This window comes from Budorcas taxicolor, chromosome 5 (genome assembly GCF_023091745.1).
Source record: "Budorcas taxicolor isolate Tak-1 chromosome 5, Takin1.1, whole genome shotgun sequence".
Classification (NCBI taxonomy): domain Eukaryota; kingdom Metazoa; phylum Chordata; class Mammalia; order Artiodactyla; family Bovidae; genus Budorcas; species Budorcas taxicolor.
In genome coordinates, this window is record NC_068914.1 from 146,989,689 (window position 1) to 147,116,875 (window position 127,187).

The 127,187-nt window shown below is 50.9% G+C and overlaps 8 protein-coding genes, 1 long non-coding RNA gene and 2 other non-coding genes across 14 annotated transcripts; 4 read left to right on the plus strand and 7 right to left on the minus strand.

The window, feature by feature from the left end:
• The first annotated feature begins 6,944 nt into the window (after positions 1 to 6,944).
• LPCAT3 (lysophosphatidylcholine acyltransferase 3) lies at positions 6,945 to 41,515 on the plus strand. Its single transcript, XM_052640015.1, has 13 exons — positions 6,945 to 7,206; positions 34,594 to 34,701; positions 35,463 to 35,569; positions 36,231 to 36,324; positions 36,443 to 36,480; positions 36,856 to 37,034; positions 37,843 to 37,951; positions 38,498 to 38,584; positions 38,748 to 38,914; positions 39,334 to 39,481; positions 39,559 to 39,717; positions 39,833 to 39,955; positions 40,196 to 41,515. Exons 1-12 carry the CDS (start codon positions 7,062 to 7,064, stop codon positions 39,947 to 39,949), a joined length of 1,458 nt encoding a protein of 485 aa, XP_052495975.1. The 5' UTR covers positions 6,945 to 7,061; the 3' UTR covers positions 39,950 to 39,955; positions 40,196 to 41,515.
• On the minus strand, positions 40,819 to 46,523 carry EMG1 (EMG1 N1-specific pseudouridine methyltransferase). 2 transcript variants are annotated; one of them, XM_052640016.1, is made up of 6 exons: positions 46,218 to 46,523; positions 42,252 to 42,353; positions 41,998 to 42,139; positions 41,603 to 41,661; positions 41,370 to 41,519; positions 40,820 to 41,058 (listed from the first exon to the last, which is right to left on the minus strand). In XM_052640016.1, the coding sequence occupies exons 1-6, from the start codon at positions 46,383 to 46,385 to the stop codon at positions 40,945 to 40,947; spliced, it is 735 nt and encodes a 244-aa protein (XP_052495976.1). In that variant the 5' UTR covers positions 46,386 to 46,523; the 3' UTR covers positions 40,820 to 40,944. The 2 variants fall into 2 exon arrangements, with proteins under 2 accessions (XP_052495978.1, XP_052495976.1); XM_052640018.1 differs by lacking the exon at positions 41,370 to 41,519 and having other exon boundaries at positions 40,819 to 41,058.
• Positions 46,524 to 46,632: 109 nt separating this feature from the next.
• PHB2 (prohibitin 2) lies at positions 46,633 to 51,288 on the plus strand. Its single transcript, XM_052640076.1, has 10 exons — positions 46,633 to 46,897; positions 47,085 to 47,169; positions 47,478 to 47,557; positions 48,448 to 48,632; positions 49,054 to 49,183; positions 49,277 to 49,380; positions 49,760 to 49,837; positions 50,160 to 50,236; positions 50,755 to 50,760; positions 50,946 to 51,288. Exons 1-10 carry the CDS (start codon positions 46,771 to 46,773, stop codon positions 50,971 to 50,973), a joined length of 900 nt encoding a protein of 299 aa, XP_052496036.1. The 5' UTR covers positions 46,633 to 46,770; the 3' UTR covers positions 50,974 to 51,288.
• On the plus strand, positions 49,427 to 49,669 carry LOC128049180 (small nucleolar RNA U89). The gene has a single exon (XR_008199539.1). It is a non-coding gene; the product is annotated as a small nucleolar RNA U89 (small nucleolar RNA).
• Positions 51,289 to 56,168: 4,880 nt separating the features above from the next.
• PTPN6 (protein tyrosine phosphatase non-receptor type 6) lies at positions 56,169 to 65,507 on the minus strand. The gene is made up of 16 exons (XM_052640099.1): positions 65,444 to 65,507; positions 65,237 to 65,359; positions 64,864 to 65,058; positions 62,174 to 62,363; positions 61,908 to 62,024; positions 61,709 to 61,822; positions 61,463 to 61,559; positions 61,022 to 61,101; positions 60,708 to 60,857; positions 59,587 to 59,718; positions 59,313 to 59,467; positions 57,370 to 57,437; positions 57,120 to 57,271; positions 56,930 to 57,021; positions 56,471 to 56,610; positions 56,169 to 56,301 (listed from the first exon to the last, which is right to left on the minus strand). The coding sequence occupies exons 1-15, from the start codon at positions 65,449 to 65,451 to the stop codon at positions 56,496 to 56,498; spliced, it is 1,788 nt and encodes a 595-aa protein (XP_052496059.1). The 5' UTR covers positions 65,452 to 65,507; the 3' UTR covers positions 56,169 to 56,301; positions 56,471 to 56,495.
• A 6,555-nt stretch (positions 65,508 to 72,062) lies between these two features.
• On the minus strand, positions 72,063 to 73,911 carry C5H12orf57 (chromosome 5 C12orf57 homolog). Its single transcript, XM_052640736.1, has 3 exons — positions 73,553 to 73,911; positions 73,110 to 73,286; positions 72,063 to 72,293 (listed from the first exon to the last, which is right to left on the minus strand). Exons 1-3 carry the CDS (start codon positions 73,602 to 73,604, stop codon positions 72,142 to 72,144), a joined length of 381 nt encoding a protein of 126 aa, XP_052496696.1. The 5' UTR covers positions 73,605 to 73,911; the 3' UTR covers positions 72,063 to 72,141.
• On the minus strand, positions 73,867 to 73,928 carry LOC128049132 (U7 small nuclear RNA). Its single transcript, XR_008199496.1, has one exon. It is a non-coding gene; the product is annotated as a U7 small nuclear RNA (small nuclear RNA).
• Positions 73,929 to 74,762: 834 nt separating this feature from the next.
• Positions 74,763 to 86,961, minus strand: ATN1 (atrophin 1). 3 transcript variants are annotated; one of them, XM_052639624.1, is made up of 11 exons: positions 86,827 to 86,953; positions 83,226 to 83,417; positions 81,799 to 81,986; positions 81,408 to 81,545; positions 81,157 to 81,270; positions 78,466 to 80,447; positions 78,092 to 78,314; positions 77,030 to 77,726; positions 75,997 to 76,140; positions 75,492 to 75,672; positions 74,763 to 75,314 (listed from the first exon to the last, which is right to left on the minus strand). In XM_052639624.1, the coding sequence occupies exons 3-11, from the start codon at positions 81,823 to 81,825 to the stop codon at positions 75,281 to 75,283; spliced, it is 3,540 nt and encodes a 1,179-aa protein (XP_052495584.1). In that variant the 5' UTR covers positions 81,826 to 81,986; positions 83,226 to 83,417; positions 86,827 to 86,953; the 3' UTR covers positions 74,763 to 75,280. The 3 variants fall into 3 exon arrangements, with proteins under 3 accessions (XP_052495584.1, XP_052495585.1, XP_052495583.1); XM_052639625.1 differs by lacking the exon at positions 83,226 to 83,417 and having other exon boundaries at positions 78,466 to 80,444; positions 86,827 to 86,961; XM_052639623.1 differs by lacking the exon at positions 83,226 to 83,417 and having other exon boundaries at positions 86,827 to 86,961.
• Positions 78,102 to 82,404, plus strand: LOC128047424 (uncharacterized). Its single transcript, XR_008199340.1, has 3 exons — positions 78,102 to 78,329; positions 80,889 to 81,041; positions 81,833 to 82,404. It is a non-coding gene; the product is annotated as an uncharacterized LOC128047424 (long non-coding RNA).
• A 4,761-nt stretch (positions 86,962 to 91,722) lies between the features above and the next one.
• On the minus strand, positions 91,723 to 98,579 carry ENO2 (enolase 2). Its single transcript, XM_052640269.1, has 11 exons — positions 98,491 to 98,579; positions 97,861 to 97,956; positions 97,674 to 97,732; positions 97,313 to 97,382; positions 96,709 to 96,842; positions 96,262 to 96,484; positions 95,216 to 95,413; positions 93,435 to 93,636; positions 93,062 to 93,170; positions 92,844 to 92,902; positions 91,723 to 92,536 (listed from the first exon to the last, which is right to left on the minus strand). Exons 1-11 carry the CDS (start codon positions 98,573 to 98,575, stop codon positions 92,467 to 92,469), a joined length of 1,305 nt encoding a protein of 434 aa, XP_052496229.1. The 5' UTR covers positions 98,576 to 98,579; the 3' UTR covers positions 91,723 to 92,466.
• Positions 98,580 to 101,052: 2,473 nt separating this feature from the next.
• LRRC23 (leucine rich repeat containing 23) lies at positions 101,053 to 106,841 on the minus strand. The gene is made up of 6 exons (XM_052641310.1): positions 106,719 to 106,841; positions 106,525 to 106,634; positions 105,866 to 106,119; positions 104,915 to 105,045; positions 103,285 to 103,421; positions 101,053 to 101,326 (listed from the first exon to the last, which is right to left on the minus strand). Exons 1-6 carry the CDS (start codon positions 106,839 to 106,841, stop codon positions 101,053 to 101,055), a joined length of 1,029 nt encoding a protein of 342 aa, XP_052497270.1.
• Between the last annotated feature and the right edge of the window lie 20,346 nt (positions 106,842 to 127,187).

Here is a 127,187-nt window from a genome sequence, read left to right on the forward strand (position 1 = left end):
AGGAAAGATATAAGCATCTGAATGCAGAGTTCCAAAGTATAGCAAGAAGAGATAAGAAAGCCTTCAGTGATCAATGCAAAGAAATAGAGGAAAACAATAGAATGGGAAAGACTAGAGATCTCTTTAAGAAAATTAGAGCTACCAAGGGAACATTTCATGCAAAGATGGGCTCAATAAAGTACAGAAATGGTATGGGCCTAACAGAAGCAGAAGATATTAAGAAGAGGTGGCAAGAGTACACGGAAGAACTGTACAAAAAACATCTTCACTACCCAGATAATCATGATGATGTGATCACTAATCTAGAACCAGACATCTTGGAATGTGAAGTCAAGTGGGCCTTAGAAAGCATCACTACGAGCAAAGCTAGTGGAGGTGATGGAATTCCAGTTGAGCTGTTTCAAATCCTGAAAGATGATGCTGTGAAAGTGCTGCACTCAATATGCCAGCAAATTTGGAAAACTCAGCAGTGGCCACAGGACTGGAAAAGGTCAGTTTTCATTCCAATCCCAAAGAAAGGCAATGCCAAAGAGTGCTCAAACTACCGCATAATTGCACTCATCCCACATGCTAGTAAAGTAATGCTCAAAATTCTATAAGCCAGGCTTCAGCAATACATGAACCATGAACTCCCTGATGTTCAAGCTGGTTTTAGAAAAGGCAGAGGAACCAGAGATCAAATTGCCAACATCCGCTGGATCATGGAAAAAGCAAGAGAGTTCCAGAAAAACATCTATTTCTGCTTTTGACTATGCCAAAGCCTTTGACTGTGTGGATCACAATAAACTGTGGAAAATTCTGAAAGAGATGGAAATACCAGACTACCTAACCTGCCTCTTGAGAAATCTGTATGCACGTCAGGAAGCAACAGTTAGAACTGGACATAGAACAACAGACTGGTTCCAAATAGGAAAAGGAGTACATCAAGGCTGTATATTGTCACCCTGGTTATTTAACTTATATGCAGAGTACATCATGAGAAACACTGAACTGGAAGAAACACAAGCTGGAATCAAGATTGCCGGAAGAAATATCAATAACCTCAGATATGCAGATGACACCACCCTTATGGCAGAAAGTGAAGAGGAGCTAAAATGCCTCTCGATGAAAGTAAAAGAGGAGAGTGAAAAAGTTGGCTTAAAGCTCAACATTCAAAAAACCAAGATCATGGCATCTGGTCCCATCACTTCATGGGAAATAGATGGAGAAACAGTGGAAACAGTGTCAGACTTTATTTTTTGGGCTCCAAAATCACTGCAGATGGTGACTGCAGCCATGAAATTAAAAGACGCTTACTCCTTGCAAGAAAAGTTATGACCAACCTAGATAGTATATTCAAAAGCAGAGACATTACTTTGCTGACTAAGGTCCGTCTAGTCAAGGCTATGGTTTTCCAGTGGTCATGTATGGATGTGAGAGTTGGACTGTGAAGAAGGCTGAGAGCCGAAGAATTGATGTTTTTGAACTGTGGTGTTGGAGAAGGCTCTTGAGAGTCCCTTGGACTGCAAGGAGATCCAACCAGTCCATTCTGAAGGCGATCAGCCCTGGGATTTCTTTGGAAGAAATGATGCTAAAGCTGAAACTCCAGTACTTTGGACACCTCATGCGAAGAGTTGACTCATTGGAAAAGACTCTGATGCTGGGAGGGATTGGGGGCAGAAGAAGGGGACGACCAAGGATGAGATGGCTGGATGGCATCACTGACTCGATGGATGTGAGTCTGAGTGAACTCCAGGAGATGGTGATGGACAGGGAGGCTTGGCGTGCTGCGATTCATGGGGTCACGAAGAGTCGGACACGACTGAGCGACTGAACTGAACTGAACTGATACAGTCCTTGGAATTCTCCAGGCCAGAATGCTGGAGTGGGTAGCTTTTCCCTTCTCCGGGGCATCTTCCCAAGCCAGGGATCAAATCCAGGTCTTCCGCATTGCAGGCAGATTCTTTACCAGCTGAGCCACAAGGGAAGCCCTAAAAGAGATAAACAGCAAAAAACCAGAGGGAAAAGGAAAAATACTGAGAATAAAAGAAGAAATATAAACAACAATTTTAAAAATCCCCCCTAATCCCTAATTCATGTTCTCAGAAGGTTAATATAGCAGAGTTCATCCATGAAATCAAGAATGCTGTTGGGGGGTAAAAAGAATATGAGACAGGGAATTCCCAAGCAGTAAAATGGTTAGGACTAAGCTTTCACTGCCAAGGCCATGGGTTCAGTCCCTGGTCAGGATTCTGAGATTACACATAATGTATTGCAAGGTCAAAAAATGGAAAAGTTATTTAAAAAATATGAGACAGAGAAGCTCAGCCTGTCTGTACATTGGCGCCAAATCAATCTTGGAGGCAGAGGTTTGGGTGAAATAGAAAAGGATAGCTTTATTGTTTGTCAGGCAAAGGGAGATATACTGGGGTTCTGCCTTGAAAAACCATGTGTCTCAACTCCAGAGAACCTGAGGAGGCTTTTTATGAAAGTGAGTCAAAGGTGGGGTGTCTGATAAGATTAGAATGTGAGCAGGGCTTTCACTCCCTTAATCTCACCTCAGGTGGTTGGTCTCCTAATCTTGATGTGTTTCTCTGATCCCTTTGATCTGGCCTCAGGTGGTTGCCTTAGTTGCTTCTCCCTCAATCAAGAAACTGTTTGAATCCACCTTCTGGAACTCAGGGAAGGTCGTGGAGGCTAGAGTCTTGCCACCAAGAGACGGGGGACAGAGCTTCTCTGGTGGCTCAGTGGGAAAGAATCTGCCTGCCACTGCGGAAGACCTTGGATTCGATCCCTGATCCGGCAGGAGCAACTAAGCCCACATGCCACAATTCTTGGGCCTGTGCTCTAGAGCCCGGGAGCCACCAACTATTGAGCCCACGTGCCCTATAGCCTGTGCTCCACAGCAAAAGAAGCCACCGCTATGAGAAGCACGCACACTGCAAATGGACAGTAGCCCCTGCTTGCCGCAACTAGAGAAAAGTCCTGAAAGCAACAAAGACCCTGCACAACTGAAAATAAGTAAATAAAGTTATGTTTAAAAAAAGACATGGGGGACAGAAAGGCCGCCACACCATGCTCGGGAGCCCCACAAGGTCCAGCTCGGTTTCAGGAGGAATGTACACGTAACTACTAAGGAATAGTTGGTCTTTGAGTGAATAGTTTCGTAAACAAACACTAAGTTCTAATGAGGATAAAGACTGGTGTATTAGTTCCATGTATTAGTCCAGGCAAGTTAAAGCAATAACTTTAAATCTTCGGGCTTCACAGATATTTATTTTTCATTCAAGCTAAACGTTGAGCAAGAAGCAGGTTGAGTGGCTTCTTCGATCTCGGAACACTTGTCCTCCATATGTGTTACTATCAAAAGAGAGAAATTTTGGAGTCATCCTGATCCTTCACTTCCCTGACCAGGAAATGACACTTCATTTCTGCATACAGTCCGTCAGCCATAACTAGTCACAGGGTCCCAAGCTTACTGCCAAGGGTTGAGAGGTTGTAAATCCATACCTGGATATTGAGTGAACTCCAAAAAGACAGGTTCTCCACAAGTAGATGGGGAGGGAAAGGAAAAGAGAGCAGGCACCTCAGGGAAAAGGAGAGTGTTTTAAGGTGGGAGGGCTTCCCTGGTAGCTCAGAGGGTAAAGAATCTGCCTGCAATGTGGGAGACCCCGGTTTGATCTCTGGGTTGAGACGATCCCCTGGAGGAGGAAATGGCAACCCATTCCAGTGTTCTTGCCTGGAGAATCCCATGGACAGAGGAGCCTGATGGGCTACAGTCCACTGGGTCGTAAGAGTAGGACACGACTTAGCGAGTAAACCACCACCAGTATTCTTGCCTGGAAAATCCCATGGACGGAGAAGCCTAGCAGGCTGTATGTAGTCCATAGGGTCGCAAAGAGTCAGACACGACCGAGCCTGAGCGGCTAACTAACTTTAAGATGGGAAGCCTTGCAGATAGTAATAGATAATAGAGGTCAAGGAGCCAGAGGAAAGGGAAGAGAAGGAAATATTGAAATTGATAAAGAAAAAAAGGAAGGGGGGGCGCAGGGAAAAGCAGTCATAAGAAATGAGGGATTTCACTAATACATTGCTTATTTCTACACAAACACTTCCACTCTGGTTTCTAATTCATCTTTCCATGTCTCGACACAGAACTTCCTGTGGGCAGGGGCTGTCTCAGCCATCTTTGCATCGAGGGATCACCACAGAACCTGACTTAGGAAGCCTCCCACGAATGTGCTTAATTATAAAGTAAGAGGTCATAAAATCCCAATCTTCTCCCAATCAGCAGCTCATCAGCCAATGTAACTGGAGGAACAGGTGCTTCCTTGGAACAGTAGGAAGAATGAAGGGAATGCGGCCAATCAAGTACCTGAGGGGGAAGGTAAACAGGCACCTGTTGTGTCTAAGGAGACACCGCCTCCTGCCACCCCGACCCTTGCCTTGGAACACCAGAGGTGTGAGAAGGAGCAGACACATTACTGAGTTGGATATAAGGAAGAAATTGACTCCTGTTTTTACACAGGGTCTAGCTGACTGGATGCTTTAACAAATATCTTTTACTTATTCAGAAAATCAAAGGTTTTAAGGGTCTTAACATTTAGCCAAACACTTCAAATAGGCAAAATCTAGTAAAATTGAAGGTGAGCAAACCTTACCACTCATGGTTCCTCTCCTGGTTATAAACCCTAGAGGGGTGTTTCTAACACTGAGAATCATGAACTACTAGCAAGTAGTGATATCGTTAGTGGATCTTGATTATTTTATTAATGAATTAGAACAGAAAGTATCAGAGAACATATGCATAGCATGGCAGTCTGTGATGTGTGCATATAGTGTGAGTACTATACCTGTATGTTATGTAGTATATGAACAGTGTGTATACTGGATAGCAACATGTTTCCTACAGTAGTTGTTGTTTAGTTGCTAAGTTGTGTCCAACTCTTATGTCATCCCATGGACTGTAGCATCCCACTGTTCCTCTGTCCATGGGATGTCCCAGGCAAGAATTATACTCCTTCTCCAGGAGATCGTCCCAGCCCAGGATCAAACCCGCATCTCCTGCATTAGCAGGTGGATTCTTTACCACTGAGCAATAGATCCCAGTTAATTAAAAAAAAAAAACTTTGGAGTTACACTCCGAGAGAAATTTTCACTCTTGCTTAAAGGAGAATGTCCACAGCAGCAATGTTTGTAATAAAAGAAATACGTCAACAGGAAACAATCCAAGCATTCCTCAACTTGATGATGAAAAAGTGGCACAATCATACAGGGCAATGTTACATCACAATTAAAATGACTGTATTACAGCTACCTATAAATACATGAATCTGCCTCAATAAAGATGTTAATCATAAAAACAAGTTGCAAAATGATACATTCTGCTGTAATTATAAAGTTTAAAAGCATGCAAAACTATATTACAATTGTTTCTGGATATATACATTGTATAAAGTATAAAAATAGGCATGGGATTGATAAGTACCAAAGGAGACAACCTCTGAAGGACAGGAAGGAATACACCAGGCTCAGCTGTGCACACGTTTCAGATTTTTTTGACTGCACTAGGTCTTTTTTGCTCGCAGAATCTTTCATTCTCGTTGGGACACACGGGACCTTTTAGTTGTGGCAGCCAGGATCTACCTCCCTGACTGGGGATAGAACCTGGGTCCTCTGCATTGGGAGGGCAGCATCTTAGCCACTGGACCACCAGGGAAGTCCCTCTAAGGGGGAAATAATATTATTCTTGACTTCTCCGATTTTTTTTTCCTTCATTTTGTCTCCCCCTGAAGAGGAGAGAGGTGAACTTTAACACACCTACGTTTCCATTCTGTCTTTGCCACTTACTGGGGAAGGAACTTAGCAGGTTGCTTTATTTCTCCAAGCCTCTGTGTCTGTAAATAACCTGTTTCATAATCAATTAGGTGAAACAATATGACTATTTGTGCTGCACAAAGTGCTAAGTGCTATAGAAGTATAAGCTGCACTTGTGCAAGAATGCTCCACGAATTCCAGTGATCACTGAAAACTTGGTGTTCCTTTGTTACATATTCTCACGGAACATTCTTTTCCGTCAGAGCACTTGCCTTCCCTTGCAATTAATTACACGGTCATTAACACCTTATATGTCCGTGCACCATCTCCACTCCATAGCTTTGGGCTCACAGCCCAGCACAGGACCTAGCCCATTTTTGTTAGTCTGATCCGAACACTGGAAGTAAGAATGCGAAGCAAGGTAGGACGAAAGGACTTTTGTCTCCAATTTCTATCCTCTTTGCACTTTGATCCTAAACCTGTATTACTTAGTGACAAACTAGTTTAATTTTTAATGAAAAGCCTAACAGTTAAGTCAGCGTAGCTTAATTTCATCGCCTCTCGGAGGAAGGCAACGTTTTAATACAGGAAGTTACAGGAAATCAAAGGAGCAGGTAGAGAGTGCTGGGGACGCCGGTGTGGTCCTCTAGGTCTGGGAGGAAAGGCGGCGTGTCTAACGGTTCAAGAACAGCCGCGGCGCCGTTAGGGGGCGCTCGCGAGGCCGCCGCAGGAATTCGCGCCCTCCGGTTACATGCCCCAGTAACCCCGGCGCGCCTGCGACCGAGAGTAACCTCGCGGTCGAGTGACAGCCCCCCCCCCCCGCCCCGACTCTCGCCTGCTCCGTCTCAGCCAATAGGGAGGCAGCGCACGAGCCGGCAGGACTCTCGCCCGCCCCGACTCCTCCCCCGAGCTGTTAGAACTGAGTTGTACAGTCCTCCGCCGCCGGCTTCTTACTTTTCCAATCGCGGATCTGGTTCCCGGTTCCAAGCCCCGCCCCCGGCCTGCCCCGCGTTCTTTCTCGGGCCGAGTCACCTTTGCCTTACAAATATGAGGCCCCGCCCCCGGCCTACCTTGCCGCGTGAGGCCCCGCCCCTGGACCTGGCTGACCAATGACCGACTGAGCCCGGAGCCTTTGGGGCGGGTCCGCAGCCAATGCGCACGCCGTGGGCGGGCTCCGGGCCGGAATTGGGGGTGAAGCTCCAGCGCTGTGCCCACATTCGGGGCGCGCGGAGCAGAGGGGTCCCTGGGGGACGCCCGGAGCTAAGATGGCGTCCGCAGCCGAGGGGGATATGGAAGCCGAGCTGACGAGGGGGCTGCAGTGGGGTTTCCAAGACCTGAGCCTTAACAAGTTGGCGACGTCCCTGGGCGCGTCAGAACAGGCGCTGCGGCTCATCATCTCCATCTTCTTAGGTAAGGACCCCTCTCGGAGTCCCCGGAAGACGGGGACGTGACCTCGCCCTCTTCCCGGAGCCACCGGGAGGGCTTTTTGGGGTGCGGGTGTCAATCCTTAAACATACCAACCGGCTGTGGAGAGGAAGATGACACTATTCTGGAGTCTGGGGGCACTGTACCTCCTGAACCTCTTCACCTTTCCCTTCGACCCCTCTTGTACCCTTCTGGCCCCTCATTGGGCGCCACCACCCTCATCCTGCCATGCTCTGCCCTGTGTCCCTACGACCTGTCCTTATTTGTCTCTCTCTTGAGTTCTACTCTCTGTCCATGTGTACTGCTGTTATTAATATCAACCCTCAGACACGCGCGCTTCTCATTGGCAGGTATAGGCTCCCTGACTTAGATATTTTAGTCCTATGGACCCACTCAGCCCCATACTCCATACTTGCATATTCTGTGTCTCTTGTGTGCGTTGCCAGCTTGTATTACACTCTCATCTTTTTGTCCCGTTTCTAATTTCTTCTTTTAACTATACTGGTTTTTCTTGTCCTTAGCCACCCACCTGTCATTTACCGTGGAATATTATTTTAGTACTGGGCTTGGAAAACAGGGCTGGCAACCCCTTAAAAACTATTCACGCTACCCCAAGCGTGTTTTACACATGTAGTTCAAAGGATGTGGTGTATTTGCATTTATGTCACAACAAACCGCATTGTAACTGGTTTATGGGCTTTTTTAATGCATCCTTCCTCTATGGCTTTTTTTTAATAGATGAAGCAGCATGGCACAGTAAGGGAAAAAAAAAGTGTGTGGACTTGGAGGGCAAACCAGTCCTGCTGCTCGCAAACTAGGATTATGGGCGAACCACTTAACTTCTCTGGGCCTTTAGTTTCCTTACTTATGAAATGAGCATAATAATGCCTATCTGATAGAACTGCTATAAAGTCTGGTAGGAATTCAAAGGTCATAAGCTGATATTAAATATTTGAGTAGTTGGAAGGCTTTATGAAGGTTATGGGACTTCAGCTAGGAAAGTAGGGGTGGTGAAGAATTAAACAAGACTTGTTGGGGAGGGTGGGTGCAGGAGCAGGTCTGAACCACAAGAAATTTGAGATAAAGTTGGGCAGATGTGGAAAGCCTTAAATACTGGTAAGAAATTTGGAATTTATGGAGTAGTCGATAGAGACACTGACATGTAATATCACCTAAAGGGTGCTAATCTGATCTAGATAATGGGAAAGGCATTAATTCATGTTTAAACAACCTTGGGTAATATTGTTATTTGCCCATCACACATCAAGCCAAGATACTCTTTGTTTCTTCCAGATAAAGATCACCATTACCCTCCCATGTAGAATTACAAAGTTTTAGAGGTGGCAGGAACCTTAGGTTGTGGAACTTACTTGCTGCCACCCAGATCTAACCCAAATTTATCAGTACTTCAATCTAGGGTTCTTTGCACCACACCAGCTTTGAACTTCCTACTTCTTCGTCCTTTTTTCCAGGCCCAGTTATTTGTTGGGATTATAATTGACAATTAAGAGTGTTTACATTTCATTCATTAGGAAGCCAGCTGTTGATGTCTCAACTATAAATGGAGACTGTAACACAGGGAGCAACAGATTATAAGGGACAACCTGTTAAATGGAGCTGCGGCTAGAATTAGGCTTGGAATCTGTCTTTTTAGTGATGACATAATCAAATACAGCCTATGCACTTGTAGTGGACTACTGTGTACTATCATGGGGCATACACCTGTCTAGACAGTTGTTTTCTCCATGGCTTACTTCTCCAACCTCATCCTCTCATTACCACCAAGCATCAAGGTAATAAAAACTTGGTATAATACATCCATCACACTCCTGAGCCCCCTTGTCCATCCTACCGTGGCCCACATCCCCTCTTCCTAGCCGACATGTGTCGTTGCCTTCAGTAATTCATAGTATATCTCATTTTTAGGTCAATTTGAGTTCACATTGACCCCTAAATTGATCAGGCCTAAGTTTCACATGTGGATATATAGGATTGTATTTTCTAGGTTTAGGTTATATACATACACAGAAACATACATTGATAAGCTTGTTGACAAGTACATGGAAGAAAGGATGCATTTTTCTGGTTGTAAATATGCTTCTCCTACAAAAGTATCATCACTTCTGTGTATTGTAACCTAGAAACCAGTAGCCTTTCAGCAATGGAGCTCCTGAACCACCTCTCCTGGGGAACTGGGATACGGGAGGAAATCTTTGCCTGAGGTACCAAAAGGCCTGTAGTTGGAAACAATTTCTGACTCGCTTTCTACTAACAAGATTAATTTTGGTTGAAAGCACTGAAATGCAGGTCCCCTGAAGAGTTGGGTATATCAGACATTCACATTTTAAGAGGATAAAATATGAATGAATGTCTCACTGTTTTAGTTAGATAGTTTCATTACTGGTTCCCTAACATCTTTCCCTGTTTGAGTTGTGTGCTGGTCTTGGTCTACCCAGCATTAGCCTTCAAACCTTTTGAACTGGGGCCCGAAGTGAGAAATAACATTTTACATCATGACCCAGTAAACACACAGATGTATACTTGCATTGGAAACAGAAGTTTCAGGAAACATTACTCATCCTGAATATAGGTAGTGTGCTTAGCTATTTTCTATTTTATTTTTTAGGATCATTTACAACCTACTAAATTGATTTCAAGACCCACTAATGGGTTACAGCAAGCAGTTTTAAAACTCCTGAGTTAGAGGCTGTAATTTTTTGATATTAGGTGCTGCAAGGAAAGGGTAAGTTTATGAGCACTTACTGCACTGGAGAATTTCAAACAGGCAGAGGACATTGTCAAGAGGGGCATGTGTGTGTCTGTCTTGCGTCTGATTGCCAGGAGTTTGGTGGAAGATAAAGTTTGCTGTGAGCTCTGGTGCTGGCAGATGCCACTGGAAAACATCTCCGATTCAACAGCTCAGGTCTCCTCGTTCCTTAGCATAATTAGCAACACGAATTGTTCCAAATAAATTCAGCAAAGTGTACCTGTTGTGGGTGAAGCACTGTGCTTGCCCCTGCAAAGGAAAGGGCAGTGGTACAGGATGAGTAATGGGGCTGGGCACCCGAAGGTATGACCTATGGTCTGTTGGGGGCAGGGAACAGGCAGGCGATAAGTACTCTCGTAACCACAATAACAGGTGGCACTCTAAGTGCCGGCAGAGATTCGCAGAGCTTTATGAGGTTTAATGACTGGACCTTTAATGAACTTTGAAAGTTGAATAGGGTTTCAGCAGACTGAGATGGTGAGGAATAGGGACCGAGGCAAGGACATGTGGTGACACATTCCAGGAACAGGAAGTGGTCCAGTTGGACTGAAGCAGGACCTAAGTAGAGAAGCAGTAGAAAATAGGACCGGAAGGGACTTCCCTATTGGTCTAGTGGTTAAGACCCTGCACTTCCAGTGCAAGAGGTGTGGGCTCAATACCTGGTCAGCAAACTGAGATCCCACATGACCCATGGCACGGCCAAGAAAATTTTTAAAAAAAGACTGGAAATGTAGGTGGTGGATCCTTGAAAGCCAAGGGAAGTGTGCGCTTACTGAAGCAGGTGATCAGGAGCCATCGCAGATACTTGAAAGGAGAGCAGTGGGCCAGCACTGTCCTGGGAGCGGATCCAGGAGTACAGAGTAGTTTGGAAGATAGATTCCGTGACTACTTTTCATCTACACAGCTGCACGCACCAGAAACCCAGGAGCCAGCCTTATCACCTCCCCCTCTCACTCTGCCCTCACCCCAGTCACCGAGTTCTATCAGCACCACCTCCAAATTGTGCCTCAGATACACTCCTTCCCTCCATCATCACAGCCACTGACCATCTGTCACCAGAACTGCCCGAATAGCCCCTGGACAGGTCTCTATAGTTTCTTCCTGTCCACCCAGTTCGTTCTCCCTGGCGCAGCCAGGGTGACCCAACCCCATCCCTCTCTTGGCTCAGCCCCCACCAGGGGTTCCATACACCCCTGGGAATCTCCCACTCCAGCCTCGACCTGAGCAAGTTCACAGCCTTGTGGCCACGTGGCCTTGCCCGAGCTCCTCAGAAAAGGCATCAGGCCCTTCCCACCTGAGCCATGGTACCTGCTAATCCAGCTGCCAAGAGCACTCTGTGTTCATTACCCACCTCACCGAGCCTTTCCCTCTTTCAGGCCTTGGTTCAGATTGTTACTTCCTTGCAGAGTTCTTTCCTGCCTCTCATTTTAAGTTATGTGCCCTGTTGTACTTTCTCTTCTGGACTGAAATCCCCTTCCGAGTGAGTACGCATGCTAACGTGTGATTATATATGTGCAGATGAGGGCAACAATCATTTAAGTTCTGTTCAGCAGTACCTGGCTTGTGGAAAGGGCTCAATAAATATTTGCTGAATAAGTGAAAGTGTGGGTGAATGACTTGGCAACTGATTGCCTGAGAGAGAAAGAAGTATAATAGTTGGGGGGGAAAAAAAAACAAGCTCAGGCCTTCTGCCAGGGGAGCTGAAGAGGTGACGGTGACTTCACAAATGTGGAGAGGTCAAGTGAGGGTTAGATGTTGTTCAGTGCCAGGGAATGACCTAGTTTTGGGACTGGCTTTAGGTTCCAAGGGCACCTCCAGCTTGTCTTGTGAAGCCTAGTCTTGAGCTTGAAAACAGTTGATAACGATTGATAACAGTTGATAACAGTTGATAAAGATAATGGTTTTAGAAGTCACTACTGGAGAAGGGAATGGATACCCACTCCAGCATCCTTGCCTGGAGAATCCCATGGACAGAGGAGCCTAGGGGGCTACAGTCCATGGGGTCACAAAGAGTCAGACACAACCCTGCTAATATTTTCACTTTTCAGTGGTATCATAATTGAATCAGGGAGGGACTGAAATGCCACGGAGAGACAACGGAGAGACGGAAGAGAATCTAGAGTGTGTTGATAATGGCATTGGTAGCTGACAATTATAAAGCACTCAACAATACCCCGCCTGGCCTGCCAATTACCCCTAAGTTATATACAGTCCTTTTATTAGCTTCCTTGTGCAGATAGGAAGCTGAGACCTCCAGTTCATACCCATTTCTGCCCACCTCTGAAACCCCTGCTCTTTACCACCTTGGGACTGAGAGGAGCGTGTGGGATGGGAAAGACAAAGACCCTTGGTATTCTCTACTCTTTTCTTTCTACATGACTGAACCAAGATGTAATCAGCATGTTAGGTACCTCTCAGCAGCCAAAAATGGCATCAGCCAAATGGAGCAGATGGTCACCCCACCTAGCACAAGCTCCTCCTTCAGGCTTGGCTATGACTGTGGCTTGGCTGGTAGACTCATCTAAAGTGGCACTTGGGGGTAAGGACTTATTCCTTGGAGCTTCAGAATCAGCACCACTATGGTTAGCAACCTTTAAAATCAAAGGAGGTCCCACAGTTCAGCTCCCTTTGGACCAGAGTCAGGCCTGGCCCTTCACAACTAAATCCATCATTCAGGGCAAAAAGTTTTTTTCTTTTTCAAGTAGCAAAATGAAGAGCCCTCAGCTGGGCACGGTGGCAACTGAGCAGCATTAATGAGACAAATGAGACTTCTGACCATAATACAAAGCATGGTCCAAAAATGCTATGGCTGTGAAGTGAGGAGATTGTCCTAAGACTTTCAAGGCCTCATCTCATCCCAAAAGGCTAGGTCCATTCTTCATTTTAGGCTTTTATCTTTATTCTAATTCATAGCCACAAATTTCATCATAACCTAAAGCTTCCTGTTGGGGATTTCTTTTAAATATATTTTTCCAACTTGTTAATCTACACTCCAATATCTTACGTTGCACAGAACTTCATGTTTGAATGCCAGTCTAACTTTAACATCAAACAGAACCATTTCTTTGCAATGTGCCTGGGTGCTCAGTCACTCAGTCGTGTCCAACTCTTTGTGACCCCACAGACTGTGGCCCCCAGGCTCCTCCGTCCATAGAATTTTCCAGGCAAGAATATTGAAATCAGTTGCCATTTCCAACTCCGGGGAATCTTTCTGACCCAGGGATTGAACCTGCGTCTCTTGTGTCTCCTGCACTGGCAGGTAGATTCTTTACTCCTACGCCACCTGGGAAGCCCATTTCTTTGCAGAGACGTGTAAAACAGGGCCCATGAGATTCTATGCACAGGGTAATTTAACAAAGCAATTACATGCCCACTGACATGAAATCTGTCTGGGCAGCCATGGGAATTCACTGAAGGAGTTCCATCCAGCAGCCTTTTAAAAATGGGGTTCAGTCTTGAAAAAGGAAATGGCATTTCAGCTAGACTTTAAAAGGCATGGAAGATTCTAGTCAGGTGGAGATGGAAAGGGGAACTTTTCAACAACAAAGGATAATGAGCATGTATGTGGAGAGCAGGAAAAGTGAGGAAGACCTGAGGAACAGCAGGCAGTCCAGCTTGGCTGGGACACCAGAGGTTCCATAAAGGAGCTGCAGAGGAAAGCATGATTGAGTCTTCAGGGGGCGGGGAATGGGGGGGTGTGACAGAGTGAGCTGTCAGGACAAGCATCTTTACAGACCTGCAGGCCTAGGTGCAGGTTTCTAAAATTAAGATTAAATTGGGGGATTCCCTGGCCATCCAGTAATTAAACACACGTGCACAAAAGTAATTGCAGCCACAAAATAATTATAATAAGATTAAATATGTGCCAACTCTTTCACCATCAACCAGTTACTAAGCTCCAGCCATCCTTTTCCTCATGTTCCCAAAGGCCAATTTGACTAAAGAATTGAGGTTAAAAGTTAAGTGCTGTATCTGATACATATTTTTAAATTATATTTAATTAATAACAAGCAGCAATATTTTGAAACAATGCAAAATTGACCTGCATTTTTAAAAATGATATTGTCATCGAAGAGCTTGCCTATTTCTAGAAAGCTGCCTAGGCAGGCCCTTTGCTCTCCTTCTGCTCTGGCCAAGTGTGAGAAAGAAGCATTGTTCTGGGGAAGCTCTGAGGACCAGGTGAGATAGACTGTATCGATCTTGGCCAAGCCTGACCCAGGATAGTTTTAAATAATTGTTTTCTCCCTTCCCTCAATAGATATTCATCTCCTTCCTTTCTAAGGAGTCTCCAAGTGTGGTCTTGGGACCAGCACCATCAGACCTGCTAGGAACTTGTTAGGCAATCAGGTTCTTAGTGGGGACTAAACGAGAGACTCTCAGGATGAGGCCCAGTGATCCGTGTTTTAACAGCTCTCCATGTTATACACTTCCCCGCATGTCTGAGGACTGCGGGCTTAATGTGTGGCTTCACATTAAGCCCCTTTTTTGTAACAGTTGATGTCAAACTTGTATCCTATGATCTTCGGGATAAACAAAATGCTCTCAGATTCTTTATAGCTTTCAGTTTAGTTCAGTTCAGTCACTCGTCGTGTCTGACTCTTTGCAACCCCATGAACCCACACCAGGCCTCCCTGTCCACCCAAACCCATGTCCATTGTGTCAGTGATGCCATCCAACCATCTCATCCTCTGTCGTCCCCTTCTCCTCTGGCCCTCAATCTTTCCCAGCACCAGGGTCTTTTCAAATGAGTCAGCTCTCCACATCAGGTGGCCAAAGTATTGGAGTTTCAGCTTCAACATCAATCCTTCCAATGAACACCCGGGACTCATCTGCTTTAGGATAGACTGGTTGGATCTCCTTGCAGTCCAAGGGACTCTCAAGAGTCCTCTCCAGCACCACAGTTCAAAAGCATCAATTCTTCGGCACTCAGCTTTCTTTATAGTCCAACTCTCACATCCATACATGACTACTGGAAAAACCATAGCCTTGACTAGATGGACCTTTGTTGGCTTAGGTTTCCCCATTTGCTAGATCTCCAAATATTATATTATTACTGAATCATAGGGTTAATGTACTAATGACATTATTATATCATTATCATCTCTTGTCAGATAGATAAGCTCTGATTTCTTATCAAATAAGAAAGCTCTTTGATGACTATATTATTTTTTAAAATGCAAGTAAATTTTGTATTGTTTCAAACTATTGCCACTTGTTATGAGTTAAATATAATTTTAAAATTTATGAGATACAATGCTTAACTCGTTACCTCATCTTTAGTAAAATTGGTCTTTGGGAACATGAGCTATATGATAATCTGTCTATTACCAGATAGATAGTAGAGATGATCTTCTCTCCAGGCCTTCTGTTGTGACCTGTAGCTCTAACAAAAAGTAGATGCCCTCATGGAATTCTAGGTGAATTTTCCTCCTCAAGCAGAGAGTTATTCAGGTGGGGGCTGAAGGGTGTTGACATTTTCCCTGCAGTTACTGAGGACAAGGGCAGGGAGATTTAGGGCCCACCTGAAGTTCTCTTGGTGAAGCAATAATAGCTTCCTAGAGACCTCAAAGCTTAAGATTTGTATATCCCAAAAGATGCTGTATATATCTTTACTTCTCCCTGTTTTCAAAGCTAGAATGGGGAAGGTGGCAAGTAAGACACTAAAATTAAGGATGAGTGATTTCTGGATAAGGATTTCCTTTTGGCTTAAAATGGATGGCTTTTTATTTTATTTATTTTTTAGCTGTATTGTGTGGCATGTGGGGCATGTGGGATCTTAGTTACCCAACCAGGGATTGAATCCACACCCCCTACATTGGGAGCATGGAGTCTTATCCACTGGACCACCAGGGAAGTCCCTGGATTGCTTTTTAAATCTGAGTTCCTCCCTGTTCAAGCAGTGGCTTTGAACGTAAGTGAGATTTGTGAAACTCTGGACACCCTAAACAAAGGATTCCATTTGAGAGCCTCATATACCACAATTGTTAGCGATAGAGACTTCTGATGGAAATGTCATTGCATTCTAACTGTAGGGACCGTTTGTCAGAAAGCAGAGAGAAGTTCAGCCAAAAGTGGTAAGACTCAGGTTTTGTTCTTGATTCGCATGAAGTCGAGTGGACAGTTTAAATACCCCACACTAACCACAGGCTAAGTTTAAATTAAAAATAAAAAGCTTTTGTCAATTAAAGATGCTTTTCAGTATCAAGTATCTATCATATTGCTATGGCATTTAGATAAGAAAAGCATACACAGTCATACCTGCTACACAGAATTAAGTGGTGAGATAGTAATTTTGTAAGCAACTAAAAGCTCACTATAAAAAAAAAGAAAGAACTCATGTGAGTATGTTGTGTGCTAATCTGAGGAGGATATGAGACCCAGAAGGCTGAGCCTGGTCGCTGTGTATTTGTATGTGCTGTGATGAGAAGTGGCTTCCGTGTGGACGTGCTCAATGGCTTACAGCCCTTGAGGTTTCCAGTTTCTGCTGTGATAGCGATTCTAAACTCAGATGGGCTTGGACACCATTCTGGATTACTGTCCACGAATATAATACTTCTCTTTGCCAGCCAGCAAGCAGAGGCCAGCTGGAACAGCGCCCTTTAAGGCTCCCGTGGTGTATACCTCAGACTCTGGTGGGAAAGACTGATTATAGTTGGAATACAATATACATGGCCCCAATTAAAAATATTGAACCAGAAGGGCTACTAGAAACCCTCATTCTTCAGCTAAAGAATAATTTGACCCCATGTTTTAGTTCTTTAGTTATTCTGAAAGAAAGAAACAAAAGCAAAACCTAGGAATTCCTATATAGCATGTGTGCTAAGTCGCTTCAGTGTCCGACTCTGTGCGACCTTATGGACTGTAGCCCCTCAGGCTCCTCTGTCAATGGAGAGTCTCCAAGCAAGAATACTAGAGTGGGTATACTGTGCCCTCCTCTGGGACACCTTTCTGACCCAAGGATCGAAGCCGCATCTCCTGTGTCAACTTCTTCAAGTCTTAATCTCGTTTTATATTTTTAAGGTATATGTGCTTTTATTATATTCTAAAATACCTAACTTGGGGACTTTCCCTTGACAGTCCAGGGTTAAGACTCCATATGTCCCATGCAGGGAGTGTGGGTTTGATCCCTGGTTGGGGAACTAAGATCCTGGCATGCCGCAGGGTGCAGCCAGAATAAATAAATAAAATACAAAATTTTAAATAGTTTTTAAAGTTCTTCCCAAATCTTCAAGTAATATTGAGATGCTGATAAAGAAATTGGATTTTTTTCAGCATGGATGGTCAGGGATAATGTGAACTTCATCAGAATCTTAAACTTTTTTGCATCAAAGGATACTCTAAAGCAAGTGAAAAGAAATGAGAAACAGAAAAGAGAGAGAGAGAAAATACTCATAAATCATTTATCTGGTAAGGGTCTAGTATCCAGAATATATCAAGAATTCTTATAACTAAACAATAAAAAGACAACTCAGTTTAAAAATGGGCAAAGAATATGAATAGACATTTGTCTAAAGAAGATATGCAAATAGCCAATAAGCACATGGAAAGATGTTCAGCATCTTTAGTCTTTGGAAATGCAGATCAAAGTCATAATGACATACCACTTCACACGCACCAGGATGGCTGTAACCAAAAAAAGGAGTAAACAAATGTTAGTGAAGATGTGGGGAAATTGAAATCCTCATGCGTGGTTAGTGGGAACGTCAAACAGCGCAGCCCCTGAAGAAAGCAGTTTGGCAGTTTCTCATAGTTAAGCAGTTATTATAGTAGGACCCAGCAGTTCCACCCCTAATTATGTACTGAAAAGAGCTGATGTATATGTTCACACGAAAACCTGTACACACATATTCATCACATTATTATCATTGACAAACAGTGGATGACCCAACTGACAAATGGATAAATAAAATATTAATATTCATGAAATGAAATATTCAGCCATAAAAAGAAATGAAGTACTGATACTTGCTATACAGCATGGATGAACTTTGAAAATGTGGTGCTGAGCGAAAGAAGCCAGACACAAATGGCCACATAATGTCTGCTTCCATTTATGTGAGATGCCCAGAAGAGGCAAATCCATAAAGACAGAAAGTAGATTGGTGGTTGGTGGGGATGAGAGGAGGGTTGAATTGGGGGTGACGGCTGAGAGGTGTGGGGTTTCTGGTTAGCGTGATGGAGGTATTGGGGCATTAGTAGTGGGCGTGGTTGCACAACATTGCGAGTGTACTAAAATTTACCAAATCTGCAGACTTGAATAAAGAGTGAGTAGGTATGCTCACAAAGTTAGAGAAACAGAACCCAATAAATATCCACATGCGCTCGGATTCATAGGTTCAGTTAGAGGGTGTGATGCCATTGTCTTTTCTCCTGTTAGAATCCCAGCTGGTTCAGAAAGAGTTTATTGTTTCACTTGCTGGAATACTTGTTGTGAAAAAGAAGTCTCACCTACTTTGTTTGTACTTACAAGCCTAGATTTGGCAACTCTTCACAAGAGGGAGGAAAATTACCAAGACAAGTTATTTGAGAGGGTTGTGTAAAGTTAATTAGCCACTTGGCAGCCTTGGGGCAACCCCTGGCCAGATAAAGGCACAACAGGAGTGAAGAACTCCAATTTCTCCACTGAAAACCAGTGCCAGGAATCAAAAGGGGGAAAAAAACTCAGGCTGCCACACACTAGTTCAAGATTTTTGAGAGAGAACCATGAAGTGTAAAAGCTGAGAAGCAGGAAATAGAAGACTTTAGGCTGTTATAACAGGGAAAGAAGAGGAGGAAGCAGTAACACAAGACACAAAAGAAAGATAAGAAGCAAAAGGAGGGGAAGACTGGAGAGAGCAGAGATGAGGCTGGGGGCTCTGCAGGCCTGGCCAGCCCTCCGCCTCTCTCCCTGACCTGTGCTGAGCCTGTGCTCCCAGCTGATAGACCTCTCTGGTAGGTGACTTCCGTACTCCTTCCCTTCCTGGACTTAAACAGGCATCCCGGGTCTGAAATACTGAGTTGGCCCAAATGTTCATTCAGGATCTTTTGTAAGATCTTATGGCAGAGGATGAGATAGTCGGACGGCATCACAGACTCAATGGGCATGAATTTGAACAAACTCCAGGAGATGGTGAAGGACAGGGAACCCTGGCGTGCTGCAGCCCATGGGGTTGCAAAGACTCAGACACCACTTAGCAACTGAATGACAATGACAACAAATGCCTAGTTTTGTTGTAGTGCTTGATTTTTTTTTAAATAATCCAGAATTTGTGGGACCTGAAAATTCTTAATCTTGGTGACCTTCTTTAAGAAAAAGAATTCAAAAATATCTTACACGTTTTATAACAACGTATGATCACGTGAGCACGTTGCTAAATGTATGACCATGTGAGCAAGTTGCTAGTTCCCACCTCCACCCCTACACACACACACACACACACACACCACACACACACACACGCACGCGCGCGCACACACACACACACACCCAGGCCTCAAACAGACCCTTGCAGAGGAAGAGCCTCAGACTAAATGAAGCTGGGTGAACTTCTTGGCAAATCACCTTCTTCCTGGGAGTACTGGGGGCAACTCAGAGCTTTATTTTTGAAACTTGCTGTAGACTTAATTTAGTTAAAATCCGATCAAGATGGGCAAAGGCCAAAATTTCCCACCCCTAGCTCAAGGCTAGAGGCTTGAGCCTGAGAGTGTATGTCTTAAAACTGGTTAAAAGATCTTACTCAGATTTTAAGAAGTTAGGTATAGATAGGCTTGTATAAAATATTTGCTCGTATGTAAATATTTCTTAAGTGGCCTCAAGGAAGTACATGTTTGATGCTTTTTTACGGATGTTTTCTCTTATAATCTGCGCAACAGCCTGTAAGATGGCTAGTATTTTGCCTCTTGACTGAAAGAAAAACGCACAACCTAAAAATGGCAAATGCAGTTTTAATTCAGGGCCTTTACTGAGGAACGTAGCCTGGAAGACTGCCTCTTGGGTGGCTCTGAGGAAGGCTCCAAAGAGATCAGGGACATATTAATATGTGAATGTTTCTTGCTTGGAAAAAAGCATGTAGTTGAGCTTCAGAGAGGCTTCTCCGGGTGGCTCAGACAGTAAAGAATCTGCCTGCAGTGCAGGAGACCAGATTCAACCCCTAGGTCAGGAAGCTTCCTCTGGAGAATGCCACGGGCAGAGCACCCTGTAGGCTACAGTCCGTAGGGTCGCAAAGAGGTGAACACAACTGAGTAGGTAACACACACTTTGAGCATCAAAAGATTACTGCCAGTCACAAAGAGCAGACATCTCAAGTGAATGATTTTAGTGCCTTTCTGTGTATGTGAAGACGCAAGAATCTGGACTCGTTGTAACTGTCCCTTAGATATACATCTGAACTATCTAGGCCAGTATCCAAAGCACAGAACCCTTCAGTTTTTCTCCATCCTGAATTCCCCGCTAGGTGCGCTGTTGGTGGGCAGCTGCGGTGGCTGCTGGCATGGTCCTTGAAGAACTAGAATGTGAAGGGGCCACATTCTTTTCTTTACATCCCTACCTTAGACGTGAAGAAATCAAGGTACAAAGAATCTAAGTGATTTGCCCAAGCGGCAAAGCTAAATTTCTCAACCAGATTACTCTTCATTCCTGAGTCTAGCTCGAATCAGATAATCTGGCTACAAGTTGCCACCGTGTGGTTCGCTAATTTACAAAGATTTACAATGTGATAAAAATAAAAATAAAAAAACCACTCTCTGAATGTAAGCCTCAGGCTGCTATCTTTGCTAGGAAAGGCATTTCTGTGTGTTCAAGTGCCTGAGGGTCCGTCAACATCTGTTGTCCTGTTCCACTAGTCAACAGTGACTAGTGACTAGGCTGCAAGTCAACAGCCTTAACATTCTTTCAGTCTATAAATTCTGTTATAACAAAAAAACTGTGACCATTTGCACAATCTGTAATAGTACAGAAAAGACTGTAATTGTGCAGACAAACATTCACAAATCGTTCGGAGCATCTGATCAGGCTTGAGGTAGGTAGTCCTGAGGGCTGGCCCCTGACCCAGGGTGGCGGGGGTAGGGTGGTGGGGTGCTGACTTTTCCTAGGCTCAGACGCCAGTGAGTACCTCTTCCCGGTGGGGTCATACAAGGGAATGTGGCTTCAGGGTCAGTCTATTGTCTCATCATAACATCATAACTTCCTCATCATAACAGCCTCAGCACCAGTTTGCACGCATGATTGCCAGCTTGTATCATTGGCATTAATCTTAACATGGCCTTGCCTGTTAACTGCTAAGAGCCCCTGGCTTGAGTGGAACAATAAAAAACTGACTTTTGATGGGACTTTGGGTGCAGTTCAGGTTTAGGTTGTTTGGGTTAAGTGACTAAAAAAACTAATATTTCCTTTTCTTAATTTTTTTTGGTCACACCGTTCCACTCGGCTTATGAGATTTTAGTTCCCCAGCCAAGGTTTGAACTTGGGTCTCAACATTGAGAGCACCAAGTCCTAACCACTGGACCTCCAGGGAATTCCCATTAAAAAAAAAAAAAAACTTTGTAACCTTCATAAGAGCCTTTTTCCTTTCTCACAGATAACCTCCATTTACTAGTTTACCCTTAAAACGCCCCCTCTGTTCTTATTCTGAGGACATTTTCATCATTTATCCCTGAATTCTGTTATACAGTCATCAAAACGTTTAAGATACTGAGCTGGAGGTCCCTTTCAGAAATGAATTGCACCCTAAGAAGATAGGCAGGGGGTGTCCCCAAGAACTGGTGAAGAAAGAAAGAACAAGGAGTACCTAAATTTAGCAGAGATGAAGTTTTCAAATGGTTTTAGATAGGATGATAAGCGGATGTGGGCGTGCGTGTGTCTGTGAACAGATAATCAGAGAATAACATAGCCGTAGCTTTAAAAGTGCACAGCTAGTGACTAGTGAGGCTTCCCTGGTGGCTCAGTGGTAACAAATCCACCCGCAATGCAAGAGATGCAGGTTCAGTCCCTGGGTCGGGCAGATCCCCTGGAAAAGGAAATGGCAAACCACTCCAGTGTTCTTGCCTGGAGAATTCCGTGGACAGAAGGGCCTGGCGGGCTACAGTCCATGGGGTCGAAACAAGTCGAACATGACTGAGTGACTGAACGACAGCAGTGCCTAGTGATGTATTTGCTGGCCTCCGCCAGGTGCCAAGGCCTGTGACAGGAGTGTCAGCATAGAAATCGAGTGATATGGGTTCTAACTGGGGCTCTGCTCTTTTAACCTGAGGCAAGCCAGTTAGCCCCTTTGGGCTTTGCTTTCTTCTCTCTCTAATGAAGGGTTTGGAGTCAGTGATTTATAAGGTTTCATGGGTTCAAAGAATGTGAATCCTAGGAATAACCATTCAGCATGTGACTCAGCCTGAGCCACAGAGGACTGTTGGAGTGGGGCAGCTGTGTTGTCTCCTTGGCCATACCATCAACAAGGCTTAATCTGCTGAATAGAGACAGGACCATTGTGAACAAATTCCAGAGGTGAGGGTCACCCCACCTCCAGGTCCAAAATGTCCCAGTGTTCCCCCAGGTGACAGTGTGGTCAGTAACCAATCAGTCACCTATCACCACGAAGAGCCAGAGTCGCACAGGGCTTCACTCTCCTTCCTATCTCCATTCGTCTTCCTTTCCTCTGTGTAGCTCTTCAGTATGAGGAATTTCCACTTTGGTGAAAGAAATGTGAATGGCAGTTCTTCACAGCAGAAATAATCATGAGAAAGCTAGCATGTGGAAATATGTGATAAAAAATAAACTGTCAATGCCCATAAGCCATTAGATGGCCACTTCCCTGGCCATCTAGTGGTTAAGACTCTGCACTTCCAATTAAGGGAGCATCCCTGATTGGGGAGGTAAGATCCCACATGCCACGTGGCCAAAGATAAATAAATAATACAAATAAGCCATGTTCAAAAGCAGTCCTGTTTTATATTCTAGTCTGTGATTCTTAGGAAATTTAACTAAAACCTGATCCTAAAAGTGGCCTTCCATTGTCCAAAGCAAAATACCCATTATCTGTGGGAATGGTTTTTTCATAGTTTAGAAAAATTTCAGCATCCAGATGATATAAGGCTGAAACAGGTTTTTCCATCCATCCTTTTTAGCTAGAAATTTCAGAGTTGCCATAATTTTGTCAGTGAACTAGCCCTAAGAGCAGTGATGGACGGACATAGCCTTTTGAGGGGAATCCGCTGTCTCCCATCCCTTTACCTCTGACGATAAGTATGAATTTTGAGTTTGAGGTCGGTTTCAGTCATTTTACTCTAAGGAGCCCATTGACCCTGTGAACCAGATCTTTTCACAAGAGGTGAGGGTGAGTTGGCCTGGGCTGGGGGTATGTTAGCCCATCGCTGAGGGCCGAGGCAGAAGTGGGTAGACCGGAAACAGGTGATGAGCTCAGGTTATTTTTGGCTGCACTGGGTCTTCACTGCTGCACGGGCGTTTCTCTCGATGCAGTGAGCGGGGGCTACTCTCTAGTTGCATTTCTCGGCTTCTCCTTGCAGTGGCTTCTTCTGTGCAGAGCATGGGTTCTGGGGCTTTCAGGCTTCAGTGGTTGTGACACATAGGCTCTAGAGCACAGGCTCAGTAGTTGTGGCACCTGGGCTTAGTTGCTCCATAGCATGTGGGATCTTCCTAGCCCAGAAATCAAACCCATATTTCCTGCATTGGCACAGGCAGATTCTTTACCTCTGAGCCACCAGGGAAGTCCAATCCTCTTGATTTTTCCCCCTATTATATCAAATTCTGACTCTGTCTGGTTTTCCAAACCTTCCTGCCCCGTCTTGTAGTCAGCCCGGTCTAGCGACATGACTGCTCCATGCCCTCTCCTGCCTCTGGGTCTTTAGTACAGAATTCTACCTTGGAACTCCCTTCCCTTGTTTCTTCTCTGCTCATCCTGACTGCTCTGTTCATTGTTGACCTCTTGTCTTCTCCAGCCTCTACAACATTGGCATTTCCATCACTTAGCATTTACACAACATCATTGCTTGGTATTCTTTTCTCTCTAAAATGCTCCTTCAGAGTCTGAAAGCATCTCTTCCAACTCTGCCGTAGTCTCCTTTCGCCTAATGCATTGCTGACCACATAATGGATGCTCAGTACATATTTTATTCACTCCCTAGGATGCCGAGTATTTGCGCTTTCATTCTTTTATTCTCCCATCCATTCAACAAATATTTTTGAGAACTTTTTTGTACCAGGAGCTCTACAAGCCACTTGCGGTACAGTGTGGGGAAAAAGAGACAAAAATCTTGCCTTCAAAGACCAATAAGTAGGACATACAGCACGTTGAAGAGTAGTAAGTGGCAAGGGAAAATAGGAAAGATGAAGTAGGAAAGAAAAACAGGAAGTGTGTGTTGGTGGCATACAGGGTGGGGCAGCGTGTGCGATCTCAAGATACCACGGTCAGGGAAGGCCCCACCGATAAGGTGACACTTCAGTGAAAACCTGAAGCCCTGGAGGTACTTGAGCTCATCGGTGAAAGAGCATCCCAGGCCAAGAACGTATTAATGTGAAGGCTCTAAGGTTTGCACAAGCCTGCCATTCCAGGAAGGGCGGCCCAGAGTCAGAGATGAGTCAGAGAGCGGTGGGGGAGGGGCGAGCAGCTCAGTCTGGCATTCTGGTTGGACTTCAGCTCCTGCAGAGCAGAGCGTGACTGAAGGCCCTGGGGGAGATGAGTCAGGAGACGACAGTAATAACACAGGCCAGGGATGGTGCCAACATGGACCAGGGGCAGAAGTGGTCAGATTCTGGGTTCACTTCGCAGGTAGAACAGACAGAGTTTGCTGACAGATGAGGTTGCCTGGGGGAGGGGAGGGGCTCAGGAGCAGGGGAAGGTGGCAGGGCCTCAGCCTTGTGTGAGCAGAAGGGCTGAGCAGAAAGCTTTGCTGAAATGAGGAAGCCAGGGGAGGAGCAGGCTTGCTGAGAGAAGGACATCAGCAATTGAGTTTGGGGCCTGTTACGTCTGAGGTGTCCCGTTAGGCGGGTACCCACTCCACATTGCACACGAGTGTGAAGTTGGACCTGCAGGAGCCATCGGCACTCACTGTGTTTGAGGCCAGTCGGTTGAGGTTGCTGGGCAGCCCTCTGTTAAAGGAGAGGTTGATGCCATCTCATGCTTACTGAGCATCTGATATGGACCAGGTTGAAATATGAGCCAGGACCTAGATGCTCTACTAGTGAAACTGAGGACCAAAAGCAGTAACTCATCAACCAGCCTAAGGGGGACAGCTAGTAAGTAGCAGAACTGGGATTCAGGCTGTCAAATCTCATCTTAACCTCAGAGCTGGTGTTCTTCTAACCATCCAGTGCCTTAATTTAACCGTATGTTGCATTTTAGAGAAAGTGCTCTTGGCAAGCCAGAGTCAGTATCTTTCTAAAATAAATACACAATGACTCTTCTTTTAAAGTGAAGATGGGAAGAAAATCCCTCAGTCATTTGATTGTCACATGGAAAGAAGATTAGATTTGGAACCCCTGATACCACTTTCATCAGAATTTCTCAGATAAGACCTAGTTTACAGACTCCCTCTATGTGAATCTGCATGTGTGTGTGAGACTTTGTGACTGCTTACAATGTTTTAGGCTGTGCTGACTACTTTGTATGCAATATCCCCTTTAGCCCTTACATAATCACTGGAGCAGGTCCTGTCCCCATTTTACAGATAAGGAAACTGACACTCGATCTGCTGTTAAGTGCCAGTTACTGTAGATCAACCCGTCAGAAAATGAAATAAGCAGGATAGCATGCTATGGGAGATCCAAAGACACAGAAGGACTTTGGGAAAAGAGATTGTGAACTTGTGACAGTTTTCATAAGGAACACTAGTGTAAGGAATGGCAACTTGTGTTACATAATGATTTTGCCAAATGAGACTTTGTCCTAAGTGCCATGTATTTAAGGCATGAGTCCATAATGCGCAGGGTCATGAATTAATTGTGGTCTACAGTAACCCTAAAGAAGGAGACACTTGAACTGAGTGTTTTTCAAGAATGGGTAGGGCTTCACTTGGTTAGAGGGGTGGTTGAAGAAGGTGTCCCACCCAAAGGGACTGGCATGAGTGAAGGTCTAGAGATTAAAGACATAAGACATGTTTTGTTTGGATTTTTTTTGGGGGGGGTCAGTGTTGTGGTTTGTGTGTTTGGTTGGGTTTTTCTTTTTTTGGCCACACCACATTCCATGTGGGATCTTAGTTCCCTGACCAGGGATTGAACCCTGAAGGGCCCTCGGCAGTGAGAGCGCAGTCCTAACCTGTGGACCACCATGGAATTCCCGACACAAGGCATGTTTGAGCAGAAACTAGCATATCAGTTAGCTGGAGGAGGAGGGTGGAGGCTTTGCCCAGAAATGTAGTTTAGAAGGTAGACCTTGAATCTTGGACTTGGGAGCTGATGCTATGTGGAGTGGTGAGGTAGAATCACTGATGGCTTCTGAGCAGGAGTGGCAGGGAGAGCCCCCTGGTGGAGGATGTCAGAGGAAGCAACTACAGGCAGAGATGAGGTCGTGGCAAGACTTGAAGGGGGAGCACTTGAGGGCCTTCCCTGCAGATGTAGCATGGGAAAGAAGAGGATGAGACGGTGGCGAGAGACATTGGAAAGGAGGAATCGGCAGGACTTGGGGGAAATCCATGGTGGTCCTTATGGCTGAGAACTCTGGACTTCCACTTCAGGGAGCATGGGTTCAATCCCTAGTTGCAGGAACTAAGATCCTGCAAGCCTTGTGGTACACAAACCAGGATTTGGTGACTAGATATGAGCACTGAGGAGAAAGGGAAGAGGCAGAGATAACTTCAAGCCTTTGAGTGTCACTGTGTGGCCCGGAGAGCAGTAACATCATTAATCAACAAAAGAAGCTGAGAGAAGCCTGATTCAGGGGAAAGCCCATGTCTTATTTACACAGAGTTAGAGATGGTGCAAGATATCAAACTGAAAATGCCCCGCCAGGAAGTGGAAACGTGGAACTGAAACCTGAGAGGTCAGGATTAAAGATGTGAGGTTGTCTTTGGCATAAAGATCACGTTAAATTACATGAGAGTAGATGGGGTTTCCAATGAGACGGTGTAGAGAGCATAGCAGAGGATCGGGACTGACTCTGGAGGTCAGCCATGTTTAGGAGTCAGAAGAAAAAGCCTTCAGTGAAAGAGGCAAAGGAGAGGTTGGTGCAATTTGTAGCCACCCTTTGCGAAGTCAAAGCTCAAAGCAAGCGGAGAGTAAGAGTGAACATTTAGGGATTTTCGCAGGAGTTCAATAGTGCCACATCATCCAAGCCCATGACTTTGTACTTTACTGAAGTATTGGTCCATAGCAGATGGGAAATTTTAAAAACTGATCTGCACCACCAACTGAGAAGTGCTGCTCAGCAGGTGAATGAGCCAAACAGTCTGCTCCTAGGTACATACCCAAGAGAACAGAAAACATACGCCACAGGAATGTTCACAGCAGCCTTCTTCTTAATACCCCCAAAGTAGAAACAACCAAGATGTCCATCAGCTGATGGTTGGATAAATGAAGTATGATCTGTCCAAACAAAGGAATATTATTCAGCCATAAAAAAATAATGGAGTGCTGCTACATGGTACAGCAGAAATGAACCTCAAAAACAGGACACTGAGTGAAAGAAGCTGGATACAGAAGTCCACATATGGTATGACTCTGTTTTTATGAAATACCCAGAACAGGCAAATCTGTAGAGTCAGAAAGTGACTTTGTCACCAGGGCCTGGAGAGTGACCACTAACACGAATGGGGTTTCTTGGGGGCTGGGGAGGGGGCAGGGGATGAAAACATGCTGGAATTTAGACATTCCAGTGGGGACATTATACAACCTTAAGAATGCACTAAAAACCACCGCATCCTACACTCTGATGAATTTGATGGTATGTGAAATACATCTGAATAGAATAAGAAAAAAAAGAGGGAAACTGATATCTCAAAACCAAGGACAGAGAAACTACCCCCCCCCCCAAAAAAAAAAAAAAGAAAATACAGAAGGAGGGACTTCCCTAGTGGTCCAGTGGCTAAGACTCTGCCCTCCTGGTCAGGGGGCCTGGGTTCAATCCCTTGTCAGGGAACTAGATCCCACATGTTGAAACTGAGACTCAGTGCTGCCAAATAAATAAATTAAAAAAAAAAAAAATACAGAAGGAGCAGTTGAGGAAAGGAGGGAGGAAGAAAAGCCTGTTGATTTAGGGTGCTTTAACCAAGAAGATTAAGCCAGAACACCATTCCGTGTCAGCATTTCTCCAAGTGTAGTTCATGAACTCCTTTGGGTCCCTGAGAACTTTAAAGTTATTTTCAGAATAAAATTAAAATGTTATTTGCTTTTGTCATTGGCACTTGACAGTGCAGAAGTGATGGTGGGTAAAACTCTGCTGGTCCCTAAGCACGAGTGAAGGTGCGGATACCAAACTGAACCAGCATACCCTACATTCTTCACCACCATGCAGTCAGTCAAAAAAGGGCAGATCCAGGACTTCCCTGGCAATGCAGTGGTTAAGAATCCACCTTCCAGTGCAGGGCACACGGGCTTGATCTCTGGTCCAGAAACTGAGATCCCACATGCCTGGGGGCAGTTAAGCCCATGTGCCGCAAGTAGAGAAGGACTCGAGCCCCAACTACTAAGTCCGAGTGCCACAGCAAAGATCCAATGCTGCCAGAAAATAAATGCTAAAAAAAAACAAGGCGGGGGGTGCGTAAATCCATCCACTGTCCACTCATTGGAAAAGACCCTGATGCTGGGAACGATTGAAGCCAGGAGGAGAAGGGGGGGCAACAGAGGATGAGATGGTTGGATGGCATCACGGACTCAATGGACATGAATTTGAACAAACTCCAGGAGATAGTGAAGGACAGGGAAGCCTGGTGTGCTGCAGTCCATGGGGTCACAAAGAGTCAGATACGACTGAGCAGCTGAACAGCCACCAAAGAGTGTCCTGCATGAAGCACAATATCCCAACCCTGAGTACGTGTCTTCTTAACATTCTGTTTGAAGAAATGAGACACGTGCATGGAACACCCTCTGTCCCAAAGCAGAAGTGTCTCAAGGCAAAGCACCTGTGCACTGGCTCACACTGCGCGTTGAACTGACAGCTTCTCTTTCACAGAACACCATTTTCAGGTGAAGGAATGACTGATAGACATACTGGTCGTTTAGACTGGGCATTTGGCAGATAGTTTCTTGGAAATGTGCAAAGTGAGCCTGTCACTTCGAGGAACATAACTGACAGTGTTTGTAATCAATGATAAATTTCAAGTGAAAATTTGAATTTTGCAAAACTTGTATTTGCTACCATGAGCTAGACAATTTCCCATTTTATAAAGACTTTTCTGCTGAAAATCAATGGTAATACTAAGAAATGTGATTTTTTTTTTCAATATTGTATTATAAGGATGTCTTAAGATTGAAAGATCTCCCTAACTCAGTGAACCAATATTTTACCAATGACCAATGCACACTGTTAAAAAACCAGACCTGGCTAAAAGATCTATATATAGCTCCTGAGAGACCTGTGGATTTTAATGTAACAGTGTGAAAAGCTCATTGATATGATTTCAAATTCCATGTTACGACTAACCTTTAAGAAACTACTTATTTGCTGAGTTTTGATTTTCTGTATGTTATCAAAGACAGAATACCCAAAATTATCTGAAAAGGTTATTAAGATTCTCTTTCCAGCTGTATATCTTTGTGAAGCCAGATTTTTCTTTTCATATATTTTGGCCTAAATGACATATTACAACAAACTGAATTCAGAAGCAGTTTTGAGCATCCAGCCGCGTTCTATTTAGCAAAGGCCAGATAGCTGTTAAAAAAAAAAAAAATCCCATTCTTTTCATTAAATGGTTTTGTTTTTATTTAAATGGTTAACTTAGAAAATATAGCTGTTTTCATTGAGTACATTATTTGTATTAATGTGTAATAGGTTTATTATTTTTTTCATGAATTAATAATTTTAAAACTTTTAATTTTCTTTTCTTTTGCCTGTGCCGCATGGCATATGGGATCTTAGTTCCCCAAACAGGAATCAAACCTACGGCCCCTGCAGTGGAAGGCTTTTAAGAGTGTAAGGTGATGCTAATTAACAAGGACTCCTGTATAGCACAGGAAGATATATTTAATATCTTACATTAATAATAACCTATAATGGGAAAGAATCTAAAAAAGAATATATATATACACACACATATATATATATAACTGAATCAGTTTGTGTATACCTGAAGCTAACACAACATTGTAAATTAACTCTATTTCTTTTTTTTTTTTCCATGATTCTTAAAACAGCAGTGCTGAGACCAAAACGTTTGACAGTGGCTACTGTATATATGCTGAGGGTGTTCTCTGAACTCTTGGTGTGGTGTTGGAGGTGGTTGTCTTCTTTTTGGTAAAACCAGTGTCAATACCTGGCTAAGACAACACATAGCAGTTCTAGTTCTGTCTTCTTCCTCACACCTGCCAAAACATGCTCTGTTTTCACTTCATCAAGGTCACATGAACCATTGCCTGATCAAACAGGGTCGTATCATATTCCCAGAGAGCCCAGAAATAGCAATACAGGATGAGAGGCAAAGAAATTCATCAGACTTGAATGAAAGCAGTCCATTTCTGTTTCTTCACATGGAACTTCAGGGCCTTTTAGGATTAATGAGTAATTTCACAACCTTTAGATCCCAGAGAGGGATGAACTCCACTAGCAATCTCAGTTAATAGATCCGAGTTTCTGACTCAGACGGCAGTGGGGCCTGAGGAGACGTCCGGCGACAAGCTGGGGAGACCAGCTGGGTACATACATTCCATGTACTGGGATCCTTGAAGCCAACGGTCCCCAACTTTTTTGACACCAGGGAGCAGTTTTGTGGAAGACAGTTTTCTCCAAAGACCAAGGCAGTGAGGGGTAGAGGGTGGTTTCAGACTGACTCAAGCACATTACATTTATTGTGTGTTTTATTTCTATTAATATTATTATTACATCAGCTACACCTCAGATCATTGGATCCCGGAAGCTGAGGACCCCTGCCTGAAGGGGCCAAGTTCAGTGCCTCCCAGCAGTCTGCTGTAGGGTCACAGCATAGTGAGTGCCTCCCAGTCTGCTCTTGGCGTACCCATTCTAGTTTGGGAATCCCGAGTTTAGGGTGCAGATTTGATCTTCAGCCTTCGTCCGCTAATAAGTTTCTGCAGGGTCCTCCTTTATTATTTTTTTTATATTTATTTCTTTATTTGGCTGTGCCGGGTTTTAGTTGTGGCATGCAATCTCTTAGTTGCTGCTTGTGGAATCTAGTTCCCTAACCAGGGATCAAACCCGGGCCCCCTGAATTGGGAGCACAGAGTCTTAGCCACTGGACCACCAGGGAAGTCCCCAGGGTCCCCCTTCAAACAAACAATCAAATAGAAGAAACTGTTCTAGTGTGGCGGCCACATAAGCTCTAAAAAGCCTCCATACCAGGTTGAGAGAGCAAACCTCTGCCTGTTGGGTGCCACTCAGGGAAAACAGCAGCCCCCAGTCATCGAGCTCAGGGTTTTCTCCCCAGGACCTGCCCTGCACGAGGGTTTAAGAAGGCAGAGCTTCTCAGCCTTGGCTGCCCGTTAGGGCCACCCAGACCTACTGCATCAGACTGGCGGGTGGGTGGGTGAGAACTGCTTCTGTTGGTTTCTTTTAGCGATTCTTCAGGTGACTGTAGCCACTGTATCAATCGTCGGCTCCCACACAGCAGCACTGAGACTCAGAAGCAGCTTGTAGGATGACACCCTCCCCGCAAACAGCACATCCCCGATGGGATGAATGGCAGCCAGGCTCCGAAGCTTGCCGAGCTGAGCAGCAGCGGGGAGCAGGGTACCGTGTTGACAACCAGCTCCAGGTTGTCACAGCAACTCGCCCAGCACAGCTCCTTCCTCCCCTTGGCAGCTTCCAGAGCCTGGAGGCCCCACTGTTCTCTCTGATGATCTTCCTGTCCTTGGTAACCTGGCCTGCTGCACTCTTTTTCTTTTTCTCCCAATTAATCCATCTCCTTATCAGTGCATTTCCTGGTACGCAGTCAGACTTCACCTGCATGGAACTCCTCACCCAACTCAACGCCCCCCAAGTACACCCAAAAATAGGAGACAGAGAAAGGGCCTTGAATGCCAGAACAGCTGTTACGAGGGCTGGGCACTAAGTCTGCAAGGAAGACACCAAGGCCTTTGTTCTTGTCTTAGATCTTGTCTGTCTGTCTGTTTTGCACCTTTAAAAGAAAGTTAAGACTTCTAAGGCCTGCTGTAAATTAGAAGTAGGAAGAGCGACTATTCTTGGCACTGAAAGATCAAGAGGTGACTGTAGATCCCTGAATAGCAAAGAAAGGGGCAGATAAGTATGGAAAATGGATATAAGGACTCAGAATGTAGGACAGTGTGGGCACACCCCAGGAGGTCCTAAAGCCATCATGCCTTTAGAACAGTTATGACCCAGATCACCAAGAAAATGTCCAGTTATATTCAATTTAAGGAGGCAGAGTAATGTGTGTTGTGTTTTTCAACTCGAAGCATCCCAGATGATGAAGGGTTTTAGTGATTTCAGTTGGTTAAAGGTTTTTAACCCTTTAAATGCTTTAAAGGGTAAACTCTTAGCTGTCTGGAACCTTTTTATGAGTACTCTAGGTAATTAAGATCCACCCTATTTGTTGTTTTTGTTCATTTATGCCCCTATTCCTAAAACATTAAAAATAAAAGACAAAAGATGTAAGGCATTTGGGTGTTTATATATACTTTCTAGTACCTGGGTCTGGTTCTTAGCAAATCTTGCTGCTAGTCCCACAAGATTTCTGCCCACGTGGTACGTATGAGGCTTGTCATATTCCTTTACTCATTCATCTGACTGTGAAAGGGTCACAGTTGCCTCCCTCCCCTCGACTAGCAGCCCTACATCACTTCACCTTAGGTGGCTAGAACATAAACCATTCCATGCCACCCCCTCCCTCGTTCTGTGCTCTATAAACAGAACGCTTGGCATGTAGTGGGCACATAATAAACATCTGTCAGATGAATGAATGAGCAAATGAGCCAGTCACCCACAGAATTATCTACAGAATCAACCGTTTCCATGAAGCTATATATTTGATAAAGAGCCTAGCCCATTATGAGAGCAGCATTCAAAGGACACCAGTAGATCCTGCCACCGCGAAGAAGATAAATGTCTAATACACTGTTGTGTGAAAAAACTAGGATACATAGTATACAGGTTGTGATCAGAAGTTGGTTTTTTTTTTAATTATTTATTTATTTGGCTGTGCTGGATCTTAATTCCAGCACATAGCATCTTTAGTTGCAGCATGTGGGATCTAGTTCCTTGACCAGGGATCGAACCTGGGCCCCCTACATTTGGAACACAGAAACTTAGCCACAGGACCACCAGAGAAATCCCTGTGATCATAAGTATATTAAAAAAAAAAGGTTATGGGGAAAATAATTAGGAGAACATTAGCTAACGTATAACATGATTATCCATTTACTCATTCACTTAATTCAGCACTTTATGTATGACGCTCATCTAAGCCTTGCAGTTAAGCAAACTCACAACTATATCACCAGTGATAAACTACCTGCAACTTACAATTGAAAAGTTAAGAATTGCAGGGGCTTCCCTGGCAGTCCAGTGGTTAGGACTCCAAGCTTCCACTGCTTGGTGCCTGGGTTCAACCTCTCGTCTGGGAACTAAGATCCCACAAGCCCCGAGATACAGCCAAAAATGCAAGAATTGCAGCAGCTATAAACCATGACTAACTCAAGAACACTAATTATGCAATGATAGACTGGGTTCCAAACAACAGGAGGGACCCCAACTCTCTACTCGTGCACTACAGGAGGAAGGTTGCCAAGCCCATCAGCCAGATTTCATGATGGCTGATGTGAGGAACACTGGCTGTGAGTCTGCAGTAAAACAAGGCAACGCGTTAATTTTAGTTTAGGAACACCCAGTGTTGTTGACCCCGATCGGTAAGCAACCCTTGGCTGTGCATCCTCAGTTCACGGCCATCAAGAGATCTCCTGTAGTTCAGTCATAACCCTTGGACCATACCTTGAATCATGGCTTCAGAAGATATTTTTCCAGTATACCTAAATAGATTTATTAGCTTGGGCAGTGCCCAGACCTCAAGTGTGTGAGGAGTACCCACCTACTAACTGCTGTGCAACTGTGTATGCCGACAGCAACCCCGTCTGTAGCCAGGGATCATTTGTATTTATTCTCTTAATAATGTGACTGACAATACTCTGCTAGTGATGGAATTATAATCATCAAGGTGTAAAACGGCGTTTCTGGGCACAGTTGGGCACTCTCAGTCCCTTTTATCATCCAAGAAAAATGCAAGAGAAAGTTCCTAGCAATATTTAATAAGCGGTAAAGGAAACGTGGTCATAGGACCCAGTTTGTATTGCCTCAATATAAAACTAATATCTCCCATGTTAAATTTGTATTTACAAAGAGGCTTCTTTTGATAATTAGGGGTGCTGTTGCTGTCTCTGTAGACATCCTTAGTATGCATGTTTTCATTCCTCTCTGGGCTGGGTGTTACACCAGATCAACTCCCAGAACAAACCCGGGAGGGCACCAGGCACGAGTAACCCTCTATTGCTCTTTCTCCCCATCCAGGTTACCCCTTGGCTTTATTTTATCGGCGTTACCTTTTCTACAAGGACAGCTACCTCATCCACCTTTTCCACACCTTTACGGGCCTCTCAATCGCTTATTATAACTTTGGTGAGTGAACCGAGTTAGCACCACAATTACAGGGAGCCTGAGAAGGAACAGACCTGAACAAAACGTCCTGGAGGGAATCTGGTGGAGAGAGAAGTTGTGATGCTCTGGGAGCAAAGAGAGGGTTTATGGGCAGGAACACAGCCTAGCTTCTCCCTTCATGTACATTTCTCTCCCAGATAAAAGCATTTTGAGAATGGTTACCCTTACCAGAGGGACTTCCCTGGTGGCTCAGCAGTAAAGAACCCGCTTGCCAGTGCAGGGGACGAGGGTTCCATCCCTGAGTCGGGAAGATCCCCTGGAGAAGGAAATGGCAACCCACTCCAGTATTCTTGCCTGAGAAGTCCCATGGACAGAGCCTGGCGGGCTACACTCCATAGGGTCGGTCGCAAGAGTCGGATACGACTTAGTGCCGAAAACAACAAAGCAGCCCTTACAGACGCCATTCACAGAGAGGCACCGGTCTGTCTCTGCTGGGGCTGGAACTGGCCGACAGACCCAAGCAGTCCCGCCAGGAGCATCCCTTAGGCCCAACATCCAGAAATACAGGCGCTCCCTGGCAGTCCTGTATTTTTATACAGTTAATTTTCTTCCCTTCCTCCAAATCAGGAGGCTCCTTAAAAAGAAGAAAGATCCAAATACCAAAGTTTTTTTTTTCTTTTTTTTCTGTATATATTCTTGTGTTCAGAAGTGTCAGGAAGGGTGGGAATGCAAGGAGGGTGGGGGAAAAACAGGCAACAAAGTGCTGTCTGCTCCACACCCAGGAACCCAGCTCTACCACTCCCTGCTCTGCATCGTGCTGCAGTTCCTCATCCTCCGGCTGATGGGCCGAACCATCACCGCTGTGCTCACCACCTTCTGCGTCCAGATGGTAAACGTCTCTCTCCCAGGGCAGCTCGGCCCACAGCCGGCCGGGCTGGGGGCGGGGGGAGGACGGGGGCTGGGGTGGAGAAGAAGCTGTGGACCGGGAGATGCGCAGCGACCCTCAGCAGGAGGCTCCGGGTCAGTGTCCAGAGGCCCCGGGAGCGTCCCTTGCAGGCCGCCCACCTCGCCGAGGGGCGGCCGCTGGCCCTCTGCCCTGGACCCCGCCGTCAGGGCTCTTGAGCCTGCTGGGATTAGTGCAGCCATTTGTGCACGAGGGGAGTCCCTGAAAATCAAGGCGGGAGACCCGCTTGGAATGAGCTGCAGGATGTGAGCATCTGCGTTGTCAGTTTGGGGAAGTCCCCAGCGGTCCTGTGGTTGGGGCTCTGAGTTCTCACTGCCGAGGGTTCAATCCCGGGTCAGGGAGCTGGGATCCCGCAGGCCATGCGGTGAGGCAAAAGAAACAAAAATTAAAAAAAAAAAATTTTAATCCTTTAAATACTCAGTTTAGCTCTCACTTTGCTGAGAAACCCTGAAGACATCCCTTCCCCTTTATAGGTTCAGTTTCTAGAGCAAAAGAAAGGAAAAGTGAAAGAATACTTTGGATTTCAGAGCAGGGGGAGATCCACTGTAGTGCTGGTGGGATAAATAAATACTTGCCCCTCTCCTAGGGCTACCTTCTGGCCGGATATTACAACACAGCCACCGGCACCTACGACATCAAGTGGACGATGCCACACTGTGTCCTGACCTTGAAGCTGATCGGTGAGTGGTGGGTCCCCTCTGACACCCACGCCCCTCCCATCCTCCCACCCACCCTCAGTCCACTGGCCGAATCCTGTGCCCCCTCCTGCCACTCCACCCACACCTTCTCTCTCTGCAGGTCTGGCTATCGACTACTATGATGGAGGGAAGGATCAGGTAAGCACCCTCCCTCCACAGAGAGGTGAAGGAGTTTAACCCAAAGGGAGGAGGATGGCTGTTATCATCAGGGGCGGGGCCTCCCCTCCCACCCTCGGGCTAGGTGGTGTGATCATCATTTCTGACTGCCTGGGTCCAGCTCTTGTTCACAGCCCAGAGATCCGGCCAGGGAGGCCCTCAGAAGAGGGCAGCAGCTGGCCGTGGCTGAACTTACCCCACACACACCTACTTCCCCCTGAAGCACCGACTCCTCTCCATATTGTCATCCCCTCAAAGAGGTTCTATTTGAAGAACCCAGTTCAGTGGGGCCCCAGGGCGGGGAGCCCTCACACTGGCTCTCGGGGTCCTGAACTCTTCGTTCTCCTCTCGGCACAGAAATCCCTGACCTCCGAGCAGCAGATATATGCCATACGGGGTGTCCCCTCCCTGCTGGAAGTCGCTGGCTTCTCCTACTTCTATGGAGCCTTCCTGGTGGGGCCCCAGTTCTCCATGAACCACTACATGAAGCTGGTGAGGGGAGAGCTGACCGATGTCCCAGGGAAGATACCAAACAGGTAATCGCCCCCTTCATCAAGACCTCCGTCCAGGCCTCTCACCCGACACAAAGCCACTTCTGAAGTGACCTTCCAAAGGCCGGCCACATTCTCTGCCCTGGGCCAGGCTCTCGCCCTGTGACCAGTGGCGCTCCGTGCCTGCTCACTGCAGGGGAGTGGGCACTTGTCAGCTTGGGTCACTTCCCACCATCCCTCCGAACCCTGTGGTACAAACTTCAAAATACACTTTTATGCCACAGGATTTTGCCTGAAGCAGTCATGTCCCTGCCTTTAAAACCCACCTTCCCAGTTTAAAAAATGTTGATAAATACATCAAAATCTATGTATTTCACAGTCCCATGGACTGTAGCCGGCCAGCCTCCTCAGTCCATGGGATTCTCCAGGCAGGAACACTGGAGTGGGTTGCATTTCCTTCTCCAGGGGATCTTCCCCACCTAGAGATCGAACCTGGGTCTCCCACATTTCAGGCAGATTCTTTACCATCTGAGCTACCAGGAATCAGGAAACTGATCAAGCTACCAGGCAGATCCCTTTGCTGAGAACTTTGGCCAGCCTGTGTCTGAGCATCGATCCAGCCAGGAGAGAAGGGAGCAGATCCAAAGCTGGGCTCTGCATCGGGCTTTCAGTCCCCACATAGCCCGAGCACACCAGGGAGACCCAGAGGTCCGTTGGACCTGAGGGGAAGCGCCCAGATTCAGGGTTTGCACGCTCCATCCTCCTGCCGAGCCGAGGCAGCGCTCGCCCTCGAGAAGGCCAGAGGGAGGGGCCTCTGCCATCACCTGCCATGACCCCGCTTGTCCCTTTCCAGCACCATACCTGCTCTCCGGCGCCTGGCCCTGGGCCTGGTCTACCTAGTGGGCTACACCCTGCTCAGCCCCCACATCACCGAAGACTATCTCCTCAGCGACGACTACGAAGTGAGTGCTTTGTCAGCAGCAGCGGCACAACAGCACCAGAGATCAGTGGCCAAGCCAGGACCCCCGTAGATAGCTGAGAGGTGGGAGCACCACCCCCAGTTGCCTGCTGGGTTTGCTCTAGACCTAAGAGTTGGCGTCCATCAGCCAGCACTGCACAGCTTCGCGGGCACAGGGCCACGCCGGGTGCATATCAGCACCTTGACCTCCCCCTGCAGCTCAGCTTGGGCTCATTCTCTTTAACAGCCAGGCGACCCGGCCAAGCCCCTCCGGCCCTGGGCAGACGGGCACTAGGAGCTCAGGACCTGGGGAGAGATGCTGGCTCGTCTCCATCTCCTTCACTGATGATGAACGTGGACGTAAAAGCCCCCAGCGCCTGTGGCCCGAGTGCCCCCGCTCTAGGAAAGGAGGTGAGGCCCCGCTGTCTCGGGGCCTCTCCAAGGGGTTCCCCTTGGCCTATTGCAGAGTAGTCAGCCACACGTGTGAGGGGGAGCAAGGCAGGGCTCCTGGCCTGGCGTTCCTAACCCACCCACGTTCTCTTCTCTCAAGAACGGCAGCTTCTGGTTCCGCTGCATGTACATGCTGCTCTGGGGCAAGTTCGTGCTGTACAAATATGTCACCTGTTGGCTGGTCACGGTGAGGAGAGAGGGGTGGGGTCACAGGAGACCAGCTTGGGGGGTAGAGAGGGGTGGGATCACAGGGGATGAACCTGTTGGGGGGTAGAGGGGCGGGATCACAGACCACCTGCCAGGAGAGGGAGCCGGGTGGCGGTGGGACTCTGATGGCCCGGCTCCCTCAGGAAGGCGTGTGCATTCTGACGGGGCTGGGCTTCAATGGCTTCGACGAGTATGGGACCGCCAAGTGGGATGCCTGCGCCAACATGAAGGTGTGGCTCTTTGAAACCAACCCCCGCTTCACGGGCACCATTGCTTCTTTCAACATCAACACCAACGCCTGGGTGTCCCGGTAAGTGCCCCAGCCAGGGATGTGTCACCATTTCTTCACCGTTCCCCACTTCAGGCAGACCCCTCCAGGCACTCTCACACCCCCAGCCATGCCCACTCTTGTCCCAACTCAAAGCCCCCGAAACATTCCTGTTATGTTTCAAAACCAGAAACAAGGTAGTTAGCAGCCTGGGCACAAGGCTGGCCCACCCTACTCTCCGCTGCAGCCTCGGCACTAGGCAGGCCATCTGTCATCATCCATTGTACCAAGCGGGGCCCCAGCTGAGCGTTCGCTCAGTCTGTTCTCTGCCTAAACCGTGACTTATCAGCTTGGCTGCCTTTCATTCTAAAGTGACCGGAGCACACTGCCTTCCCGCCCCACTGGGGGCGCCAGGAGGCAGGATGGATCTGAGGCTCATCCTCTCTCACCCTTCTCTCCAGCTACTTCTTCAAGCGACTCAAGTTCCTCGGAAATAAAGTTCTATCCCAGGGCCTGTCGTTGCTATTCTTGGCGCTCTGGCACGGCCTCCACTCAGGGTACCTGGTCTGCTTCCAGATGGAGTTCCTCATTGTTATTGTAGAGAGACAGGTGAGCCTTCAGGATGGCAGGCAGAGGGGCCCTGAGCAGAGGAGCAAGTTTGAGTGAGCTTGTTCGTTCCTCCCCAGGCTGCCAGCTTGATTCGAGACAGCCCGGTCCTGAGCAGGTTGGCCTCCATCACCGTCCTGCAGCCCGTCTACTATCTGGTGCAGCAGACCATCCACTGGCTCTTCATGGGTTACTCGATGACCGCTTTCTGCCTCTTCACGTGGGACAAGTGGATGAAGGTAGCCAGGGGCCTACCCGCCAGGAGGGGAAGGGACTGCTGAGAGGTCAGGCGGGCAGCGGGGAGGGGGACAGTTCCAGGCTGTCATCTACCGCGGAGGCTGTGTGTCCCCACAGGTGTACAAGTCCATCTATTTCCTTGGCCACGTCTTCTTCTTGAGTCTACTATTCATATTGCCTTATGTCCGTAAAGTGATGGTGCCGAGGAAAGAGAAGTTAAAGAAAATGGAGTAATTCCTGGTAAGTACACCTCCCTACAACTGAGCGTCAACCATCAGGTCACAGAAGACAGCCACAGACTGGGATGGGGCGGGTGACAGGTAGTCTTGGGAAGATGGGGTGAACCTCACAGGGCCTGGCTTCCAGAAACACAGTATGGGGCACTGACTGCTCTGAGGGGTGCCCAGTGGGAGCTGGAAGGGCTGAGGCCCAGGCACCAGGAAGTGATGCCAACTGGCCTCCTGCTTTCTCCCTTCGCAGGTGGCCCACAGCAGGACTGGCACACCAACGGCCCGCCTCCCCTTGCAGCACTCCTCCCTGGAGCACAGAGAACCAGAAACCAGGGTTTGGGAAGACGGGGCTCCCCAGCTGTGCCTCTGCTGCCGGCCACGTCTCCATTTGGGGCCAAAGGGGAAACTCTCGTGGGAGGAGCAGAGGGGCCCACGTCCCTCCTCTGGGCTCCCCCATGCACGTTGCCTTATCTCTTCCCCCTCTAGCCAGGAACTTGTGTTTTTCTTCTGCCAATTTACTATGATTGTATCTGTGCCGCTGCCTCCACACCCCCCATGGGGGGAAGGGAGGGGCAAGGCGCCGCCTGCTCCACTTTTCTACCTTGGACTGACTGTACCACATAAAATCACTTCAGTTCGTTTGGTTTTTCACGGCTGGCGCCCCAGCTACTTTCTTTCAAACGCCCTCCATGTGTGCCATGGCTGAAACAATCAGGGCTCCCTCATTTAGGGCACCAGACTGCAAACACCGTAACCTCTCGGGTCTTCCTGAGGTCTGAGGGATTACACCAGGTCACAGCATTGCTGCTGAGTTTAGGAACTCTCAGAGGACAACCAGGTTTACAAGAACAACGTTTATAAAACAAACGGATAGCAGGCGTACAGCCTGGACTTCCGCAGACCCCAGTTTGGGTGCGGGGGTGGGGGTCTTCCAGCAGTCAACTGAGGACAGGGGCGGGAAGCAACATTCGCAGTGTCTGTTGGGACCGGGCTCTGCTGTCAGACGACCCCCCACGCTTCTTCAAAGGCGGTGGTGACTTTTGCACAGGTGAGGGCAGCAGAGAGCGGGTAGTTGCTGATGGACACCATCTTCTCTGTGTACTCCACGGCTACCTGAGGAAAGCATCGGTCAGCGCCTCGGTCGCTCCATCACAGGTTCAGCCCTGCTTTAGGGCAGAAAAACTGCCATCTCAGCACTGTTTACCACCAGTGTGGGCAAAGGATGGAGAGGACTAGTTCCAACCATGACGCACACCCCAGCGTTCCTCACAGGATGCGCCAGGGGCAGGAGGTGGAGCCCCCTCAGCTTTCTCCTTACCCTCTACCTCCCAACTCTTAAGGATCATCAAAATGCTGAGTGCTCTCGGGATTCTGTGCTAAGCTTCAGCTCCATGAAGGATCTGAGAGTTGAGCCCAGGCCTTACCTTGCCATGGGCAAAGGCCCCCACCACAAAGACAATGGGGTCACTGCTGGGCGCCAGTTCTCGCACATCACTGACGACCGGGACAGAAAAAGAAGTGCCAATTTTCATACACCCAACTGGGAAGTGGTCTGACACTGGATTCTTAATCACCTAAAGAAAAATAAATAAATAAAAATCAGCCCCAGAAACATTCCCAGAACACCACCTCCAACCAGTAGGTAACAACACCTCACCTTCAAGAGCTTCTGGGGGCCATCAGCAGCTCGAACGCTGAGTTTGTGTAAAAGCTGAACTAGGACGGAAAAACAGAGTTCAGAGCTAGGTGGAGACCCAGCTTCTCATGCCCAGTGATTCAACCAGAAAACCCTTAGGTGAGCTGGGTTCCACGTGTTCCATGCATCCACACAACTGAGATGTTCTCAACAAGCAGCTACCAAGCACGAGGCTGGTTGTGCAGTGACAGGCCCCTCTCCCTTCTCTGCAGCCAGGAACCCACGTACATGGTAAGAAAGTGCAGACCCCTGGTTCTGGAATCAGGTCACCTGACCCCTCCCCCACCTAAAAAACTCCACACTTTATTCCCCTTCCTCTTCCTCCTTCCATCAATTCTGCCAAGTTTCTCTCTCACCCATGAGGCCACAAAAGCGGTCAAAGGTTCTGGGAATTCGAGTCTGGGGGTTCACTTCAATCAGCACATTCTTCTGCGTATGGATGTAAACCTGGAGCAAGCCCGCCCGGTTCAGGGGACTGTCCATCAGCATCAGTAAACTCTGAGGGAGGTGAGGTGGAGACCAGGGCACAGTCAGGACAGAAAAGAAGCCCCACAGCTGCCTTACCTTCTGTCCAGAGGCCCCAGGGCCTGAGCTCCGCCCCTGGAGTTACCTGGTGAGCTATGTCCGGCCTCACTTCCCCAGGGTCCCGGCCATTCTTCAACAAGATGGACTTGTGCTTGTCACAGTTGAGCAGCTCATACGTCTTCCCCACCTGAGAACAGGGACCAAGAGCTACGTAAGCTGCTTTTCCCTGGAATGCCGGTTCTCAAAAAGGGGTCCCCAAACCAGCATCATCTGAAAACTTGCTGAACAGTCAGATTCTCAGGCCCACCCCAGAGATATACATCAGATACTTGGGGTGGGGTGCCCAAATCCTGCAGGGGATCCTCTGTGCCCACATCTTCCCCACCCCCATCACTGATCTTGGAGGAAAGAGGGAGGAAGAGGGCAGCCTATGATTCCACACACTTTAAACTGGTTCTAATTTTAAAACCTATGGTTATCAAGCAAAGCCAGTGAGGGGTTCTGGAACCAGGCAAAAGTTAGGTTAGTGAGCAAGGCTGAATGCTTGTTTACCACAAAAGCATTACATGCACACTGGGCAAAACATACATGGTCACTACCCTCAGTCTGCTTAAAACAAGCAGGCACAATGTGAAGAGCTGCAAATCTCAACAGGAAGAAGTGTGAAAACTCTTAATGAGGCCAGAGGTAGTGTAACCAAGGAACATTCTCAGAAGTAAAAGAAAAGGGGGTGATTCCAGGTTTAAGATGTGTAAGCAACAGCTAAAACAAACAGTTGCAAACTGGAGCCCTGAGGAGCATTAGGGTGGTTGGTAAAAAGTTTTAAGTGCAAATACAGTTTTGAGAGGCTAAGTTTTTATGTATCAATACAACATTTGTATGTCTGGCAACATTTTGAGCTATGACTCCAAAAAGTTTAGGGGAAGAGGCATATAAATTTTGAGATTAACTGAGTGACATAAAAATGTCACAGAGAACAAAAACAAAGGGCCAAGAGCTAAGTCCACGGAACACTCTTGTATGTATCTGCGTGCTCAGTTGCGTCCAATCTGAGACTCCATGGACTGCAACCCACCAGGCTCCTCTGTCCATGGGACTTCTAGGCAAGAATGTTGGTGTGGGTTGCCATTTCTATTCCAAGGGCATTCTTAATTATAGCAAAAAAAAGAACTTCTTGAATAGATGAATCTAGTTTTGACTCATTAGTTATAACCAAGGTTTTGTTCTTTTAATGGAATACAACAGAAAACATCAGAGTAATTCAAATGCAGTCATGGTAGATAAAGGACTATGAAACTTTCTCCTCCATATAGCTGAGTGTGCACACTGGCTCACAGTGCAATTTTTTTCTTTTTATTGTGGGCTGTGGTTAATAAGCTTGAAAACCACTAATTAGAATAATCAAAGAATGAATACCATGTGTATTCTGTAGTAGGTACTGGAGATATAAGAATTTTTAAAATCTTATTCTCTGTCCTTATTATAGCCTTCTAGTGGAAGAGACAACCAACCACATGAATATTTAATTCAAATTGTGATAAACATGAAGGAAAACTAAATAGTTCACTAAAGGATTATGAGGACCTGATTTATACCAGGAAGGGAATCATTTCTATGAGAGAGTAACATTTAATAATTGAAGAATGAGTAACAGAATCAATAATCGTCCAATGAATAAACATTAAGTAGGAATTAATGAGCCAAAGAGCTGAGTAAAAGGAGCTCGCAGTTACACAACATTATCTGCAATCGCCTTAAACTTAGTGTTTTCAAAGAGCTTAGAGGAGGCCAGTGAGGCTGGAGTACAAAGAATAAATGGAGAGGGGACTTCCCTGGTGGTCCAGTGACTAAGACTCTACACTCCCAATGCAGGCGGCCCAGATTAGATCCCTGGTGGGGGAACTAGATCCGGCATGCCACAGTGAAGATCTCATGTGTCACAACTATGACCAAGCACAGCCAAATAAATTTTTTAAAAAAAAGAAAAAATTGAGCAGGCTGATGAGGCTGGCAGAAGCAAGAGGTACCAGCACAAGGAAGGCAAAAGCTAACAGTACAGAAGACTTCAACTTCAGCTTCAACGTCAGCAATGGATTTTATCACCGTTGGAGTATCATCAATAACAACTGGCCTAATTTACTCTGGAGTATGTTCTAGAAACTTTTAATTTAGCTACAACCTTTTCAGCTTCTTAATAAGTAACCTGAACCAGTAACAACTAATTCCAAGTGACAAAGATTATTCTAAATCCTTTACACACACTAACTCCTTTAATCCTCCCAACAATTCAGTAAAATAGGTACAAATACCATCATCCCCACAGAACATACCAGGAAACCAAGTGGTTAAGTGAATCTGAGAACTAACAGGCTGGAGGAATGACTATGTGAACCTATAATTAGGTTAGAAATATCAATTATAGAAGAAAATGAAAGGAAACCTGATTAGCTGGTCATTTTAAAAGTTTTCTAACTGCAAGCTTAATAAAGTGCCATAGTGGCTGAGGAAAGAAAGATGGAAAAGAACTGCACCTAGATTACTATGGAAGTGTACTACTTTTAAAGCACTTTCATTACAATACTCCTGCAAAGTATTAACTGAGTTCTACAAACTGACTACAAACTTCTCAAGAATCAGACTCTTAAAATAAGTGTAAGCCCCTGGGTTAAAATTCAGGTCTGACTTCTCAACTTGTGCTATTTCTTCTGGCTCTACTCAATGAACAAGTTTAGCTCTAAAGGGCAAGAGAAACAATGTCAAAAGGAATGAGAACACTGCATAAAGTTTTAAGAGGGAACTTCCACATTTATTTGGGAGAAGAGCCAAATGATAGGTAAAAATAAAGACGTGAATGTACTGATAACCTGATTCACGCAGTGTTTTGAAATGTATAGTAGTAATAAAGAATGACAGACATGTTTCAACGAATCTAAACACTAAGTCCTTACAAATAAAAGGGTGGGCCGACTGAGCTAAAGGGCCTCATGATGAAAGTGAAAGAGGAGAGTGAAAAAGTTGGCTTAAAGCTCAACTTTCAGAAAACTAAGATCATGGCATCTGGTCCCATCACTTCATGGCAAATAGATGGGGAAACAGTGGAAAGAGCGACTGACTATTTTTCTGGGCTCCAAAATCACTGCAGATGATGACTGCAACCATGAAATTAAAAGACGCTTGCTCCTTGGAAAGAAAATTATGACCAACCTAGAGAGCATATTGAAAAGCAGAGACATTACTTTGTCAACAAAGGTCGGTCCAGTCAAGGCTATGGTTTTTCCAGTACTCATGTATGGATGTGAGAGGTGGACTATAAAGAAAGCTGAGCACCAAAGAATTGATGCTTTTGAACTGTGGTGTTGGAGAAGACTCCTGAGAGTCCCTTGGACTGCTAGGAGATCCAACCAGTCCATCCTGAAGGAGATCAGTCCTGAGTGTTCATTGGAGGGACTGATGTTAAAGCTGAAACTCCAATACTCTGGCCACCTGATGTGAAGAGCTGACTCGTTGGAAAAGACCCTGATGCTGGGAAAGATTGAGGGCAGGAGGAGAAGGGGATGACAGAGGATGAGATGGTTGGATGACATCACCAACACAATGGACATGGGTTTGGGTGGACTCCATGGGTTGGTGATGGACAGGGAGGCCTGGCGTGCTGCGGTTCATTGGGTCGCAAAGCCACGACTGAGCGACTGAACTGACTGAGCTACAGTAATTACCTCTGCCCAGTAAACTTGTCTTGGGATGAACCGAGGAACGACACGAAGGACGAAACCTCTCCCCTAAGACGACTTTGGGGTTAGGATTATCACAGAATCCTGGTAAATCAATCGGAAGCAAGGATGTGAGCGGCACAGAGATTCAAGAGCAAAGAAAACGAGTACTACCAACTCAGGATGTTAAACGAAGAGGCAGTCGATTAGGCCACTCCTCCAAAAGCATGTTTCACCCGTCTCTGCTTTCTCCATCCATCACCCCCTGAGCCCACCACCCTCACCACACCGGATCCCATCCTATCGATCCACTAGCTCTCCATCTCCTAGTCCAAGTCTACCTTGACTGTCTCCAGACTGGCTCCTTCCAGCACCACAATGAGCCTACGGCCTCCGATCTTGCTACCCGCCCCAAGTCGGGGCCGCTTGGGCGCCACAGCATCCCAGTCCTCTTCCTGCTCCGCAGCCCGGCGCTCACGAGGTTGGAATGCACCACTGGGCGCAGCCATCTTGCATCCGGATCGGAAATTGTGTAACGTCCTTAAATTGGCCTCGAGCTCGCCCCAATCTCCAGCTTCCTTCCGTCTGCCATTTCGAAAGTGGGCGCTCGGAAATGGAGACAGCTCGAGGTCTAGCGCTCGCGAAGCCTCTCTGGGAGGGCAGGGTTCCAGAAAGGGGCTGGACTTCCGGATGCGTACTTCCTGTGCGTCCAGCTCCGGTCCGCCGTTGGCTGCGGGGAGGGTTTAGAAAGGAGCGCACTTCCGGTGCCCTTTCTCCCGCGAGCGCCTGGGGCCCGGACCCTCGTGTGAAGGGTGCCATCCCTAAGCGGGAGCGCGGTAGAGACGGGCCGGCACCCCCTTCTTAGCACTGGTGCCGCCGGCCTCAGGACCGAACATGGCCCAGAACTTGAAGGACTTAGCGGGCCGGCTGCCCTCCGGGCCGCGGGGCATGGGCACGGCGCTGAAGCTACTGCTGGGGGCCGGCGCCGTGGCCTACGGCATCCGCGAATCGGTGTTCACCGGTGAGCAACCTGCGCCCGCTCTCCGGACTCCCGCCAACCTTCCCTGGACCCCTTCCCAGGACCCCTTCCCAGCCCCAGCCCCAGCCCCACCGAGGCCCCGCGCTCACCCAGCCCCTCACCCCGCCCCACCAGAAGCTGACACGTATTCTGAGCCCGGCCTGGACTGACTCCCACCCTCTCCCTGCAGTGGAAGGAGGGCACAGAGCCATTTTCTTTAATCGGATCGGAGGCGTGCAGCAGGACACCATTCTGGCCGAGGGCCTTCACTTCAGGTAATGGCGGGCAGAACTGACTGACCCTGACCCATCACCCTTGAACGTCGACCCACCAGTACCTGTAGTAAGACTGACAGCGAGATTCAGCGCTGCCTTTTCCCCTTCTCACCCCATCTCCCCGAACAGTGGTGCGGCCCAAATCTCCAGCAGCACATACTGTTGTTTTCCGAAGGGAGAAGACAGTTTCTCCTTGACCGTGGTCATTAAGAGGAGGAGCAGGTCAAGAAACACGTGGTGAAGGAAAACCGGGCAGAACTAGTGAAATCGCAGCTTCCTAACCCCTATCCCTGTTTCCTTCCCTCCAGGATCCCCTGGTTCCAGTACCCCATCATCTACGACATTCGGGCCAGACCCCGAAAAATTTCCTCCCCCACAGGCTCCAAAGGTAGGTCTGGGCACTGGGACATCCCTGACAGTAAACACGGGAGCCTGGTCAGAGACTGGGGAAGATGGTAGTGTCAGATCTCTTGGGCTTTGGCTTCCACTTCTGTAAACAAGGTGTAATAAAAGCACCTGCTCCAGGGATTAAAGCAGTACATTCTGGACATGCTGTGCATTTGCTCGTTTTCAAGTGTTCCTCCGCCTAGTGTAAACTCAGTAAGAGCATTGTTTGTCTTTTGTCTTATTCACTACCTAGGTCAAAGCCTTGCTTTAAAACCTTTCTTTAACTGTTTGATTTATTAATCTACTGGTACATTCTGTTCTGGGGAAACTTGGTCTCACCTATCCCCCAGGGCACCTATTCCCTCCTAGACCATTCACAGATGTGCCTTTGAGATTCCCCAGATCAACCCTTACACAGACACACACACACACACACACACACACAATGAGGCAAGTAGCTCACCTGTAATGTACTTTTTTGCGTTATCTTCAGTGAAGGTTTCTTAAATTCCCAAAACCCTAGGCCTTAAAAATAAAGTATCCACAAAACAGTCTTTGTTCTCAAGTCCTTACTGTCTAGTTCAGGAGACGGGTGATAAGGATACAATTGTAACAACTTTCAGTGAAGCCTCAAAAATAAAAGAAAGCTTTTCTGGAGGAGAGGCCATGGGTAGAGAAGATTTGACCATGGACAAGTATGCACTTGGCCTGTGCTGAGTCACCTCTCGTCAGCCTCCTCACTCTCCGCCCAAGGCCGTTCTGGGCCACAGGGCATTGCCCTAGGTAGCCAGAGAAGCACGCACAGGAGAAAATGCCTAGGCAGGGCGGCTTTGCCGAGAGGCCAGGTGAGCCCCCGTAGCCTCGCCCAGCCACTGCTGACCTCTTTCTTAGACCTGCAGATGGTGAACATCTCCCTGCGGGTGCTGTCCCGACCCAATGCCATGGAGCTGCCCAGCATGTACCAGCGCTTGGGGCTGGACTACGAGGAGCGAGTGTTGCCGTCCATTGTCAACGAGGTGCTCAAGAGCGTAGTGGCCAAGTTCAACGCCTCCCAGCTGATCACCCAGCGGGCCCAGGTCTGACTCCAGCTCCCCTTCCCTCCCACAGCATCAGCATTTCCCTCCAAAGCCGCGTGGACGGGCTTTTAGGAAAGCCAGCCCATTAGGAAAGGACTGTAACCTGAGGTCCTATACACCCAAAAAGCCGTGCTGATGGCCAGTGTGGGGAACGAGGGCCAGGCCTGGTTAGTGTCAGGCAGGGAGAGAGAACCGTGGTCTAGACCCGCACACACGGTTTTGGAAAGAGTGGAGCTTAGGAGTCCGTGTGACCGAGGCCTCTCCAGCTTTGCGGGCTCAGTGAGGAAGTCGGAGAGCCTCAGTCTGCCCCTGCGGTGTTCTGGAGATCGGGGATTCCCGTGGTCACGGCAGCGCGCCTTCCTTTCAGTTCTCCGGCCCCCTCAATGCCCCTCTCCCGTCCGCCCCCGCCCCCGCCTGCCAGGTGTCCTTGCTGATCCGACGGGAGCTGACCGAGAGGGCCAAGGACTTCAGCCTCATCTTGGACGACGTAGCCATCACCGAGCTGAGCTTCAGCCGCGAGTACACGGCTGCTGTGGAAGCCAAACAAGTGGGTGAGTCAAGCGAGGGCGTCCAAGGAAGCAGGCAGGCGCGACGGTGTTCCCGGTGCCTCGCATCCCCGTGACCCGGATTCTCTCCCGCCACAGCCCAGCAGGAGGCCCAGCGCGCACAGTTCCTGGTGGAGAAGGCAAAGCAGGAACAGCGGCAGAAGATCGTGCAGGCGGAAGGTGAGGCCGAGGCGGCGCGGATGATATCCTTCCACAGAAGCGCTCCCAGCGCGGCCCCTCTCCTGTAGGCTGGCTGATGAGACTTAAGGCGAATGCGACCTGTGCCCTTCGACCCCTGGGGGCGGGGGCTCCGAGTGGGATCTGAGCTTGGTGGGGCACCCAAAGGCTGGCTCCCCGCCATGAGGCAGATCAACAGCACGGCTGGCCTCGCCTCCACGTCCGCTGCTGCCTCCAGTTCCCGGCAGCTGCCTGCAGGGAGGCCGACAGGTGGGGCTGGACACGAGCCACGTGAGCGCAACCTTGGATCTGACAGCCCAGGGGAAGGCCGAGGGGAGGAAGTAGGCAGGACCGGACCCGATTGAGATCTGGCCTCTTGTGGCCCCTTAACTGCATCCTGCTCACTTGGGAGAGGCCCTGAGCAAGAACCCAGGTTATATCAAGCTGCGCAAGATCCGGGCAGCCCAGAACATCTCCAAGACGGTGAGTGTGCACACATTGAAGGGAGGGAAGTAGAATCTTCCTTGTTCAGATTTCCGTTCAAATTGGCTTGCTGACACTCTTTCTCTCATCAAAAATCACTCCCCTGGGTTCCCCTGACCTTCTGTTCATGCCTCCTGTGGACCTAACCCGTCGCCATTGGTCGTTGCTTTGGATCCCTGAAAGAGCACAGAAACCAGGGCGCTCATCCCGGCGTCCCTGTTCTAAACCCCAGGTGTTCCGTCAGTGGTTATTAAATTGCAGGGGTAGGAATCAAGGTCTTTTTTGCCTGGTGCAAACATTTGTCTCGTTTCCTGCCCTGTAGATCGCCACCTCACAGAATCGTATCTATCTCACTGCTGACAACCTCGTGCTCAATCTCCAGGATGAAAGTTTCACCCGGTGAGAGACAGGGCCTTTCACCTGGGCCCTCCACACAGATCAGGGGCCGGAGTCTGGCTGCTCGGGTTCTAGAACCTGTTACTAGCCTACTCATATGACCCTGGAAAACACCGTTTCCCTGGATCAAAGTTAGAAAAGTGGGTGGTTGATAATTCCGACCTTGAGTCTCACAGGATTGATTTTATGAGATCAAATAAGATTGTTCGTTTAAAAAGTGTTTTAATTGTAAAGTTCCCTTTTACCAAAAAGCAGTGAAAGATGATATTCAGTCCTTGTCCTGGGGAGCTGCTCTGGGGCACCGAAGCATGCTAGGAAGTCAGAGATGAGACCTGGCAGTAGCTGAGGGAGCAAGTCTCTTCCTTCCCAGAGCCCGAGACTCCGGCTTCCAGCAGGCTTGCCCTTTTCTCTTGGGAGGGAAGAGGGGTTAGAGCTGGATGGGGCCTGAAACTTGTCAATCACATGTACCTTTCTTTTGTCGTTCTGTGTTTCCTGTTCATGTGGTGACCTGGTGTCCACAGGGGAAGGTAAGTAGTGGACAAAACCTTGTTGCTGTGGGGTTTATCTCCCAGTACCTGCCTTTCCCCCACCAGCTCCCCTTTCTCACCTTCCCACCCACACACCCGTGGCCGGGGAGGAGGGGGTGGCCTGAGATGCTCTGCCCCTCACAGGGTGTTCCCTAATCATGTCACCATCTGTCTCATTTCCACAGTGACAGCCTCATCAAGGGTAAGAAATGAGCCTGGTGACCAAGAACTCTGCCTCCAGGGAGGGAGTGGAACTGTTTCTGCCCTGGTGTTTGAGGAACTTTGGGGCCCACCCCACCCCCACCCCGCTATCATGAGATGGTACCTCTGCATCGCTCCTTCCAACCCTTCTGATGAACAAAGACTGAGCGCTTCTGGGGCAATGACTTTCTTCCCTGTGTTGGCCAGGGGTTTTGGGACAGTGTGATTTCTCAGTGATTTGCTACTGTGTTGATTCCTCCCTCGTGGTCCGGAGGTGATAACCACCACCCCAGGAATTCTCAATAAATTTTTATTACTGAAGCTGAAGCCAAAGCCTCCTGATGTTTGAATGAGGTCGGGAAGGCACTCATGGGGAAGCAAACATGCGCACGCGCACACCGCGCCCTCCCGGGTCCTTCTCCGTCTCTGCCAGCAGGGGGCGCGAGGACGCCGGCGGGGGCAGGTCGGGAGAGCCAGGCCACCTGCTCTCACCCTGTAAGCCCGCAGAGCAGGAATCAAAACAGGACAAGGGTGGGAACCGCGGGCCTTGGGGTCGGGGCCCAGCTGCACTCCCCGCCCCGCCCTCCTAAACCGCATCTCCCCTTTGTTTACCAACATCTCCTTTTCTAAGGCCGGAGCAGCTGTGGCTTTGCTGAGCTAGACCAAAAATTTGATGATCCCAACGGGAACTGCTTCCTTGGTAACAAGGGTCCACGCAACTACGGGGAGACCACTTGAGCTCACCAGAGGGCTTACCTGCTCAAACCCCCGCCCTGCGAATCATGTCACCTGCTCAGGCTGCCCGCACTTCTCAGCCAGGGCTTGCCCTCTGGAGGTGGGCTTCACTCCCACAGCCCTGCCCCCACCCCCACCCTCCAACCCGCAGACCAGGCGCCTCCTTCCTCGATGCTGCCCTCACTGAGTGGGCAGAGAAAGGAGCCCACTAGCTGTGCCAACGTGCCACCTCACCCGTGTCCCATCCCTTGTATTAAGGGAGGCAGGGAAGAGTGGGAACCAGAGGATGGCCGGCACCTGGGGCAGCAGTGTGTGCACAAGTCAGGGAGGTCCTGATGACGGGGTTAGAGCCAGGGCCTCACCCTCAGCTGCTTCGCGGCTTCTGAAGAAATTAGATTAACTGCCCCCTGCTCACTGTCATGAAAGGAACAGGGAGAAAGGGAGACAAAGCCCTAAGCAGCTGGGCGCTCCAGGGGAGAGGTGAATGAGCCAGAGTCCGGTCCACGCTTTCATTTCCCTCACATCCCCAGGGCAGGAAGGGGATGGAAGTGCCCAGAGAACCAGCGATGTGTCCAGATCCCCTGGGGCTCTGAGGCAGCCATTTTGATTCCTCCTATTGTTTCCCTTTCCTAGTGACTTCCCCCATCTCCCCAAGGGTAAAGGTCAGAGGTTGCTGGTCCAGAGGCCTCCGTAGTCTTCAGGCCTCCCTGAAGGTCATTGCCGAGGGCACCAGCCGGGGGCCATCTTTACCAGACAGTGTTAGGAGCTTCACCATTAGATCATCCAACACTGTGCTGGAAGATGGACCCAGAGCCGGTCACAGACATCCAGGCTAGAGCTGGCCAGTCTCTCCAGGGACCCTGGCGGCGGGCCAGCTGAGGTCTCTTGAAGGTCTGCAAGCCGATCCTAAACTCCAGGTCAGTTGTGGGTCCTAGACCCTCCAGATGACAAATCTCACTGGGTTGGGGGAGGGGCTGGGGCCACTGTGTCCCTTCTGTGGGCAGCCAGCCAGCCAAGAGCCACCTCTCTCGAGGCACCCTCCGCTCAAGAAGAGGGGGCCTCCAGGGCTGGGGCAGGGGGTTTGGGAGTGGGGACGCCAGCAGCTGTGCGCAGGGAGCCCCTGAGGCGGTGGACGTCGCTGGCACTGAGACAGGGGCCTCCATCATTACCCGGCAGTATTAGAGACTCCCAACCAGCACCCAAACACTGCTGGGTAAGACGAGGGCCCCCACCCCGCCACCCATCCAGAGCCAGTCCTAGGCCCAGGCCCCCATCCCCCACCACTCGCGTCCCTGGGGACACTTCCGGGTGAGCCTGCAGCGGCCACCAGCCCCACCCTGGGTTGTTCATCCACTGAGGCCCAAGCAGAACTTCGGAAGCCCCCTGACCATCTCTTCTCCACCCGGAGCCCCTTCCCCACCACCCCCAAAGCCAGTCTCTGCCCTAACACATCAGCTCCGTGCCCTCAAACCCCCTCAGCAGTCCCTAGCCTGGCCCCAAGACGCCCTCCCGGTGGTCTTTACCTGTCACCAGGCCGCCTGGCCCCCAAAGAGCATGAGCCACGGAAAGCAAGGGGAATCAAGGCCTAGGATTCAAGGCCTCGGAGCCGCCCTGGCTCCACTCTTCCTTCTTCCTTCTCTCCTGCCGGGCAGCGCAGGCTCCTCACCTGGGCCCCGCCCGCCGCCCCTGCGCACAGGTGTGTCTGCCCGCCATAGGCTGCACCCCGCTGCCTTAACCCCTTCCTTCCCAGTGCCAGCCGCAGGCACCTCCTCCGAGGCCTAGTCACCCCACCGGAGGCCCCCAGCCTTTGCCGCAGTCTCTCCTCTGCTACCTGCCTCCTTGGATCTGGGGCCCAGGCCAGGGAGGCCTTGTTGCCAGAGGAACAAAGGACAGGACTGCCTTTGAGCCCCTTCTCCTTCCTCCTTGGGCCTCACCCCACAGCCGCTCCTGCCCCCCCACCCCTCACCCCCGCCAGTCCTTTCCCCTGAGTCCTCTGCCAGAGATCCTGAGGTCAGAGGGGACTCAGCTCTGCAGGGACTGGGTTCGACCCCCGCCCAGAACATCCCGGCCTGCGGAGGGCAGGGGGGGGTCTCTGAGGGGCACCTCCCTGTCCTCACCCCTAGTGTTGGGGCCTCTGCCAAGAGTCCCGAGGTCCTGGCCAGAAACCTCTGCACTGACCCAGACAATTGGAGTTCTGAGGGCTTCTGCACCCCTGGCTGCAGTTCCCCACTCCACTCTTCAGAAGGACCAGGCACCTCACCAGGCAGAGCCACCCCTGGACCCACCCCTGGACCCACCTCGAAGCCCAGGAGAAGCCAAGTCCCAGCCTCCGGGAATTAGCCCAGGGCGGTTCAAGGGGTGGGACCTGCCTTTCTTTTGTGCAGCTCAGCTGGGATGAAAGGGTTGCTGGGAGAGGGGCCCTGAGGCCCACAGGTGATGCTCCACCCTCGCACCCCCTGGAGGGTGACGGCTCCAGGGAGCTGAGCTGCCTGCCGAGTTGCCCAATCCCAGCTCTCAGCCTCCACCCTTGTCTGTGTGCCTGCTAAGTTGCTTCAGTGGTGTCCCACTCTTTTGTTGCCTGCCAGGCCCCTCTGTCCATGAGATTCTCCAGGCAGGAATACTGGAGTGGGTTGCCATGCCCTCCTCCAGGGGATCTTCCCGACCCAGGGATCGAACCCAAGTCTCTTATGTCTCCTGCACTGGCAGCTTGGGTTCTTTACCACCTGGGAAGCCCACCTTTGTTTGCTTCCTTCTTAATTCTTGTCTACTTATTCTCTGTTTGTGGACTGTTTCTGGGTCTGCCTTTCCCACCAGTCTCGTCAATTCCACAATGACAGGAACAATCGGATCCACCATCTCGCCCCACCACTGCTCCAGTGCTGGGGACATGGGGACACTCAATATAGAAAGTGTCCACTGAGCAAAATGCCCACCCAGTCTCAGCCGGCCCAGCGGCAGGGAACCGGGCATTACCAAGTGGGGCTCTCTCAGGCTCAACTCCCCAGGAGACCAGCACTTTCAATCAACATAAAGCCTTAACATGAAGCAGGACTCATTGTTGTCCACTGCGGACACACAGAAAGTGATCAAAAGTAAAACTAGGGAAGCCTGGTGGCTCAGCGGTGAAGAATCCACCTGCCGATGCAATGGACACAGGTTTGATCCCTGGACCAGGAAAATCCTACACGCCATGGGGCAACTAAGCCCATGTGCCACAACTACTGAGCCTGTGCGCTAGAGCCCAGGAGCTGAAGTTACTGCGCTCACATGGTGCAAACGCTTTAGGGCCCATGTCCCACAACAAGACTGTCACAGTGAGAAGCCCACACACTGCAACTAGAGAGTAACCCTCACTCACCATAACTAGAGAAAACCCCTAGCAGCGCTGAAGACCCAGCACAACCAGACAGCAAATACATTCGTTTAGAAACTAAGACTCTGACCAAGAGCCTAAAGGTAGCAGTGGCCCCAGGAAGGGAGGAGCCAGGTGGTCCTGAGAGCACCAGGCGTCCAGAGGGCAGGGACGGCAGGCAGGTTGGCTCTGGGCCTGTGCTAAGTGGCCTTGATCCATCTTCTTAGTGCTTGGACCCAGAAGTCAGGCCAGAGAATGTGGTTGTGTCCCCCTCGGCGTGACCCCGGCTGCATTTCCAGGAATGCAGGCTCTGGGGCCCAACGGCCTGAGTTAAAATCTTAGTTTCACTGCTCAACAGTCCTATGGCCTCGAGCAAGTTATTTAATCTCTCTGTGTCTCAGTTTGTCCCACTGTAAAACTGGAATGATACAGGTACCTCGGTTCAATACTTTTAGTCTTGGTTTTGTTCTTTTGGGGGGGGTCTTGTTTTTTACCTTTTTTTTGGCCACGCCACATGACCTGTAGGATCTTAGTTCCCTGACCAGGGACCTAACCTGTACCTCTTGCACGGGAGGCTCGGAGTCTTAACCACTGGCCCACCAGGGAAGTCCACAATGCTTTTAGTCTCTTAAACCGTACCCGACACATGCCAAGAGTGTAATGAATTGGGATTTCCCTGGTGGTTCGGTGGTTCAGTGTTTAAGACTTCATACTTGCTTGGCACGGGGGCCCAGGTTCCAGCCCTGGTCGAGGATGTAGATCTCACTTGCTGCAATTAAGAGTTCACCTGATGCAACTAAAGATTCGTCATGCTCCAACTAAGACCCAGTGCAATCCAATAAATACAATGTGTTAAAAAAAAAAAAGTGTGATGAGTTATTATTGCCAGTTATATCATCATCCTTGATCTCAGTGATCTTCACCCACCCTGGCAGGATCACCCTCCGCTTTAAAGAAAGGGAAGAGGCAGCCAGACCTGACCCGTGCTCACACTCACTCTGAAGGCTCCCTGCCTGCCTCCCCCTCCTGCCAGGCACACAGAGTTAGAGACTCACACACAGTGACCTAGAGGCTTTATTTACAAGAGGAGACCAGCCTGCCCCACCTGGGGCCTTGCTGGGCTATATACAGGATCCCAGGAGAGGGAGGTGGGGACACGGTCATTTAAATTACAATGGAATGGGGGGGGCTGTTGCTCCAAGGTTCAGGCTGTGGGTCATCCACTGGAGGCCTCTGAAGAGACAGGGCTGAGGCTGCAAAGGGAAGGGAGGAAAGGATAAGGCGGGGCTGGACCTGGAGTGGGGGACAAGACGCAGGTCTGGTGTGGTTGGTAAAGGCAGGGTGAGGCCACAGCTGCCCCCTCTCTCCAGGGCAGAAAGACCAGCTGGGAAGCCCCAGGGACAGGCCAGGGAAGGGCCATACCATGGCCGCCCCAGGACGGGCCGGCTCACTTCCTCTTCAGGGAGCCCTTGTTCTTCTCCTTGTCCGCTGACCGCTGTTTCTTCACCTTCTCCTCCTTCTTGTTCTTACTGTGCACATTCTCATACACATCCTCCTTGTGTCTGCAGGGTGGGGCCAGCAGGTCAGGAGATAGGGGCAGGGTTCCTCAGCGCCAGCCTGGGGTGACATGGGGTCACCCCATCTCACAGGTGAGCAAACTGAGGCCAGGAAAGCGAGGATGCCAGCCCTGACAGCGTCCTGACACTAGACTAGAAGCTCCTCAGGGCAAAGGCTCCATCTCACACATCAGTATACTCAGCTCAGGCCCCACGTGGAAAGGCACTCAGGAGACACTTGTGAATACAGGTTGTAAGAACCAAGCTTATACTTGAACCCGAACCTCCCTGGAAAGGAAGGTCGGGCTAGGCAGGGGTCACTCACTTAGAGGAGGTGCGGGAGGCCTTGGCGTGGGCGTTCTTCATGGCTGGCGGGTAGGTGATGTTCCCGTATTCCGATTCCCGGCCCTTCTGGGACTGCAGGGAGAGGTGCGGTGGTAGGCCAGTGGTCCCAGCGGCACCCCATGCAGCCCACTGGCCCCCTCAGCCCAGCCAGGCCCCTGCTCTGCCCGCACCTGCATGACCTCCAACTTCTTCTTGGTGGTCTCGATGAACTGGGCGATGGCCACGTAGATGAACTTGTACTGTGCCTCCGTCTGCACCATGCCCGAGCGCTGGGCCCGCACCATCTGGATGGTCTTCTGGATGTCGATGTCACAGTCCAGGCCTGGCCGAGAGGGCAGCCGGATGTCAGGCCCCGAGCAGAGGCGGAGGCGGGGGGCTGCTCGCCCACCAGACCCAGCGTCCCCCACCGGTCACCCTCACCCTTGGTGGAGATGCTCTCCATGAGCATGTCGATGACAATGATGGTGCCCGTGCGGCCGATGCCGGCGCTGGGGAGAGAAGGGGCGAGTGAGAGAACCAGTGGCTCAAATGGGGCCGGCGGGGGCGGGGCTTAGGGAAAGGGCAGTGATACAAGCTGCAGGAACCTGGCTGGGTCAGTGCGGTGGGGGTGGGGCAGGCAGAGCAGGGGTTTGCCCAACTCTGCACCCATACTCATCCCTCCAGCCAAGGGATTTGGGGAGAGAGCCTTGCACACTAGTGCTAAGACGCTGCTCCCCGATGCCCATCCCAGTACTTCCCAGCCCCACAGCCTGCTTCCACTTCTCCCTCTTCCCCCCACTACCCCAGGACACCTGGGACTCCATCCCACCTGTCCTGCCTACTACCCTGGCACCCTGGCCTCCCGGGCCCTCTCCTACAGCTTTGGCTCGAGCCAGGCTGCCCTCCTTGCATGAGGACCATCTTTCTGTCAGGCTGCATCTCCCTTTTTCTTCACATCCTGACAACAGGGTGAGGACAGTTCTTCCACCTGCTGGCCACGAGGCAACTGGGCTCAGGAGACTTGGGGGAGCAGCTAACAGGAGGTCTCCCTTCCTCCCCACCCTCTGCCGCCACCCCCTGGGCACACAGACCCCAGCAGCCTCAAGACCGCACAGAGACCCCAGTTTCACCTCCACCACTAGGCCAGTCAGGCCGATGCCCCAAGTCGCACTGTCTAATTTCAAACCCAGATTGTTAAAAATAACACCCTCTCACCCACTTCCTTCCTGTAACGTCTAAATTAAGGCCATGGGGATTTCAAGAAGGTGGGGGGGGGGGGGGGGCCACGGGCAGCTGGGTCATTCTTGGCGATGGGCCTGTCCCTGGAGGTACAGTCCCTGAGACAGCACATGGGGGGTACATCCAGGCTCAGCCCACACAGCCCTGCCCCAGGACACACAAGAGCTGGTGGGCAGAAGGAGGAAGTCCTGGTCCTCAAAGCCTGGGTCACATGGAGGGAGCAGGAAGGGAAGGGAAGGAGACAGACCCCTGTCCCCCCATGGGAGATATCAAAACATGAATGACCCCCCATTCTGGAGCATTTACTGTACTCCAGACACAGTGAGAGGGTCTCACGTTCACCACAGCCCCATGAAACACTGACTTTACAGATAAGGAACCTGAGGATCAGAGACGTGAAGTCATTTGTCTGAGATCACACAGCCAGGGAGTGGAGGAGCTGGAATTTACAGAAGCTACATCTGTCCAGTAACCCCTGCCTACCCCCTCCCATCCACCCAGGACAGGCGACCTGCTGGGGCCCCTGCTGCTCATTGCTCCCTCAGCTCCCCAGCTTAGCAGGGTCTCCCGAACATGAACATGGGGAGCTCCAGTGGACCTAGTGGTGCCTGAGCCAAGGGGCTGAGCTGGGGGCACTGGCAGGAAGGGAGAAATAGGAGTGGCATGAAGAGGCCTCAGCACCCCTCCCCCTCATGAATGCAGATGGTAAAGAGAAGAGTTGGGGAGCCACACCGACCCCAAGGAGAAACACTGTGGGTAGGCATGTGTGAAGAAAGAGTAGTGACCTGGACCTGCATCTACCGTGAGCCCTGCTCCAGGTTCTCCCCATGGACCAGCAGTGACCTGACCAGAGGCTTGACCCATTTCCTCATTCTCACATGGCAGGTTGAACTAGACTGGACCAGACGCTACGTCTCTATGGAGACTCCCCATGCCAGGCATGGGCTCAAGCCATGCGCTTGGTTCAAGCTAAGTTCCACCCATAGGTCTGGAAGCTATCAGGGAACCCAGAAGAGGTGGAGGGCCCAGGAGGCTTTGAATGCATTCACGTGTAATTTGCTTACAACAGTGCAGGGCGCTTGGCAGTACTCACTTGCCAGCTACTACTTGGATTATTATCACCGGTATCATATTGTCACTCTCACCTGCAATGCACGATGATGGGCCCTGCATGAGGCAGACTCTCCTGCCGCTGGTTGATCTGGTCCAGGAAGCTGAGAACACCCCCAGGCTCACTGGGGACCCCATGATCAGGCCAGCTCAGATACTGGTAGTGCCAAATCTCCCGAATCAGGTTCCCCTGGGTGGAGGACATAGGGTCAATGTGCCCTGCTCCCCCACGTGGCTTCATTCTACCCAATCCAGGAGAACAAGCGTGAGCAGGGCCCCCAGCCTGGGGCAGGAGCAGGGGACACTCACATTTTCCAGAGGGGAGACCTGTAAGTTTCGGAGTTTGTACTCAGCTGTGTCGTGTTCCCCACAATTGGTTACAGTGTAGGGTCCATAAACACGCTGACTGCCCACTTCTGGCCAGTATGGAACACATTTGTTCTGAAAAGAGAGGGTGGGGAGGGATGTAAGGCACAGAGGCAGGGCCTGAATGCCCAGTGCTGGCCCCGCAGCATCTGATGGATGAATGGGTGAACTGGCCAAGAGTCAGAGGCTTAGGTCTTGGCTCAGCATGCTCCAGGTGGTGAGACCTGACCAGCCGCTCAACAAGTCATTCCGCACATGCTGGCCTGTACAGACCTCGCACCTGAAGCCACGCCAACCAGGCTGGAGTGCCAGACACAAGTAAGACACAGCCTGGTGCGCCAGTGCCTCCAGGAGCTCACAGAGAAAAGGGTGAGCCAGGGAACTGAGCCGCTGAGGAGCCCGGGGTAAGGGGGTGCAGGCAGATACTAATTCTCCCTCTAGGTAATGGAGGAAATCAGGGATGCATTCACAGAGGAGGGAACATGTGAGCCGGGTCTTTAAAAAAAAGAGGTGTCTGTCGAGCAGAGATAGGGAGGAGAGAGGAAGTCACTTCCTAGGAGAAATGATCTTCTGCAGAGGCACAGAAACCTGAAAGAGCCTGGCAGGTCGGAGGTGAGGGCTGGAGGGCAGCCACCAGGCCTGAGCACCAGGGTCCTCGGGGGGACAGCCTGATGCAGAGGTCACGCACCTCTGCACAGGTCACAGCCACTCCAGGGCAGAGGGTGCCATGCGAGGGGGCAGCCTGCCCATGAGGTGAGAGTTTGGGGCCAACTTCAGAGACAGTAATGAGGCTGAGTGGAGAGGAGGGGTTACTACCCCAAGGGGGATGGTAGGCACGGGGTGGGGGGACACTTAAGGGATGGAGGCCTCTGGAAATCTGGGTCTGGTGGTCAGGGGAGTCCTAGATAGGAAGCAGAGACCCAGGAGTCATCATGTACTCAGATTTCTGCCTCAGGTCCCCAAGGAGGTCGGGCCCTTGCCCTTTGAGGTGCCCCTAAGTGTCTCTCCAGCTTAATGGTAGTGGAGCAGTCCTGGGGGTGGGGGCTGCGTGGGGCTCAGCCTACCCGGCCCTTCTCCACCTCCCGGGTGGTCATGACAATGACGCAGGTGTTCTCCTGCCACACCATCTGCCAGAAGTCGTTGACCGTGGCCTCCAGGCAGCCCTGGCTGGCGATGTAGGTCTTAGCGTTCTCATCAGGGCCTAGCAGCTGATTCTGGACAGAGTGCAGAGACGAGCAGGGCTGTGAGCCCCTCATCCACCCACCCACTCACCCATGGCAACAGCTCTGGCTTCACCCAATGTCTCTGGACCCAACATCCCCAGGAGCCGGGGTCCATTTCCCGCGCCCTTCCCACCATGACCGGCGAGCACACCGACCTTCACGTAGTTGGCATTAATGTAGTCAGACCCAGGGATGTTACTGTCGCGTCCCTGCAGGACCACTCGACTGTGGTCAACTGGGAGTGGGCAGAAAGGAAGCAAGAAGGGCCTGGGTCAGAAACCTTTCTTGAGCTCCCAGGCCATCCTTGCCTAGAAGCCCTGCGGGCAGGCCGGGGTGGGGCACACACATGGGTTGAGGGATCTCAACCCGTGTGGGCTGGAGGTTTCAGAGGAAGAACGAACGTGGTGGGGTGGGGTATGAGGGGATCCTCTGGGGGCCTGGAAGGAGGGAGGATGCCCTTGTGGGTGGGGTCCCTCATAGAAGCTGGGGAAGGGGACCGTCTGCAATGGGGGGAGGTCAGCTAGGGGAGAGGAACCTCCTGGGCGGTGGACGCTGCCTGAGCTGGGGGCGGGCTGGAGGCTGCCCAGGGTGCTCACACGGAAGGATGTTCTTGTAACGGTTCTTGCTCTTGTTTTCTGGCCGCTGCCCTTCCAGCCGCTGGTGCAAGTTTTTCACCTCCTGCTTCTGCAGACTCTGTGGGAGGAGTTGGGGAAATGGGGCCTCAGGCCCGGGAGCAGGGCATCCATGGGTGGAGAGGTCATGGGGCAGATGAGGATGGGGAGTGAGGGGGCGGGGTCTGTCTGGGACCCCACGCCCTTCACCCTGCTGGTCCCATCACAAACCTCAAACTCCTCCCAGAAGCCGGCCTTGGCTGTCTCCTCTGACTCCTGCTTCTTGTTCAGTTCCAAGACCCGGTTCTCAATGTCAGCCGCGTTCACCCTCGTGGCATAGTATGGCTGGGGTGGGGGAGGCCAGAAGTCAGCCGCTTCTAGAGCTCAGAGGCTCAGGGAATGGGAGGAGGCAGCCAGGCCCACCCCTCACCTGCCGCAGGTAGACGAAAGCGCCGGAGGCCTCCTCGATCCCCGTCCTCTTGAAATGCTCCACCAGGTCGGTGAGGCTGTCGAAGGTCTCCGAACCCCCCACTGTGTAGCGTCCACCCTGAGGGGCACCAAGTCAGGCCACCTCAGTCTCCCTGCCTGGATCCCCCAGCCTCAGACCAAAGCCCAGGCTGCCCCTCCCCACGGGCAAGGCTGTGGGCACAGAGGGGACCCCCAGCGGGGTGCCTCCCTGATGCCCAGAGGCCTTACCTCACACATGACTTTGATATGGGTGACTCTGAGCGGGGAGCCAGGGCCAGCCTTGGGCTGGTCGCTGAGCACGGACAGCACAAAATCTCCAGGCTGGCTGAGGCTCTCACGCACAAGGAATGTCCAAGGCTCCCCCTTGGCCTGCAGCAAAGTCTCTGCCTGCCCTCCAGACATGTGGCCATGGTACCACCTAGGGAAGACGGCATCCGGGGAGGTGAGACTGAGGCCGGGGGCGGGCGCTGGGCAGATGCTCAGGGAGGGGGCGGGGAACTTGGGCCCCTGCCATGTGCTGAACTGAGCTGTGCTACGTGCTCTCAAATCCACCACTATGAGTAGGTCCATCACCCTCACAGAAACCTGAGAGGTAGGTACTACCCATTCTGCAGATGAGGAGACTGAGGCTGGGTGGTGGAACACTGGCCCAAGCCCTGGCTAATAAGTGGCAAGCCTCAGGACTTCTAAGCAAGCCCACCTCCGCAAGTTTAAGACACAGGCAGAAAGGCAGCCACATCCAGAATGTTCAGAGGGGAGAAACCCAGGAAGGGTCTCCATGAAAGACAGGGCTAGGCAAGGGAAGCAGAAATGCAGATGGAGGCCAAACCACAGACAGCAATGGGGTTGGGAGAGACGGAAGTCACATGCGAGGGGAGAAGTCCCCCTGGGGGTCGGGAAGGTGGACAAGCCCGCGGGGTGAATAGTGGTTTGGGGGCTTTGGGGTGCCCCAGGTGATGTCACTGAAGGGGCTGCTGGGGTTGGGTGTTGGGGGGAGGCTCAAGGGGCTCAGAGGGGCAGAAAGCAGAACTAGGACCTTTCCCCAAAACACACCCCCTTCCCAGGAGGAAACTGTAGCCCCGCAATGCCCAGCCCCACAGGAAACCACGTGATGGAAAAAACACAAAACTCCTTCTGGGGAGAGAGTGAGAAGTGAGGTTGTGAGGTTTCCTCAGCCCAGGGACAGGAGAAGGGGGGCATTTTCCAACCGCAGGAATGGGGGGAAGGAGGGAGGGGGCCAGTCTGTCCCACCCCATCGTACTGCAGCCCGGAGGAGACTGCAGCTCGGAGACTTCCAGAGTCCCCAGCCCAGTGCAGGACCCCCAGGCCACCATATCCCACCACTCAGGTATAGGCCAGGGCCCCCAAGCAGTGGGGAGGGGGCTAACCCTCTTCCCCCAGGCCCCACAGGATGAGGAAGTCTCCATGCAAATGTCAGGCTGACCACAGGCAAAGAGCTAGCCATTGAGGGGACAAATGCAAATTCTCCCCAGAGGAGGAGGGGGAGCTGCCAAGGCCAAGAACCAGAGCAAACCAGAGCAGAGGCTGGGAGAAAGAGCCTTCCCCACAGGTTCCCAGGGTCAAGGGTGAATTCAGACCTCCTGGTGTGGGGAACCAAAAGCCTCTCTTGAAGTCAGCTGCCCTGGTCTTGAGTCCCTCTGACCCTGACCTCTTCCAGCCACAATTTGAACCCTGACCCCAGGCCCCAGGGGGTCCTCTCAGCTCCATCCTCTTGCAGCTCCATCCTCAACCACCCCTGCAGCAATCCTTTGGCAGCAATCAGTAGGCCGGACCCTGGCTGTGGACAAGGAGGAGGCCAGGTCATGAAGAGCCCAAAAGGATCTGGGCAGAAAATCCCCATGAATGTGGCAGGGGGGTGCAGGAAGAGGGTGAGAGGCAGTGAACACCAGGCAAGGACAGACACGAGCAAGGGCATCTAAGTGCTTCCCTCCTGGGGGAGGCAGCTTCACCAGAAATGGACCCTGGATGCATGTTCATGGGAAAAAGGGTCTCCAGGGGTGGGTCTGGGGCCTGTACCCCAGCCTCATCCAGTTCTCAGTCTCAATCAGTGACTTGAACAAAATACGGATGCAAGATGGGAGGCATGCATCTCAGAAAGACCGAAAGCTGAGAGAATCCAGGTTCAGAATCATTTCGACAATCGATGCACAAACACAGGACAAGGACAAGTTGGCTTGGCCCTAGGAGTGTGCCAAAAAAAAGCCCCCATAACAACCCAGAGTTGTTCAGCTGCCCTTCCCCTAATTACAGGAGCTATCATGGAGACACAGCTGGAAAATGAGACACCCCCCAACCCGTCCATAAAATGCAGAGTCTTTGGGTCTGCCCATACTTTGGGGAGACCACCTGGGGAGTAGCCAGCCCAGTTCTGGGGACCATATTTTTGAAACAAGAAAGATGGGCGGGAAATGCTTAGAGTATTGCTCTGTGCCCAGCTACAAGGCCCTTGCACCCCTATGACAGTTTTCAATGATGTGGGTCTGGTCAAGGGACTAGTCCAGCACTAGCCAGCCCCAGAGGGCAGACCCATTATCAGGGGACACTGAGATGAGCCTATGTGTCCTCATACATGCTGACCCCTACGCTCCTCCTCAACCATAGGAATCCGTGCTGGGGAGAGAACAGTTACAAGAGGTCAGATTCTGTCCCAGCAAGAAGAGCTTTCTAACAACAGAGCCAGCCATTTGGGAGAGACAGCCACGAGGAGAGGCCTCTCTGGCACTGGTAAGGCCTGGAGCACGGGTGGACAGGGACCCTGGAGAAGGGCCAGGCAACCTTCTCTTGCTTCCTAGGGGTTGATGGAAAGGGGGCCCTCAGATCACACGGAGGGAAGAGGCCCAAGGTAGGAAGGACAGCCCACTTCTCGGTGGGGCGGGCCAGGGAGCGAAGACCCTCACCTCTCACTGGTGGGGTCTGAGCAGTTCAGCGGGTACTTGAGGTGGATGATGGTGCCGTCTCGGTCCTGTAGAACGCCCTGCTGCTGCGTGTAGTACTCCACCAGCTCCGTCAGCGTCGCGAACTTCTCCCCTCCATACAGATCGTAGAAGTCCCCGGAGTTCTGGATCCGAATATGAGTCACCTGGTCCCCGACCCTGCAGGGCACCCGGTGGTGGTAAGGCCAGTGGAAGGGAGAGTGGAGGTCGGGTGAGGGTAGGGGGTGGGTGGGGGCCCTGGCCAGGGTTGGGGTGGATACACCCAGGGGCCTGGGGAAGCGAAACGAGCAGCCAAGGGCTGGCACCCCACCCCCGGCTGGAGCCGCGGGCCACCTACCTGACGGAGAGGGAGAAGTCACCCTGGTTCTTGCGGCTGGGCCGTGCCAGGAAGCTTCCGTGGACTCCTCGGCCCTTGAGCAGGGTCTCCGCATCCAGCCCACTGAGGTCTCGGTGAAACCACCTGGGGGCCAGGAGGGTGGTGAGGAGAGGCCTCAGGGCCCTGGGGCACCCTGCCTCCTGCCTACCATGGGTGCCGGGCCCTTACCTCACCATCCTGGGGTGCCCGGGGCGGGGAGGGGGGTGAGGGCGTGAGGCAACGGCGTGGTGCCGCTGAGTCTGGGCAGGCGGGGGACGCTGGGGCTAAGCTCTGGCAGCTATCAGCACCCAGGCCACCTCGCCACCCAGCGCGGTCCTGTCCTGCTTCTGGGCTGCCACTCCACTGGCCTGGGGCAGCCGGCAGGGCGGGGACAGGAAGGGGCGCGGCCGACCCCTTGGGGGAACTCACTCACTTCTCGTTTTAGGGCAGAGCAGGGAGAAGCTCGGGGTGGCGGTGGGGGTGGGGACAGGACCCACACGCCCGCCATCGAAGGCCTGGGGAGGGTGGACCTCCACACACGACCACCCGAATGAGAACACACGTGAGCCTCCAGCGCCCCAGGCCAGCTCATGCTTGGTCCATGGGAACCCACACAGTCACGCGCCATCTCTTCCTGCTCCATGCAGCCTTCCCTGGTCCAAACCAATAATAATGCTGAGGGTGGCAACTATCATTAGCGGTGTCTGCCTAGACAACAGGCACAGTGCTGGGCAGTATTTACCTGCCTTATCTGATATGTCCTCACGGTAGCCCTGTGAAGCAGGTACCTTCATTATTCTCATTTTCCAGACAAAGAACCTGAGGCTCTGGGCGTGAAGGCAGCTTGCCCCAGGGCCACACGGTCAGTAAATGGCAAACCAGAGTGCAAACCGGATGGCCTGGCTCCAAAGCTAGTGATTTTAGCTACTATATGCCAGGCCTCAGGGCTTCAGAGAACAGAATAAAAAGTTAAATAAAAAGTTAAGGGACTTCCCTAGTGGTTCAGTGGTTAAGAATCTGCCTTGCAATGCAGGCAGGCCTCACAGGTTCAATCACTGGGCAGAGAGCTAAGATCCTACATGCTGTGGAGCAATTGAGCCGTGCCACAACTAAATCTGTGTACCACAATGGAAGATCCTGTGTACTGCAACTAAAACTGGACACAGCCAAATAAGTAAATTTCAAAAAAGAAGAGAAAAAGTTAAAAAGGTTGGGGAGGGGGGCACTTCCCTAGGGGTCCAGTGGCTAAGACTCTGCTCCCAAAGCAGGGGGCCCAGGTTGGGTCTCTGGTCAGGGAACTAGATCCCACATGCTGCAACTAACACTAGGTGCAGCCAAATAAATAAATAATTTAAAAAAAAAAACGAACAGAGGTTGAGAGACTCTTTCAATCAGGCCAAAGTGGGAGGGGGCAGTTTCCTAACTGTTTAGGCTGAGCAGATGCCTCTTAGAGGCATAGAAACCCTCCCTCGACACACACATCTGAATAGGTGCCCTGGGACAGAGGGCTGAACAAAATGACCCTGGAGCAGCCCTGTCCAGCTGGCACCTTCCCTGCTTCTTGTCCTCGGCCTTTGGGCCATCCACCGTGCCCCAACCCTGCAGTTGGGTGAGAAGCGGAATGGGAAGCAGGTGGGGCCAGAGCTGCCAGCCCTATGGATGGATCCACCAGAGTCTGAACTGTAGGTTCTTGCTAAGGGGGTCTGGTCTGAATCCGACAGAGCTCAGGACTCTGACCAGGGGCCTGTCTCCTGGGCCGCAGCGGGGCACCCAGACCTGGCCATGGTCTATTCTCAGGGCCTGTTCACCTGGGGAGGCCCTAAACACTAAAAGCTTGTGATACTCCCTCTAATTCCAAAAAACATACCTCCAAACGAAAGCAAGAGGAAAGAAGCCCAATGCAAGATACACAAGAGGGGACTTCCCTGGGAGTACAGTGGTTAGGACTACAGAGTGCAAGGGTTCGATCCCTGCTCAGGGAACTAAGATTCCACAAGCCCTGAGACACAGCCAAAATTAAAAAAAAAAAAAAAGATGCACAAGAAACCCTGTGAGTAGATTCTCTAGGGAAGGGACCAGAGCTGGTAGCTGGAGGAAGGGGCTGGGAGGGACCTTTCCATCTCTCTCCTTCCACCTTTTTCTAAAAAATATTTTTGTATTTATTACTTATTTAATTGGCTGCACCAAGTCTTAGTTGTGACATGCAGGATCTTTGAGCTTCATTGCAGCCTGCAGGATCTTTAGTTGCTGCATGTGGGATCTACTTCCCTGAGCAGGCATCTCTCCCAGGCCCCCTGCCTTGGGGGCCTCTTAACCACTGGACCACCAGGGAAGTCCTTCCAGTCCACCTTTTTGAAGACTGTAGCATGAGCATGTAGCCCCTTCATTAAAATAAGTATACTGACTGGGAGATGGCAATTTCTGGGATAGCAGATCTGAGTGGTGTGTACACAGATGAAGTAAATGTGATGTTCAGTATTCAAGCACATTATGTATGCTATGCCTCAAAAAAGAAGGAAAAATAAGAATCAGCTCAAGCCCAATGAAAGTCTATTTTCTTATGTTGGCTACTTTATCATTTTTTGAATATCAATTCTCCGCCCTCCCCAGCCCCAGAAAGGGCTTCTGGAGACCCTGCTTGATCTATTTATCTCATGGTCTAACACTGACTACCTCTATCTTAGACAGTAGTAGCCTTGAAAGAATATGAACTCCCTCTCGCAGTAGGGGGCAGGAAGAGAATGGACACCGTCACCTCCACTACCGGGGGCCCTCACCTCCAGCACAGGAGGTCGGCAGCTGGTATGGCTCACCTCCAAGTGGTTAAAACTTAGCACCATGTCTCACAGAGAGCATGTGTCAAATGACCACATTCATCCAGACCCATGCACATACATGGTCACAAGCCCAGGTCCAGTCCTACCCATGCACACCCTACTTGTCACATACAGATGAGTATACACGCGCGCGCGCAAGCGCATGCACAAGCATCCACTTACACACACACAGTCCCACTAAAGGCAACCTCATCATCCAAGTCCATCTACACACGTACATAGTCAGGTGCAAACACCCACACGTAGACACATCATCCCAACCACCCACAAAGTTGCAGGTCCCTACATAGCACCCAACACCCCCTGTACTGTGGCCACAAGCCACTGTCCCTCTGAAATTTTAAAAAAGAAACTAACTAGGCACTCAGAAACTCCTGACCATCAAAGAGACAGGAATTTCTCTGAAGGGTGTCAAGTCAGAAGGTAGACAGACACTAGGATGATATGTACAGTCTCTACTTGGCAGGAAAATAAATAAGAAGCACCACCCTTCCCTTGGCATAAGTGCTCTGGAGCTCACAGAGCACTTGCACGTGCACACACACACACACTCCCATTTGGGCCTCAGACATCCCCCAGGGCTCAGTGGTTGTGGCCCACGGTCTTAGTTGTCCCTCTGCAAATAGGATCTTCCAGGACCAGGGATCAAACCCGTGCCCCCTGCTTTGGCCAGTGGATTCTTAACCGCTTTGATCTAGGAATTATTTTCCCCATTTTTTTTTTTTAAGGGAAGTAAACAGGCTCAAGGAAGCTGAGAGTTAAAAAAGTAAGGGCCTACTAATTGAGAAGAGAAAATTACTCACTTGGGAAGCAAGGAGATAAAGGCAGAGATGAAGATCAACAGGTATGCAGAAAGACAGGCAGTCTGGAAGAGCAAACAAAGTAATCTCTAGAAAGCTCTTGAAGTTCCCTGGGCCTCAGTATCCCTACCTGATAGATGGGTTTAACAATATTTCCCAAATGCTGATATAAAAAGCCGATATGAAGTAGGTTTTTAGTATGAACAGCTTTTATGTGACGTTATTAATGTATATGCCAACCCTATTTAGTAGGTCCTGTTAGCCAATTTTATTTATTTATTTTTGGCTGTGCTGGGTCTTCCCTGCTGCTTGCGGTCTTTCTCTAGTTGAGGTACATGGGCTTCTCAGTGCTGTGGCTTCTGTTTTTGCAGAGCGAAAGAGGGGCTCAAAGGCTCAGTAGTTGCAGCCCAAGGGCTTAGTTGCCCTTCAACGTGTGGAATCTACTCAGACCAGGGATCAAACCCATGTCGCCTGCCTTGGCAGGTGGATTCTTAACCACTGGACCACCAGGGAAGTCCATGTTAGCCCAACTTTAGAAACAAAAACTAAGGCTCAGAGAAGTAACTTGACCAAGGTCACAAACTAGGAAGGGAAAAGACAACAAACCAAGGCTATCTGACGTCTAACGAGGCCACTGTCCTTCCCACTGCACCACCCACTGCGGGAGGAGGAGGCAGGGCGTGGGCAGAGGCCCCTTGGGGAGCTGGGACGGGACCCACGAGCGTAGTGCCGGCTGGGAGCTGGGCCCTACGGCTGAGCTGAGCCGCTCTGAGAGGCCGGGACCCTTGGCAAAGGGTCTCACAGGGCCAGCCTGAGGAACCAAGGAAGGATTCTTTCTCAGGAAAGGACTTGCGAACCATCTGGCAGGAAAATGACAGAGGCAGGAGCACGGAAGGGATCGGGGACCAGAAGACCCAATAAGAACCTTGACAGCAGGGATCTCCTTGGCGGTCCAGTGGTTAAGACTCCTCGCTCCCAGTGCAGGGGGCTCGGGTTCAACCTCTCATCAGGGAACTAGATCCCACATGCCACAACTAATAAATAAATGTATTTATATATAAATAAATCTATCAATAAACAAATTATTTATAAATAAATCTACCAATAAGTCATTTGTTTACACATAAATCTATTAAGTAATTTAGTTATAAGTAAATCTATCAATAAATATTTTTAAAATACATAATAATTAATAAAATAAATTTTTAATATATTTTTTAAAGAATCTTGACATTGGGGCTGAAGGAGACAAGGGGTGCACTGAGGGAGGCAGGCACACCCCAAGAGCAGATGTGAATATAAGAAGCAAGAACTTACTGGACTTGGGGCAACCAACCTACCAACTCACCAAGACGCCCAGCAGGTCCTCACTGTAGTATCCAAACACCAAGAAGGCCCTACGTGACCCAGCCCTCCTCTGTCCTCACTGGCCAACTCTGCCCCCAGGCACCATCATTCAGTTTATTCCCACAGTAGGGTCTTTGTACTGGCCATTCCCTCTGCCAGCAGCACTGGAGCCCGATTCTTCCTCCTCATCCAGGTCTCAGCTCCTTCGTCACTGACTCAGGAAGGCCCTCCCTGGCCCCTCCAGCCAGTGATGCCACTGGCACCCCAGTCCCTTATTAGCATGTGAAGCTGGTTTATTTTCTGGGTAACACTTCTGAGACCCGGCAATTATCCTATTTAATGGGTTCCTTGGGCAGTCTGTCCCCTTCCACCCGCATGAAGCTCCGTGAAGGCAGGAACTGTGTCTCTCTTGTTTGTTACAGTATTGGCAGCACCTTAAAAAGCACCTGACAGAACTTCCCTGGCAGTCCATTGGTTAGGACCTCACCTTCCAATACCCGGGGTGTAGGTTCGTCCATGACTGGGGAGCTAAGATCCCTCCCACATGACTTGGGGCCAAAAAAGCGAAACATAAAACAGAAGCAACATTGTAACAAATTCAATAAAGACTTTAAAAATGACCCACATTAAAAAAAAATCTTTAAAAAATTTAAAAACTAAAAAGCACCAGCATACAATAGATACTTAACAGTATCTGAATGAATTGATGCAGAGGAGTGAAGGAAAACTGAGGGAGATTGGAATGAAGGATTTGGGACATTTAGTGGGAACAGGGCATCTTTCTCAGGTCTGCCTTTCAGATGTGTAATGTTTCAGGTGTCATTCAGCTCCCTAGGGGACGTGTCCTTAGCAGAAGACAGAAGCAGGGGACCAGAGGGCGGAGAAAGAAATTTGGTGAGAATAAATATGCATCTGTCAGGGAGAAAGTACTAGAGAAGGGGGGTGGGTCAGAGGGTCATGAACAAGGCTGGAGTTCTGGCATCTTGTGGGGAAAGTGACCTGGGGAGGGGACAGGGGCAGGTCACACTCATGGTCATGCACCTGTCAGGAGTGAGCAGGATCCCTGCCCCTCCCTCCCCAATGAACAAGAGCCCCGGTTACCCAGATGGAGCAGGGGACTTACCCATGGGACAGCATTTCCCCAGAGGGGTGGGGAGTCCCAGGCAGAAGGCACAGGGGGCGGGGTCGAGCCCGTGGCGCAGCTGTGCAGGGGCCCAAGCCAGGTGAGGAAGAATGCTCAGAAACCAGCCACTTTCCTCTCGATGCTGCCTGCCAGGCCACAGGCACTGCGGGAACAAGCCCCTGGACTAAATAACCCCGGAAAAGGGACAGGTGGGGCGGAGCTGGCCTCAGCAGCTGGCTTCTCCCTCCAGCCCCACTCGGCAGTCTAGCGCCAGCCCAGCACGGCCTGCCTGTCCCCCGCCTCCCTCCCTGGGGAAGGGAGGAGCCACCTGGAACTCCACCTGGCCCGCCAGCCAACCGAGCCGCAGGAAGCTGGGTGCTGCGGGCAAAGCCCAGGAAGTCACCCTGGCCAAGGGAGCACCAGCCAATGGGGAAGTCTCCAGGGGCACAGAAGCCCAGGAGCCTCAGGAAAAGTCCAGAAAGCCCCACTGCTCAAAGAGGGTGAAGTCTGTGCAGGCCACCCCACCCAGGGGGGGTTGAGGGGCCGGCCCATTCTCCCACTCTGCACTCTGCCCTGGAGCTGGTCCAGCCCTGAAGGAACACAGGAAAGATCTGGAAAGGGAAATGGGACAGCCTGAAAGGCAAGAGGGAATCAGGCGGGACGTAGAGGTTGTCAGGGTCACAAAAAACAGACATCAACACTAAGTCACAGGCACATTTATTATCCTGCGGTACAATTAGGTCTTCCCTTCCCCAGCAGTGTTAACGGGAGGGCCAGTCCTCAGGAGGCAGCCACGCTGCCACCTGAAGCAGGCCCGTGGGGAGGCAGGGTCATGGGTGGCAGGAACAGAGCCTTCAGCTTCCCCGACAGGCTGGCAATCTCGGGATCCTGGGCTTCGTAAGACTTAACAAGGCGGGCAAACTTAAGAACACCTGCAAAGGGGAACGAAGCTTCAGTCCACATCCACAGGGGAAGGATGTGCCCAAGATGGCAGGAGGGAGCAGCCTGAGCTGGAGTGGATGGCTGCTTCCCCTCTGGCCAGGTAGCTGTCTTCAAAACAAGACCCAGGCGATGCCCTGCGTGGTCCGGATAAATTATTTCCTGGTCTACACCAGGCACAACCGGATGGGATGCAGTGAATGAAAACATCCCAAAGCAGTGTGCTTCCCAGGATCAGATTAACCATTTTAGCAGTTTTGTCACAAGAGCCCAAAGGATGCGTACCCAACAGAACAAGATCGCCAGTCTATAACCAGGACACAGGAGGATCATGGGCCAGCTGGGTGGGATCAATAAACACTCTTGGAGAACTCCGCGATCTCACCCAAGAAACTGAACCCTCAGATTAGCCAGCCCTCAGATTAGCTGAAGCACTTTTTGGGGGGGGGGGGGAGGGGCGCTGCAGAAGTGTGTGGTCACATAGACATTTCACTAAAAGCCATCAAAATGGGACTCATGGTACGTTCTCCTGTGGCCTCCATCACTGGTTTATTGGCCTCCATCACTGGTTTACTAGCAGAGCCTGATTTCTCATCTTAAAACGGAGTAACAGTATAATTAATGGTAACGACAACATGCATTTAAGAACCTCTCGGCTCAAGATTACAGCAGACCCTGGGCTCTGAGCGCCAACACTGTTAGACTGTGGCTGCCGCCATGTGGCGAGAAAGGGGACGACGGCTCAGGAACCCAACAGATCCATCGTCCTTTCCTCGACCCAGTTCACCGCCAACCCCCGTCCGACCCACCTTCCCCATCGCAGCTGAAGCCGTAGGCTTTAATAACCTCCTGCTGAATCTGCGTGGCTACGGGCAGCACGAATTGCAGCATTTTGCCCATGTCGTTACACGCGTTGTCCCGAGCCTCGTCCATGCGAACGGCATTCTCCGGCGCCGAGAACGCTTGGATCACCTCAGCCAGGACCACTGTGCGCAGTCGCCGCCGCGAGTGGGCATCCGAGTCCCGCCGACCCGAGCGGCCGACAGCGCAAGGAAAAGGGCAGCGGATTAGTGTACTGAAGCCGTAATAACCGGATAAGTTCGGCCCCCGAATTCCTCGCTGAGGGAAAGGGAGGCCCCTCTGAAGAGAGAATGGTCCCGCACGCCCCCACTTCCCAGCGAATGCAGTCACACCTCTCGCCCAGCGCCCTTCTCGAGAAAGGAGCCCACCCGGCAAATGGGAGGCTTCTCACCCTTGGCCTGCTCGGCGCTCAGGGCCGCGGACTGAGCCGAGGCGGACGCCATGGGACAAAAGATGCACGTGCGGCAACGACAAGCTGGCAAGAAACGAACCAGCTCCTAGCGCGGCCCTCTCGGCGCAGGGGGGAGGCGAACGGGAAGCTACATCAGACAGAGCCGGAAACTTCCACACAGGAGTCCCAACCCCCCAGGTCTTCTCCACCAGCAACTGGGTAACACGTAAACCAAAAAAATAAAACCGGTATCAACAGAAAACAACACCTTCCCACCCAAATATTTTTCTATTGTTGATATCGACCAGTGTGGGAGGGGCTTTCCGGTAAGAACCGGAAAGCCTGCTAGACAAATTCTAAAAGAGCTGTAACACTGTATGCGTAGCGGCCGGAGAGCGCGCGGCATAGCCACCAACCCCGCTGGCAGTGAGGGTGAGCCCCGACGGCCGGTTGCTAGCTCCGACTGCTCTACAGATAACGAGACACACTGCGACTTTCGGAGGGGGAGACAGTGGTCTAAGGAACTCTCTTAAATCCTTCGCGGCTAGAGTTTGTGAACGTTGGATGGGGGCCTATGCAAATGACCCGATGCCGATTGGCTAAGGAGGAAGCCAGTCACGCCCCCTTTAGTTTTTAAGAACGCAGACAGGGCTTCGCCGCAAAAGAGCTCGGCGGCTCCCGCGCTTTCCTAAAATGGTCTTGCGTCGAGGTGTGAGCTGACGCCCTCTAATTTCCCTTCCCTTCTGGGCGTTTGAAATTGTCCCCCCACTCCCTCTCCCCGCAACCTTAGGGTGGTTAAGACACCTGGGTTCTAAACCTATTGCAGCCACGCCCCCTGCACCTCCGCTGTATCGCCATTTCTAGCTACTCAACCGAAAGGATTCGGGTCCCCGGAGACTCCTAGCTGTGGGACCAGTGGCAGAAACGCCTCCCGAGTCTGCGTAGTTCCCTAGAACTGTCCTGGGCCGCCAGCATCCTGACTGCCCAGCCTTGGGCACCCCCCCTTATGGTGGAGCCAGGCCTCCAGGACCCCGGGTTCTTTGTGAGTCCCCTCTCCAACTCGCCAGGGTCCCTACCCACTTCCGGGCTGGTCTCTGGGAGGTCGCACGGCTTTCTCTCGAGGTGTCACTGCGCGGAGACCCACACCGCCACCCACGCCCCACAGCCCACAAAGAAACAGCCACAGACATCTTCCTGGGGAGTCGTGAGGATGTTTTTGTTTGGTTGGTTTCGTTTGGGATGTTCTTTAAAGAGCGTCATATAGATATTTATATATATAAATTATTAATGTGGGGGAGGGGCAAGGGTCATACATCGCAGTGAGGGTGCGCACACGGGGGTTGGGGGGACGGCTGGGGAGGGGCAGGGGCGGCACACGATGCTACGCAAAACAGCCACAGCTAACAGATGAAATAATCACACCAGGGGTGGGGGGCGGGCAGCGGCCACGGGGCGGGGAGGGGTGGGTTGGACGTGGGGGAGGAAGAAAGTTGGGGGCCAAGGGAGAGGGACCCGGTCCAAGATACTGTGCGCTTTCTGCCCCCACCCACCCCCTCCCCACCACAAGAGCCTCGGCCTTGCATAGAGCCTCGGCCTTGCATCTGTCCCTTCCTCCCTCCTGCCCAGAGGCCCGAGGCCCGGGCGCACCCGGAAGCTCTGAGTGGCAGGTGGGAAGGGAGGCCTCCTTGGTCCAGAGGCAGGGGCATGGTGCTCTCTCGATCGCAGGTCCTACAGCGGCTTGTCGCTTTCCTTCTTCAGATGACTAGGGGGAGAGCGGACAGAATAGGGGGTGGGGGGGAAACAGACTGAGGTCCATCCTGAGTCGGCCTGCTCACTGAGGATGGGTGCCCTCCCGCGGGGGCCACACCCACCCCTGGCGGGCTGGGGTGCATCCCCTCCGCCGGGTCCCTTCCGGTGGGTTCCAGGCACCCTGTGGTACCTGTAGTAGTCCTCCTGGGCGGGCAGCGGCACACTGTGCAGCGGGTGATGGGCGTGCAGCCACTGCTGCTGCTCCAGCGCAAGGCGCTGCAACTCAGCTGACTGTGCGTGCATGGCCTGCAGCTGGTGAGCTGCCGACATCGGGGCAGAGAGGGAGGCTGGCAGGTCCCGGTATGGAGCAGCTGTGGGCAGGAAGGGCAGGGGCCACATGAGTGATGAGGTACTCAGGTGGCCAGACACTGTACATACAGAGGAACCGCAACTAATCAACTTAGGTGACAGCTGGTCCTGCAAGCTGCCAAGGTGGTTAGGATCCAGGCCTCTGAGCCTGACCCTAACATCTGTGCTTCTCGGCCAGGACCTCAGCCGTCCAGCTTCCATTCCCAGTTCCTCCCACCACCTCCTCATCTCTCCTCTCCCCAAGCCCAATAAGACTAATTCCAGCACCTAACTTCCTCCATTCTTTCTCTCCAGAGACCGTCCCCACCCCCAACCTCCATCCTTACCAAAGAGCTGGTGACGAAGAACTTCGTTCTCGTGCAGAGGGTGAGGAAGAAGGGGGTTGGGGAGGGTCCCAGCTGGGTAGGGGATCCGGGTAAGGTGAGACCCTGAGGCCAGGGGGTCAATGAGAGGGTGCACCGAGGCAGAGGCTGGAGGGTAGAGAAGAGGAAGGTGTCACAAGAACGCAGGTTTGGGGAAAACCATGCATTTGGGTGAAGGGCTCCATGCCTGGGAAGAGAGGTGGACAATCAAACACAGGGTGATCCAGTGAATCAAAAAAGGCACAATGGAGGGGCTAGGGGTCTGGGAGATGGACAGGGAAAGACCCTACTGCAGGAGGGACAGACGGACGGATGGCAGAGGACAGGAGATTCCAGTTCTCAGAGGGACCTGAGGAATAGGGAGTGGACTACCGAGAGGAGATGGAAGAGAAAAGGAAGTTTAGGAAATGAGACAGGGAAGAACTTAGAGAGCACAAGGAGCCTGGAATGAATGTGACTGGAAGGCTAGAGGGGGCAGTGTTCTGACAATTAGAAAAATAGTAGAAAGATTCATTGTGAGTAAAGCTCATTGTCACTTGTGATCCCACAACCTGAGCCACAGGGCTTTCTAGAAGGTCACATATCTATAGATTCGGAGAGGAACATGAAACATCTCTGCCTAGATGGAGAAGATGGCAAGAAACAATAAAGCTGAACCCAGAGGAGCAAGGAAATAGTTATGAGAAGGGCTCAGGGACAGGCTGTGAGGGGAGGAAGGTCACACTGCTTTAAAGGTCCCCACCTCCGGCTTCTACCATGGGGTGTGGAGGGAGACGCCAGACCTGAATGGGGCTGGGGTGTGAGACAGGGTCTCTGTAGTAGGGCTGGGGTAGGAGGAGACAGGCTGGGGAGGCAAAGACCAGGGCAGCAACCTCAGCAGAGCAGCTCAGGCCAGATGTGGGGTGGGAAGTCCAGGCCTGAGCAACAGAAGTGCGCAATGACCTGCTAGGATGCAAGGTGATCTCAAAGGGCCTGGCCAAGGACGAGGGAGTCTCACCTGCGTGGATGGCATCCTGCTGGTGGAGGTGCAGGTGAGAGTGGATGTGGGAGTGCTGGTGGTGATGGGGGGTCACGTTGAGCATCTGCAGCCGCGCCAGCGGGTCATTGCCCAGGGCGGCCACCCTTTCTGCGTGCTGCCTCTCAGCCGCCAGGCGCTCCGCGTAGGACATGTCAGGCCGCAGGGCGGGCCCGGCTGCCAGCGCTAGACGTTCTCTCTCCAGGGGCCCCAGGCTCGGATGGAAGGGGAAAGGGTGCAAGCCCGGGGGGCCAGGCTGCAAAGCCAGGCCCCCATGTCGCGGAAAGGGATCCAGGCCTGGCCCAGGGACCCCATGTAGGGGCTCCAGCTCGCTGGGCTTCACCTCAAAGCCAGGCTTGAGGCGGTCACGCAGGTCTCGTTCCCGGGCTTCCCGCTCCCTCTCCCGGGCTGCTGGGTCACTGCTGTACAAGGCCGGGACATTGTAACCCAGGAGCCCCGGGTCCACTGCCCCCAGGGGCACGTAGAACGGATGGTTGCGATTGCCAGGAGACATCACGTGGGGCCGGGCGTATTCGCTGAGGGTGCGTAGGGCTGGAGTGTCGGGGCCCAGGTAAGGGGGCACTGTAGCCACAGCACTGCCCGGCTCAAACGGAGGGCGATGGGGCACTGGGCCGAGAGATGGGCACTCCACTGGAGCACGGCCCTCCTGAGCCAACTTCTGTGGGACACAGGGAGACGCGGGGTCAACAAGGCAGGTCCGGGTCCTCAGCTGCTAATTTGTCTCAGCACCTGAATGCCTAAAGCATTAGCTTACTGTAACTCGGCCTACCAGGGATTTCCCTGCCCCTTCTCTTCTACAGAGGAGAGATGCTCTTCCTACGATCCACGGGTACTCTGACCTGAGCTTGCCTTTCTTCAGCCCAAGGATGCAATTCCTGCCGCTGGAATCCTCTGGTTTCCATTTCCTGGGTAGCCATGGCTCCTCCTGTCCGACAGGTGGCGCATGGCCCCACCCCCTCGAACCTCCCTGAGTCGCGTAGAGGGCGGCCCCGAGGAGGGAGGCGCGCACAGTGACGCACTCACCACGCTGCGTTCCAGCTCGCGCTCCTTCTCGCGCTCGCGTTCCTTCTCGCGCTCCCGCTCGCGCTCGCGCTCCTTTTCTTCGCGCGCGCGCTGCTCGGCCTCGCGCCGCACCTTCTCTACCAGGTCGGCCCGCTTCTTGGCCAGCTTGGAGCCCTCCAGCGGCACGAAGTACAGATCGCTGCGCGCGCACGAGTTAAAGCCGCGGTCCAGGTGTTTGTTGAACCTGCCGGGCGCCGAGGTAGCGTGCGCTCAGCCCCTGCGAGCCGCAACCCCACTGGCGGCCGAGAGCAGGGCCTGGAGTACTTTGAAAAGCATTACTCGAACGCGGGGCCCATCCCGCGCCCGCCAACCCCAACCCCAGCCCAGGCGCTCACCTGGCCGACTGGCTGGCATGGCTGGGCACATCTACCACCTTGGGAGGGGGCGAGGGGCTGCGGGCCGGGGGCACCGGGCTCTCGGGGGTCTCATATTCCTCCGCCGGCTCCTGTTTGATCTGCGTGGCGCTCAGGGGCGGCCCAGAGGCGGCGGCCGCAGGCGGTGCGGGCAGGGATGACAGGCCGGAGGGCCCCGCAGGCGGCAGCGGCCCGGGCCCCACGGTGGGCGACCCCGGCTTGAAGGTCCCTGGGCCTGCGGGCGGCGAGGTGCCTCGGTAGCCCGGTGGGGTCCCCGTTCGGAAGGAGGGCGGCGACCCCGGCTTGTATCCAGGTGGAGTGGCTGTCTTGTAGGCCCCTGGGGACGGGGCTCGCTTGCCATACGGCAGGGGCCCAGGTGGGGAGGCTGTCTTGTAGCCTGCTGGCGAGGAAGCCACTGTAGCAATGACCGTGGAAAGTGTGGCCGAGGAAGTGGTGACCGGAGGCACCGGTGGAAAGGGGTAGGGCGCCCCTGGGGGGCCCTGGGAAGGAGAGGGGTGTGAACCTGGGTAGGACCCTTGAGAGGAGGAAGAGGAATTGGAAGAGGAGGCTGGGGGTCCATTGGGACCTGCTTGGCTGTAGGACACCTGGCTGTGAGGTGGGGGCAGGTGTGCTGGCCCTGGTGGATAGGGTCTCAGAGACCCCAGGGAGGGAGACATGGCATAGGGGTGTGCATGGTGGGAACCACCGCTCTCCAGGGGGTGAGGATATGGTCCAGGGGGAGGGGGCCCAGAGCCCCCATGATGTGATGGTGGTTGCTGCTGCTGTTGCTGTTGCTGGTGGTGGTGGTGATGTGTTGGGGCTGATGGGTGAGCTGTGGACTGGCCTCCAGCTGAAGGAGGGAAGGGACCTGGGTGGGCACTGCTGTTGGCTAAGAGGCGGCCATAGGGAGGAGGTTGTGGGGGACCCTGGCTCCACACAGCCTGGGATGGGAGAGAAGGCTGCGTATACTTGGGGGGCTGATTGGAGACAGAGAGACTGGTCGGGGGAGGGAAGGAGTGGGGATAACTGGGCAGTGCCTGGGAAGCGGGGTACTGGGAGGCAGAGGCAGAAGAACTGGAAGAGGCGGCTGCTGCAGAGCTGCTAGCAGAGGATGAGTAAGGATACCTCATTGGGGGGGCAGGGGCTGAAGAGGACACAGGGGGCAGAGGATGGGGTGAAGGAGCAAGAGTGGGGCCCTTCTCCGGGCCAGGAGGAAGTCCACCCATGCTCTGCCCCATGGCATGGGGGGAGGGGAGATGCCCAGGTAGTGGCTGGGCCCCCAGGCCAGGAGGAGAGGCCGATGCATTGTTAAGGGGTCGAAGGGCAGGTGGGGGAGGCAGGTTTGGTGTCACATGGGGGAAGGAAGTTGGTGGTGGCGCAGACGGTAGGTTTCCACCACCGACTGAAGTGTTAGGCGGCTTCGTTGAAGGAGCACCACCAGCCCCAGAGCTTGATATTGAAATGGGGGTGGTGGGTGGGGGGTGCTGCTTACCCCCACTAGAGGCCCCCACTGAAGAGGCAGCCCCACCCCCCTTGGGACCCAGTGAGGGTCCAGACAAAACCCCCCCACCAGAACCCCCAGGGTAGAGCTGTGGATGAGGGGGAGGAGCCCCTGGAGGAGTCTGGAACATCCGAGATGTGGGGGGCTCCATGGGAGCATGATATCCAGTGGGTGTCACAGAAGGGTGGGGTTCAAAGCCAGGCTCTGGCTGTCGGGGGGTGCTGTCAGGCGGTGGAGGGGAGGGAGGGAAGAGTGGAGGTGGGTGATAGGGGCGGGCTGGGCCCTGAGACAGGCCAGAAGACGAGTCGGAGTCATTCTCCACGCTTCCAGGGCTGTAAATGCTAGGAGACGTGCTCCGGTTGTCCTGGTCGATGTCCCTGGGGTCGCTGCTGCCATCGTCATTGAGGCTCCGCCCATCCAGACTGTCCAGATCGGAGGGAGACTGGGGCCGGGGCAGCTCCTGCTGCACAAGAGGGAGAGCCACGGTGGCCTTTGCTTTTCCTGCCTCCCCTGGGTTTGGGGCCTCGCTGGCACAGAATGATTTCCCATCGACAGCACAGCACTGCACCACAACGGGAAGAGTACTCTTGCTCAAGCCCACCGCCTGGCCTTCTGGGGATCCTCCACTCTCACAGTCTCTCTGCTGCTCCCTAGCAGGCATTCGAGTTCCCTCAGGGCAAACCCAGTTCCTTCCTCAGGCATCCATCTCTAGCATCTCCTCCCATTCCACAGCTGAACCCAAATCCGTATCTTCCACCAGCCCATCTGCCATCCTCTCATCTCATCCACCCTTCTAATTAAACATCCCAGAAACCACTGGTTCTTAAGAAGACCGCTTCTGCGTGCTCTTTATGACTTACTTGTTCCTCCTACTGAGACTTCTTACCCTGGATCTCCTCCTCAGACCCTGCCTGAAAACCAGGCCCTAGAAAGGGAGAGCCTGGAATCCCCCATGCCCTACCCATTCCTCTTTGGCACTGCCTGGTCACCTGACACTCTGGCCAGAGCCCTGAAGATCTGACTGACATCCAGACAGGCCACTTCCATAAGCACTCGGGTAAGACTTTTCTCTCATATTGCAGACAAAATTAAAGTAAGAATTGTGAGTGAAAGAAAGTTTGGGTGAAAGAATGTCAAGAAAATGGGTCAAGATGGCAACAAGGGTCTCCCACCTCAGTTTTGGTCTTTTTTGGTGCGTTGGTCTCCTCACTTTCGCTCTCTGAGATCTCTTCACTCCGGCCCTGCTTGCTGACCTTTGGGGTGGAGGCTTCCTCTACTCGGGCTTTCTGTTAGAAAGAAAGAAAATTCCTATCTTGTACTTCCACCAGTGCCCTCAGCCAGACAGGAAGCTCCTCACAACACACACATACACCGTCAGCCCCAGTGCCCGGGCATCCTGTGGCAGGACGTGGGGACAGAATACCTTGGCCGTCTGCCTAGACTTCTCGGCTTTGCCATCGCTGCTGGACGTGCTGACCCCGCCAGGGGAGGCCCGGCCCCTCGGTCTCAGCTCTTCCCGGGGCCCGGGGGCCTCTTTCTTCCGTCCACTCCTCATTGACATCTGAGGGAGAAGGAAGTGAGCAGATGATGCGGTTTTCTACATCACACCTCACCGCATCCTGTGCCTTCTTTCTATTCCCCTCCAGTGGCTGTCGTGGAAGGATGGGGTTCAAAGCCAGGCTCGGCTGTCTGGGGAGGAAGCAAGAAGGGAGGAAAGAGTCGAGGAGGGTGGCCGGGGTGAGCAGGGCACTGGGACAGGCCAGAATCTTCCCTGACCGTGGCCTTCTGTGTCTTTCATTTTAGCTCCTACTCACTGAGTCTTTATTCTGTCGTGTCTTCATTCTTCAGGCTGTGGAGACCCCATTCTCCTCTGCCCGGGCAGCTGGATACAGAAACTTCTCTGCTTCACCCTAAGTTCCCCCCAGCTACAGCCTGGGAAGCAAGAAGTAGGCTCTCCAAGTTTTCAGCACCTGGAACTTGCAGGGTCTGTCTGCAGTGAAGCCTGTTGGAAAAAGACCATCAGAGTCTCCAAACTGGACAACAGAGTCTGAAGGGGGTACTGCTGCACTTGTCAAGGGGCTGAGTGGGCAGCCCGGCCATGACACACTGCTGGCTTGCCCATGGGCCGCTCCAGCTGTCTGTAAGTGAGGGCAATGTCATCCCCTTCATCTCTCGGGAAGGCAGAAAGCACAGGTGTTTCTATGCGCCCCAATTCAGGAGATCACACTACTTCCCCCTTGGAAATATATGCGCACACAAAATTCCACAGAGCCTTACAAAAGAAGCACAAAGAGATGTACCTGAAATATAAGCTGATTTATTGAGTGCCTTATGTCAAGCCCTTAGATGACATAAAGTCCAATTTCATTTCATATTTACAACCCTGAAAGTGAAATTCATTCAGTCGTGTCCGATTCTTTGCGACCCCATGGTCTATACAGTCCAGGGAATTCTCCAGGCCAGAATACTGGAGTGGGTAGCCATTCCCTTCTCCAGGGGATCTTCCCAATCCAGGGATCGAACCCATATTTCCTACATTGCAGGTGGATTCTTTACCAGCTGAGCCACCAGGGAAGCCCAACCCTATAAAAGAGGTAGTCTTACTATTCCCATTATATAGGTGAGGAGACTGAGGATCAAAGATTGTGATTGTGACTTGCCCAACTTCACGCGATGAGTACACAGTGAGGAGCTAGACACAGTGCCAGAATCAAGCCCCATCCCCCTGACTTCCAAGCGCATGCTCTTTTTTCAGTATTTAGCTATACTCTCATCAGAAGTTGGTGAGGAGAATTCTCAGAAGGCCTAGATCAGTCTCTGAGATATGAAAAGAATCTTTATTCACATTAGAGTAGGTGGGAGAACAATGTCCCATTCAACAGTGCAAAGGCGCACAGCCCTACCAATGCCAGGACCAAACTGAGGTGTCCCCAAAGTGCTGAACTTCAATTCTGAGTCTCATAAGCCCCCGCTCCAGTCCTAGTGCTTAGGTCCCCTAAGCATGGAGGAAAACTCAGAGCTTTCACTTTACCAACCAAATCAGTGGAGATCACTGAGCAAACATTGAGTTTATACATAAGTAAGCCTGCCCTCCCATCTGGTTTAGACAGGGGCTCCCAGCTCCTCATAGCCAATCTATATACATCTATATGCTTCCTTATATATCCATATTTACATAGTCAGCAATTTTCATTTCCACTTGTGTTTCCTGCTAAGTGTCACATCTCTCCATGTTACTTACCATAAGATCTTTTGAGAGCAAAAATACTGTCTTCTTTTTATTTATTTTTGGTTGCCGCAGGAGGGCTGTTGTGCCCCGGCTTCTTGTCACACTGGCTTCTCTTGGAGCAGAGGCTCAATAGCTGTGGTTCACAGGTCTAGTTGCTCCACGGCACGGGGGATCTTCCCGGACCAGGGGCTGAACCCACGTTCTCTGCATTGGCAGGCAAATTCTTAACCACTGGACCACCAGGGAAGTCCCCAAAATACTATTTTCTTACTGTTTTCTTCCTTTCTATATCGCTCGCAATGTCCTGTACATATGGGTGTTCTGGTCTCTTTTTACTACTGACCTTTAAACCCACTGACTTTAATAAGTCTTCTCGAATGAAGTGCTGCTGGCCTCGGTGGGAACGGAGCAGGCTTAGCCACCTACTCTGAGCTGAAAGCCGTGGCTGTGGAAACAGCGTTTCCACATTCTATAGTGTATTTTCCCAAGGAATACAGAGTAATTCTTTCTCACTCACCTCCACTGAACCCTCCTGAGGCATGCAGTGAGGGGTGAGCCTAACTTTTCCAGGAAACTTACTAAAAATCTACTTGAAGTCACAAAATAGCTGGGTCAGAGCCCAGGTCTGAGCTTACAAGTAATGCTCTGCCCAGTCTCCCAGCCATTTCTCTTCCACTACAATTATTACCACATTTTTGAGCTGCTGTGTAAATTGATTTTCTAATATTGTCAACCCACCCCCACCAAAACCCAACATAACAAAAGGGGGAAATGATCTTAACGAAAGTACAAGAGAGATGATAGTGACTGGTGTGTCTTTTGGCAGCCCCTATAAAGGAGGGTACTTGTCTTCCTATCACAGAACCATCTTCACCGTAGGTGAGTCAGGGAAAGGCAGGAATGGAGGTACCTGAAGAACAGAGCAAGCCCAGGGTGCCCCTCCCCCACCTCAACTTTTAATCAGTTGAAATCTGATAAAACTAGTAATGGGTAGCTCTGAAGAAGAAAAGCAGTCATGAAAGGGTAGGTGACCCTGGGGAGGAGGAGTGGCAGAAGGAGATAGGGCTGGGTTATACATACATTCCTGAACCAGGAGCCTGTTTTAGCACCTGCAAGCTGAGCTAACTACCCTCCTTCCTGCTCTAGTAGTCTGTCACTGTAATTCCAATTTATAAAGCACCTACTGTGTGTCTGCAAAAAACTAAGCACCTTCACCTTCAGCACCTTACTGCAAAAGTAAAATTATAAAGGCCAGACTGGGGAGGTGGAAACATGAAAAATAAGGAAAAAAGAGTCTCTAGGTAAGAACAGGAAAAAAAAACTAAGGGAGAAATGTAAGAGGTCAGAAGGAATACACTCGAGGCACAAGGCTTTCTAGGATGGGCTTGCAGGGTAAATTTCAGGAATGTAGGCCCAGCCCCCACCATTGTTCCAGAACTTCCAGACTAACAAACCAGTCCTAGATAACAATGCAGCCCAGACCAGTAGATAACAAGATAGGGCCTAAGCTTGAGGATCTACAGTTGTCACTGGGACCTCAGATACCATCTTATCTGTGACCCTTCATCAGTGAGGCCAGGGCTCAAAGAAAGAGAAGTGACTTGCCCAAGGTCACAGTTACTCAGAGGTGCAGCCAGGACTAGACCAGGAACCACATCTCCTGGCTCTGGTCCTGAAGCCCACCACACCAGCTGTTCTACAGCCCTCTCCCCTGGGCCACTCTCACCTGGGATGGGCATGGAGGGCCTAGCCATGCTTACAAGGTGGGAGAAATAGAAGGTCGAAGGCTGGCTGAGGGAAAGGGTCACTATGGAGACAGTCTGGAAAAGAGGAAAAGGGATACCTGGGAAGGAAGACTCAAGTTTAAGAAAAGGGAGAAAAACCTGCACAAAGAAGCAAAAAGACTACGGTATACATGAAGTCCCGGGACTTGCCTGGTGGTCCAGTGGTTAAGAATCTGCCTGCCAATGCAGAGAACACAGGTTTGATCCCTGGTCTGGGAACTAAGATCCCACATGTTGCAGGGCAACTAAGCTTCGTATGCCACAATTACTGAGCCTGAGCACCCTAGAGCCCATGCTCCACAACAAGAGAAGCCAACAGAAATGAGAAGCGGGCACACTGCAACTCAAGAAAGCCCATGTACAGGAAAAAGAGCCCGCGTGCCACAAAGACCCAGCACAGCCAAAAATAAAATTAAATAATATATATTTTTAAAGTCTCTAATAACAAACTGCCAAGGGTGGTATAACTAGGATCAGGAGCATTTCTATTCTCCCACTATGCCTAAGAGGAAGGACTTGAAGAAACACACATGACCTGCATGGAATATGTCTACTTGTTCCCAAAGACAGCTGGATGGAGGCTGGTGGAGGCTCCGAGGAACCTCCCCTCCACCAGCAGCACCAGAAACATCCCCCAGAACTCAGCCAAGAGTCCCAAGGACACAGTAAAAGGCTGAGGCCCCCATCTCTCGGACATCCCACTGGATCATTGCCATGGCAACAAAATGGCAGACCCTACCCCTCAAAAGTCCATCCCAGGGGTCCATCTGTCAGCCACTCCCCCTCCAGTTGCCAAAGCAACTCTAGTCCTCCTACGGCACTTAAAGAGTACCTACCCCAGTAGAGAGAAGTGCGTGCACAAAGGGAAATCTTCCAGCACAAAACAGTAATGAAGGATCCACCCCCTCTTAAAGAAACCACAGCTAGAGGGGCAGTGGGTGCTCTGGGGATTTGTGGGTGGGGGTCACAACTTGTTTGGAGTGCCTGTAAGATTGCCCAGTTCGCTCCAGTCCACCCTCCCAGAAACCGTTTCCCCTCAAGTCTCCCTCCAGGGGTCCTGTCTTCCTCATCACTTGCAGGAGGAACCACACTACTGGGCCCCAACATGCCCCTCTCCAAGAAGTACCTACGCCTGGCATTGGAAAAAGCTGACCCGGAGTTGGGGAAAGAAAACTGAGTCACAAAGGCATCACCTTCCCACTTCCACCCGGGGAATACGCCGGGTTTTTCTTCTCAAAGGCGGCCCTATCGGAGCGAGTCCCGGTTTCCCCAGGTTCCAATCTCCTCCCTCAATCAGCTACAAACCCTTTCTATCTACCTACCACACCCCTTCCCCATTTCCCACCTTCCTTCTATACCTGGCACCCCGAACCCCGGGCTCTGACACCCGGGTCTGGGCCTTTGGGGGTTCTCCTGGAGTCCTCATGCTCCACCTCGCTCCCATCTCTCCATTCCTTTCTACCTTCGCCCAAAGCCCCCTCCCGGGCACCCCGTTTTTCCTCCACCAAACTCCCACCTCGGGGTTCCTCTTTGGGTCTCGGGGTCCTGCCCACCCTCCTGCCCCACTGGCCTTCCTCCTGAGACCCTCCCACCTCGCTCTACCTTCCAGATCCTCCAAGTGCCCCGACCCCCTTCCCTCCTCGGTGGCCGGCCCCACCCCTTGAGCCCCCAGCCTCAAGCCGGGCACTGCCCGCAGTGGGGGACCAGATCGGAAAAATAACAAATGGAGGCGGCGGCGGCTGCGGGAGGTGGAACTGGGGAGGGTGGGGGTGGGGAGCTGCGGACCAGAACCCCGGCGGGCCCGAGGCCCAGGCGGCAGCAGGGCTTACCTGGTTGTAGCTCGGGACGGCTGGCTGGCTCCGAGCGGATTCGGGGTTCCGGCGCCTCCGGGGGGCGGCGGCGGCCGCTCCCCCGCCCCCCTCTCCTCTTCCCGGCTTCAGTCGCCGCCGCGACGGCGGCGGCGGCGGCCCCGACCCCCCCGGAGGGCGGCCCCCATCCCCCCTCTTACCCCACCTGGCCCCGGTCTCCCGCCGGCCTCCGGAGCAAATCCCGATCCCTGCTCTGGCTCGGCCCCTCCCCAGGCCCGCCGCCTCCTCCCCCGGCCACCCGGAACGCCCGGGCCGCGCCACTCGCCCCCGCCGCGCCGCCGTCCGCCCCCGCGGCCCGGCCGGCTCTCCGCGCGGCTGCGACCCGCCGCCTCCCGCCCACCGCCCGCGCCCGCCCGGCGCAGCCCTCACCGCCGCGATCCCCGGCCCCCCTAGGCGGCCTCCGCCCGCGGCCTCCGCCCCTGCCCGGCGGTCGTCTCCCTCGCCCCTTCCTGGCCCCTCCCCGAGGCCGCCGGTACCCCCGAAACGGGCCCCGGCCCCAGGCCCCTGCCCGATGCGGGGCTGCGGGCGGGCGGGCTGGGCGGCGCGTCCGGCGACTCGCACAGGAAAGCGGACGGCGAAGGGAGGGAGCTCGGGAGAGGGGGATGGGAGAAGAGAGGAAGAGGGAGAAGGAGGGAGCGCGGAGGAACGGAGCAGAGAGGGGCCGGGAGGGAGCCGCGAGGGAGGGAGCGCGAGGCGAGCGGCGAGGGGGGAGGGGATCCGGAGAGGGGGAGGCGCCGCGCGAGCTGGCCGAGACCGAGGCCGAGGGGCCCGGGGCGCGGGGAGGGGTGCGCCGAGGCGGAATGCGGGGAGCCCGCGGTCCTGGCGCGGAAGAGGGCTAGGTAGGGAGGGGGGTGCGCGCTGTTATGGGGGAGGCTGGAGAAGTTTGGGGGGGCCTAGGGGTGTGTGGCGGAGGTGAGGGGGGAGGCTGTGGGTGTGTGGCAAAGCCGCGGGGATGGGGTGAGGTTGGAGGGATGGAGCTTCTTGGGGGCAATGAGATGTGACCAGGGGAAAGAAGCTTGGGGTGACAGCGTCTGTGGCAGACACAGCGGAAGAGGTTTGTTGGGGGGGGCAGTTGTGAGAGAATGGGATGAAGTTAGGGGTCCTAAGGAGGGGAAGAAATCGACAAGATGGAGACATATAGGAGAAGATGGGTTTCTGAAAGAGTGAAGAGTCTGGGGGTGATGGGTGTTGGGGAAAGAACAGAGAACATAAGAATTTGGGGGAGTGACAAGTCTAGAGATGTCCTGTGGAGAAAGAAGGAAAACTAGAGCCTTTAGAAAGGATGAAGGAGGTGGGCCTAGATGCAGATTCCAGAGGGGACTGGGTTCTGGGTGGGAGAGGAAGGTGGGAAACTGGGATGGCCGGATTCAGGAGTGGGGAGCGGGTTCTGAAAGAGCTGGGGAGAGTTTCTTGGGCAAGACAAGGGCAATAGAAGGGGGGGAGGAAGTAAAGACGATTAGGAGGAAATTTAAGGGAGCAGTCTAGACCTTTGGTGGCCCTCAGAGGGAAAGTCCGTGAGGAGGACAAGCTGGTGGACATGGGAAGGAAAAGCAGGAGAAGGCAACGGTAGGAATGAGGAGGACAAGCTGGCAGAGGGAAGACGTTCATTTATGGAAGTGGGACACCGTCCTCAGGCCCTCTGGCTGGCGGTAGCTCCATTTTCCATCTCAAATCTGTACGAAGTCATCACTCATGGTACTTGCAGGGGGTGGGGGGGTCGGGTGGGGACTAGGCTCCATGTGGAGACAACCTCAAGTGCCCTGATTATTCTAATGTGGAGACCATTCCACCACAGACTCTCTCCAGGGAGCCTCTGCCCCTCCCTGACAGTCCCCAGCCACTCCCAGTCTTCAGCCAGGAGGCTAGCACCCCCAGTCCACTCCCCGCCCCAGGGTCTCCTGGGCTCTCTCCCTGCCCCAGGCCAAGCAACAACATTTCTCAGGACAAAGGACACCAAGACGCTGGGTGATTTTTGGCAGCAGAGATTGGGAAGGCCAGAGAATGGGAGGGAGGCAGGCTGGGAACCGGGAAGAGCTGGAGCTGGAGTCGGGATTGGGAGCCCTCGCTGGCACTCCAAATTTGGGGCGGGGATGGGGTAGTTGTGCCAGCGGGCTGGCTTGAGGCTGAGGCTGGGCCCTGAAGGTGGGATCCCCACCACCACCCAGCCTCCAGGGAAGGAAGGAGATTGGTTATGGAGCAACTGGTAGATTTTGCCTCCTATTTCCCAGGCCCAGCTCAGCCAAGCTCTAGGAATATCCAGAAGTGCTAAATGGATTCTGTGCGCCGGGAGCCTGAGCAGGAAGCCTTCCTTGGCCTAGGAATGAATTCCCACTCTTCAGACTGTTGAATCAGCTGGCACTCACTCTATTACCCCAGGCCCATCTTATCCCTCAGGGTTTTCCAGACAACTCCACCCCACCCATCTGCTGCCCACTGCACCCTAGGAGGACCCCAGCTCCTTCTCCCCACCCCCAACTTTGCTCCAAGACTCCTCCTCTCCCCGAGGTCCCCCCTCCCCAGTGCATTTCCTCTCTCTCTGCACTGCCCAGCTCAGTCCCCCACTGGGCCCTGGCCCAGGCTCTTCCCAACTCCCTTCCAGGCTAAACCCTTCTGCCTCCTTTTTTAACCACTAAGGGATCGGCTAGGATGGTGACATGTTGTTGCTTCCCTAACTCGTGTCTGACTCTCCTACACCTTGGACTGTAGCCCTCCAGGTTCCTCTGTCTGTGGGATTCTCCAGGCAAGAATACTGGAGTGGGTTGCCAGTTCCTTCTCCAGGGGATATTCCCATCCCAGGGATGGAACCCGTGTCTCCTGCATTGCAGGCAGATTCTTTACCACTGACCTGGATGGTGATATATCTGAGCCTAAAATAAAAGGAGAGTGAAAAGAGAAGCCAGGGCCTCTCCCCTCCAGATCCTCCCCAACCTGAGGACCGGATTCAGTTCAGCTTCAGGGAGCATCACACACACCCCACCATCATTGGTCACCCCAGCTCCCCCTCTCTGGCCCCAGCTCCCCACAACCCACCGTTTCCAGGCAACGGCACATAAGGAAAGTGGAAAGAGGGGCCTGGGAGGCCCAGGGAGGGGGAGATGTAACCCAATCCACCCCAGTACCTCAGGGTTTTGCCCGGGGGCGGGGGGTGTGCATGAGAAGGTGACCCATCAAGGAAAGAGGGCAGAGGTTGGGAAACATGGCTCCAGCCAGGAGTCAGCCTAGGAGTTACTGAAGAAAGGTGCATATAATGGGCCTCAGAGTAAAGCGTGGGGTGCCCCAAGGGAAACAAAAAGGGGCGCCAGGGGACACGGGAGCAGGAAAAGCTGAGATGCCCCCGCTGGAACGAAGAGGCACAGAGGTTGGGGCAAGAAACCCTTTGGCTGAAAAGGGCTGAGTTGTCAGCTATACGGGAAAGAAAACAGAGAAACGGATCTTGACCATACAGAGCTGGGATCCTCTTCCAGTCCCGGAGCTGGGCAGAATGGCAGAGGGGGCCCAGGACCAGAACTCAAGAGTAGAAACGGAGTGGGAGGCCCACAGAGGGAGCAGCCTTGCAGTTCCTCCCACCCTTGCTCCGGCGCTGGTGCTGTCGGCCTCCTGCAGAGCCTTGGCTCCCTCTAGTGGCCGCAGCTCCCCACCACTCGGGCCAGGTAGCCAAGCCTTAGACCGTGGCTCAGTGGTAAAAAAAAAAAAAAAAAAAAAAAAATCCGCCTAATGCAGGAGATGTGGGTTCAATCCCTGGGTTGGGAAGATCCCCTGCAGGAGGGCATAGCAACTCATTCCAGTATTCTTGCCTGCAAAATCCCATGGACAGAGGAGCCTGGCAGGCTACAGTCCATGGGGTTACTGAATCAGACACCACTTAAGCACCAAATAACAACAAAGATGGGACTCATCCTCCCCCTGCCCCCAGGTAGTTCCTGCGTCCCTGTCTCAGAGCTGGGGCTCTGCCGGAGCCAAAGTGTGATAGTGGGTCTCCAGTCACACACTGGCCCCCTGCTCGCAGGCTCACCCAGCCAGGGGCCTGTTGATCAACCCAGGTCCTGAATTTCCAGTTTACTGGAAGTTGCCTGTCCTCAGGCCTCTGCAGCTTGCAGGGGGTGCTGCCCAGACAGTGCTGGCCCATCCCAGGAGCTCCAGAATTCAATCTAGGAGAGGCCCTGTACACCGGAGGAGCTCCCGTCCCCACCTCCATCACCTCTCTGGTCAAGGGCCTTGGTGAATCTTCAGACACTTTGGATCCCATTCTCCAAAAATGCGCGTGCACACACAATGTTTGATATTTTTAGGAATTCTTGGATCCCAGGCTAAAAATCCTAATTCCCCCTGGGGAGGGGGAGAGAGGGAAGGAAGGCCGAGCTCCCCACCTGGCCAGGGAATATAGGCAGTGCCATCCTCCTGACCTTATTTGTTGGATTGCTTCCTCTTTCTGTGCCCTCCCAGATTTCTTTTTTGGCTGTGCTTAGTCTTCATTGCTGCTCGGGCTTTTTGGGGGGCTACTCTCTACTTGCGGTGTGTGGGCTTCCCTTGTTTCGGAGCACAGGCTCTAGGTAGGCGTGTGAGCTTCAGGAGTTGCGGTTCCCGGGCTCTAGAGCACAGGCTCAGTAGTTGTGGTGCACTGGGCTTAGCTGCTCTGTGGCACATGGCATCTTCCTGGATCAAGGATCGAACCCATGTCTCCTTCATTGGCAGGTGGGTTCTTTACCACTGAGCCACCAGGGAAGCCCACCTCTCAGCTTTGCTATCCAGTTTTACCCACTTATAGGAGCTCCATCTTCTTTCCCTGCGTGTGGACTAGAGTAAGACTCCTCAGACACAGGAATGCACGGTGACTCAGACTTTAATGGAAGTGTTCATTTCAGTGCCACAGAGGTGCTGGCAGCTGTGAAACATGGCACGGGGGCAGCTGGAGGAAGAATGGGGAAGCTAGGGCTGGGGGAGAGGGACAGGAGACAAGTCCTCAGGCGCACAGCCCCACCTCTGGCCCAGGAGCCATCACTGAGGCCCCTTTCTGCTACCCTTCCAGTTCCAGCAGGACCCCCACTCCAGGCCATCTCAGAACCTACAGTCGCGTGAAATACAGACTCATGGCTCCCCCTCCAGTCAGGTTAGCTTTCTGGCACCGGAGTTATGGCGAAGTGATTCATTAACAAGATGAATGAAAAATAAATAAATGAATAAATAGCACAGTGGAGCCTTAGACCAGGCCTGAGCAGGCAGCCAGCCCTCCGCGGCACTCACACTCAGCACTGCCCAGTTCCTGCTTCATAAGCAGCCTGGAAACGTGGACTCAGCGCAAAGCACACACAACACACGGCCCCTCTACACACCTCGACAACCAACCTAGACACTCCACACAGACCCCAATGGGTCTTCTGTGAATCCCCTTACGATCCTCAGTCCATGGCCAGTTTTCAAGGAGAGAGAAGAGGAAGGAGGGAGAGGCGGAGAGCGCGGAACCCAGAGGGTGGGAGCGTGGAGACGGCAAGGCTAGACCAGCCAAGGCGCAGCACAGAGGGTCAGCCGAGCAGGACTGGAAAGAAGAGGATCCAGGAAGAGGACGGAGTGAGGGGGTTCCAGGTCTCCAGGCAGAGAGGGGGCTCACAGCACACTGGGGTTGCGGAAGTTATGGCCCGCAAAGCGAGCTTCATCCCCTAGTTCTTCTTCGATTCTGAGAGAGGTGAGTCAGAAAGGAAACAGTCAGCGAGGCAGAAGGACCCTGCTTCTTTTCCCAGGAGTTCCCCCGCCATATCCTCCAAGGCCCTGGCACTACCTGCTCCTGGGGCCTGGCCTGAGCAAGGGCATTCCCTGGCTTTCCATGGGCCGTCAGTCAGGCCATCTGTAAACCCATCATTCAAAACCAAATCCTTTCTGGATGTCTACTGTCCTCCAGGCCCTGGGCACTGGAGACAAAACGGTGGACAAACATAGCCTGTGACTCTCTGAGCCCCGGGTTTCCATTCCCTGGGCTCCCTTACCTCATGAGCTGGTTGTACTTAGCCAGACGCTCAGAACGGCACGGGGCGCCAGTCTTGATCTGAAATATCCCAAAAGATAGACAGCTCAGTGGCCACCCCTTCACCCCATGAAGGAGAGTACACTCCCCCGAAATTGCCATGATGCCCGCAAACACCTGGAAGGACAGCGACCTGAGCCTAGAACCCCCCAATTGCACAAAGGGCTCCCTGATGCTCACCTGGCCTGTGCACAGCCCCACCACCAGGTCAGCGATGAATGTGTCCTCAGTCTCTCCGGAGCGGTGACTCACCATGACCCCCCAGCCATTCTCCTGGGCCAGCTTGCACCTGCATTTGGTGCAGCAGCAGTGAAGCCCAGCCCACACACTCTCCCCAGCCCTGACATTGGTCAAGAAACATCTGGAGGGAAGCTGTCCGGGGTGGGGGGTAGAGAGAATCGGGGGGCATGGAGGGAGGAGAACCAGGAGAGCCGTGAAGGTGACTTGGGGCTCCCTGCCACCTTCTGCACTTGTGGGCAAGGCTGGGCTGGGGCGCTGGCAGGACACATCCTGCAGAAACAGGTTGAGTGCGGGAGGGCCCAGAGGCACTCACGCTTGGATGGCTTCAGTGACTGAACCGATCTGGTTGACCTTCAGCAGCAGACAGTTGCAGGCCTTCTCCTCCACCGCCCGCTCGATTCGCTTGGGGTTGGTCACTGTCAGGTCATCACCCACAATCTGGATCCCCACATTGGCTGTGAACTTGGACCAGGCCGCCCAATCGTCCTGGTCAAAGGGGTCCTCAATGGAGACCACTGTTGGGAGAACGGTAAGGGGGCTGTGTGTCAGGTGGGAACGCCCCACTTAGAGTCCCTGCATGGACAGATCAGATGCCCTGGCCAACTCAGCCTCCTCTCCTCTGAAATAAGCCTCCCCTGACCCATTCTTTTTATTTAATATTTTTATAATTAAATTTATTTACTTTTAATTGAAGGATAGCTCAAACAGTGAAGAATCTGCCTGCAATGCAGGAGATCCATCCCTGGGTTGGGAAGATCCCCTGGAGAAGGAAATGGCACCCACTCCAGTGTTCTTGCCTGGAGAATTCCATGGACAGAGGAGGCTGGCGGGCTGCAGTTCATGGGGTCACAAAGAGTTTGACACGACTGAAGGACTAATACACACTGCTCTACAATACTGTGCTGGTTTTTGCCAAACATCAACATGAATCAGCCATAGGTATACCTATGTCCCCTCCCTCTTGAACCTCCCTCCCACCTTCCTCCCCATCCCACCCCTTAGTATTTTATTTATATTTATTTTTTATTTATTTGGCTGTGCCGGGTCTTGGTTGGGCCCCCTGCATTGGGAGCACCTCGTCTTAGCCACTGGATCACTAGGGAAGTTCCCCTGACTCATTCTTATCTTGATTTTTTCACAAAACCTTTCAAAAAAAACAAGGGTTCAGAAACTTTCTCACAACCTTTCTTTGCATTTTCCTATTTTCTACCAGGAGCCCCTCCTCATGGCTATTTGAAACCTTTCATTCTGCAGTTTATGCCTATTTTCTCTTGCTGTGTCTCAGGAAATGGAAACCAACTGCTTCCATTCCAGGGATGAGTCACTGGGAGACCTGCGGAGGGTGGGTGCTTCAGCTCCTCCTCACCCATACAACAGTCCAGCCCCGTTCAGCATCATTTTTGTTTTCTTTTCTTTGCTGAGCGGGTGACTTGCAGGATCTTAGTTCCTGAACCAGGGGTTGAACCCGTGCCCTCGGTAGTGAAAGCTCAGAGGCCCTAACCACTGGACCACCAGGGAATTCCCCAGCATCCGGTTTTATCAACTGAACATCCTGAACTGCTCTCGTTCCCATCACCCTCTTACCACGCCTGTGCTGTGCTGTGCTTAGTTGCTCAGTAGTATCCAACTCTTTGTGACCCCATGGACTGCATCCCCCAGGTTCCTCTGTCCCTGGAATTCTCCAGGCAAGAATACTAGGGTGGGTTGCCATGTTCTCCTCCAGGGATCTTCCCAACCCAGGGATCGGACCCAGGTCTCCCACATTGCAGGCAGATTCTTTCCCAACTGAGCCACCAGGGAAGTCTTACTGTGCCCAGGTCCTTCCAAATGCACCCCATGACCCCAGCAGCTTCAGAGATCGTGACTTTAATCAGGATCCAAAGCAGATGAAACAGATTCATCATGGGTTCCTGCCCATTCACAGGACACCCAAAGCCCAGCCCCTTCAGGAGACCCCCTTCACCCCATCCCTGGTTCTCAGGCTCTTTGACATCTCTACCAGGCACCTGGGTCAGCACTCATCAGGTCCAGAATTGCCCCCAACACACCCCTGCCTGCCCCCTGCCCTCCCCTGGCCACAGCCCTTGCTCTCACCAGGATAGTCCCTGACAAAGTCCTGGTAGAGGGCCCCCAGCTGGTCCCCGGTGATGTATCGGGAAGGATCAGCAGGAGACTTGAAATCCAAGTCATATTTGCCATCACGGTAAAACTCCGAGGCGGCAACATCCATGCCAATGACGATCTTCTCTGTGTAGCCAGCCTTGTCAATGGCTTCCTTCACCAGTTCCAAGGCTGGGGATGGAATACAACAAGGTCATCAGCAGGAAGGGTGGCCAAGGAGGAATGAGAGGAAGAAAGAAATTCAGAGCAGAGGTGGAGGGCTGTTGCTGGGGAGAGTTCTGCTTATGGTTGTTTTGGGGTTATTCCCAGGACTGCGATGAGCAGGCCACCTTCTAGGAAGGCAGGGGAATGGAATTCTGTTAATAACAGTTTGTTTTCTTTTTTAGTAGCTATCATTTATTGAGGGCTAACTTTGTCACCTCATCGCTTTACACCTATGATCTAATGATGCTAAGAGGTAGATGCTGTTGTTATTTTTGTTTTACAGATAAGAAAGACAAGCACAGAGACTGTTCAGAGAGCAAGATCACCAGGAAGTAACTCTTCAAGTCAAGGTTCACATCCAGGCAATTTGGCCCCCAAAAGTTAACTCTTAGCCACTACCTGCCTGTATAGTTTCTCTTCACTCTAAGGTTTCTGCCAGGGCAGGGAAAAAATTAGGGATCCTAGAGGCCTAAGAGGTTGGGGTGGAGATGGGATAGATTTGGAGTTCGGGGTATCTCATCAAACTAGAATCCATGGTGAGAATGGATCCCATGGGTCACCTGGACCACCTCGCCAAATCCTCTAGGTCTTCTGCAGGAACTTGCAGATACTGACACATCTGGCTGGGCAGGTAAAGGTGGTCCTCTTAGGCCTGCACATGAATTTGTTAGGCCCTCTGGTACCCACTCTGAGGACTGGGAACTTGTAGCTCAAGGACCCTCATGCAGCCTTCTGGGGACCCAGTGAAGCATGTGGCCCTTCCTGATATCCCGGAATGGAGTGAGATGGAGCTGGGAGTAGGGTCTTGGTCTCACCCTCACTGTTCTCCAGGATGTTGGGGGCAAAGCCACCTTCATCCCCCACGTTGGTGGCGTCCTTGCCATACTTGTCCTTGATGACACCCTTGAGTGTGTGGTAGACCTCCGCACCAAGTCGCATGGCATCCCGGAAGCTCTCAGCCCCCACCGGGAGGATCATGAACTCCTGCATGGCCAGCTTGTTCCCAGCGTGAGAGCCACCATTGATCACGTTGAAGGCCTGGGAGCCACAGGAGGACAGAAAACATCACAGAGCTCTTCCCTCTCCACCCCCAAGAGTGTCAACCCAAGAGCCCAAACTTCCCCCAGCTTCCGGACTCAGAACCCTCCATCCCGTGGTCCCTGTCCTCTTCCTACAGCTGCCCCAACCACTCTCCTCCCATCAGTCCTCCCAAGGCTTCATGCTTCCTCCCCACCCACCCCTGGAAGAGGCACGGTGCTCACCGGCACAGGCAGGATGAGGTCTGAGTTCCCGGCCAGCTGGGCAATGTGTCGGTAGAGGGGCAGTTCCCGCTCCGCAGCCCCTGCCTTACACACGGCCAGGGACACACCCAGGATGGCATTGGCCCCAAACTTGGCTGGGAGATTATAGAGGAAGGCACTGATCAAACATGTCCCCTTCCCCTTCCAGCCCTCAATTTTTCTTTTTTAATAGCTAGCATTTATTGAAGGCTAACTATGTCACCTAAGCACTTTACACGTGTGATCTCATATACTCCCCCAAAGGAGCCATAAAGGAGACCCCCCCCCCACAATCCAGCAACACCTCATCCATCCTATTCTGTAAATAGCAGGGGGCGGAGTGTGATCAGAAAGCGCAGCGAGCTGCACTTCTTGTAAACATCCCTGAGACCACAGACTCTGCCACCAACTCTCCCCTCCTTATGCTGCAGAGTTCTCCCTTCTGTCTCATGTCACTCCCTCCCACTAGAGGAGGCTATGAGAAGGGCTAGTCCTCGGGCTCTCCTTCCTTCCTTCACTTCTCAGTCTGTTCCATGTGCGCCCCCCCCACCCCCCACACACCCACTCTCTCCCAGCCCCTGCTTACACTTGTTCTCAGTCCCATCCAAGTCCAACATCAGGTTGTCCAGCTTCTCTTGTTCTACCACAGACAGACCCTGTGAGCAGAGGCCCCATCACCAGGAGCCAGGATGGAGGCTGGACCCTGACACCTAAGACAGGCACCCCTCCCCATCCACACACAGGCTCACATCCACCAGGGTTCCCCCAGGTTCCTGTGATATCGGCCTGTCTAGATTAGGGGACTCAAGCCCCTGTGGGAGTGGGCCCCCTTCCCTCAGTAACCATAACTCCCCAGAGGTGGCCCTTTCTCCCTCTACATCTCCCTCCCCTAATCCAGGGCTCCTTCAAGGATCCATTCCCCACCCCCAGCAAAGAGCGGGCCTCACTGAGCTGATGAGGACCGGGGCAATGGTGGTGTTGATGTGGTCCACGGCCTTCAGGACACCTGGGGAGAGGCGGAGAGGTCAGGCCAGGAGTGACCAGGTAGAGGAAGGCATGCAGGAAGAGGGCTGGGGATGGGCATGAGGCCCCCAGCAGAGAGACAGGGAGCCCAGAAAAGACAAAGGGACTCACCTTTGCCCAAGTAACGCTGTTTGTCCCCATCCCTTAGTTCCAGGGCCTCGTAAATACCGGTGGAGGCTCCACTGGGCACCGCAGCCCGGAAAAGACCTGGGAGGAGAAAGCCGCGGAGAGAATGGAGAGAGAGGACAGCACAGGGACCTGGGATTCCTTCAGCCTTGCAGCTCTGCATGCCTGTGGTACATCCAGCTTGCTCCCCACACTGCTCCTTAACACACACACACACACACACACGCACACACACACGGAGGCAGATACACAAGCGGTGGCCTCCTCATCCACCCAGTTGAGGTCCCACACACACAAGGTACCAGAGAAATGCAGCTTTGCAGGCAGCACACATGGTGTGCAGGCAGCACGCATGGTGTACACACAAAGAGCACGCACACACGGTGCACACACAGAGAGCACACACACACAGCACATACACATATGGTGCACACACACAGAGCACACACCATAAACTAGCACACAGAGACTGGCTTATCTCGGCTCCCCTGGACAAGGAAGGTCTGCTCCCAGACTCTAGGCTCCTGAGCCTGGCCCAGCAGGGCACCCCACTGGGAATCCTCCCATCCCAGGCCGGTACACCCAGCCCCGGGGCTGTGGGAAGGTGCCCATTACCTTTGGCAGTGTGGAGATCCACCTCCACCGTGGGATTCCCACGGGAGTCCAGGATTTCCCGGGCCCAGATCTTCTCTATGGACATGATGGCTAGGATCTCCTTGGGTGGCAGGGAAGGAAGGAGAAAGATAAGAGGCTTAGAGGGGTGGAGCCTGAGATCAGTGGGAGGGGCCAGAGGCTGGGAGGCTGGGAGCGACAGGAAAGAGGTTACTGCAGTGGGTGGGGGGTGGGGAGGAACTGGGTGCAGTCGCCGGCGGTAGAGGGGATCCCCCCGCCTGTAGGGAGAGGAGAAGGTCAATGCAGTGAGGAAGGGGAGGTCACTGCAGTGGAGGGCGGGGTACGATCAAACGACGAGATGGGAGGACACCGCAGGGAGGAGGGGAGAGGCGCGGCAGTGGCTCCCTCGCCCCCTCAGCAGTTCGGCCGCTGGCCGGAGGGGGGCCCCCAGCTCTCCTCGGGGCGATACGGCCGCCAGGCTTGCACTTCTTTAGCGTCACGGGTCGTCTGGGCAGCGGTGTGGTGGGGGGGCTATCCTCCAGAGTCCTCATCCCACCCCAACTAACACCCCAGCCTCCGCTCCGAGGTCCCAATCTCCCTGCAAACGTGTGTCCCGCCTCTTCCCAAGAGATGTAGACGAGTCCGGGGCGAGGGTCCTCCGTCTCCCGGGTTGCCGGGGGCAGGGAGAAGGAGGGGAAACCGTGGGGAGGGGCAAAGCTGGGCTGGTCCTCCCTCGGGCCCTGGACAGACTCTCTGCTCCAACCCCCCTTCCCCGTGCGGCGGAGAGCGGCGCGGTAACCGGCGATGAGAGGGCGATGCAGGGGAGGAGGGGCCGTGGGGGTCTCGAGGAAGTCTGGGGATGCTGAGAAAGGGTGAGGGAAGACATCTCCCCGCGCACGTCTAGGGACGTGCCAGGGTAGAAACGCACAGTCCCGGGAGACCCCGAACGCTTATCTTCCACGGAACCGGAGGGGCAGAGGGACACAGGGAAGGGGGCTGCAAGGGTGGAGAAAGGCGCAGTCAGACACACGCAGGTGCGGAGAGGCCAGGCGCCGGAGTGGCGAGGGGCGACGGCCTGAAACCGAGGGGAGAGGCCGGGAAAGCAGGCGCCGGGGAGGCGCGGGTGGCGGAGCAGGTGCGCAGAGTGGCAGGGCGAGGGATGCGCGAGGCCCGGGGAGAGAGGTGGGGGCGCGGCGGCGAGGGGAGGGGGCCGGAGGGGCTTCACCTCGGGGCTGCGGACCCAGCCGGTGGCGATGGCGGCGGGGCTGGCAGTGGCGGCGGCAGCGGCGCAGAGAGAGCGGGAGTGGCGGCGACGGCTGCGGCTCCCGGGCGGCGGGCGGCGGGCGGCGGGCGGGCGGGGGGAGGCGCCGATAGGGCCGGGCGGGCGCATGTGACCCGGAGCCCCCGATGAGTCAGGAGCCGCCGGCGGAGGCGCACGCAGGAGCGCCGATGGGGGGGCCGATGGGATGGGGCGCCGATGGGATGGGGCGGGGAGGGCTAGAGGAGAGCGACGTGGGAGGGGCTGGGGACCACCCAGGACCTGGCCCCCCACCGCCCACGCGCGCTCAGACCCACACACCCAGACCCCCCTGTAAAGTAACAGTCAGCCTCACGCCAGTGATCAGCCAGGAAAGCCCAAGGAGGACTCAAGTGTCTCACAAACCGAATCAGACACCAAAGTATCCCAATGTCTCTTTATTGGAAAAGCGAACTGTTCCTCACACCCAGGCTCCTCCACAGATTCTTCACGCAGCACCCGGGGCCTATCCAGGCCTGGCTCCCTCCAGACCTGCCCCCGGGGCTGCTTGCCGCCTAGTCACCGCTGCCCAGATGCCTGTGAGGAGCCTGGGCGGCACGCTGTGATGAATTCCCAGGTCTGGGACAAGAGTGGGCATCTTCCTGTCTCCGGATGAGGGGGGGTGTAAGTGTGGGGCGCCCCCTAACTGGGGTCTTCTCAGTTTTGGGGGCCAGCGTTCCCCTGATCGCCTGGAGGAAGAAGGTAGAAGCCAAGCCTCTGGCCACCTGCATCCCCCCCCACTCCCCCCACCACACACCCCACCTCTGCCCCACTGAAGTACCAGCTGCCACCCTTCCCTGGGCTCACAGCCTCTGTCTCTTTCCACCTCCTTCTGCCCTCCTTTCCTTCTTCTGCCCCTGTCCTGTCATTTTTAGCCTTGGCTCTTTAGTACAGGATTTTCCTCTCCTGCCTTCTTCCCTAGGCCCAGTCCTCAGAGGCTGCCTCCAACCCACCCCACCAAAGCCCCTGACCCAGCCTTTCCATCAGGTGTGGTTGCCCAGCCACACCCTCATCTCTGCCTGCCACCCCATTGTCGGGGCTTACTCCTCAGGCTTTCTGATATATCACCTCTGCCTCTCTCAGCTCCTCCCAGGCCCTTCTGGTTCTTTCTCCTCCCCGTGAGACACCCAAGACTCCTAACCCAGGTCTCCCCAAGTCTTCTCCTTGCCTCTGCCTTCCCCAGCCACCTCCTCCCTACAGCAGCTCCTCAGCCGGTCTTCCTGCCTTCCCGCCCCCTTCCTTACTATCTTTGGAAGCCAAGGGAACTGCTAGGTGGATGACTGGTCCAGTTCCGACTCAGGTTCGACCTCAGCCTCCTGCTCCTGCTCCTCCTTCATCCTCTGCCGGATCTCCTCGGCCTCAGCCCGCTCCTCCTCCTCATAGAATTCCTTGTCCAGGCGCTCCAGATGAGGAATCTGCACCAGGGCCTCCTGGCGGTAGTCGTTCTCATCGGTGCATGGATTGTCCAGCAGCACCAAGGCTCTCAGCCTGGGTAGGTCCCGCAGCTTGGCGAGCTCCCCCAGGTCGGCCACCATGTTGCCCCTGCCGGTGCAGGCAGGAGGGGTTCACCAGGGAACGTAGGCGTCAGAGGCCAGCTGCCAGGCCTGGGGCCTCACGTGGCGGAATCTCCTATGGTTCCTCTAGAAACATGGCCTCCATGGACTGGCTGGATTTGCTGCAGACAGAGGTGCTGGGCAACCCTGCTCCAGTCTGTTCTGCCCTGGGGAACCCTCAGTGCCACGGTCTATTCTGTAATGTGTCGTGTGTCTCCTTCTGGAACAGCAAACCTAGGTCTCAACCCTGTCTTGTAGCTGGGGACGAGGGAGGAATCTCCCTCGTTAGACACATCTTCCCTTGTTAGACGGAAGGATAGGCTTCCATCTAACCAGAGAGGTTAGACGGTGGGACCAGAGCCAGCAGAGAAGAAACTGGGCTCTAAGCTCATGGAGACGGTGCTGTCTGGGTGCTCCCACAGGAAGGAGCCCAAAGAATAAGCTTCCCCCCAAAGCGCCTCATTGTACTGTGCATGCATGCATGCTCAGTTGCTTCAGCTATTCACCCCTCAGTGGTCCACCATCCCTGTTTCAGCTACAGACATTTTCATGATCACCCTGAGGGGTAGGTCCTAACCTCAGCTTCATTTTGTAGGAAACTCAAGTGTGTGTTAGTCACTCAGTTGTGTCCAACTCTTGGTGACCCCATGAACTGTAGCCCACCAGTCTCCTCTATCCATGGGATTTCCCAGGCAAGAATACTGGAGTGGATTGCTGTGCCCTTCTCCAGGGGATCTTCCTGACCCAGGTATCGAACCTGTGCAGATTCTTTACCATTGAGCCACTGGGGAAGCCCCCATTGTATGGTACTCTGTGTTTATGTTCATGCTCTTGGCTCACAGCTTTGTGAAATCAGGCTTAAATGTTTCAGCCTTATCTCAAGGGAGGGGCTGAACCACGCACAGTGTTTCTCGTGGGGAGTGTAACATGCACTGTGTGCTGGACTGTCCTTGTTTTCAGGTCTCTGGCCCCAGAGGCTCCTCCCAGTCACTGAGACAAACCCTCCCTCCTACACTTACTTCTAAACACCCCTGGTTAATAGCCACTGAGGACGGTCCATTATCCCTATCTATACCATTAACTGCAGAAGGAAATGGCAACCCACTTCAGTATTCTTGTCTGGGAAATCCCATGGACAGAGGAGCCTGGCAAACTATAGTCCATGGGGTCTCAGCTAAACCAACTTAGCATGCATACCATTGACAGGCAAACAATACGCCCTCCACTGTACCAAGATGGCACAGGTGGCACAGACCAGGGTGGCAGAGCTAATTGTAGGAGTCAGGGCAGAACTCTGGGCTTCAAGTTACAACCACCACTCCTTACTCGGAGACTCTTTCCACTGCTGTCCTCAAAGAGGATCTGGCCTTGGTGACTAAGCAGGCAATTTCCTTACATCTTTGCAGGAGCTGCTGCAGTAAAGTCTCACCTGATCCTCAGTGCCTTTCCATCTAGAGATTTTCTTCTAATGACTCCCCTTGCCTCAAATCTGAGCACACCTTGTGTTTGAAATCAGTATGGGGCCATCCCTTACAGGGGACACTCAGGAGAAGAGAGGCTGGAAATCGGAAGGGGAATTGGGGCTCAGGAGATGGAGAAGAGCAGTGGAAACTTATATGGGATGGAGCTACACTGTGAGTACCTTGAGAACAGGAACCATCTCTGATTCCTTCAGATGGTTCCCAGCACAGCACAAGGCCTGGCCCATAGCACATTCTCAGTATGTGAGTGGAATGAATAGGATTCAGGAGTCTCGGGCTACAAAGGTTCCAGTGCTGCATGCACTTAAGACTGATGCAGAAGACAGTCAGGAAAGGACGGATGAGGACAGAGGATGAGGGGAGAATCTGTGAGTGGGCTGGAACTGGGGGACTTGGACCAGAGAAGAACACAAGGTCCAAGGTGGCTCCAGGGGTAGGGGCGAGGTGGGCCTGGAGGGATGCCTACCTTAGGTTGAGGTACTGCAATGATTTCATTTCCTTGGAGAAACCACTCAGAGTCTCAATCTGGTTGTCTCGAAGATGCAAGGTAGTGAGATTGCTTAGGTTCTCCAAGCCTTCCACCTTCTTCAACATGTTCTGGGCCTAGACCCAGGATACAGTAGATAGATTGGGAAAGGGGGGCAGGGGGAAAAGGAAGAGAAATCAGAAAGAGATGTGGCAGGGCTTCCCTGGTAGCTCAGTGGTAAAGAATCTGCCTGCCAGTGCAGGAGACATAGATCAGAGAAGACCCCACATGCTGCAGAGCAATGAAGCCCACCTGCCACAGCTACTGAGTCTGTGCTCTAGAGCCTGGGAACCACAACGACTGAGCCCAGGCACCCTAGAGCCTGTGCTCCACAAGAGAAGCCACCACACTGAGAAGCCCTTGCACCACAACTAGGCAACTGGAGTAAAGCAATGAAGACCCAGCACAGCCAATAATGAATTGTGTGTGTGTGTGTGTGCGCGTGTGTGCATGCCAGTCACTCAGTTGTGTCTAACTCTTTGAGACCCCCTGGACTGTAGCCCACCTGGCTCTTCTGTCCATGGGGATTCTCCAGGCAAGAATACTAGAGTGGATTGCCATGCCCTTCTCCAGGGGATCTTCCCCATCCAGGGATCAAACCCAGGCTTCCCACATTGCAGGCAGATTCTTTACTTAGATTTGCAAAACAGCAAATCTAAGAGGTAGAGAGGGTGAGAAAGGGGAGTGGAGATGAGTAGAGATCCATGTAGATAGCAAAGAATCCAGGAAAAGCTTTCAACCAAGAGAAAGGTTAGCAGTAAACCCTACTATCCAGCCCACCACAGCCACCTCTGATGAAGGAGATGCTTCAACCCACCCCCACTACCCCCCAGCCCAAGAGCCTCACTGCTCCACCAAGAAGACATGGCTTCAGCAGCATTTTGGAATGAAGAAGCTCAAGGGCTTAAAAGACTAGACACAGGACCTTCCCTGGTGGTCCAGTGGTTAAGACTCCCAGCGCAGGAAACACGGGTTCGAGCCCAGTTTGGGGAACTAAGAGCCACATGCCATGTGGCCCAGCCAAAAAAAAAAAAATTAAAAGACTAGACACCTAAGTGGCCGCCTTAGCCTGATGTCTGTACCTCAGTTATGCACATGGTGTCCCAACCTATATCAAAGCAAACTGTCTCTATGTCATGCACACGCTGTGTATTGTTAGCCCTGTTAATTGGTGAACACCTTGTCTATTTGGATTTTGCATCCTCACAGCAAACGCTTGGTGTCTGGAAATAATGTCAGTTATCATAAGGATGAAGTTAGTAGGTGAGTCCACTAGAAGCCAGGCTTCCCTGGTGACTCAGTGGTAAAGACTCCACCTGCAGTGCAGAAGAGGATTTGATCCCTGGGTCGGGAAGGAGGATATATCCCCTAGAGGAGGATATGGCAACCCACTCCAGTATTCTCACCTGGAAAATCTTATGGACAGAGGAGCCTGGCCAACTCCTCTGTCCATAGCATTGCAAGTCAGACACGACTTGGCAACTAAACCACCTACAAGAAGCTGGTATCCTGGCCCCCCAGGACAGTGCCCCTTTTCCAGAACCCACCACCCTGTGACCCAGGGCGCTACCAGGAAGAGGTTCTTCAGCTTAGGGAGGTTGATTCCCTGGGTGCTATTCAGCTGGTTCCCCCGAAGCTCCAGCGTGTGCAGGCTGATCAGTTTTTGGGGATCCAAACCTGTCACCATGTGGATGCGGTTCCCTGAGGAGAAGGAGGGTGTGAAGGGTTCAGAGGGCCACCCTGAGTGTTCAGCAATAGAGCCCCTGCATCACCTTCTCTAATGCCAGGTGGATACGAGGAGGGCCAGCTCCAGATGTAACACCCACAGGGCCTTGGGGCGATGGTCTGGTGGTCCAAGGGCCCAAGGGATGTGCCCACCTAAGTCTTTGAGGCATGAATGAGGGGTGCCCCACAATCCATACAGCTAACTCCCTCTCTTCCTTCAAGTCTTCGCTTAGGTGTCAACTTCCCAATGACATTTGTCCTAGCCAACCTGTTTGAAATCGCCACCTCCCCCCACCCATATCCTTTACCCTGATCTATTTTTTCCATTGTACTTTTCTCCTTTTATTTTTTTGTTCTTTTTTAGCGCTTATCTCCTTTTAACATACTTTATAAAAATTTACTTCTTTATTGTGATCGTTGGGACTTCCCTGGTGGTTCAGTGGTTAAGACGCCACACTTCCACTCAGGGGCACTGGTTCGATCCCTACTTGGGGAACTATGATCCTGAATGCTGCATGGCACCGGCCAAAAAATAAATAAAATTAACTATTGTGATCATCGATGATTGCCTGCCTTTCCCGACTAGAACGTATGCTATGCAAGAATAGAGAATTTCTTTGTTTTGTTCACTCCTACATCTCCAGCACATAGAACTGTCATCGTGAACCACCACGGGTGTCTGAACGAGGGAGTGAATAATGTAGGTTGCTATGTCGCACAGCCAAGGGCCATGCTGCCCACTGCTATTGGCCCCAGGCGAGGAAGGAATTGTGCGAGGCCCATCCTAAGGCCCCACCTTTGAGATCCAGGCTGGCCAGACGAGGATGAGAGATGCCCTCCATGTCGGTGATCTGGTTGTAGGCAAAGCTGGCGATCTGCAGGTAGGGCAGTTCGTTCAGCCCGGCACTCCGAAGCTGGTTGCCATCGGCCTTGAGCCAGAGCAGGTGGGTGAGGTAATTGAGTGGGGACAAATCTGTCAAGTGGTTTTCAGAAACATCCACGTATCGCAGATGGATGTAGGAACGCAAGAGGTGGATGTCTGTCAGATCCCTAGGAGGTGGTAGAGGCCAGGTCAGGGTTAAGAATCCAGAAGGGCTGTCAGAGGTGCTAAAGCAGAGGGCAGCGTGAAGATAGCTTAGAGTGGAGAGAAGAGCGACTAACAGATGGGCGAGTCGGGGAGGGGAAGCAGAAGGTGGGTGGGCTCTCAACTCTGAAGGACATGCGAGAGAGTCCAGCTGGAATCTCCACCCCACCCTATCCCCTTACGGCCTCCAATGCCGCAGGCCAGCTCTGATGCAGGGGGTCACAGCGTCCTGAGAAGTAGACTCTATCCTTCCCTCTTAACTGGCCCAGGATGACAGAGATCCAAACTCAGCCAAAACACCCATGATGGAGGGTGAGAAAGGAGACTAGGCCCCACAACCTCGGCCCGCTTCTGGTCCCCCATAAACACACCTGTCTTTAATCTCCAGCTTGACGTAAGCATGAGCCAGTCCATTACCCGTCTTGCAGAGCAGAGAAAGCCCTTCCTTCATCATGTCCTCTGTGAGGGGTGTGGATATCCACTGCAGGAGGAAGCGGACTCAGGCTTGCCTTTCCAGCCCAAACCCAGCCCTTAAGCCCAGACCCCTCCGTTTCCAAGTTCTCACATCCTCGGACTCCTCTCCCTCCTTCCTGTAGTCCTCCCACTCCTCTGTCTCCTTCTCATCATCTTCCCTTTCCAGATCATCCTGGTCTGGCTCGAAGTCTTCCAGGTCATCTTCATCTGACATTTGTCTTCCCTGCTGAAGGCTCTGGAGTCAGATCAGGCTGGGTCCTCGCCCTGAGAGAGATGATCTCAGTGTTAGCCAATGCTTCCTTCCTCACCTCCATTAATGGGTACCCCTTCCATCACCCTATCACCACCCTCCCAGATCTCCTCCCAGCCATGCTTCTTTCCTCATCCCTGTGAACATCGCATTTTGACTCCCAACCTCCATTTCATACTTCCCACCAAGGATCCCTTCCCCTTGGATGCTTTCGGAGACCCCCACGACCTTTTCTGCCCCTCTCAGTGGCTCCAACTCCTCCAGCAGCTGGTTATCCAGCTTCCTGGACTCCCCTTTCGCCAGTTCTTTCCACTTCTGCCTGAAGCCACCTTCTTCTCCAGAATCCCCTACCGACACCTCACTTCCCCTCCCTTTCCATCCCTGACCCCTGCCCGAGTCCTTTCTTCTAACTCTCCCATCCCACGTTTCCCTGTCCCCTCCTGGACACCAGCCGGTCATGCAGGCTCCAACCCTCCCACTCAATCCTCTTTGGCAGAAGCGACACAGACCCTGGTTCTGCTCAACCAGAAGCTGTCGTGGAGAGGTCTGGCCCCGAGAGAGAAGGGCTGTCTGGTAGAGGGCAAGAGAGAAGGAGGCGTTGTATACTGCTGTCATGGCAACGGGGGACCGGGCACTAGGCTCCCGCAGCTGGTAGCCGTTGAGAGGAGCTGCGAATAACCAAACTGAAAATCCGCCGCGAAGCCTGTGGACCAGTAGTTGCCCGGTGACGAGCCCCGGTTCCCAGTCCTAGGAACCCGGATGGGGCGCGGTAATTGGCCCAGGGCTAAAAAGCCAGTGGGCGTGACTTACTTAGTACACTGAGGGGAGGGGGAAGAGGGCGGGGCTAGCCAGTAAGTCACCTGAGACCTTAAGGAACTAGACTACCTCAATGCAGGAATACTGTGAATTCAAAAGTAACTCATTCCCTGAAGCAAAAGGTGGACAAATACCGAGAGCTAGAAATACCAAGGTCTGGTTCCCCCACCTCCTCATAGGTCCCACCCATTGATTATTATCAAGTAGACTTTTGGCGGGTGGCTTCATGGAATGGAAGGAGCCCAGGCCCAGTGTTATCTTAAGCTCTGTGTTGGAGTCTTGACAGATATGCAATTTACTAGCAATTTACCAGCAATTTACCGAAGACTCCACTTTCCCATCTGTAAAATAGGTTTATGGGTACCAACTGATAGAGATGGAGTAAGAAGAGTATGACTTTTGCTGAAGCGCTCTATGGATTGCTGAATCCAGCGTGGGACCATTCTATCCTCATCATTTGATGCAAACCTTTTGTGTGATATGAAGGGAGAAAATCCAACAGGAGCCTAGGATAATAATCCTCATCCAACACAGTCATATAAATAATAATCGAGAGATTTCCCTGGTGGTTCAGTGGTTAAGACTCTGCACTTCCACTGCAAGGGGCACAGGTTTGATCCCTGGTTCGGAAACTAAGATCATTAACATCATCATCATCATCGACAAGAACCAATACAGCCACACCCAGGCACTCAAGTCTGTGTCACTTGTTGAAGGAGACTGCAAAGAGAGGTTGAGATGCAACAAATATTTCTGGAGCGCTTGTGCCAGACAGCACGTGAGATGCCTTTGCAAGTGCTACTGAATCTCCACCCCAGTCCTGTGAGATAGCTACTTGGGAGAAGAGGAAACTAAGGCTCAGGGAGATTAATATTTATGACACAATTCCTACCTAGGGGGAGGGGGGATGTTATCAATCCTGTAGAATCTGATGCAGATACGGCAAGGTCACAAGGTAAGATACCATGTGATTGTTAACTTACAGACTATATAACAGGAAAAGCAGTCTGATGGAGATTGTGGTGAGTTGAAAATCAGGAAATATCACCTCCTGCCCTGTCCTGTTCACTTAGTATCATGGTACTCCTTGTTGTTGTTGTACAACTCTTTGCAACCCCGTGTACTGCAGCACACCAGGCTTCCCTGTCCCTCAACATCTCCCAGAGTTTGCCCATGTTCATGTTCATGGCATCAGTGATGCCATCCAGTCATTGCATCCTCTGATGCCCTCTTCTCCTGCCCTCCATCGTTCCCAGCATCAGGGACTTTTCCAATGAGTCATCTGTGCACATCCTATGACCAAAATACTGGAGCTTCAGCTTCAGCATCAGTCCTCCCAGTGAGCATTCAGGGTTGATCTCCCTTAAGATTGACTGGTTTGATCTCCCTGCTGTCCAAGGGACTTTCAAGAGTCTTCTCCAGCACCACAGTTTGAAGGCATCAATTCTTTGGCATTCTTCCTTCTTTACGGTCCAGCTCTCAAAACTGTACGTAGCCACTGGGAAGACCACAGCCTTGACTATTTGGACCTTTGTTGGCAGAGTAATGTGTCTGCTTTTCAACATATTGTCTAGGTTTGTCATCACTTTCCTGCCAAAAAGCAATCATCTTCTGATTTCATGGCTGCAGTCACTGACCGCAGTGATTTTGGAGCCCAAGAAGAGGAAATCTGTCACTACTTCCACCTTTTCCCCTTCTATTTGCCATGAAGTAATGGGGCCGGATGCCATGATCTTAGTTTTTTTTAATCTTTAGTCTTAAGCCGGCTCTCACTCTCCTCCTTCGCCCTCATCAAGAGGCTCTTTAGTCCCTCTTCACTTTCTAGCATTAGAGTTGTATCATCTGCATATCTGAGGTTGTTGATGTTTCTCCCACCTATCTTGATTCCAGCTTGTAACTCATCCAGCCTGGCATTTCTCAGGATGTGCTCAGCATATAGGTTAAACAAACAGGGTGACAGCAGACAGCCCTGTCGTAATCCTTTCTCCATCGTGAACTAATCAGTTGCTCCATACAGGGTTCTAACTGTTGCTTCTTGACCTGCATACAGGTTTCTCAGGAGACAGGTAAGATGGTCTGGTATTCCCACTTCTCTAAGAGCTTTCCACAGTTTGTCATGATCATGGTACCAGCAAGGTTTTACAGTCAGAGTCACCAGGTTCCAAACTTACCCTACCACTCAAGAGCTGGGTGCCTCAGCACGTTGTATCATTTTACTGAGATTTCATTTTCACATTTATGAAATAGGGATAAGCATGGCCACCCCCAAGGAGTGCTGCTGTTTAGTTGCTCAGTCATGTCAGACTCTGTGATCCCATGGACCGTAGCCCTCCAGGTTACTCTGTCCATGGGATTTTCCAGGGAAGAATACTGGAGTGGGTTGCCATTTTCTTCTTCAGGTGATCTTCCGGACCCAGGGATGAAACCCCTGTCTCCTGCATTGGCAGGTAGATTCTTTACTGCTGAGTCACCAGGGAAGACCCTTTCTGATAATAGCCATTATCAAATAGCCACAAAATTATTATTTTAATTTGTATTTTTGATTGTCAGTGAGGTTGTTTCTTTTTATTAATATATGTCTATGTATTTGTCTGTATTTATTTTACAAAATTCTTTTTCATGTCCTTTCTCATGCTCCTGAGTCATTCACTAATTTTTAAAATTGCTTTGTAGGAGCTCTTTATGATTTGAATTTTAATTGTGGTGGAAACTGCCAGTTGCTTACCTGATATGCATTCTTCTCTTCTTTCTTACTAACAGAACTGTTCTTATGGAGAAGGAAAGGGCAACCCACTACCATCCATGGGGTCACAAAGAGTCAGATACAACTTAGGGACTAGGCACGCACACCTAACTTATAAACAATATTTGGTCATTGAAAAATAGCCTTACCTGTGTCAAAATATGTAATTCTTCAGCTCTGTGATCTCTGCTTTACTTAAAATTGATTGGAAAAATTGTTTTAGTCTCTTTGTATTTAATCATATAAAATGCTTTTTAATGTGTGCAGATATGAAGCACATAACTTAATTATTTAAATATTGTTTCAATCCAGAATATTTAGGTAATATGGTTGTCATTAATGATAAATCTTGCTGAAATAAGTTACAATTTACTGCCACTAATAAAACATCATAGCAATATTTTTAAAAAAAGAACTGTTCTTAAATAATTTATATAAATGAAGTTTTACAACATGCAGTTCTTTGTGTTTGGCTTCTTTCATTCTTGTTTTCAAGGTTCATCTGTATTATAGCTCATATCAGTATTTCAGCCCTCTTAATTGCTGAACAGTATTCTATCATATATCTGGTTTATACCAGATTTTGTTGTATTTCTTCATTCATCAGTTGATAGACATGTTCTTTCAATTTTTTGGCTATTATGAATAATGCTACTATGAACATTCATGTAGAAATTTTTGTATAGCTGTATATTTTCATTTTTCCTAGTTATATACCTAAATAATATCAATACAAAAATAATACTGAGTATCAAAATATTGAACTCTATGGATGTGAGAATTGGACTATAAAGAAAGCTGAGGGTCAAAGAATTGATGCTTTTGAACTGTGGTGTTGGAGAAGACTCTTGAGAGTCCCTTGGACTGCAAGGAAATGCAACCAGTCTATCCTAAAGGAAATCAGTCCTGAATATTCTTTGGAAGGACTGATGCTGAAGCTGAAACTCCAATACTTTGGCCACCTGATTCAAAGAACTGACCCATTTGAAAAGACCCTGATGCTGGGAAAGATTGAAGGTGGGAGGAGAAGAGGATGACAGAGGATAAGATGGTTGGATGGGCATCACCGACACAATGGACATGAGTTTGAGTAAATTCCAGGAGTTGGTAATGGACAGGGAGGCCTGGTGTGCTGCAGTCCATGGAGTCACAAAGAGTTGGACATGACTGAGTGACTGAACTGAACTGATGCTGAAATTAATGGATTCAAAAGGACATGATTCTTTGCCACATTAAATATTCATTCATTAAATATTTACAGTTTTGGACTTCCCTGGTGGTCCACTGGTTAAGAATCTGCCTGCCAATGCAAGGGACATGGGTTCAATCCCTGGTCCAGGAAGATTCCACATGCTGCTGGGCAACTAAGCCCATGCACCACAACTACTGAGCCCGTGCTCTAGAACTGGAGAGCCACAACAAGAGAGCAGCCCCACTTGCCACAACTAGAGAAAGCCTGAGTGCAACAAGAAGGACCTAGTGAGGCCAATAATAAATAATTTAAAAATTTTAAAAATATTTATAGTTTCAATATATTCATTCATTTATTCAAATATCTATATTGAATGCTTACTATGTATCAGGCATTTTGCTAGGAGCCTGAAATAAAATGTTACATGAAAATCCCCAGGAAGAAACTATTTTCATTTGAAAAATCTATTACAAACAGAACTGGACCTCAGATATTTTAGCTTAGTTTGTTGGCAGCTTTTTCGCTATAAGTGGAATTGTAAGTGGATCGTATGTTAACTCTATATTTAACCTTTTGAGGAACTTGCCAAGCTTTTTCCAAAGTAGCTGCTCTACATTACACTTCCACCAGCAATTTTTGAGGGTTCTAATTTCTCCATATCCTGGCCAACATTTGTTATTATTTGTTTTTGATTATAGCTATCCTAGTGGATGTGAAGTGGTATTTCATTGTGGTTTTGATTTGCATTTCCCTGATGACTAAAGATGTTAAGCATCTTCCGCAAAAGTGGGAAGCAGACTATAATACTGAAAATATTATGAAGCTATCATACCAGCTCTGAACTGTGTATCTCCAGACTTATTTTTTAAATATTTATTTATATTTATTTATTTGGATGAGCCAGGTCTTGGTGGTGGTAGGCAGGATCTTCCATCTTCGTTGTGGGATGCAACCTCTTTGGTTGTGGCATGCAAACTCTTAGTTACAGCATGTGGAATCTGGTTTCCTGGCCAGGAATTGAATTTGGGCCCCCTGCATGGGGAGCACAGAGTTTTAGTAATAAGATCACCATGGAAGTCCCCAGACTTATTTTTTATACGAGAGAAAAATTGGTAAGCCACTGGATTTGGAGGATCTATGTTGCAATTCTTCCCCCTGGCCCTCTTTGGCTGAGCCACATGGCTTGCAGGACTTTAACAGCTTGTGCTTAGACACTCAGTTGTGTCTGACTCTGCAACCCAATGAACTGTGGCCCGTAAAGGCTCCTCTGTCTGGGATTCTCCAGGCAAGAATACTGGAGTGGGTTCCCATTTTCTTCTCCAGGGAATCTTCCCAACCCAGAGATCAAACCCAGGTCTCCTACACTGCAGGTGGATTCTTTACCATCTGAGCTACCAGGGAATTTATTTTATTTTCTAAAATCAATTTATTTATTTTAATTGGAAGCTAATTACTTCACAATCAGTTCAGTTCAGTCGCTCAGTCATGTCCAATTCTTTGCAACCCCATGAACCACAGCATTCCAGACCTCCCTGTCCATCACCAACTCCCAGAGTCCACCCAAACTCACGTCCATTGAGTTTGTGATGCTATCCAACCATCTCATCCTCTGCCGTCCCCTTCTCCTCCCACCTTCAATCTTTCCCAGCATCAGGGTCTTTTGAAATGAGTCAGTTCTTTGCATCAGATGGCTAAAGTATTGGAGTTTCAGCTTCAACATCAGTCCTTCCAATGAACACGCAGGACTAATCTCCTTTAGGATGGACTGGTTGGATCTCCTTGCAGTCCAAGGGACTCTCAAGAGTCTTCTCCAACATCACAGTTCAAAAGTATCAATTCTTTGGCGCTCAGCTTTCTTTATAGTCCACTTCTCATATCCATACTTGACTACTGGAAAAACATGGCCTTGACTAGACGGACCTTTGTGGACAAAGTAATGTCTCTGCTTTTTAATATGCCGTCTAGGTTGGTCATAACTTTCCTTCCAAGGAGTAAGCATCTTTTAATTTCATGGCTGCAATCACCATCTGCAGTGATTTTGGAGCCCCTCAAAACAAAGTCAGCCACTGTTTACACTGTTTCCCCATCTATTTGCCATGAAGTGATGGGACCAGATGCCATGATCTTCGTTTTATGAATGTTGAGCTTTAAGCCAACTTTTCACTCTCCTCTTTCACTTTCATCAAGAGACTCTTTAGTTCTTCACTTTCTGCCGTAAGGGTGGTATCATCTGCATATCTGAGGTTATTGATATTTCTCCCGGCAATCTTGATTCCAGCTGGTGCTTCTTCCAGCCCAGAGTTTCTCATGATGTATTCTGCATGTAAGTTAAATAAGCAGGGTGACAATATACAGCCTTGATGTACTCCTTTCCCAATTTGGAACCAGTCTGTTGTTCCATGTCCAGTTCTAACTGTTGCTTCCTGACCTGCATATAGGTTTCTCAAGAGGCAGGTCAGGTGGTCTGGTATTCCCATCTCTTTCAGAATTTTCCACAGTTTATTGTGATCCACCCAGTCAAAGGCTTTGGCATAGTCAATAAAGCAGAAATAGATGTTTTTCTGGAACTCTCTTTGCTTTTTCCATGATCCAGCGGATGTTGGCAATTTGATCTCTGGTTCCTCTGCCTTTTCTAAAACCAGCTTGAACAATCAGGAAGTTCACGGTTCACATATTGCTGAAGCCTGGCTTGGAGACTTTTGAGTATTACTTTACTAGCGTGTGAGATGAGTACAATTGTGTGGTAATTTGAGCATTCTTTGGCATTGCCTTTCTTTGGGATTGGAATGACCTTTTCCAGTCCTGTGGCCACTGCTGAATTTTCCAGATTTGCTGACACATTGAGTGCAGCACTTTCACAGCATCATCTTTTAGAATTTGAAACAGCTCAACTGGAATTCCATCACCTCTACTAGCTTTGTTCATAGTGATGCTTCCTAAGGCCAACTTGACTTCACATTCCAGGATGTCTGGCTCTAGGTGACTGATCACACGATCGTGAATATCTGGGTTGTGAAGATCTTTTTAATATAGTTATTCTGTGTATTCTTGCCACCTCTTCTAATATCTTCTGTTTCTGTTAAGTCCATACCATTTCTGTCCTTTACTGAGCCCATCTTTACATGAAATATTCCCTTGGTATCTCTAATCTTCTTGAAGAGATCTCTAGTCTTTCCCATTCTGTTGTTTTCCTCTATTTTTTTGAACTGATCACTGAGGAAAGCTTTCTTATCTCTCCTTGCTATTCTTTGGAACTCTGCATTCAGATGCTTACATCTTTCCTTTTCTCCTTTGCTTTTTGCCTCTCTTCTTTTCACAGCTATTTGTAAGGCCTCCTTAGACAGCCATTTTGCTTTTTTGCATTTCTTTTTCTTGAGGATGGTCTTGATCCCTGTCTCCTGTACAATGTCATGAACCTCCATCCATAGTTCATCAGGCACTCTGTCTATCAGATCTAGACCCTTAAATCTATTTCTCACTTCCACTGTATAATCATAAGGGATGTGATTTAGGTCATACCTGAATGGTCTAGTGGTTTTCCCCACTTTCTTCAATTTAAGTATGAATTTGGCAATAAGGAGTTCATGATCTGAGGCACAGTCAGCTCCTGGTCTTGTTTTGTTTTTTTTTTTTTGCTGACTGTATAGAGCTCCATCTTTGGCTACAAAGAATATAATCAATCTGATTTCGGTGTTGACCATCTGGTGATGTCCATGTGTAGAGTCTTCTCTTGTGTTGTTGGAAGAGGGTGTTTGCTATGACCAGTGTGTTCTCTTGGCAAAACGCTATTAGCCTTTGCCCTGGTTCATTCTGTACTCCAAGGCCAAATTTGCCTGTTACCCCAGGTGTTTCTTGACTTCCTACTTTTGCATTCCAGTCCTCTATAATGAAAAGGACATCTTTTTGGGGTGTTACTTCTAAAAGGTCTTGTAGGTCTTTGTAGAACCATTCAACTTCAGCATCTTCAGAGTTTCTGGTTGGGGCATAGACTTGGATTACCGTGATATTGAATGGTTTGCCTTGGAAACGAACAGAGATCATTCTGTCATTTTTGAGATTGCATCCATGAACTGCATTTTGGACTCTTGTTGACTATAATGGCTACTCCATTTCTTCTAAGGGATTCCTGCCCAAAGTAGTAGATATAATGGTCATCTAAGTTAAATTCACCCATTCCAGTCTATCTTAGTTCGCTGATTCCTAGAATGTCGACGTTCACTCTTGCCATCTCCTGTTTGACCACTTCCAATTTGCCCTGATTCATTGACCTAACATTCCAGGTTCCTATGCAATATTGCTCTTTATAGCATCAGACCTTGCTTCTATCACCGGTTGTTTTTGCTTTGGCTCCATCCCTTCGTTCTTTCTGGAGTTATTTCTCCACTGATTTCCAGTAGCATATTGGGCACCTACCGACCTGGGGAGTTCATCTTTCAGTGTCCTATCTTTTTGCCTTTTCATCCTGTTCATGGGGTTCTCAAAGCAAGAATACTGAAGTGGTTTGCCATTCCCTTCTGCAGTGGACCACATTCTGTCAGACCTCTCCACCATGATCTGCCCATCTTGGGTGGCTACACACAGCATGGCTTAGTTTCATTAAGTTAGACAAGCTGTCATCCATATGAGCAGATTGGCTAGTTGTCTGTGATTGTGGTTTCAGTCTGTCTGCCCTCTGATGCCCTCTCGTATCACCTACTGTCTTACTTGGGTTTCGCTTACCTTGGACGTGGGGTATCTCTTCACAGCTGCTCCAGCAGTGCAGTTGCTGCTCCTTACCTTGGATACTTTACAATATTGTAGTGGGTTTTGCCATACACTGATATGAATCAGCCATGGGTGTACATGTGTTCCCCATCCTGAACACCCCTCTCACCTCCCTCCCTATCCCATCCCTCAGGGTCATCCCAGTGCACCAGCCCTAAGCACCTTGTCTCATGCATCGAACCTGGACTGGCTATCTGTTTCACATATGATAATATACATGTTTCAATGCTATTCTCTCAAGTCATCCCACCTTTGCCTTCTTCCACAGAGTCCAAAAGACTGTTCTTTACATCTGTGTCTCTTTTGCTGTCTCGCATATAGGGTCATCGTTACCATCTTTCTAAATTCCATATATATGCATTAGTATACTGTATTGGTATTTTTCTTTCTGACTTACTTCATTCTGTATAATAGGCTCCATTTTTTTTCATCCACCTCATTAAAATTGATTCAAATGCATTTTTAATGGCTAATACTCCATTGTGTACATGTACCACAGCTTTCTTATCCATTCATCTGCTGATGGACATCTAGGTTGCTTCCATGTCCTGGCTATTGTAAACAGTGCAGCGGTCAACATTGGGGTACACACTGTCTCTTTCAATTCTGGTTTCCTCGGTGTGTATGCTCAGCCGTGGGATTGCTGGGTCATATGGCAGTTCTATTTCCAGTTTTTTAAGGAATCTCCACACTGTTCTCCATAGTGGCTGTACTAGTTTGCATTCCCACCAACAGTGTAAGAGGGTTCCTTTTTCTCCACACCCTCTCCAGCATGTGTTGTTTGTAGACTTTTTGATAGCAACCATTTTGACTCGCGTGAGATGGTACCTCATTGTGGTTTTGATTTGCATTTCTTTGATAATGAGTGATGTTGAGCATCTTTTCATGTGTTTGTTAGCCATCTGTATGTCTTCTTTGTAGAAATGTCTGTTTAGTTCTTTGGCCCCGTTTTTTGATTGGGTCATTTATTTTTCATACTAGGGAATTTATTATATCAGTTTCTGTGAATCAGGAATCTAAAACTATCTTAGCTGAGGCTACAGTTATCCAGTGGATGGACTGAGGCTGGAGATGGTTCAGTGACATGGGTGTTGGAGGGACTGTTCCTTACCGCATGGACTTCTCCATAGGATGTCCTCACAGTTAGGCAACTGGCTTCCCTCAAGAGAGAAAGAGACTAAGATGGAAGCCCCTATACCATAACACACACATCACTCCCACTTTATTCTATTTTCAGCATCTAGTCACTAAGTCTAGGCCACACTCAAGTAGAGGAAATAGGCTCCACTCCATGAAGCGAAGAATATCAAAGAATTGGTGGGCCTGTTTTAAAACCAACACACAGATACATCAACTTTTTGTTCTTTATAAATACTGAAAATGTTTTCCTTTTCACTTTGTTTATACAGCATGTCACCTTAAAGAAATAATTAATCCTACCCTTACCTACTGATTTGAAATGCCATTATATATACATATAAAATCCTGGATGATTATTTTCCATTGATCCATATGCAATATATTCAATATATAGCTATTTCTGCTCTACTGCTACACTGCCATAACTAGTGATTTTTCTCTATATATAATTGATCCTATCTTATTAGTTCTAATAACTAAAAAGTCTATCTTTTGCATGTGTGTTACCCATTTTTCACATTCAAATTATATTCTAAAAACAAAATAACATCTACAGCTGTGATGTTCAGGTGAATCTTTAACAACAGGCTCTCCAGGGAGAACAAAATGCCCTACTTTTTAGCATGTACTGATTTTTCTCCTATAAATACTGATTTTAAGCTAGCAACTCGCAATGTGGTGTTTCCTCCATACAGATACAATCGAGATAAATAATTTCAGAGCATAAATAATAGTAAAACAGTTAAGGGATGAATTGTGTATCACCAAATTCATAGGTTGAAACCTTGCCCCCAGTACCTCAGCATGTGACTCTATTGGGGATCAGGCCTTAAAAGAGATGATTAAGTTGAGACCACTGGGGTGGGCCCAAATCCAATCTGACTGGTATCAGCCTAAGAAGAGGATATTTGAACAAGGGAGGCAGGCACACAGAGAAAAGGACATTGTGAGAACATAGAGACAGGCAGCCTCCTACAAGCTAAGGACAGAGGCCTCCCGGGAAACCAAACCTGTTGACACCTTGCTCTTGCATTGCCCCTGAACTGTGAGAAAATAAATTTCTGTCCCTTAAACTACTTAAGCCTTTTGTTATGGCAGTCCTAGCAAACTACAAAAGGTGGTACAATAATTAGATTGTGATGAGTTTTCAATACTTTTTAAAATTTGTCTTTAAATTATGCTTGCACTTTTTTTTTTAATGTGTGACCACACAGCACGGCGTGAGGGTTGTTGGTCCTTGGACTGGGAGTCAAACCCTGGCTCCTTGCAGTGGAATCTCAGAGTCCTAACCACTGGACCACCAGAGAAGTCCACAATTTCATGTTCCTAAGTAACTTTTTTGAAAAAACTTTTAAATTTTTCTTTATTTGCTGTCTTAAGCCAGGCTCGGGCACAGTATGCAGGATCCTAATTCCCTGACCAGGAAATTGAACCTGTGCACCCTGCATTGGAACCACAGAGCCCCAACCACTGGACCACCAGGGATGTCCCCAGAACTAACAGTAAATGTGCTTTTCAAAAGTAATTAAGGACACCCCTCTCTGTTCCTCCCTCCACTTTAAGAATCCCTGACATAAAGGAAGGCATAAAGGCATAAACGAAGGACCAGCCAGCAGGTATCCTCACTTATGAGTCACTGCAAAGTGGAGGCCTTAAGGGACATAAAGGTGAAGTTAGACAAACTTGAGCCAGTCTTTTAAAAACTACCAATGATAAACAAACGGGCATTGACTTGGCAAGCAGGACTTTTAATGACAGGCTGATGTAGGCTTGCAGAGTTTGAGAGGGTGGTTTTTATAACAGGCGAGCTCCTTTAGGCTGCAGTTTTTAGCATAACCTGGCTGTCTGCGACTTGTGGCCTTGCACCTCCCAGGTGGAGGTCACAGACTCTCCCGTGGTGAGGATCCCTAGATAGAGCGATATTGACCACAGGAAGAAGAGAGAGATGACGAGGTAAGGACAGTTTCTTGAGGGAGAGAGGAAGGGAGCCCTTTATAGGTACCAAAACTCCAGGTGTTAGCCTCGATAAGCGGATCTGCGGAAGCACCAGCTCTTTTACTCCCCTCTGAAGTCCAAAGGTGCAGCCGTGGCTTAAAGGCCCTCGGTTCCGCCCTGGGGCCTTTGTTCCGGCGCTTAAAGTTCCAGAATCAAACGCCTGAGGGATGTGGGCGGGGGCGGGAGCTGCAAAGCAGCACACTGGGAGCGGGCGGAGCGGAGACCGCGTCACCGCTGCGGCCGCTAGGGGGCGCGGGAGCCCCTGCAGCCGCCCGGCCCCCGCGCCTGCGCAGATAGCCACGTACGTGACCGCCGCCCCCGGGAGTCCGCGCCCCCGCGTGTTACATAACCGGTTCCCTGGCGGCGGCGGGGGTGGCGCGTCTGGCTCGGAGAGCTGGGAGCGTTACCAGCAATCGCCATTTGGTCACCACCCTTGGGTTTGGCGCAGTGGCTTTTCATTTTTTGAATCCCGACGCTGCCATTTACCAGCTCTAGTCACAGACAAGTCGGTTAGCCTTTCTGAGAACCAGTGTATAAACCTGTAAAACACTGGGCCATCTTAGTTGTGTGGGTTAAATGAGAGGTGATGGGGTTGCATCAGGCACACTTAAAGTGAGCTCAACAATTCTCAGGGCTTCCCTGGGGGCGCAGCGGTAAAGAATCCTCCTGTCAGTGTAGGAGACAGGTTCCATCCTTGGGTGGGGAAGCTTCCCCTGGAGGAGGAAATGGCAACTCACCGCAGTACTCTTGCGTGTCTCCACAGAATTCCATGGACCAAGGAGCCTGGTGGGCAACAGTCCAAGGGGTCGCAAAGACTTGAACACGACTGAGCACGGGAGTCTGCACACAAACACACCAATTCTCAGATTAAATAGGGTGGCAGGTCTCCAGGTACTGCTCCCCACCGACGGTGGGACTGGACTCTGCCCTTGGCCCTGGGCCTGAGCCTGACTGCGGTTCTAGTGTTTTGCTTTTCAAACTAGTGTTTTTAAGCTGCCTCTTTTCCGTATAACACGACCCACCTGAAGGCAATCTAACAGTTTCATCTGGCGCCCACCCAAAGAAGCAGCAGTTCCTTCCCGCGCTGGGAGGAAAACGGGCTTACTTAGCGAGGGCCATCTCCAACGTGGCACAGGAGTATGACCTCAGGAAATCACACATGCAATTGAGATTCAATAGATGTGTGAAGACAGGTCATCAGGTTCTTCTGCTGTTACAGGGACAGCAAGGTACGTGTGAATCTTAAATCAGGAATGAGAACACACTAAACTTATTCCTGGAAGAAATGAAGCAGAAATAGGTGCCTCACAATGGCCATACATGGCAGAAAAGGAAAAAAAAACTTAGTCTTGTCATAGTTCACACTTCGGCCAGACAAGAGGGCGTTGGGATGGAAGAATTTCACAACTAGCCAAGGATGGCATAACAGGTTTAGAAACCAGATATGTTCCAACCGTTTATGAGGCTGTATCTGTGGTGGAACCTACCCAGGACTACTAAGAAATATTGGCCAAAGCGCTGTCCCCCGGCAGCTCAAGTCCCTGGTTTAAAAGTAAGGAAAGATTTTGTGGGGGCTTCCTGGTGCCTCAGCAGTAAAGAATTCACCTGCAACGCAGGAGAGTCGGGTTCAATCCCTGGGTCAGGCAGATTCCCGGGAGACAGAAATGGCAACCTGCTCCAGTATTCTTGCCTGGGGAATCCCATGGATAAAGAAGGCTATCATCCACGGGGTCTCAAAGAGTCAGACACGACTGAACAACAACAAAATGAGCTCGTGACCACCTCTTCCACCTCCTTTCCTGGAGGCAGTGAAGCAGTGTGTTTAATAAAGCCAGAGAGTTCTACAAAGATACAAATCCCAGTGTCCTTAAAAAAAAAAATTTTTTTTTTCTTCTGTACTCCAGCATTTCAAATGCAAAGTCCTGGGTAGCTGCAGTATTTTTCTTGATTTGCTTTTACAGTTTACATCCTAGAAGCTAAGTTGAACATCAGAGAGAAAGGCGTTGGCTTTGTCATTGCCGCTCACAGGCGGCAATACCACTCTGCAGTCCCACACGCTTTATGAATGTGCTCATAAAGGCATTGAAGTTTTCCTCCCCCTAACATCACCCCATCCTTCGTTCTGCTGTAAGCGTGAAGTTCTGTTTCAAAGTCACATGCATGAGGCTGAGATTCCTCCTTGAGAGCCAGGGAGAGCTGATCCTAGGCTTAATGTGGTCATGAGTTGAACAATTTGAAGATGCTCCAATATTTCCAGTTGCATCTTTTATATGCAGCAGGCATGGAAACAAACCTCAGACAGTCCTTGCATGTTGGGAAGAATGTGTTTAGAACTTTAAGGGTTTTCTGTTGACAAGTGAAACTCACTGAGTGGCCTAGCAAGTGGATCGTGGTGGCTCTGTGGGAGAAACTGAAATACACGAAGAACAGAAAACCAGTAATAAAAAGCTGAGGAACTGATAAAGAGAAAGAACCGAACAGCTCAAATTTTCATAAACTTGTTAAAGCGTTCCATGCTGTAAATAACTGAACGATTTCATTTCTGAACAAAATCCCTCTGTGGCAAGAAACCTGAAAATTACATGTGGTTAAATCTATACATTGTAATTCCTTGTAACCCAACAATTCTGCACATAAGTATGCCCCCAACAAAAATGAGCTGCCTAGGTCCATTAAAAGACTCCTGATAACTGTACACAGTAGCTAAAGACGGAAACAGTTGTGGTATATCCATACAACATGCGTATGCCCTGGGCTCAGTTTTGTCTGACTCTTTGTGACGCCATGGACTGTAGGCCACCAGGCTCCTCTGTCCATGGAATTTTTCAGGCAAGATTACTGGAGTAGGTTGCCGTTTCCTCCTCCAGGGGATCTTCCCGGCCCAAGTCTCCTGTGTTTCCTGCATTTCAGATGGACTCTTTACTTGCTGAGCCATCAGGGAAGCCCATGCTTACAGTAGAATATTCAAACAACTATCATTTCATGCAACAACATGGATGACTCTCACAGACATAATGTTGAGGAAAAAACAGGTCAGACACAATACAAAGAATACATACTGTATTGTTTCATTCGCAAGAAATCGATGAAGTCAGTCAGTTCAGTTGCTCAGTCGTGTCCGACTCTGCCACCCCATGTACTGCAGCACACCAGGCCTCCCTGTCCATCACCAACTCCCAGAGCTTACTCAAACTCATGTCCATTGAGTTGGTGATGCCATCCAACCATCTCATCCTCTGTCGTCCTCTTCTCCTCCCACCTTCAATCTTTCCCAGCATCAGGGTCTTTTCCAATGAGTCAGCTCTTCCCATCGGGGGGCCAAAGTATCGAGGAAGAGGTAAAGCTATCTATAGAGCTCAAGCAGGAGGTACCTTTAGGGGTGTTGTGTCAGTGCAAGAAGGAGCTGTCTGGAATGCTGGACATTTTCTTCATCTTTTTGCTATATATAAATATGTAAAATTCCCTGAGCAGTTTCAGGTTAGTATACTTTGTATATGTTACATTTCAGTTTAAAAAAAAAGTTAAAATTACTTGCAGCACTGTGGGATATTTGACCTATTACCAGCAAATTGAGCAGTTCAAGAGTCAGCAGGAACAATTGGTGAAGAAGCATTGAAACCACCAACAACTGAGCAGGTGCAGCTTCTCAAACTGAGCTACAGTTGGCCTTGGATTAGGCTTGGTATCCGTCTACCAAGACATATCTTTATTTTTGTTGTCACACTGGCAAGAATATCCAGGTTGGGTGGATGACAAGTGTTCAGGTTCACATCTTTCTTTTTCTTTCTTTCTGTTTATAATTTTTTCTTTTTCTTCTTTTTTTAATATATATTTGGCAGCGTCATCTTAATTGAAGCATACTGGATCTCTGTGGCATCATGTGGGATCTTTCTGTTTAATATGTGTTCTTTCTCTTTAATTATAATAATATAAAGGACTTTCCTGACTGTCCAGTGGTGAAGACTCCATGCTTCCAGTGCAGGGGGTGTGGGTTTGATCCCTTGTCAGAGAACTAAGAGCCCACATGGGGCATGGCAGAAAGAGAAGAGAAAAGAAAATTATATTCTGTAACATCATTGTATATGTACTGCCCTGTATTGTATTTTACATGAAGCTAACATACGCTGCAAAGAGTCTGACACAACTTAGCAACTTAGCGACTGAACAACATCCGCTGTACCTAATAGATGGGGTAAGTAAGGGATTTTCAAGGGTAATTTTAACTATGGCCCTTTCTTTCTCTACCCCCTAAAAATGTGAAGCGTGTAGCACAGTGTCTGGCATCCAGGAAGGACCTTCAGCCTGGACCCCCACCTCCTACAGCACACACGTGCTCTCTCACTAAAGCTGCCAATGACCAAAAACATTGTGTATGTAATCAGACTTGAATCGTCTGCTGTGCTGTGTCCTCCTTGTCTTCTTACTCTGCACACTCTCTCCAGGGCCCCTCTTGATTCTCGGAGTTCAACTCCTGGCTGATACACTTCCCAAATTTATATCTCTAGTCCAGGCTTCTCACTACCCCACCCCCCATCCCCAGGCCTGCCATTTTCTTTTTCTTTTCCAGACTTGCCATTGTCAAGCATGTTCTGGATGGTTCCACTGAGTTGTTCCAGCACCTCAAAAACCCGTCCTAAAGTGAACCCACCATCTCTTTCTCCCACCCTCCTGCCCGGTCCCCAATAGTTCCTCTTTCTGTCATCACCTTCACTTGTGGCACCACCTTCTAACAAAGTCTTCCCGGCTAGAAACCCCCCTTTTGGATTTTCCTGGTGGTGTAGTTGTTAAGTATCCATCTTGCAATGAAGGGGAAACAGGTTCCCCTAGTCTGGGAACTAAGACCCCACATGCCTCGGGGCAACAAAATTCTTGCGCAACAACTACTGGGTGTAAGGAGAACCTGGAGAGAAAGAGAGCGACCGGGGCATTCAGGCAGGGAAAGATTTATTATAGAAGAGAGAAAATGACTGGCTTTAGAGAAAAACCAGTGCCCTCCCTTTACAGCCAAACCTTCTTAAACCCCGTCGGTGGGAAATTGTGCCCTGAAGGGAGGGGGCCTTAGTTTATCTTTAGCCCACAGCTGGGGTCTTGTGATCATGTAGTCTGAGGGGTCTCACAGCTGGCTGGTCACGTAGTCTTGAGAAACTGGCACCAGCAGGGAAAAACAGGATATCGCTTTAAGGGAAAAATAGGATGCCATCAGGGCAATGTGGCCACTGTGACTTCATCCCTTGTTTGTCAGGTCACCACAATGGGCCATTTTTAAACTATACCCTATGTATGAGCCCCTTGTGGACCCTAACACTGAGCCCACAAGCTCTAGAGCTGATGTTCCACAACAAGAGACGCCCCACCCGTGAGGTCAAAATGAAAAAAGGAAACCTCCGTTTCTCTCTTTCCTCCTCCTGGCCTTAGCATCTAATCAGTCACCAGATCTTGCCGTTTCATCAGTGTTTCTTGAATTCTTTTCTTCCTTATTTCAACTGCCCTATTCCAGGCTCTCAACACTCTGTCACCTGGGCCACTGGAACCAATCTTCTTGCTCCCATCTATTTCCCTTGAAGCCTGCTTTCCATTGCTGCCAGGGTGATCTTTCTAAAAGGAGTTTTCCATCATGTTCCTCCCCAGTTTCTTATGTGGCTCCCCATTACCCATCTGTCCTACCAGGTAACGTTTTCATTCTTAGGCCTCCTGATCTCACACCCACTTCCCTAGGCTTGTGTCTCAAGCTTCCGTTCTTGCTACAGAAACCCTGAAATCTTCCAAGCGCTACCGCTTCTGTTTGTTTCTTTCATTTCACTGGGTCTTCATTACAGTGCTCGGGTTCCTCATTGCAGTGACTGCTCTTGTTGTGGAGCACAGGCTCTAGGCACGTGGGCCTCTGTGGTTGTGACACACGGGCTAAGTTGCTCCATGGCATGTGAAATCTTCCAGGACCTGGGATGGAAGCCATATCCCCTGCACTGGCAGGGAGAGTCTTAAGTACTGTACCACCAGGTAAGTCCTGTATTTTTGTTGTTGTTGTTGTTGTTTTTATGTTGACCACAGAAACTGAATGTCTGCTTCATGCAGTGACTCTAATCCAATCTCTGTCCTGCAGAACCACTTGTCAGATAAATTTCTTGTCTTTTTTTTCTTTTTTGGCCACACTGTGTGTCATGAGGGATCTTAGTTCCCTAACTGGGGATCGAATCTATGCCCCCTGCAGTGGAAGCATGAAGTCTTAACCACTGGACAGCCAGGGAAATCTCTTCCTGTCATTCTTAAAGATTCAATCCACTGTCATCTCCTTCAGGACACTTTCCTTTCTGAACTGCTTGATGCCTGGTTAGCAGTGCTATCCTTTTTACTCCCCTAGTACCTTCTAGATACCCAAAATTTTATCTAACACATGATAAACAGTTTTATAAATGTCCTTGTAACTTCCTTGAGGATTCACTGCTTAGTCCTTAGTGCTCAGCACACATGATTAAATTTGAACCAGAAATTGTTCTAAGTACTTCACTGAATAATCTCACTGAATCCTCGCTAGAGCCTATGCAGTAGATAAACCAATAGTATCTCCATTTTACAGAGAGAGAAACAGGCATGAGGAAGTTAGTATTGGCCCAAGGTCCCCTTCCTACCAGACTTCAGGCATTCACATCCAGGCAGCCTGGCTCCACAGCAGGTATTGCTACTATCTTATATTGTGCTGAGTCGCTCAGCTGTGTCCAACTCTTTTCGATCCCATGGATGGTAGCCCTCCAGGTGCCTCTATCCATGGGGATTTCCCTGGCAAGAATACTGGAGTGGGTTGTCGTTTCCTCCTGCAGGGAATCTTCCCAATTCAGGGATCAGATCGGAGTTTCCCTCATTGAGAAATTATTTACTGCTGAGCCACGGATATTGGATCTCTATAAAATGGGCACTTGGGATTTCCCTGGTTGCCCAGTGGTTAAGAATCCGCCTTGCAATGCAAGGGACGCAGGTCCGATCCCTAGTTAGGGAACTAATATCCCACATGTCTCAGAGCAACTAAGCCCATGCGATGCAACTAGAGAATCTGTGCACTGCAATGAAAGATTTCTCATAATGCATCTAAGGCCTGATGTAGTCAAATAAATATTTTTTAAAAGATAAAATGGGCCCTTAGTAAATGTTATGGAAACAGAAATAGCTATGCTTAGTTGAGTGCATACCACTAGCAGACTTTGCCTGGGTTATCTCAACCCTGTGAAGTAAGCACCATCATTATTTCCATATCACATAAGAGAAAACAGCTCTGGAGAAGTTTGGCAACCTCTCCAAGGTCACAGAGCTAAGTAGTGCGGTAGGTTCACGCACAAGCAAGGTCTTAACCACTGCACTACCAGATGAGGCCACTAGCTCAGCAATGGATTCATGTGAAGGGTGATGCATGCAGACCTCTGACACCTGCCGCTCAGAGCCAGAAACTCAGGTTTCAGAACCCCAGGCTTATAGCCGGCTGACTCACACCCCAGGTCAGAAAAAGATCACGCCAGTAACATGATAGAATCAGCAGCACTCGGAACTAGATGGCACCACAATGGAGGTCCTTCCTTGACCTCGTGTCCTGTATCCCGAGGCGCTCAGGAGCTGGTTGCCCGGGAGACGCAGTTTTTGAAGAACAGACCCCCAGGGACCTCAAAGCGACGAT

Excerpts from the sequence above, each read along its gene's own strand:
- PTPN6 (XM_052640099.1), bottom strand. Across the intron at positions 59,719-60,707 it reads GGGAGGTGGAGAAGGGCCGG|AACAAATGTGTTCCATACTG; the intron begins GTAGGCTGAGCC and ends CTCTCTTTTCAG. Across the intron at positions 57,438-59,312 it reads CCCATCATCGTGCATTGCAG|CGCCGGCATCGGCCGCACGG; the intron begins GTGAGAGTGACA and ends TTCTCTCCCCAG.
- ENO2 (XM_052640269.1), bottom strand. The coding sequence starts at position 98,575 with ATGTCCATAGAGAAGATCTGGGCCCGGGAAATCCTGGACTCCCGTGGG. Across the intron at positions 97,383-97,673 it reads CCCCGGTCCTCATCAGCTCA|GGTCTGTCTGTGGTAGAACA; the intron begins GTGAGGCCCGCT and ends CTCTGCTCACAG. Across the intron at positions 93,637-95,215 it reads CTTTGTCAGGGACTATCCTG|TGGTCTCCATTGAGGACCCC; the intron begins GTGAGAGCAAGG and ends TTCTCCCAACAG.
- LRRC23 (XM_052641310.1), bottom strand. The coding sequence starts at position 106,841 with ATGTCAGATGAAGATGACCTGGAAGACTTCGAGCCAGACCAGGATGAT. Across the intron at positions 106,120-106,524 it reads AAGCTGGAGATTAAAGACAG|GGATCTGACAGACATCCACC; the intron begins GTGTGTTTATGG and ends ACCACCTCCTAG. Across the intron at positions 101,327-103,284 it reads TTGCAGTACCTCAACCTAAG|GGGCAACATGGTGGCCGACC; the intron begins GTAGGCATCCCT and ends CTGCACCGGCAG.
- PHB2 (XM_052640076.1), top strand. The coding sequence starts at position 46,771 with ATGGCCCAGAACTTGAAGGACTTAGCGGGCCGGCTGCCCTCCGGGCCG. Across the intron at positions 49,184-49,276 it reads TGTGGAAGCCAAACAAGTGG|CCCAGCAGGAGGCCCAGCGC; the intron begins GTGAGTCAAGCG and ends CTCCCGCCACAG. Across the intron at positions 49,381-49,759 it reads AGGCCGAGGCGGCGCGGATG|TTGGGAGAGGCCCTGAGCAA; the intron begins ATATCCTTCCAC and ends CATCCTGCTCAC.
- LPCAT3 (XM_052640015.1), top strand. The coding sequence starts at position 7,062 with ATGGCGTCCGCAGCCGAGGGGGATATGGAAGCCGAGCTGACGAGGGGG. Across the intron at positions 7,207-34,593 it reads CATCATCTCCATCTTCTTAG|GTTACCCCTTGGCTTTATTT; the intron begins GTAAGGACCCCT and ends CTCCCCATCCAG. Across the intron at positions 38,585-38,747 it reads TCACCTGTTGGCTGGTCACG|GAAGGCGTGTGCATTCTGAC; the intron begins GTGAGGAGAGAG and ends CGGCTCCCTCAG.
- EMG1 (XM_052640016.1), bottom strand. The coding sequence starts at position 46,385 with ATGGCTGCGCCCAGTGGTGCATTCCAACCTCGTGAGCGCCGGGCTGCG. Across the intron at positions 42,354-46,217 it reads CCAGTCTGGAGACAGTCAAG|GTGGGGAAGACGTATGAGCT; the intron begins GTAGACTTGGAC and ends CCCTGTTCTCAG. Across the intron at positions 41,662-41,997 it reads CCGCTTTTGTGGCCTCATGG|TTCAGCTTTTACACAAACTC; the intron begins GTGAGAGAGAAA and ends TTTCCGTCCTAG.
- C5H12orf57 (XM_052640736.1), bottom strand. The coding sequence starts at position 73,604 with ATGGCGTCCGCCTCGGCTCAGTCCGCGGCCCTGAGCGCCGAGCAGGCC. Across the intron at positions 73,287-73,552 it reads GAGCGCCGAGCAGGCCAAGG|TGGTCCTGGCTGAGGTGATC; the intron begins GTGAGAAGCCTC and ends GACTGCGCACAG. Across the intron at positions 72,294-73,109 it reads CTTCAGCTGCGATGGGGAAG|GTGTTCTTAAGTTTGCCCGC; the intron begins GTGGGTCGGACG and ends TCCCCTTTGCAG.
- ATN1 (XM_052639623.1), bottom strand. The coding sequence starts at position 81,825 with ATGAAGACACGACAGAATAAAGACTCA. Across the intron at positions 78,315-78,465 it reads CATGCCAGCCAGTCGGCCAG|GTTCAACAAACACCTGGACC; the intron begins GTGAGCGCCTGG and ends GGCGCCCGGCAG. Across the intron at positions 75,315-75,491 it reads GCCCAGGAGGACTACTACAG|TCATCTGAAGAAGGAAAGCG; the intron begins GTACCACAGGGT and ends CTCTCCCCCTAG.